Source organism: Crocodylus siamensis, chromosome 2 (genome assembly GCF_052110815.1).
Source record: "Crocodylus siamensis isolate JL-2025a chromosome 2, ASM5211081v1, whole genome shotgun sequence".
Taxonomy (NCBI): domain Eukaryota; kingdom Metazoa; phylum Chordata; order Crocodylia; family Crocodylidae; genus Crocodylus; species Crocodylus siamensis.
Window position 1 is genome coordinate 37811857 of NC_143396.1, and position 144179 is coordinate 37956035.

A 144179-nucleotide genomic window follows, 5' to 3' on the forward strand; every position below is an offset into this window, starting at 1 on the left:
GATCATTAGTACCTTCACTTCCTGAGGAGGAAGGGGAGGAGGAACAGCTAGAAATTGTTAACTGAGGCTGATCCAAGTCCACATCTCCTGCCGATATCCGGGAACTAAGTGGAAGCACTAGTAGGTCTCAGCAATTACATCAAAGCATGTCCCCTTGATCTGTCTGAATTGGATAAGACCGTGGGTACACTAGCTGTTTCACCATACCTTGCTGGTTCCCTATTCTTGACAAGTTATTCCTCAGACAAACTTTAATCACCTGGTTTTAATAGTGAAAGCTCATGAGCTCTTGTATCAAAGTAGTATTTTTGTTTCTTCTTCTGATCTTCTTTCATTCTCCTTATGGCTACCGTGTTAGGACTTTCCAATAAGGTAATGGGCAGTGTAACAGGCCATTACCTTGCTTGGGGCCTCTTTCCCTGTGGTCTGCCCACCTGTTCCTGGGCTAACCGCCTGCCTTCTCACCCGCCATGCCTTGATGTTAATTAGTTAATAGATGTCAATCAAGCGGGAGGCTGCCCATTTTCTGCCCCGATGCCAGGGAGTGCTATCTGCGGCTCCTTTCCTCACCTACACCGCAGCCCAAGCCTCACAGATGGCATCTAGTTGTTCTCATCATCACCAGCCCCCCACACTGGGCCCCCAAATCCTCCTGATGGAACCCCAACCTACAGTCCTCTCATCAGATGGTCTCATCCACCTTCATATTGGGCAGCATAGCTCCCTGACCCGCTTCCCCTTCCAGGTGTGATCCCCCCACCGGGACCTTTGGCTCACTAGCCCTGGCCCACCTCTAGGCCAGTCAGAACCCTAGGCCCTCAGCTCTTGGGCATTCTTCACAGTGGGCCCCAGCCCTTTGACCCTTCTGGTCCTGGCACCAGCATGGGCCAGTCAGGGGAAGTTCAGACAGATGTTGAGTCTATGTCCCTTTCTTCTCTCCAAGGGTCCACTCTCTGGGCCCTCCAAAACAAGGGGCAACCCACCCAGTTGTGGGGGCTAAGGGTTAAGGTACCCCAACCCGCCTTTTACAAGGGTGACTGGCCTGGTATTTCCTGGGGCTCCCATGCTGCTGAGAACCCCACCAGGCCACCCACTCCCAGCAGGGTGCAGTTTTTGGTCATGCCCAGGGCCAGGAGCCCCCTTGCCATCTCCTACAGCTCCTCCCTTACCTCCATTTGATATCAGCAGCCCTCTGGCCAAGCAATATTGTTACCTGCCCTCTCACAGCAGAACTGCTGTGTTTATATGGGCAGCCCCAGTTCCAAAATGGCTGCCCTAATCTGGCAGCTGCCAACTCCAGGCCCTTAAAGTGACAGGCACACACAGTCCCCTGCCACAGGCAGATTTGACCATATCCACCAGCCCATTAACAACTGTACTGGAAACCAGCCATTCCTCAGAGGTGTACTATGAAAAGCCAGTATTGCTTTATATAAATCCCCTCCACTATCCAATGCTTTTTTCATTAGGTTTTCATCTGAAGGAATCGCTCTGCAAGGTCATTCAATTGGGGATAATTGGGACTTGATGTGTTATGACAAAAATTCCAGTCCATGGCAAATTGCCTAAACTCTGCACTGGAGAACTGTGGCCCATTATCACTAAATATTTCACCTGGAATTCCATGCCTTACAAATATGGCCTTCAAGCAAGCGATCACTGAGTGACTGCTGGTGCACTGTAGTAATAATTAGTAATAATCAGCAACTATTAAATACACCCTGAAGCTCCATGTAAAGAGATCAGTGCCTTTCTCATAGGCCCTGTGTCGAACAGGGTGAAGCCTTAGTGGTTCTGCCTACTGGTAGGGTCTAAATTTCAAGCAGGTGGAACTGTTTTCAACTGTATTAGCAATGTCCTGATCGATCCTTGGCCAATACATCATCTCTTTTGCTTGCTTCTTGCATTTCTCAATACCCAAGTGTCCTTCTTGGATCTTCTGTAGCATTCCTTTTTGGAGGCTCTGTGGTATTATGACTTTACTGCCCTTGAAAATAACTCCTTCAATGACTGAAAGTTCATGTCGGCAATTCCAGTAGTCCCACACATGCAAATCACAGGTACTCCTGTCCTCTGGCTAACCCAAAATTATCATTTCTTTCAGGATCCCTAATGAGTGGTCTTTCTCAGTTTCTTCTTTTATTTGTTGTAGCCTCCTGTCCATGATTGGAAGTGAGCTAACAATCAAGTTGACATATGCATTGCATCTCTGTCTTGGAGATCTTTTCTGCTTGTCCAGTAGAGGCTATTGCCTTGGACAGCACATCTGCTGTAAACAGAAACTTGCCAGGTGTGTAGTTCACAACTAAGTCATACTTCTGCCTTGCAAAGAAGTTACTCTCAGAGGCTCTTGTTGCTTGTAGCTTCCAGGCCCTGAATTACCGCCTTCTTGCTAGAGATAATGCTGCAGATCAATCCAACCTTCCCCATTCACCACTGCTGACACCATGCAATGATATAGGTCCTTCAGTGAATAACAACAATTAGGAATGAGGAAGAGAACAGACCTTTAATAATACCACAGCACAGGGTTCCTCTAGCACAGGCTGTGTGGCTACCTCCATTTTGATGTCTTCCTACTCCCTAGGGATCATGTTCAAATTCCTCACGTGATAAGACATTCCCTTGTAAGGGATTGTCTCCAAAGTCTAACCCTTATTGCTATACAGGGGACAAGGGGTCTGGCCTGGACTCCAGGTGGCAGGGGAAGTGGTCCCTCACTTGGAGGGCAGCTCCCAGCCCCATGGGACTTGGGGTGGGCTGCAGCCAGTGCTTCCCCCTCAGCTGCAGGACATGCACTGTGGGGAAACTCCAAGCCCTAGTGCCACTGTGATGGCAGCTCCCAAGTGAAGGAAGGATGGGTATGGTATGGGTGCTACAGGCCCTGCCTCTCCAGCTGGTGTCTTGGACACACATGCGCCCCTCCCGGGAGCACCAGTTGGAGCTAACCCTGAGCTCCGCAGGGCTAGGAGCTACCCCCAGAGCTTCCTCTGCCCCTTGTAGCTTGCAGCTTAGCCAGGCAACAGTGTGGGCTTCTGCTGCTTGAGCTGATCAAGAGCAATTTGGTCCTGGTCAGTGTCTACTTGTGCACTAATATACATTTTCTTAATGTGCCGTTTTCTAGTTCCTCTGTGTAGTTCGGTTTGCTAGTACCAATAATGTAATGTGCAGTAATTGCTATACATGTGTAGACAGGGACACTTTACTGAACATTAGATTACTCTAATGCACAATAAAGCATCTTGTGTTAATGAGCAAGTGTCAGTGTGTTGTGAGTGTGAGCCCGAGTTTGAGAGAAAGACTGCAGGGACAGGCATCCCACCAGGACCAGGTGTAGAATAGGCACTGCTTCTCTTGCTTTCCCCCAGACTGGGATCATCCTGACCTGGTTTCAGAAGGCACAGAGAGCAGGGAAGAGGAGATGGCTGTAGCAGGATTTCAACCCAAGCAGCATGGGAGACAGAAACTCCACCACTGCAGCCAGATTCCCAGCTTTTTCTGGAGTGCCAGCAGCTCCACCAACACCATGGGCAGAAGCCCCTTCACCATGACCAGAGCCAGGGCTGCAGTCACACTTGTGGGGCTTCCCATGGTGGCAGCCAGAGCTTCAGCAAGAGTGGGGGAGCAGAACTATAGCTTTGGCTGTCATTATGGAGTTTCCTGCGGTGGCAGTCAGTGCCCTATTCTTTGCCAGGAGACAGGCAGCTCCAGCAGCACTGTAGTAGAGGCTCCACCACTGTAGTCAGAGCCTGCTGAACTGTGTCTTTTGTCCTGGCCTGGCAGCAGTAACAGGGTTTCTGCTGGCAATGCTGCTTAGTGCTGCACTCCCTAAGGTGCCGGCAGCTGCTGTGGGAAGCCCCACCACCACAGCCAGAGCTGGGGCAAAAGCCTGCTGGCGGGATGACCAGGGTCAGTAGGCCAAATCCAGCCCACAAGCTGTATGGCTGACACCCTGCTGTAGAGCATTCCAGCTCACTAGTAAACCTGAACTTGTTTTCAACAGGTTCGTATGTAGCTACAACTATACCAGCCTGCTTTGCTTTCTGAAGTCTTCACCAGGGTCTAAATTTCTTTTGGACCCACAGTGAGAAAAAAGGCAAAAGGTCAAGGAGCAGACAGGAGAGCACCAGACAACTTTAAAAAGGTGGAAACTTAGGGCCTAATATGGAAGGGGACGCTACAAAAGCAGTGGTATAAAAGTTGAGGCATAGCACACTATGCAAGTCTGTCCTTGTTTCAAAGAAAAATTGGCAAAGCTAATGGAAACTGCTATGCCAAAACAGTACAATGTTAGGTCCTCCTGATCTTTCCTCCAGTGCTTTCTTGGCTAACTTACAGAAAGGTCATTTGCACATTATGCAAGCTTTTAAATGAAAGGCTGAATAATGAAGAGTAAAATACAGGCAACCATGAGAAAAAGAGGCTTTTGGGATGCCCATTGTTAGATCTGGGTTTTTTCTGAATCCTCAGACAAAAGCCAAGCTATTCTGGCAATTTGCTTTCCTGAGTTCTCCAGTCCCATTTTAGGAAATCCCCCTTTATTCTCTGAGGGGAAGAGCACTGCAGACACTTCACTTAGCTTTACTGTAGTCCTTCAGGTCTCTCAGATCATCCTCATTACAACCTAATGGCCTGCCACGTGATTCTCACTTGTAATGTTCTTCAAGGAGAAAACCTGCAGCAAGCATCAGGGGTTCTTTACATTTCCTTTTAAGGCCAGCTTTTCAACTGACAAAGCAAGGTAGCACCACTGAAAGCAGTAGAGCCATGTTGATTTACAGTAGCTGAAGAGCCGATCCTCATTTCTCAACTCTCATCATAAAATGGTTTATAAAACTCAAACTCAAAAATCCTCCTTCTGAGGCACAGCCTCAGAACATCATCTCCCAGGATATGAAGCCCTCTGGAGGAGATGACATCAGACTTAATTAGGGTCACTGTGTAACTTTGTGGTTTAACCTGCTTGTGTGCATTCCCCAAGAGTAAGCCAAAAAACAGCCATCCCTCTCCAGTTAGTCCCAGACAGACTGTCTCCAGAATCCTTTATGATGCTGGGAGAAATTGCTTTTCAAACCCGGTTCAATCATTCTGTATATTTAAGTAGAAATCATTTGCTTTTATGATAGTGGGAGTTAACCGAACTTCAGATCTCCTGCAGCTTGTTGGCTTTTTGTACAACTTACAGAACACTTCCCCCATTACAGCATTACAAACTCTCTGTTAATCTCATACTACTACTGTACTGTAGGTAAACATTGACTCCATTGTACAGATGGGAAAGGGTTGGACTGAGTGATGGGAAAATGGCCTCAGACAAGGAATGCCATTACAGCTGCAGAAGCTCCTGCCTGACAGACCTGTATTCCAGCTGCACCTTTCGCACTAGTCAGAGCTTCCACCTGATATTATGCTACCCCCATCCCCATAGTATGGGGTAACATAATACCCCCTCCCAGTACTTAATACTACTTCCCTCCCTCACAACACCCCTGTGCTGTGAGGGAAGGTGCCATCAGCCCCACTTTACAGATGGGGAACTGAGGCACAGAGATAAAGTGACAAGTCCAAATTCACGAAGAGAGTCTGGGGCAGACCAGGGAATGGATTCCAGGTCTGTGAAGTCTCAAGCTAATGCTCTGACTACTTGACTATCCTTGCTCTTTGATCTCTTCAGGTTCTCTCTCTCTCACATACCCACACTCCAGCTCTCCCCAAATTCAGCAACTGTGAGCTGCATCCAGCAAATTCTTTGGCTTGCTAACAATTTTTAAATATGATGCCATAGACCACATCTCTGCCACTGGTGCCACCAAATCAGAAGGACTTCATAGTTTTCTCTACAGTGTAGGGAAGGCTCCAGAGTTGTTGCTAACTCTCCAATCTCTGCAGAAATTCCAGCTCTCAAACTGAGCAGAGAGATGGGAACAGAGCATTGAACCCACGTTCCCTGTACAGCACAGCACAGCACAGCAAAATGCTTCTTCCCAAGTGGTGCAGTTTCAGTAGAGGCCAAGTAAACATGAATTTAAATTCTCCCCAGTCAGCATCTGGGAAACAATCTCCTTCTGTTCCTAAATCCAACATTGCATAATTGAAAAATATTTACCCAAAATACTTTCTTTTGAAAATAATTTATCACTTCCACAGAGAGCTAGCTATTGCAACAGCACACAGCCTGAGGACCAGAGGTAGAAGCAAACAGAGCAAGCAAACAGAGGACCAGGGTGGAAGCCGGTCCCTACAGTTTTTATAGAAAGACAAAAATGTTATTAAAATCCATGCCAAAGTTTTAGAGCTCTAGTTGCGAGCTTCAGATTCTGTAGTCAAAATAACTCAGTACGTGTTCATCTCTCATAGCCAGCTGTTACAATTGTGTCTAATGAAGGAATAATGCAGCATCTAGCAAAACTTGTTCTTTGGCAATCCCTCGCAGTTAAGGATGATTGTCTTCTGTGGCTGTTTTATCTGTGTGTCCAAAGATGGCTGATGATGCCTATCCAGGATCAACAGACTCTGCTGCAGCTCGGACATGTGTTTCTGTGTGGGGGAAAAAAAAATCTAACAAAACAACTCTGTTGTGATCGAGAGATTGAGGTGGTAGAACTGTCTAAACAACTCTGATTGCAGAGTGATAAAAAGTCGTTCCCCCCCTTCCCCCACTGCAGATTGAAGGACATTTGTTCTAGATAAACACATGAAGTCATAAAAGGAAAGATTAATTTAAAAACTTAATAACCTTAATTTTTTTGGAAAGTCAGCCAGGACTGAGAGCAAGCTTGCTTCACCAACTGAGGAAAGGACAAGTTGTTTACCCTTTCTAAAAAGTAACACCAACCTACCCCCACCCCCTCTACACTGACCACTCCCATAACCCGTGTTACTTAACTTTTACATAAACAAGCAGCTCTGAGAAGCATCAACTTCAGAGAGAGGACTGGAATTTGGACTGGATTGACTGATCGTTTGAGAGCAGAAACTGCAAGCAGCTAGAGGAGTTTCTGGAAAATCTTTGAAAAGGTAGGCAACAGCCTGGATTTTTTTCTTTTTCCTTAAACAAGCCAGCTGCAAATGTGGGCCCAAAATAAAGTCTCCTTGAAGACTGTCCTAGTGGGATTTGGCTTAGATAAACAATTTGCCATACTAATTAAAAAAAAAATCAATTGAAAGAACTTTCAGGTGATTTGATTTCTGCAAGAAGGAAGCAATTAAAGTTCTCATCTGAAATATAAACTTCAGGTCTTTTTACAGTCAGGTTTGATAGTCTGCTTATGTCTAAGGAATATGTGCAAGGATAGTCTTAGTTCAATTTTGATTCATTATTGATATTTAGAACCAAGCCAGGACAGCTGTCATGACCACACTGTTTGGCTGTTTTGCTTAGCAATGCTATGGGCTAATGGTGTGCCTAGCCACTGCCGCTCACTTTTCACTTCCACTTTGCATTGAGAGTTGATATACTTCCCAACCCCCACTATTCGTCTTGGGAGCCTTTTGATTTGAAGTGGCCGTTTTGGGTAATACCTGGGTAAATGGTTGTAAGTGAATGAAGGAAACAGGATACCCAAAAGGCTCCTTCTAGTTCTGTTTCTTACATTTCCTATATTTTTGTAGGTTCTGAACGGCCAACATGTTTCTATCCTTTTGTCTAGTATCTGTGGGGCTGCTCCTCTCCTTACCTGGTGTTGCAAGGGGAGAATTGAAGCCTGTTTCTGAAACGGAAGGCCTGTTTCAAGAATTACGGAAAAAAGTGAATGACTTGTGGCAGAATTTGCTCTACCCACAGTTTATCAGAGACAGTGACTGGACGGCGTACGCTACTTGTGAAATGAAGCCCAGCTCCAAATTAGATGCTGACAAACCACAAGTGACAGGACAAATCTTGTTCAAACAGTCCTACCCAATTGGAAAGCTAGAAGCTTTCTTTGACCTGGATGGGTTTCCATCAGAGAACAATCAGTTGGGTAGGGCTATTCATATCCACAAGTTTGGAGACCTCAGTGACAGCTGTAACAGTACTGGAGGACACTATAACCCCTTCAGTGTGAACCATCCTCACCATCCAGGGGATTTTGGCAACTTCTACTCTAAAGATGGCAAAATTAGAAAATACAAGTCAAACCTGTCTGCTACTCTGTTTGGCCCATATACCATTATGGGCAGATCTGTCGTTATTCATGAGCAGGAAGATGACATGGGCAAAGGTAACAATAAGGCCAGTTTGGAGAATGGAAATGCGGGCAGACGTCTGGCTTGTTGTGTCATTGGGATATGTGACAAGAACATGTGGGAGAATAAACTCTCCAAGTTTGTAGAAAGAAGGAAAAGAGGCTCACAAAATGAGCACAGGAGCAGGCCCAACTGAGGGCCTGAATACCAGCTATCTCCAAGGCAGCCCAGAATAGATTTAGTCTATGCAGTTGTTGCTAAGAGATATGGCAAAAGGTTTCCCATTTCCATTGGAACTTGGCTCTGTTGTTCTCTGAGAAATGCATGATGGTATGTAGAGCTTTTCCCTTCTGTAAGCAGATTAATAAAAACAGCATCAACACAACATTGCAAGGTATTCTTTCTTCTTAAATGTAAGACTCCCACTTATGCAGCTCTAAAGTTTACTGCATCCCAGTACGGGTAATAAGATATCCAGTTAATGAAATCGGAAAAGGATGTTTCCACTCTAAGGGATCACAAGCTAAGGAATAAAGGAAAAATAGCAAAAATAAATGAGAAATTGCTTTTGACTTGATGCTTTCCATCCGGGTAGTATTTTCATACTCATCTGAAAGGTATAAAGATTTCTGTGCCATCAACTATTTCGGGCAGTGTGCCGGTAGAACTAGACAATGGCCTTTCCCTTCAGCTTAGGTGAAGTATAGACATTATTTCTATTTTTGACTTCAAATCCACTATAGTATTCTTACTTATATTTGCTGTTTTTATTCTCCTACATGTATAAGCTTCTTAACTGGTTTCAGTTAGCTATATGTTTATAGCTGAGTCGCGCTGTTTACATTTGAAAGCAGATTTATAAAAACCGTTCTGGGTTTTTATTTTTTTAAATAAAAAGCCAGTTTGAAAGTGTTTACTATGTAGATAATGTATCTGGTAAAACTTTTTTAATGCCGCTGACATAGCATAGATAAATTAGGTTAAAAATAGATGCTATACAGTATTTTCAAAATAAAAAGATAAAAATAGAGTGCATATTCATACACAAATATATGTGGCAAGTTAGTCTGTTCAAAGTGCAAGCACTAAATGATAGTAGAAAAGGCTTTCAGTTTAGGCAGGATTTGTTTGGTTTTGCCCTATACAAAAATCAACATCTTTACAGTCTTCCCTTCTGTAATACAGGATCATAAATTACTGCATATCCCACTGAAATGCAACATGTTAAGTCATAATTAAATGTTATCCTATACAAAATCTCTCATAAGTAGAAAATAAAGAAAAAATCAGAGCAGGCAAATACATCAGGAAATGCTTTTCTTTATTCCAGGTGACAAAATATATATTTATGTAGTTTAGTCATGTTACAGGATGATTGCAGGTTGCAACAAAAGAAAGGTTTGCAAATAAAAAGTGCATCTCTTTTTAAATAAAGCTATAAAACAGCAGCTGGTAAAAAATCCCCATCTTTTTAAATTTTAATAGGTGTTCAACATAATCTCAGCTAAGATTCTAAAATACATTCCTGAGCTCATATGGATTAAAGAAATTCTGATTTCCTTATGATACAAATTGCCCTTTGCATAACAATAGCTGCACTTAGAAAGGAAGCAGCTTTTTAAAAATGTTTCTTTTTCTTAGTCTGCCATTTTCATACATTTGTGTTTTACAGATTCATTGAATACCCTTTCTGAGAAATAGCCACAACACAACAGTACCCTTTAAAGTGCAACTTGTTCTTTCCAGTTAACCCATGGATTTGCTATCGGTTTCCATTACAAGTTTACCATCTCCCAGAAGCATACAAAATAAGGGAAGTCGACCATGTGTTAGCATTAATGATAGTAGTGTCTTAAAAAAAAAATCCTCTGAAATGCTGGCTTTGACTCCCCTCCCTCCTTCCCCAGTCCTATTATTGATAAGGTTTGTGGCTGAGTAAGCCTACCACAAGACACTTAAAATCTTAGAGAAGGAATGCATGTCTCAACGTGGAAAACAATGAGCAACTCCACAAAGACAATAGTTACACTATTATCAGAGGTGCAGGGACACCTAGGACAGGGAGGTGGGTATAGAGGTATGCTGACCACTGTGCACCACAGGGGAGGATGGTGCAGAAGGGGGAGATGTGGGTGAGGGGAAGGGAAGGCTTGATTTCCCAGGCTGGTGCTGCCACTGCTGCTTATACAGCAACAACAGTAGCAGCATTACCTCTGCTTCCTGACTGAGCCCCATGACTGGGCTCTCTGAGAGCTGACCCTGATGCCTCATTTGCTTTCTCTCCCCGCCCCCACCCCGACCAAAAACATGCGTTAGGCACAGGGTGGTGACTGCTCTTGCCAAGGCTACTGAGGGGCAGGAGGAAGGGGAATGCACCACTCTGCTTATTCAATTCACCCCCTGCCCCCTGGATGCACTGCTTGGTGTGGTGGTACCCTGCTCAGCTCCTCTGGCCAGGCAGGGGCAGTGCAAGTCCCATGGGGAGGGCCACAACTTTGCGTCCAGAGCTGGCGCCCTGCTTGTCCCACCCAACTTACACTACTGACCAGCACAGCAACAACTTCAAAGGAAGGAGAATAAAAACCACAGCGTACAGTCAATTGTATGTTAGTGCAAACAAATCTTACTTAAAAGAACGGTACGTATGAAAAGAGCACAAGCTACATTGGACTCTGTCAGGAGAGACCGGTAGTATAGTACTGAAATGAAGTCTACGTGGTGGTGCTTGGCTAGAAATGATAGCAAAGGAACAGAAATGGAATCCACGTGGGAGGGATGGCATGAGGTTAATCCCTAAGAAAATTTAACATGCAGGATGATGATATTAGTTCTCTTTCAGAGCTGCACATCTGCCCCCCAAAACAGAAACAAGACAACATTTCAGGAACCAAAGACAATTGTGAACCTTACTCTTCTCTCATAGGCCCCAGCATCGCCTCCATGTAGCATTACTGTTCATTTGCAGACTGATCCAAAAAACCCACAGAAGTCATGGAAAGACTCTCACTGACTGCATGAGCATTCACAGTCATCTGGCCAGGTGCCAGGGGATTGAAAACTGGCTAATGTGGTCCCTATTTTCAAAAAAGGGAGGAGGGAGGACCCAGGTAACTACAGGCCTGTAAGCCTCACCTCGGTGCTCAGGAAGATCTTGGAGAGAATCATCAAGGAGCACACCTGTGGGGGGACAGCAGGGGAGATCATGCTCAGGGACAATCAGCATGGGTTCATCAAACGCAGGTCCTGCCTGACCAACCCGGTTGTCTTTTATGACCAGGTGACCAAATCCTTGGATGATGGTGTTGCCGTGGACATAGTCTTTCTAGACTTTAAGAAGGCCTTTGACACCGTCTCTCACCCCATCCTCATAAAAAATTAAGCGACTGTGGCATTGATGCCTACACAGATGGATGGATAAAAAATTGGTTGATGGGGCGCACCCAGAGAGTAGTGGTGGACAGGTTGTACTCAACCTGGCAAGATGTGAGCAGTGGGGTACCCCAGGGCTCAGTCCTCGGGCCCACACTGTTTAACATCTTCATCAGCAACTTGGATGAGGGGTGGAAAGCACGCTGTCCAAGTTTGCTGATGACGCTGAGATGTAGGGCCAGGTGGAGAGAGAGGCTGCAACTAGATTTAGACAGACTACAGAAGTGGGCAGATGAAAATAGGATGGGGTTCAACGTAGACAAATGCAAGGTGCTGCACCTTGGGAGAAGGAATCCACAGCATACATACAGGCTGGGGAGTTCCCCTCTTGAAAGCACCGAGGCGGAATGGGATCTTGGAGTCATTACTGACTCCAAGATGAACATGAGCCACCGATGCCAGCCCGCAGCCAGCAAGGCCAGCCATACCTTGTCACGCATTCAAAGGTGCATCTCAAACTGGTCCAGAAAGGTGATACTCCCCCTCTATGCGACTCTGGTCAGGCCGCAGTTGGAGTACTGCATCTGGTACTGGGCGCTGCACTTCAAAAGGGATGTGGCCAGCCTGGAAAGGGTTCAGAGGAGGGCCACCCGCTTGGTGAGAGGGCAGCAGGACAGACCTTATGAGGAGAGACTGCGGGACCTGAACCTGTTCAGCCTCAGCAAGAGGAGGCTGAGGGGGGACCTGGTGGCTGCCTACAGACTCATCAGGGGAGATCAACAGCAAATAGGTAGAGCCCTTTTCTCCCCAGCACCACCTGGGGTGACAAGGAACAATGGTAATAAGCTGATGGAGAATATGCTTAGGTTAGAGATCAGAAGGTAATTTTTTTTTTACAGTTAGGGTGGCCAAAATGTGGAACCAACTTCCCAGGGAAGTGGTCCTTGCCCCTACCTTGGGCAAATTCAAGAAGAGGTTGGATGATCACCTGTCTGGGGTCTTGTGAACCCAGTATTCGTTCCTGCCTATGGCAGGGGTCAGGCTAGATGATCTGTTCAGGTCCCTCCTGACCCTAGCTACTATGAAACTATGACTTAACTGAGCTTTGGCTATGGCCCTATTCCATGTGGAGGAGACTCAGGGACACGAATTCTATCCCTATTACATAAGGGGTGTTATGTAACAGCTTCTCATCATTTTTAAATTTCCAGAAAGCCCCGATTTTGGCTGCATTTTTGTCAGATCTACATTGGCATTTAGCTTTGGATGAAAGCAAGCTGCAATGAAAGATGGAAAAGAATAAACTCCTTGGAATGCCTGCAATATTTCAATGATTTCAATGTGGGGCTTTTTCTTCAGGCCTGTCACCACTGTTGTATACATGATGTACAGACAGACAAGCAAAGTTCCCATGAGATAACGAAGAGCAGAGCTTTAGACCCTGTCAGCTGTTCCATGGTAACAGCCTATGCGAACACACAGCCTCAACTAACCTGCAGCAACCTGCTCCCACTATCACCGAGTGCAAAGCTAGTTAACTGTTAACCATCACTTACCTTGGGTAAGGAGCACACACATTGGTAGTTACCATGCACTGTAAATTCCTTTCCTTGTTTCCCCTCCATAATTCATTCATATGCCCTCAGTAATGTAGACTGGGGTGGCCGTAAGTAGTATGAGCAGCTTGTGTGTGTGGCAAATGCCAGAACAGGGAGGGGCAGGCAGCACAGAGACAGAGGTCAGGAGCGAAAAAGCAGAGCAGCAGATCAGGCAGGGGGGAAGGGGTTGGAGTGAAACTCGGGGAAGCTATGGGACAAACTTATGGCATGTCTGCGAAAAAAGTTGGCCCCCACTGATGTAGACAGTCATCATTAATAGCAACAGCATAATCACCGTTCAACTCTTCTCAGTCTTTGGGTTAGGATGAACTTAGATTAAAAATAAGAGAAGAAAGCTTCAACTTCTTATTCTTGCTTGCCCCCAGAGTATTTATATGTAAAACAAGCAAGTCTGGTTTCAAAGGGCTGTCTTTTATACCAGTGAAATGCCATGCCACAGACCCTTTAAATACAAAGGAGACATGGTAGAGGAGTGCTGCAAGTATTCCTTTATTGCCTGAACATGGTGGCAATGACAGAACAGTCAAGCACAGTAGAGAAAGGGTTACACGCATGCTCCCATTAGGGCGAATGCATGAAAATGCAGAGGCAGGTCACATTTTTCAGTGTCCCATCATCCCTTATATTCAAATGTTACCATTAAAAACTGCCTTTCTTCTGCCGAGTACAAACTGCTCATGGAATTAAACACCTTTGATTACGGCAACACCTGCTAGCTCAGCTTCCACATACAGAGGAGTGTGTCAGTGTTCCTAATATAAACCCTGTTTTTCAGTAGCTGACAAGTGGGCTGTAAAAATTTGCAGCTGGCAGATATTTGTCAAACGAGGACTCAATCTGGGAGGGATTTTCCTTTTTATTAGTAGCATTTTATTAAATTTGGTTTAATTCTCTCTGATTGGTTTCAAGTTTCTAGGAGTGAAAAATGAATATTTACAGACAATTAAGTCCCAAGCCAGCAGAAAAATTGCCTCTACGGCTGCTGGCCCATAGGATCTTCACAGCTGCAGACAGTTCCTTCTACAACAGGAGAGGAAGGAAGCACCTCCCCTCCTCCAACAGCTGCTATCACCAACATTAAGCATTGCCTTGAGGCTGCCTTCCTTGGAGGAGTGGCATAGCTCCAACATCACTGGAGATCTGGAGATTTGCTCCAAGGAACCCCCTAACATTGAAATGTTTTTCTGAGGACTGACTAACAATCTGGGAAGAAAGTTAAGAGGGCCACTGGGACTCAATTACTCCATCATTTTCCCAAAGAGGTGATAAGCAGATGTGAACGAGAAACACCGCCCTCCTTCCAGATAGAAAAGTCCACTTTTCTTTTAAAAAAGAAAAAAATGAAAGTGTGAATAGACTTAGATTAACTCTGTTTCCTAGCAAAGGGCCGACTGCCCACGAACTGTTTCAACTCCTGAGGGTGGGAAACATGCATTTCCATGAACTGATACCAAAAGAGTATGGCAGGAGGACAAGCCTATGCCTCTTTCCCCAATAGCTCTGCCATACCTCCTAGAAAGGAGCGTGTTTATCCAGGGAACGGTCCCTCCAATAAAAGACAGGCCTTCACAGCTGTATCTAAAACACATTTTCATGCAGTTTGCAACATGAGCAGAGGAAGGAAAAATTTACACTCTGTAGGAGAAATGGAGCTTTGAGATGAGGGAACTGTATGTGCTGGTTTTGTTTTTAGAGCAGATCAAATGCTGCTCTCCTAAATGCTCACTCGCAGCAACTATGTTCAGATAGGGAACGGAAGTTTAGAAAACAAATAAAAGCCTGTAAACCTCAAGATTCTTTTCAGTTTAAAATGACAAATCTCCATTAACTAAAAAAAGACATTTCTAACCCTTAAAAAACACATCCCGCTGCCAAGAATATACATACCTTTGAGACCCAGCTAAGACTAGATATGATAAAGCATAATGGTGGGTCTCCTGACCCCATTATTCTCAGTTATGCCTATCCACCTAGAAACTTTAAATCACTGTAAATACTAGAGGCATGATGAAAAAGCCATCAGCTTCAAGTTCTCCCCATTACATATTTACATTTTTTGGTACGGTATAATCACTATTAATAGGAAAAAAACCCTTTTTAATAGACAATTGTTGACAAACTGATGTAAAAACCAACTCTACGGCAACAGTTTCAGCGAGTACCTACATTCACAACAACACAGCTTGCACTGGCAAAGGATGACCAGAGATGCTTGAGGGCTTGGACTTCATACCTCAAGCCAAGCTGTTATCCAGTTATTCAGAGTTTTCAGCAGGATCTGATGGTCTGTCACTCTGTTTCAGGGGGATGGTCCAAGATGTTATTTGTGCATGCAGCTGTAGCTGTAGTTAGATCTCCAAGTCCTTCAGTATCCAGTGTCTCACTATTTTCATGCTTTTTCTCATTCAGATTTTCACAATCACTCTCTGAGATTTCATAATTATCTTTCAGGACTTGCTCCGTCTCTGAGCTGGAGGCTTCTGTGGGGTCAAATGAATCAGGGCTGGATAATGGGGACTGTCCCTCGGATGAACCACTGAGTTTTGGTTGGCCCCTTGGACTCTGGCCCTCTGCTGGACTTCCTGTTTTGCTCCCTCCGAGTTCTACAGCTGCTTGTTCTTCTGTTAATTTTATTATTTCACTTCCAAGTCTGTTTATATCTTCTTCCTCAGAAGGTAACTGGGGTAGCAAGGGGTGAAGATGCTTATTTTGGTTACTGTTATTTAGATGGGCTTCAGAAACCTCAGAAGATTCCTTTGGAGCTGTAAACTTATTTGCAACAGTGCAAGTATCATCTGGTTCTCCCTTTGCTTGTGCTATAAAGGAAACAGGACAGCAATACACTATGATTAGTCACTTGAATTTGTATGAATGGGGCTGACAAAGAAGGCCAGAGCAACAATGTTGATGCAAGTTTGTGAAATTTGAGCGGCCAAACACCACGGTAAGAGATTGATTTGAATAAAATATTGTATATACATATCTACATTGACTCCCTGTCCAATTCTTCAGAGATCAGAACTAATCAGGACCACAAAGTTATCAAGCCTAGCTCATTCAGATTGTCTTCTTAGAGAAGTGTGACTCCTGTAAAGAGATGCTGGAGCTGATGAAGGCTGACAGACAGCATTTAGGGAAAAGATCATACTCTCTGAAAAGCTCGTGGTGGTGGAATTTCTGGTTAGAGATAAGTAATAGCACTAGAAAATGATACTCTTCAAATGAACCTTTCTCCAATAAAGAGTAACCTTATGGAATTAGTCTGCAATAGATTTTGTGGACAACTTCAGAAAATGTGCTACTTCTGGTAACAGCACAAGGCAAGGCAGCAGTGGAAAGGCATGTTAAATGTACCATTACAACACCACCTCAGAAAAAGCTCTTCATAGGAGGCAGAATGCAGAGGTGAACTTCTCTGTATCAGAGAAAACTCCTAACCTTCTCATCTGGTACACAGAAGAAAAGAAAAAAAGAAAAAGTCATTAAATTGAGGTGCAACAGTCAAGCACCTGGAAGCTCAGAAATGCCCGAATTAAGGTTGCCTATGTAACCCATAAGTCACAGTCCTTGGCCACATACATTACAAAAAAATCTATAAATTACAAGCACATACTATCTTCCTTACAATAATTTTGCCTTGTTCGACATACAGAACAGACTTACTCTGGGGATAAGTCAAGGGCTAGATGTCAAAGGATCTGCCTTCTATAGGACCCCTCCCTCCCCCTTGCATCACCTGTAAATTGGAAGATTCTCAACTGGCAAGATAACGGATTGCAGGAAGTTCATGTTTAAGACAGCCAGGAATGCTGCTACCCCGGAGACAGCCAGGAATGTTGCTACAGCCTATTCTCGTCTCTGCCACACTGTTGCTGTGTGCTGGCAGATGCATCACGTAATTTTTTGTCATCCTTTTTGAGCACCCAAATTTGAGACCTTTTTGCCTAATACACAGAAGTGAGGCACTTTGACCATATGAACATATATAACGCTATATAAAAGCATTACATGATGCAAAGCACTTTGAAAGGTCAGGTCCCACATATTTCCAATTGGGCACCCAAAATGAGTGGAAACTCTTGACCTTAATCTATGTTTCAGTTCCCTATCGTACCACAGAGATTTTGTGAAGCACTCATTATAGCAATGAGCACCACAGCCCATGAGAAAAGTATCAACGGTGTTTTAAGAGCAGGTTTGAATACAGTGAAATAAGATGGGAAGTCACAAATTGAACAGGAAGAAGAAAACATACTGAACAGCTACTCATTAGCTGAGCCCCATTCACCTTGCACAGGGAATGAGGCAGTGGTCCTGTGGAAGAACACAGCCTTTAATTAGTTGACCATAAATGCCAGAATGTAGCACAAAAGGGTCCAAATTAGGTTTACATCACACATACTTCTGCCACCTGAATTACCAAATTCACTGACAGCAATAGCAATTTGCTACCATATTATACAGGATAACAAGGACAAGCTGTTGGAGGTTGGACCAGCATACACACACAGACACTTCCTGGGAGAAGAATGGTGAGACAGGAATTTGGGTTCATTCTGGGTTCCTGGGGGAGGGGGGAGTAGAGTCTGGGTCTTGAGAGTACACCTCATTTTTCTCTCTCTCCCCCTCCATTTATTTCTTTGGCTCCCAAGTCCACTCTCTCTCCCTGAGTGCCTCATTAATCTGTTTCTTATCACTCTGCCACTCAGCATCTCTTCCTCAATCACATGCTTTGGCAGATCTAAGCGACACTCCATCCCAGCCAACCCCCATCCATCTCCTTCATCTATTCCCGATCCCAGCCTCCTCTCCTCTCCCAGCCTTCCACCCCAGCCTCCGTTTCCTTGTCCCAATCTGTTCCTTTCCTTCCACTGATGAAGGTTTCGTCTCATCTGCCTGGACAAAAACAGTTTGTACCCTCTGGGCACCAAAGGGGACCATTGGGAGCACACGAGAAACAGGCTCCATGGACTCAGTTTCAGTACTTGGACCCATCCCAGCCTGGAAAAGATAGGAACAGGTAATGCAAGAACGAACCTTCCTTGCCCTGTTCTGGAGCAGACTGCCACTTGGGGAAGTGCAGAGGTGGTGGGTGGGGAGGAAGCATCAGGAGCCATGATGGGATGGGAGCATGCCAGACAGAGATGGACTCTTGGTACTTAACAGCTAAAATCTCTGAAGTCGCTACTGAGCATGTGTGAATAACTTAGTCAAATTTGGTGACATTTTTCACATGGAGGATGAGATGGATAAAACCCTGACCAAAGGGTTTAGCTGCCTATCACATTTCAAGTTTCAGCTCCATAGCATGGAAAAGATCACCAGATCTTAACATGGGAAAACAACAACCAACATTTTCCAAAGAGGCAGGGATGGAGAAATCAACCTGAAGCAGAAAGCTGCGGAGAATGTCACCTCAAACTGTTAAAGTCTGACACCATTATAAGCAAGTGAACGCAGGGTCTGCTAATACGTAGTGTATGGCCCTACCAGATAGGCTTGGCAGGATCTGATTTTGATTGGTAAACACTGATAAACGGCAAGCTCGCCTCACACTCACAGACTGATGGAAAAGTATTTCCATTGGTAATAATCAAAATTTATAGAAAGGGGACAGAAAAGTAAGCTGCTGCCACAATGCCTGGGCAGGCTCCTGCTGTGCAGAAGTTGGAGGCGGGGGGTGGCCTCGGCACTGTGTGTTTGTGCATGTGTATCTGTCCCTGCCCCTGCCTCCACAGCTCTGTGTCTGCAGGGTGCTAGCCAGCTGGGCCCTCCCTTGCAAACTTGGGTGGGAGCCAGCAGGCAGAGGGAGTTGCTGGCTGCAGGGGGCAGATACTGCTGCAGCAGCCAGAGGTTTCCTTGCCGAAGAGTGGGAAGGGGCCAGGGGGCAGTGACTGCTGTGGGATAAGGAAAGCAGGTGCTGAGTTTGGTGGGGCTGTGCACAGGGGCAGTGTGCTGGGATGGAGAAAGAAATGGGTGTGTTTATGTCCACATGTCTGTGTGTATGTGTGTCTGTATGCATGCCCCCACACTTAATATCATGCAATACTGAAAATTTAAAATCAACAAAAAAAAATCAGAATAAATGCTTAAAATAGAAATTGATATCATCTGTCAAAATTTTTTTTAAAAAAAAATCAAATTTTGCTAAGCCTACTACTAGATAATACTACCAACTGCATGCTATGTCAAATAGGCAAAGACAATATCATGCTACAAACCAAATACTGAATACAGCGCTTAAAGAATTAATTAGAACAAAATAATTAAGTGCTCAAAACAAAAATGAATATTTATAAAGTTACTACTTTTCAATAGAGGAATATTTAAATACAGTTATTTTAGCAAAAAAATATCAGCTGATCAAGATTATAAAAATGATCAATCTTGCTGTCAAACTTTATCAGATGATGACATGGATAATAAAGTCAAAATGGAACCATGATCTCTTTAGTTTGAAGAATTAGCACAATAAAGCATTTATGAACCTTCATGATTGGCTGAATAAGATCTGGGCATACCAAAGATCTCATGGCCATTAAATAGCTTATTCAAATGTTGATAGGCGACTATCAAAAGCCATTTCCCATCAGCACAAAAAAATAAAACTAAAGAAAATTTAGTGTGTCAATTAAAATATTGGCGTGCTGCTTGGTATCAAATAGAGCTGGGACAGACTCATGAAAAAATGTTAAAAGCCTTTTCAATCAAAAGCTTTATCAACATGCATATAGATCTATAAAAGAAGAATCAGTGAGAGAAGTTTATTTCCATTTACAATCAGGAAGCCTTTCATCCAGAGATCAGGTATAATACAGGAGAGTTCTAAGCCAGTTCCATAGTCTGCTTACCCGCAGTTCATTGTCACAGAAGAGGAAGAATAGAAGGAAGCTAGTAACACACATCTCATTTTGTAGCATCAGTGACATTCCTTTACCATTTCTCTAGCACTGTGCATCCATTAGACAGTCATTTTTTAGTACCTATACTGGCATTTTTACTGGGATGATCCACCTCCTTTTACCTGTGGTTGGTTCATTCAGTCCTTTAGGCTTATTGAATCTTTACCTTCTGCTATACAGGCATCAAAACTTGGCAGTCATTTTTATTTTATGACTGCCAAGTATGAGATGAAAGGGGAAAAGTCTATGAGCACAACGTTCCTCTATACCCCAGATGCTCACCTTCATGCCTCTGTGCTTCATTCTGTGGTGGCTTGCCAGTGAATGTTAATGGTGATCTTGACCGCTGTATAACAGGCAGGGTTGGATCACTGAATGTGATAGTATCCTTTCCACCTAAAAAGCAAGCATTGGAAACATTAAACCACCAATTAAACTGTATGTTCACCAATGAGTTTGGTGTTGTTTAAGTACATCTTAAAATTTAACTATTTTTTCCATTAAAAAGTACAGTGATACCTGTCAGTACAGAAAGTTCAGTACAGAAAGTTAGATAGGCAACAAACTGCAACTGAAGTGCACAAGTCAAATATAAAAAAGGGCATATTTCTATCAACGCTGCTGGGTAGAGGACAGTTCTCTAATTTGTTGAAAGGCTACCAGATTTTGCGTTCAGCTATAATCAGATCATATCTATGTGATGCAAAAAGTATTTTTAGATTAAAGCTTTATGCTAATACAGAGATCATTTGCATTTAGACTTGAGTAGCACACCATTACCAACAAGTATTCAGCACTGACCCTGCACCCTCTACATCCCGCTTTCATTGCCAAAATCTCTCTTATTACAAATGCAATTTTGTGCATTATTCTTTATGAAAATTTTATCCCAAAGTTCTTTCAAAAAAAGGTCGTTTAAGAGACGGCCCAGAATTAGGGCAGCAAACACAAACATTGATACTGCAGGGAAAGGGGACTAGAAATGTTTACTCCACTGAGCCAAATTCATTTATGTGCATTTTAGTTCGAATCCAGCTGGAAAGGAGTAAATTGCCCCATTCCTTGGTGGATGAAATCTTGTTAACTAAACTCTTCAGGCCAAGCATTCTGTTGTATATGACTAGCTAGCAGGGGCTTTAGATTCCATGGCAGTGAGAAAGTAAACTACAACAGCTTACCCCACATGCCTTCTACCATGCAAGGCACTTAGAGGTCATCAGGAAAGACACTAGGACAAACTGGAAATAGCACACATTTGCAAGCTCAAATGACTGTGGCATTCTAAAGGACAATACTAGCTGACAAATAACATCTGGTACGGTGGTTTGCTAAAACAATTACCACTGTTCTACTCGCCTCTATTAAACACATAAGACCACAAGTTAGTACCACCATTACTCTGTACATTCAAATTAACTTTGACATACTCTGCAACCTGTCTTAAACTGAGATCTTAAACCATGGGAGTCTTAAACCAAGACTAGGGGTTTCCCGGAGGGACTAGTGATTTTGGGGTCCTCAATTTTTGGCTCAGCCTGAAGTCAGCCTCCCCTCCAAAGCTCTCATCCTTTAAAGCAGGGGTGGGCAATTATTTGGGGTGGAAGGCTGCTTAATGAGGTTTGGTGAGCTTCTGAGGACCACAAGGGTAGCCCAGCCCCTTGACAGTTGTTCCACTACCTGGTCATCATCTTGGGACTGGAAGTCCTGCCCCCAGCCCCCTGACATTTGCCACTGGAAGTCCCTCCCCCTTTCCCCCCAGAACTACTCCCTTTGGGAGGGGGGTTACATTTTAGAACCAGAAAAACAACAAATCATACATGAAAAGTCAAACACTTACTATAACATATTTTAATTTTAATACAAAAATATTTTGTCATGATTTGTGTTTGTGTACTGAATACAGAGGTGACTGCATAACTCAAAAATAAATTCTTAGTCTTGTATAGTGTGTGGAGGCGTGGTTGGGGGTGGTGCGGCGGTTGAGGGGGTGTGGATGTGTGTACGGGGGCAGGGTATGTTGGGGGTGTGTATATGTGGGGAAGGTTGTGAGGGCAGTGTACGAGTGTGTGGCATTTGTGGGATGTGAGGGAGGGTGGGGGGTAGGGACCCCCTCCACACTTCTCCATGGCGCAGCAACAGCAGGCGGAGGTGCTCGTGGAGCTTGTGCTCGTGCCAGGCACGAGCTCTCCGAGTGCCCCCCCTGCTGCTGCTGCACCATGGCAGAAGTATGGAGGGGGTCTCTATACCCCCCCATACCCTACAAATGCCACATACAACACTGCATGGAGCTTCCCTTCAGTGCTGCATGAGTGTGGGGGATGCAGATGCGCAGCGGGTAGTGCCAGCGATAGAGGTGGGCTGGCTGGGCTGCACCTCTCACTGTGGTGTGCAGTGCTGGCTGGAGGCACACACCACCAGGCATGACTGCCCCTAGCACCTCTGCCTGCTGTTGCTACCGCTGCTGCCTGCCAGAGCTGTGCGCAATGGACAGTGCGTGGAGGGGGTCCCCACGTCCCCCCGACCCTCCCTCACACCCACAGCCTGCCCACCCAAGCTCTGTGCTGCCACTGCCCCCCTAGGCGCAGGCTCCCTATTGCCACCAGCTGCAGCCCCATGCTCCCACCCAGCTGCAGTTCCCCCTCACCCCTACTACTTCCCTACCTGGTGCCTGGAGTGCGTGGGACACCAGGGAAGCCAAGTAGGTCCCTCGGCAGCTGCAGCAGCAGCCCCAGCCAGAAGCAGCATGCTAGCCGGGCTACAGCCTTCCACTCACGAGGGTGGGAGTGAGGCATAATTGGGTATGTTGGCGGGGGGGGGTTTACATGGGCACCTCACTCCCACCCTTGTGGGCAGAAGAGGTGGGTGGGGTACAATTAGTTGTTCGGTGCCGCGAGCTGGATGTAAGTGCCTGGTGGGTTGGATCCAGTCTGTAGGCCGTATTTTGCCCGTCCCTGCTTTAAAATGTCTTGAGTTAGAACCCTAACATTTCTAGTCATGTTTACCAATCTTGGCTGTACGTGTCTGGTGACAGGACTTTTCCCTGTCTTTCTACTGCCTGATACAATGAGGCTCTGACATTGCTGAGGTACACGTGTGGCAGTAATACAAATAAATAATTCTTGAGACACTTTGATGCTGTCAGGATATTAGACAACCAGCTTCAACTGAATTTGCATCTGCACTCTGCTTCTTCTATAGCACATAATACAATTAAGCAGTTAATTAACAAATAGCCGAGTGAGAGACAAACTCTAATGTAAAGCCAAAAGGAGACATTTTTAGCTAAAAATTTGAGGGCTTCTCCAAATGACAAAAGCTGAAGGAGGGAAAAAAGATACTTAGTATCCCATGACAGTAGCAAGACTATGCAAAGAGATGGGCACGAGGTCAATGTCAAAGGGGCAGTGCTGGCAGGAAGAGAAGCACTACACATGCAAGATCTATCAGGAGAGAAGTGATTAAATCACCAGTGAGATTAAAGGATGGAAAGGGTAATTTTCAGCCTGAAGAAAGTAGCTGCCAGAGGAGCTATTTGTGCTAAATACCTTGCAAAGCCATCTCAGAAGCAAGAAAGTAAATGTAGGGCTGCAACTCTTGTGGCTTCCAATTCAAATATCAAATGACAAAAAGTGTTGACTTGCACCAGCAATTACACACTCACTTTCACAACATTTTACTTTGAAACTGACTGGTTACACATGTACTGGTTAGACTGCCATCCACCATTAAAGCAGTATTGTTTCACTGGCCCAAGTGGTATTATTTATATATTGCAACAGTGATTCATGTCCTTGTTAAGTAGGGGGCTAGAGCGTTGCAAAAGCACAGCATGATTGGGGTATACTAATGAAACCTGAATTAGTTGACTGAACCAGGTTACCTCTTGAAGCTACCCTGCTCAGCACAGTTCCTGGAATGCGCACAGTCCATTAGTGAACCTCTTGGGGTGGGGGGTTCAGTTAAAAATGTATGGGCAAGTGAATGAGAAGCTACAAGGTAGAAAAATAAGCTAATCTGTTCCTTTCACCAGAGGAATATTGTTTTCCCCAAGTGTAACCTGGTTGATCCCTCTCAAATTTTTGCCTGGATTTAAATAGCTCTTCTAGAAAGGCTCCCATAATGGCCACCACCTGTGTACCCAAAACCTGCAGAGAATATCAACGTTGCTTCTCAACTGGACTAAGTTAATGACTGTTTAGAAACAAAAGCATCTGCAGCATTTCCTGTGGTCACAAGAAGAAATGCTGTTCAAAATGATTTTTCTTTTCTGCTCAATTCTTTTGCAGTGGGAATTAGTATTTCAGAGCACAGTAAATAAAGCTGCAATGAAGTATCCAATTACACTAATGTCTAAGAGAACTAAACTGACACTTTCTATGCATATTTGTCTAGTGAACCCATCACTCCAGTACCTAGGCAGCAGTACTAGGTATAAAGGCTCCTAGGATACTGAAACAGTATATTCTTTGTTTCATCCTCAGTGAAGATGAGCTCATATTAATGGGATCTGAAAAGAATTAGTGCCCAAGACCTCTCTATGTAAAACCATGTCCTCATGACCAGTCTATTTCCACTAGTACAATGAAACCATCAGCCACAAAGAGAGACCTATAATTGCACAGGGCAAAACTTTCCCAGGGCCTGAGCCACTTCTAAAAAAGCATAAAACTCTTGCTGTTCGTTAACCACATTTCTTTCATTCGTTACATACAAGGTAGCAATCAAAACATCTACAATTTGTCAAGCTAGTTCAACTATAGGATGACTTACGGAGGAAGCAAATATTACCATATGTTCTTGCATATAACCCACTCTGAATATAACACCCTACTTTTATAGGGTGTTATATTCACCTTATTTAAAAAATATTTTTAAATATGTACCCTATTTTTAAAAGGTATCATGAAGAAAAAAAGATCTTGCCTTAGGTAAATATCTGAGTAGCCATAGCTAGGGAGCCTGCTGTCACCTCCATGGATCAGATGGGGACTAGGGACCTGGCCTGGGTCTGCATGGTGAGCCCATTCTAGCACAACAGTCTAGGGCTGCACGGCAGGTCGGAGGCTGTGCACCCTGACAGCATGCTGAGTCTGGGACCACCCATGTGCCAGGTGTGACCCCCAGATCCTGGCTCCAAGACTACCCACCAAGTCCAAGGCTGCATCCTGGCTCTGGAGACATATTTTGGGTTTGACCCAACACTTGGCTGTAGAGCCAGCATACAAGTGGTCCCAGACTTGATATGCCAAGTCCAACTTGACACATGGCTCCGGACTGGACTTGGCACATCAGGTCCAGGGTTGTGTGTCAGGTCAGACTCAGCACCCTGGCTCTGGCCATGGACCAACCCTATGCACTGGCCTGATGTGTTGCATGGATGGGGTAGAAGATCCCCCATAGGTAGAGACCTACTGAATTCACGGAGGAAGTGGGCTGCACACCAGCTTCTTTATTCTTGCAGGGTCCCCTGTGCAACACCCGCTTCTCCCTCACTGACTGCTAGAGGGGCCCTGCCACTCACTCTTTAATCAGCAGGGAGACATAAACAGTCATTTTAATCATGGAACTGTTTTTGCCTCCTGGCCAGTCAGTAACAAGCAGCAGGGCCACCAGGGTCCCTCAGCCAATCAGCAATGGGGAGGAGGGGGCTGCATGGGGGAACCTGCAAGACTAAAGGAGCTGCTGCACAGCACACTTCCACCATGAATTTAGTAGATCCCTCCTCATAGGTCCAGAAATTTAGTGGCTGGGGGACACAGAAGGAAGCAGTGGCAGTGTTAACTGTCATGACTCCCAGAGCTGCAGCAATTATCACTGCTATCACTCTGCCCTGCCCTCCCACCCCTACTAAACTTCTGGACCGGAGGGGATCCCTTTTTCTCATATTTAATGCCTCCCCAATTTTCCCCAGCTGGCTTTGGCTGGAAAGGTGCAGGTTATAGGCAAGAAAATATGGTACTTCTATTTTTAAATACTTGGAAGATGTTCCAATAGCACAGTGATGGGAGTGGTGAAAAGAGATGTTTTATTGGTAGTGCTCCTAGCGGTCACCACCTGAAACTGATCTAGACTGATGGGCAGCTCTAACCAGGTCTCTGGGCCTCCCTACCAAGCCCAGGACCATTTGCTGCACTTCTGTGTGGATGAAGTGGAGGGGCCTTTTCTGGAGAGCAGGCTCAGTGAGGAGGCAACACAGATGCAGCCTTCCCTAAGCATGATTGAAAAATCAGTTTTCCTCAGCAAGTCTTTACACCGACAAAAAAAAAAATCAACTCACTGCAAATTAAGTGATTATTTTTTGTTTGAACTCTAGCATAAATGAGATTGGGTGCTCTAAGGCCTCCCCCACTCACTCACCTAAACCCACATCCAGCCTCCGGGTCTATTATGATAGTCCCAACCACGTTTGAAAATTGGGCACTGTTTGACAGAGCAGAAACCAGTTTACAACCCTCTGACAAGAATACTCCTGTTGAAAATTTAAGGTAGATCACAAACAAAAGCACAGTTCTGATTTACTGGTCTGGTTAAATCCAGAAGTAAACCCCACTGTTCATCAGAACTACCAATCCAGTATAAAATTCAGTTACAACTATTTAGTATCATCCTTCATTACCATTTTCCTCAATTTAAAAGAACTGCCTTGCACAGCACTCTCTATTTCCCTTGTGGCCATCTAACTCACTCAGTTGAACATCTTAATCTGACAGATATAAAAATGTTCAGATAACATTTCCATTTATTTACATGCAGTGACAATATTTAACGTACTGCTAAAATTAGTTACTAAAAATATACACGTCAAGTAGAACCTACTCCCAAATCCCACTGAGACATTGTAGCTCAGGCCTTCAGGCAGCAAAAGAAAGGAAGGAAAGAGACAGTTGTTATTGTATAAATATTAATTTGAGATCTTACCTAAATAGACCAACAATGAAGCAAGACATTCTCAGTGTCCCAATTGTTCTATTTTACTCTTTATACTTTCACAAAAGTTAAAACACTGCATTTATTAAGCTACAAATTTCAATGAACCCTATTTTTGAAAGAATGTAAAAAGCACCAACAGGTTGAATTTGAACAGGTTAAAGTTTACATGATATTTCTATTAGCATGTTAACCTATAATACAAAAGTTCCAGTATAAATATTACATTGGCATCTCCCATCAAGAAGACATGGGAAAAGCAGAACTTGGAGTTGAACTGACTAGGTTTGTTACCAGGACTCTTCAGATAAATTGCTGAATATTTAAATTTTGTGAAAAGTTTTGACCTAACTGACAACGTTAAAACTCCTGTAGCTTTATTTATATTAGTTCCTGCACATGGTAGCAAATGTGGGAAACTAGGCAAAACTAGCCGAATGGTGCAAACACTAGGGAGAAAGTGGAATCATTCACAGTGGTTAAAACAAGACACAGCTACATGTAATGGGAGGAAAATAAATAAAAGTTGAATACTGAACATTTTCCAAACAAGCCAGCTTAAATCTCCCTCTACTTAAGTAATTTAAAGCCAAAAAAAATTAAGAAAATGTTCTGTTCTGGCAGAGATATGGACTAGATCATTTAAGATCCCTGTGGTAGTATTAAGGGTACTGCTGTGGCCATGATGGTCCAGGAGCTATGCAAGAGGCAAGGATTTTTCTGGGTGATATCTTATACTGGACCAGCTACATGGTTGAAAGATATCACCCACAAAAATCCTAAGATCCTTTACATTTTCAGTTTCTCAGTTTACAAAATTCTATAGAAATTATCAACAAATGCTGCAAATAATACAAGGTTACTTTAGTTACTGAAAACAAGTACACAATAAATAAACCTTCCAGAAAATCATAGCTATAATCAGTTTATACAAGAAGCTTAAATCAGTTTAATACTTTTCAGCATCAAACTATGGCAATAATTTGACCGTTTCTAATTTGACCATTTCATGTGTTCAAAACGATTTTTTCCTATTATATCCAATAGCTATAAATTAGAATGATATATGAAGTAAGAATTTTTAGGAATGACTAGGCATTTTGGGTGCCCAAAAGACTTGCAGTCAAAGGGTTTGATTTTCCAAGTGTGTTGAATACTTTTCAAAACCAATGGTCACATTTAAAAACAAGCACATATTTGCAAGTTCATCACAGAATTTATACTCAAGGAATTTCTTTTAAATTGAAGAAGTTGCTTTCCTGATTTTTTACTAACCTGGAAGACTCCACAAACCAGAAATTTCCAATGTCCTTAATTTCTTCTCCAGCTCTGCCACTCGGTTTCCTAGAATTCTTGGAGGGGGAACAACACACATAAATAAACAATGTTTCACTGAGAAAATACAAAATTCTTTCTTGAAGAAATGTAGTCCATCAACAGATATTCATGTAATTACTGATACATTCTCCACTGTCCCAGAAAATGCATATTTATTAGTTAATAATTTTGTCACTCATTTTAATAACAGTGATGGACAAAGGTCACTGCAAATCAAGTCTGGATGTTTAACTAAGCCTTGCTCAAATGAAAAGGTCTCAAATCTCCAGTAATTCAGGGTGCAGACAGAAGTGCAGCTCCCTGCTGTAACTGGGCATGCTTCACAGAAGTGTTCCAAGTTCCAACCATCCCCTGGACCAAACAGAAGTCCACTGCTGGTTCCAGGGTGGGGGGATGCTACCTGCTGATGGAGCCTGCAGCTGGTTTCTCATTGTAACAACCCTTCTTCCCTGCCAGTCTGCACAGTTTTCAGAATGGGAGGCGGGGAAGGGCGCAGAGGAAGCCCAGCTAGTGCTGGAAAGTGGGGTGAGTGAATAGGAGCCCTCCCACTCTGGAATGGGGTAGGTGATTTGAAGTGTCCACCCCCCAAAGTGGGGGGGGGGGCTTCATTTCACCCACCTCACCCCTTAGCAGGTGCTGAAAAAAACACTGACTGAGCTTCCTCCACTCCCTTTCCCCCACTCCCATTCTGGAAACAACATGCTGGAAGGCAGCACAGAACCAAATTACAGAAGACTATTTAAAAGTCTTCATCTGAGCCTGAGGATTTTCACCTGAATGGCCATTTTTGAAGCAGTCTGCAGCCATGTACTTGTGTTTGGTCACAGCTATAAATTGCTTTCTGTTGCCAGATCAAGCGAAAATTGTCAATTCTGTCTGCACTCAGTGACAACAAAAGCACCCCAGGATACTTCCACTTCCTTCCTTGGCTCACACTGTAAATGAAACAGTACATAGAAGTTCTTCTTTAAGCCCAAAGTATTAAGGTTGGCTTTAAAATATCTGTTGTAGCCTTGGTCCATTTTTTTAATTCAGTTTAGCTTGTTCACCACTCTATAATATTTCATTTGATACAAACCCTTTACTGTTTCTCTTGTTAAACCATCTCAGCTTATCAACTGCTTTCAGTTTTCTCTGCATTTCTTAGGTCTTGTTTCTGAGTTTTACATAAATACTATTTGAAATCAGTTCTCTCGATTACATTTCAGCCTAACAAGTGCTTTAATGCCTATGAATTCTGACTCAATCAGGATTTTAAACAATTCCTTACCAGATATTTGAGACTCACTCTTTTAAGATAGCTGCCTTGCTTCCCGATTTACAGCACAGGTTCCCCAGGTGTCCAGTGCTTACATCTGCATTAGGAGGGAACAGCTGTCACAGGGAAGTAGACAGCACCTTTCACATAGGGAAACTACTACTGGCGGATCCCCATCTTCCTATTCTAAGACCCAGTATAGGCTGGCTGGAAAGGCTTCTAGGGGGATAGGGGGGAAGGGACAACTACTCCACACAAGTTCAGCAAGTGCTACACACTCTCATGATAAACTGGCCTCCTGTTCGAGACTAGGGTGTCACTACTTCAGTATTCATGTCACAGCTACTAGCAAGAGAACAAATTCCCTTGTTCTAGTACTAGTTGGCACTAGTATTATTTTACCTCCTTTTCATTGGTAATTCTAGAACTGGGACAGGAAAAGGAAGGCATGGCCCCACTATCTCATGGATACCACTAACTCAAAGGGATAACTTGGCACTCTATCTGGGGTCAAATTTACTGTCATGACTTTTGTTATTGATGCACTGGGTCTACCTCCAAGCCTCTTGCTGGATTCCTTGAAACAGGGGCTGGGGAATTGTCTATCCCCGGTGACAAGTCCCCAGATCAGAATATCATTATGACCCTGGGATCACTAAATTACAAAATCATGCTTAGCCGCACTCCTTACAGGTAGGGACAGAGTAGAGAGGTTTTAAATATGTGGGCTGAATTCTGTCTTAGTCTGTCCCAGGCTACATTAATGTTTCCATGCTTCTTTTCAAATATGAGTGAATTGTACATAAAGCCAGTGCAAACTTGTCAAAATACATTCCTCAAATAATTTTCTAGTCAGTTTTCACTATTGGTTGCTTTGATTTTTGTTTTTTAAATAAAAGCATTTTCCACTACAGCAGGTGCTATGGAAACATGGAACTGTTAACCTGAAGTCCTTGATTTCTGATCAGTGAGTATTTGTATAGAGGCTATAGGGAACAGAGGCAACAAGTGCCCCACTGTGTGCACAATCTTTTCTAGATCATGCACCTTTAGATGTCCAGGTGATGTAAACTGTAGGGTCAAGGACAAAGCTGCTGCTGACAGCAGAAAGAAGCACTATTGCCAACTCCCTGTTACCAATATGTCTGTCATCAAAACGGTCAATCTGGGCCTCTTGTTGTGGATCAGGTTTTACTGCACATCTACCTCACTGTTCACACCACAGTAGTAACACCAGCTTCCTCCTCACCTCCCATCTGAATTTAGCAGATCACACCAGAGCTATCTTATACATGGGCAGAACCTCAAGGGAGCTCTGGTGGTTTATACCACCCAAGGTAGATCCTCCTTTTCTTTCCATTTAGAAGGGTGCGCAGCATGGAAGGCGGTGCCCTTTTTCTCCACTGGCAAAATTTCCCTGCTATCTATAAAGAGTTGTCACGGTCACATCCCCAGTTTTATCACAGACATTTTCATTTAGCCTCAGAATGACACAGTCCCACGCTCAGTCCTGTCTATATTTAAGTTAAGTTCTAAAATTTTAAGTCCAGTGCATGCTAAAAGCTTGCTGGAGCAGTCTGTAGGTTTATGAATAGGGGCAAGCTAATCTATGGGTATACCTGGGTAACAGAAAATCAGCTATAAGATATTTATAACTAATTCAACCTAGCTTTACTCAAGCCAAGAAAACTGTTGTCCCTTTTTAGCCACGGCATTAAGAGTATTTTATTCTCTCATTTGCATAATTGATGCATCTTAAGCTGAAATAATATCACATACAGAATTTATTTACAGTCAGCTTCATAAATCAAGCTGATATGCTTGAGAGAAAAACAACAGATGAACCAGGAACAAGCAATGCCCATTGTGAACAGGAATCCTCCTTAGTCCTTGCCTTGCATTTAATGTCAGGGCCAAAAAACAACGATTAAAGTGGAGATAACCCAATTATGCCATAAACCACATACTACCATGATTATATTTAGCATGCAGTTCTCCTCAGATGTCCTTTCCTTATAGAAATAGCAAGAATAAAAACACTTACACTCTAGGAGTAAGCGTCAAGGGAACCTAAGACGTTTCTGCAAGAGCACTAGAGCAGAAAGCCAGGCTCAAATATCCAATATCTGATCCAACTAAAATGTATTCTAGTGTTGTTCTAATGTCAAACAAAAGAGCTGCTCTGTCACTTCGTAGTTAAATAGTTGTGTCCCAGGCTTCAAACAGTGAAGAAGCTTTGGACTTTGGGAGACAAATGAGTTCCCAGAGACTGAAAATATTTTTTCTTAATCTCTTTTTATTTATAATGTGTACATGGTAGTTAGCGTCGCTGCCTTGAGCAAAAATAAATTAACAGTAAAAGAAAAAAAAAAAGGAATGAAAGCAAAACTCACAGCTATCTTCCCAGAGTTCAGTAAAATACAGCTCTGTGTACGAATCTAAATCTGTGTTCTTCTGTCTACTACTGCCAACTGTTGCACCTGTACCCTGCAGCCACCACACCAATCCCCTGATGGGACAGCATGCACTTGGGTCTGTCACTCAAAAAATACTGCTCTCCTATACACTGAGTTTTGGAAATTGTGTTCATCACAACTTCTTGTCTGCATTTATCACTGATCAGTCTTTGCTTGTCCTTCCTAACAAAGATGAAGCTATTTAAAACTATTATATTTGAAGAACTTTCTGTCACTGACCTTAACAGGGAATTGCCTTTAAAACCTACTCACATAAGTACTGAATAGTATAAACCCATTCATGACACAAGGGTTCAGTGGTCTGCTTTTGTTTCTTTTCCTCCTAGTAACCCTGGGGAATTATGCATTCATGCACCCATGCAATTTTGCCCGTAAATGGCATTACCGTGCATAATTACATAATCTTGCATAATTTAACTGTGGCAGTCTCTGTGCCTCCACCTCCATGATGCAGGCACAGAGCTGTATGACTGGATGCTGGGTAAGTGGGGAGGGGAGCTCCTGCTTACAGGAGGGGTGGGGTTTGTGGGTGCGTGTGGGCCATGCACCATTAGGCCAGGCCAGCTGGCTCTGTGCCTCCACGTGGGGCTTCCAGCACTCCAGCAGGAAGCTACATGTGGAAGCACAGAGCCTGCCCAGTCTGGTGGCATGTGACACTGTGGGTCCATGTGTGGCTTCCTGCTGAAGTGCTGGAAGCCCCATGTGGAAGGCCAGCCAGGCCCAATCGTGCACAGACTGGGAGCTAGGCAACATCAGACTGGGTGGGAAGCTACACATGTAGGCACAGAGCTGCATGCCATCGGGCTGGGCAGGCTCCTGCTTACTTGCATATGGGGCTTCCCATTAGTGTGCTGGAAGCCCCATGTGGAGGCACAGAGCCTGCCCAGCCCAATGGCGCATTCGGTACACATTCGGTACACATTGGGCTGGGCTGGGCTGGCCGACTCTGTGCCTCCTCATGGGACTTTCAGCACTTCAGCAGGAAGCCACACATGGAAGCATGGAGTCTACCCAGCCTGATGGCCCATGGCTCCTGCCAGCAGGGCCATGAGCCCCACGTGCTGGCACAGAGCCAGCCTGGTCTGATTTGAAGGTGTGCGCCAGTGGGCCAGGCTGACTCAGCGCCAGTACATGCAGGCTGTAAGACTCAACCAGAAGCATGAGCTGCAAGGGGCTCTGCCTGCCACAGCCATGAGCACCTTGAGGGCCCGCTGCCTGCCTGCTACTGCTGAGCTGGTGGTGATGACCGGGTTTGTGTACCATGAGGGAGGCCCACACTCAGCTACAAACCCCATACATGCACACACCCACATCCCTTCACAACCTCCCCACAAACCCCAGACCCACCCACAAACTTCACCCCCCTTCACAAACCCTACAAACCCCACACCTGCCCACAAATACCACACATACCTACACCCCCACACCTTCACAAATTCCCCACACACCCCACAACCATATAAAGTAGCTGCATATATTTCTAATGAAGTTTCAAATAGTGTTATATATATATTCACATACACACACACACACACAAATTAAACTGAAGTAATTAATTTTACATAATTTTGAACTTTCTTGTGTATCATTTTGAATTTCTCTGCACATAATTTCCTGGGGTGTAAGTAACGCCAAAATCCACCATTTTTTCAGATTCAAAATGTTCTCTCCTGTAGCCAGCCAACAGAGGGGGCACAATTTTTACCTAATTACATTCTGGGAACAACATCCACATGATCCACAAAGATGATGCACACAAAGACAAAGCAGTAAAAAAACACAGAAGTTACATTTTTTTGTGCCAAAAGTCATTGCTGTTTGATTAAGAGTAAAGGAGGAAATTAGTAGGAAGATAAGTGGTAATGCTACAGTAATGTAGTAGCCATGACAGTTCAGGAATTATGTGAAAGGCAAGGGTTTTTTGGGGGGTGACATCTTTCATTGAACCAGCTGCATGGTTGGAATAAAGTCAAACAAGCTTTCAAATGCAAGACATTCTTCATCAGATCTGAGGAGGGAAGCAAGCAAATACAGCTGAGAGTAGAACCATGAAGATGGAGGAGGGGAGGAAAATTTTCAAGGGTAGCAGACAAAGAATTGTTTACTGGAAGAATGAAATCCATCAATATGTGTTGCCTTTAAACAAGGACATGCCAGTAGAAAAACAGAAATATTTTTGAAAGAGCCATTTAAATACTCTGCAGCAACCTATTACAATATAAAAAGGAACCCCCCACCCTCCAGTGACCATATACTCTTGGTGGTCACCTACCACCCCACACTGGAATTGATCAGAAGAAGCATCAAACAATTCATTAGACCAGACCAAGAGAAATATTCCAAGCCCCTTCACTTCCAAACCCCCAACCTTGCCCAGTTCACAGGAAGCAAAACTCCCCACTGCTCACCAGACATCAAATGGGACACAGCGTTGCCTTAGCAACAGATGCTTTAACCTGCCAACACATCTCCACTGCTTCCACAATCAACACTTTCCACAATGGACCCATAAAAATCCATGGATCCCACACGTCTTTCCCAAAATGTAATATTGGGAAAACTCAGTTTCATCTGAGGGTAGATGTTTGCTTAATGCAAATTGTCTCTCGCTACCAAGTGGTGAGGTGCTGTAACAGCATGTTCTACGGACAGTTAGACAGAGAGCTGGTTGGAGTAATGTACACCAAAGTAAAATCTAAAGTCAACTTTTCTGTAGAAAGGATGTGTTGTGCGCACACACCCTAAAAGTAAAACAAAGTGAAGTTATGAACATATGTAACATTTAATCATTTGAAAAGGCAAAAGGGTGCTGCCTGCAGGAGCTCACATCAGCTGTTACAGTGTATGCAGCTCCTGTAGCATTGCTGTAACTTCAGACCTGAAAGAACTGCTTTTGATACACTTGTATCAATCCTACATTATAATAACTTATAGCCTTGGATATGTCTGGATGGCGCAGTTGCCAACCACCCCTTTCTACTGTGTAGTTCTGCACTCCAGTGGCCTAGGCTCTCCATGGAGTCTGGATCACACCAGAGGAGCTTCAGTCAGGGACTTATTTTTAAGTTTCTGAAGCAGGTAACAATCCACCTCCTCACCCCACCACCAACCGTTGGCACCCCCTCACTTCCCCTTCATGCTCAGTGGTGCCTCCCCTTGCATCCATTTTCTCTCCCCTTGCTTGGGTCCCCTAGGTGTTGCCTGCCACTCTAAGAAGAGGCACAAGGAGCTGGCAGATGTCATAGCCCAACCATTGGCAAAAATATTTAAAAACTCATGGCACTCAGGTGAAATATCTGAGGACTGGAAGAAGACCAGTCTGGTACCCATCTTCAAGAAAGGATGGAAAGTAGATCCTGGGAATTACAGGCCAATCAGCTTGACCTCAATCCCCGGTAAGATTCTGGAGAAAATTATCAAGGAGACCCTTCTGGGTAACCTGGCTTAGGGCAATGTCCTGAGGGATAGCCAGTACAGGTTTGTTGCGGGTAGGTCTTGCCTGACCAATCTCATCTCCTTCTATGATAAGGTGACCTATCACCTGGACAAGGGAGAAGAGACTGATATCATATATCTGGACTTAAAAAAAGCCTTTGATCTGGTGTCCCATGACCTCCTCATGGAAAAATTGGCCAGCTGTGGCCTCGGCTACACCAGTCTGATGGCTGGGAAATTAGCTCTGAGGTCAGACCCCGAGAGTAGTGTTCGATGGTAGCAAATCATTATGGCGCTCTGTGACCAGTGGCATCCCCCAAGGCTCTGTCCTTGGACCGGTCCTCTTTAACATCTTTATCAATGATGTGGATATTGGTGTCAAAAGTACACTAAGTTCACCGATGACACTAAACTTTGGGGCATAGTGTCCACACCTCAGGACAGGCTAGTGATCCAGGCTGACCTGGATAAACTTGGTAAGTGGGCGGACACAAACCTGATGACATCCAATACCAATAAATGTAAGGTACTCCACCTCGGGGGGAAAAACCCGCAGCATACTTATAGGCTCGGCAGTGCTACGCTTGCTAGCAGCACTGCTGAAAGAGACTTGAGGGTCATGATTGACCAGAAGATGAACATGAGCCACTAATGCAACGTCGCAGCTGGAAAAGCAAACAAAACTCTGGCTTGCATCCATAGATGCTTCTCAAGTAAATCTCAGGATGTCATCCTTCTGCTGTACTCGGCCTTGGCGAGGCCGCAGCTGGAGTACTGCATCCAATTCTGGGCTCCACAATTCAAGAAGGATGTGAAGAAGCTTGAGGGAGTCCAGAGGAGAGCCACTTGCATGATCAGAAGGCAAGAGAAAAAGCCTTATGAGGAGAGGCTGAGAGCCATGGGACTCCTCAGCCTGGAAAAGCACAGGCTCAGGGGGGACCTGGTGGCTGCTTGTAAGTATGTAAGGGGTATACATCAGGACCTGGGAGAACGTTTGCTCACCAGAGCACCCCAAGGAAAAACAGGGACCAATGATCATAAACTCCTCCAAGACAGCTTTAGGCTGGACACAAGAAAAAATGTCTTTACTGTCCGAGCCCCCAAGACCTGGAATAGACTCCCTCCAGAAGTGGTGCAGGCACCTACTCTGGACTCATTCAAGAAACATTTAAATGCTTATGTTGCTGCAGTCCTTTGACCCTAGCTGACTTCCTGCCCCTGGGGCAGGGGGCTGCACTTGATAATCTTCGAAGTCCCTTCCAGCTCTCACATCTAGGAAATCTAGGAAATCTATGAAGAGATGACAGCAGGCTGAGCTGTGTCTGGGAGGCTAACTGCTAATAAGCCAGCTGCCAACAACCAGGCAGACCTGTAGTTAACCAGATAGCAGCTACCCTTGGGGGAGTAACTCTTCAAGGAAGCAGTCACAGAGCAGTAAGCAGCAATAGGGCAGGCATTTAGGCAGCTCAGAAGCAAAGAGTTGCAGGCAGCAGAGCTAATCCCTAGTAGGGAAAGCAGACTGACCATCAGGCACAGAAGGGGCCTCTGTATGGTTGTAGAGTCCTTTGACCAGAAGGGGCAGGGCCTGAGATCAGATAGTCAAGTCGGGCTATGCAAGTAGCAGGGAGAAGAACTATGCAGCAAGATAGCTGCAGGGGAGCAATTAAATGATACCTGAGCTGCCCCGGGAACTACAAATAAGGAACTGAGAGCTTGCAGGGATTTAGTACCCAGGATGAGGAGGGTTTGTTATACAGCCAGTGCACTTGTAGTTACAGCCACTGGCAATCAATGGGATGGCCTCACCCCGGAAGGCCATCTGCAATGGTGTCCCCCAGAGATCTGTGCTTGGACCCATGCTCTTCAACATATTTATTTATGACTTGGATGAGGGGGAGGAAAGCTAAATGATAAGTTTGTGGCTGATACTAAGTTGTGGGGAAGCACAAGCGCATCAAAGGATAGGCTAAAGATCCAGGATGGCCATGAAAGACTCGTTTTATGGGTGCAACGGAGTCAGATGAAGTTTAACAGGGAGAAGTGCAAGGTTCATAGCTGGCAGGGTTGGAAGGGACCCGAGCAGATCATCAAGTGCGACCCCCTGCCATGGACAGGAAAGAATTCTGGGGTCAAATGACCCCAGCTAGGTGATCATTTAGCCTCCTTTTAAAGACCCCCCCAGGGTAGGAGCAAGCACCACTTCCCTTGGAAGTTAGTTCCAGATCCTAGCTGCCCTGACTGTGAAGTAGTGCCTCCTGATGTCTAGCCTGACTCTACTCTCAGTCAACTTATGGCCATTATTCCTCATTACTCCCAGTAGTGCTCGGCAGAACAGGGACTCCCATAGCCTGCAGGTCCCCCTTGGCCAGTTTGTAGACAGCCACCAGATCCCCTCAGCCTTCTCTTGTGGAAGCTGAACAGGTTCGGGTCCGGTAGCCTCCGCTCATAGGACCTGCCTTGCTGCTCCATGATCATGCAAGTGGCTCTCCTCTGGACCCTCTCAATGCTGTCCACATCCCTCCTGAAGTGCAGGAGCACCTAGAACTGGGCACAGTACTCCTACTGCAGCCTGACCAGTGTCACACAGAGTGGGAGGATCACCTTCTTGGACCTGCTCATGATGCATCTGTGGGTGCATAACAAGGCGTGGTTAGCCTTCCTGACCATGTCCCCACATTGGCAGCCCATGTTCATTTTGGAATCAATAACAACACCAAGATCCTTTTCTGTCTGTGCTGACTAGAAGGGAGTTCCCCAGCCCATAGCTTTATTGCTGGTTCTTCCTCCCTAGGTGCAGTACCTTGCACTTGTCAGTACTGAATCTCATCCTGTTCTCATCTGCCCACCCCTGTAACCTGTCTAGATCTAGTTGCAGCCTGTCCCTCTGCTCCAGCATGCTCACTTCTCCCCACATCTTAGCGTCATCCGTGAATTTGAACAAGGTGCTTTTCACCCCGTCGTCCAAGTCACTGATGAAGATGTTGAACAGTGTGGGCCTGAGGACCGAGCCCTGGGGGAACCCACTGCCCACATCCCTCCAGGTCAAAAAAGACCCATCCACCACCACTCTCTGGGTGCGGCCCTCCAGCCAATTTGAGACCCATCTGACTGTGTAGGCATCAACGCCACAGTTGCCTAGTTTCTTAATAAGAATTAAGAAGCTGGGGTGAGAGATGGTGTTATAGGCCTTCCTAAAGTCCAGAAAGACTACCTCCACCACTGCATCTGCGTCCAAGGATTTTGCGACTTGGTCATAGAAGGCCACCAGGTTGGTCTGACAGGACCTGCCTCGAATGAACCCATGTTGGTTGCCCCTAAACATGATTCCCGCTGCTGGTCCCTCGCAGATGTGCTCCTAGATAATTTTCTCAAAGCTTTCTCGGGACGGAGGTAAGACTAAAGGGCCTGTAGTTTCCTGGGTCCTCCTTCCTCCCTTTTTTGAAAATGGGGACATTGGCCCTTTTCCAGTCTTCTGGCACCTCGCCAGAGCACCATGAGTGCTCATAAAGCTGTGCCAGGAGTCCCGCAATGACCTCTGCTAATTCCCTCAGCTCTCTGGGGTGGAGATCATCATGACCTCCTGATCTGAACATGTCTAGTCCCACCAGAAGTTCCCTGACTAGGTCCTCACTGACCCTGGGCCTGGCAGCACCTCCTCTGCGTCTGTTGGGGATCCCAGTAGAGGGGACGCCCCAGTCCCTGCTCAAAAAGATGGAGGCAAAGAAATTGTTAAAGAGGTTAGCTTTGTCATCTGGCGTGACCACTAGATTTTCTTAGGTATCCTGCAGAGGCCTTATGTTACCCAGTACCTTCTTTTTACCCCCTATGTATTTAAAAAAGAACTTCTTGTTATCCTTGATTTGGGTCGCTAGTCCCAGCTCCATTTCCACCTTAGCCTTCCTAACAGCCCCCCATGCAGTCTTGAGCAATGGAGGTATAATCCTCCTTGGTGAGGGCCCGTCAGTTCCACTGGGTCTACGCCTCCTTTTTGGCTTTGAGACATTCCTGGATGCTTTTGATGAGCCATGGGTAGGAAGAACTCACCTGGGTAGGAAGAACTTCACCATAACTACATGGTAGGTGGTGGTACACTGGCTGACAGCATCTGAATGGGAGAGGGTCACAATTGACTGGAAGATGAACATGAGTCAACAGTGTGATGAGGCTGCCGTCAGGGCACATAAAACTTAGCCGATGTGTTGCCGATAGATCCAGGGAAGTGCTCCTCCCTCTCTATTCAGCATTGGTGAGACCACAGTTGAAGTACTGTGTCTAGTTCTGGACACCACACATCAGGAAGGACGTGGATAAGCTCGAGACGGGGCCTGGAGGGTGGGCCCTATGAGGAAAGACTCCAGGAACTGAGCTTGCTCAGTCTGAGTAAGAGAGGACTGAGAGGTGACTTCATAGCTGCCTACAAGTACATCAAGGATGAGCATCAAGATCTAGGGTAGCAACTCTTCAGGAAGGCATCTCAAGGGAGGACAAGGACCAATGGACAAAAGCTGACTGAGGGAAAATTTAGGCTGGATATAAGAAAGAACTTTTTTTCTGTAAGCATTACCAGAATCTGAAACACACTCTCCACAGAGGTGGTACAGTTGCCATCCTTAGATGTGTTCAAGATGAGGCTGAATAAGTACCTTGTTGAGCTCGTTTGAGCCCAGTAACTCCCTGCCCATGGCAAGGGACCAGACTTAATGATCTTGTAGGTCCCTTCCGGTCCTTTGATTCTATCATTCTATAATTTTTTGTTTAAGCTTAACTGGAGGACTGGATGTGGTTGCAAAAGGGGGAAGAGGAGGCTGCAGGTGGGGTGCCTTGAGGGGCACATGGACCTCTGAGCCCTTGCTAGTGGTCAGAAGAAAACAGGGCATGAGCTCTGTTAGGGCTGTATACAAGCCACGCTAGCACGGGCCTTGAGGGCTGGGCCCAGAAGTTGAGGCTCCAAACAGCAGACTGAAGGTAAAAGAACCCAGATAGATAAAAGGAGCCAAGACCAGAAAGGCTGAGGCAGAGGCCTATAAAGATGCTGAGGCCTGAAAGGCCAAGTATTGAGTGGGTGAAATAGCTCAGTTGTGCTAATGACTGGTAACACTTGCAAGGCATGAGAGACGGGGAGGTCAGAGGCCACGAATACAACCATTAAGGTACTGGGTCCCCAAAGACATCAATAGGGAGCAACCTAGGAGCAGACGAGTTTCCCTCTGGGCCTTGGGTAGCTTCCCAATTGTTTTCCCAAGCAACATCAAGGCATGGCAGGTAAGCAAGAGAGACAGGCCCAAGCAACCCGAGAAGGCAGGGACACCAAAAGAGGGCACTACTGTGTCACTTGACCCCACCCTGCCACATGGGACTTAAGAAGTCCCTGGCTGCTGCTCCACAGCATGGTCTGCCTTCCGCATTTGGGGAAAGGGGGAGGGGCTGGGAGCAGGGACTAAAGCCACCCATGCAGTGACGGTCACTATTCCTGCATTCCCTTTTCAAAATCCTGGATCCATTTAGGCTTACAGCAGTATCTGTTCACCCTGATACTATCATTGCATCTCTTCATAGATACATGTTACATTACAGGCCAGAACAGATTAATTAGAATGGTTGTGTATTGACAGAGTATTCTGAAATAATACACAGATTACTACTGAACGACAAATGTTGACAGGGTGCTTAGAGAGGGGTCCCTTCGTTTCTCCTAAGATCCTCTCCACAATGCTGATGACACATTAGCCTCCCTTTGGCTAACCAGATTCTTGTTTATCCAAAGCATGCAACTGTTCCTCCAATTCTGTTGCCATTTCTATAAGATGTTGCTTTGTATTAGAAGTATCAATTTTCAAAGTAAATCATCTATTCTAGTGTCATCCTGTTTCCTTCAGTACTACTTCCTTCCCTGAAAGAAGACTGTCTGCTTCTGGTATCTGGTTCTAATGTGCCTTTAATAAAAGGCTGAATTACCTCTGATTACCCGCAGTGATTCAATAATGCTGAACACATTCATAGAACACTTTCCTTCTAGAATCCCACTTTCACAATACATAAGGCAGTCACTGCCAAGTTGCATCAAAGGACAGCTATATGCCATCATGCTGGGTACTAAGGAAACCCCAAAGTGTGTGAAATAGCTAGATTATTACTGGTTAGCTGGGTACTTAAGAGTAACTTTCAGCATGAAGAATCTATGAATTCATAAAACAGATTGTTAAAACTCGCACAGTACTGTTAAGAACTGAAAATGTATGCATCCTAAAGCCTACAGTCAAGCTGCTACATTAAGAACTTTCCTGGATGTGTCCAAGCCACACATTTGGGACAGTATGGGGCTGCCTTATCTCAGTCTAGGTAAGATTAAACACTGCTACATCCAGAATCTTCTCAGGCTCTTTCTTTTTCAGAACACCACTTGATGATTACCAACAGTAATCTTTAGCAGACCTCAACAGAAAACTGGCTACCTTTCCCCAGACCAAGAGGCTTCCTCACTAGAGCCTCCTTGCTCCTGGCAGCAATTTCTTAGTCCTACTAGCCTGGGAATCTCTGCTCCAGAGCCTGCCACAGCTTCCAGTTTCCTAGAGCTTCCCTCTTCAAATGGTCTTTGCAAATCTTTGTAGGAATCGAGAGATGCTCAGACAATCCCTAACCCTTTCCCAGGTGGGTGTGATAATCCTCTCTACTAAATCCAAACATCTATTCCTAAAGGGCTCAGTCACAAAACATGGCTGGCAGGCCCTAAATCCTCTTAACAGAGTAGACTACCTACTCACAGCAAGAGAGAGAGAGGTTTCACTGAAGATAGAGACAGGACATTTGACCATCTTTTCCTTCCTTCTTCAGTATAAAAATTCTAATATTAAACAATTAAAAAAATCAGTCTTGTTTTCTCCTTGCTTCCAAGTTCTATCACCTACTTGTTGGTTTGTCTTTGGTGTTGTATGACCATGTTTTTCTCATGGATGGTTTCCAGCAAGGCAGTGGCCAAAGACTTGAGGTCTGAAATGGACTGCGGTGTGGCTGGTAGACTACATCCATGATCCTCCGATAACAATTCCTGAACTAAAAGGTTACAAAGAAAAGTGAGTTTTAGTTTTATTTTATTACTTAACTGGGGGTAGGTTTATTTTAATAATTCATGCAGACAATATTCAACTGTCAAAAAAACCCATTTCTGTTTGAGCTGATCAGTTTCTGACAGCAGTTGACTGGACAATCACAGATGGACTTATTTTCTGCTTAGCTAATCTTTTTTTTGGGCAAGTAAGTCTCTTTCCAGGAGAAAAGATACCTAATTCTTCTCTGCCATTTGGGCACTTGTTCTCTCAACTCTGGCAAAAATGGAGTATTTTCTCCATTTTAAATGAAAAAGAAAATGGAAATAAGGAAGCTTACATTTTATGTTTAGAATTATTGATTCCTTATGGTTGTTTGAGACCAATGTAAAACGCTGTCACATATAAGTTTAGAGAGACTGTACCTTGCATTTCACTAGCCACATCAACAAGCCTCCTGGCATCTTCAGTTTGCTTACCTTGTGTGGCTATATAAATATAAGTAAACAAGACTACATCTGGAATGCACTTTTGTGTTCACACACATACCTGTGTGTGCTTGGACAGAGGAGGGGAAGGAGTAGAATCACACTCTAAAAAATACTAATACTAGCATCCAGAAAAATAATGCTTTTTTCTCATTATACTTTTCTTTTTTTATTCGTACTGTGTTTCAAAGGGTAACTAAGGGCTGGTTTTGCTTCTTTCCTCCTCGGGGAAACAGCTCTGTTTCTCTTCTGTAGGAAAGGGCTTATTAGGCAGAAGCTCCCAAGAGCAAGAGTGGATCTTGAACTTAACTGCCATTGCCCCACCTTCTCTCTGCATTCCCCACACTACTGCTGAAATAGGGAGTCCTGGCTGGGTCTGCCAGCTAAGCAAGGCATAATTCCTAAAGAAACTCATCTGGATCAAAGTTGTATAAGGCTTTTTGAAAGGAAGAAGCCAAAGCAGTAGAGGGACTTAGTAGGAAAATTTGTGATTACATGAAAAAAACTCAGAAAATCATTTCAGCAGTTTTATTCTAGACAGATGGGAAAGGGACTTTGGGGTACAACTGGCAAGAGAGAGGTTAGAGAAAATTAATGCACAAGATAATTAGTGAAAATATAACTTAGTTGATACTGAAATATAAAAGGAGTTCTGTGCACTCACTTGACATCTAGGTAATACCTTGTTTTGCAGAAAGGACTCCAGTCAGAGCACTGCTACTGGATCTACTGTGACTCCTGGAATTCTTCCGTCTCTCTAGAGCATTCTAAGGCAGCAAAAATATAGAGAGATATAGTGATACAGAGATATACTAGTGGGAAAAAAAAGCATGAGAGTAAGAAAATACCAAAGCTTTGTGATCCTATAGTTTTTTTCCCAGGGCTGAAATCTCCCTCTACATATCGCTATGGTGAATAGGAATCTTTCCATGGTATTTGGACATTCTAGCTGAAGAACCCCCTATACTGTAAAAAAAGAACTGTGTGCCTATCCCACTCTCCAGTTTCTTCTAACCTCCATGGCTTGTAAAATTTTCCTGTTTCTTGAAAAATTGTTTAATACACACATAGAAGCAGTAATACCTTGGAGAAAATGATAACTGTTTGGAATTATTTATCTTGCATAGTGCTTTTTGAAATTCCTTTAAGAACATCCAAAAGAAACTAAGACCTTAAGATCCTTTCAACAGAAAGAATAATTTTTTGGAAGAGTCTAAAAATAAAACTGCAGTTCTCACTAACACTCTGCCTTATTTAGTTTCAGGGCTCAAATTCTGTTCTTCGGCCCTCTCTCTCTCAAAATGGATGCCTCCCAGATCTGCCAAGCTATCTGCTAAGATAACTTTGAAAATTGCCTCTCCTCCTGCTGCCCTTTGAACTCTGACTGTTTGAACCTCTCCTGAGTTAGATTCTGTCCTTTGAAAGATGGGAGGAAATCTCTGAAAACTCTGTGATACATGCTGGCTGAACAGATTTCCCTCCACAGAAGAGACCACATATTCTTGCTGCAGCAGCTCCCATTCATCTGACTTGTCAGTGCCCAGTGAAGAAGCAGACTGCAGCAAGGACAGCCCAGACATAAGGGGGGAGGACAACCCTACTCCAATCCAGGCAAAAAACAGAACAGAGGAACCGAACCTGCACCCAATGCACTCTTGCCTCTTCCAGGACTACTGGCACAAAGAAGCCAGACTCTCATCCAACCCACCCAATGCATTCAGAAGAAAACATTACTCCTACTCCTGGAGCCAAACCCAAGAGCAAGGAAAATTGCCACAGCCAGTTCAAAACTGTCCCAAGAGCTTTCCCTGAGCTAGATGGTGCTGAGGAGATGAACTCCTCTGACCTAGCCCCCAAGGGTACAGACTAGAAGCAAAGCTGAGACTCAAAAGCTTCAACCCAGGAAAGTATGGCCGTTAAGAGAGCTGCGGTTGACAGGAACATCAGAGAACCCACCAAGAGGGAAGGGAATGATCCTGATGCCCCCAGTGGAAAAATGACTCCCCACAAGCTTCAGTCCCTTCCCAAGGCCTCAGCCCCTTCCTGCTCTAAACTGAACACTGATTCATAGTCTAAAAATGAGGAGAAAGGCGAACCCATGGGCTCTGGTTCTTGACATGTTCAACAGCACCCCCCAACCTCAAAGAGATAAACCAAACATCATCATTTGATAAATCCCTTAGTAAGGGATGACAGTCCCTGGCAAGAGAATCACCAGATGTCAGATGCGTCATCTCAACCTCAAGGAAAAGTTACTCCCTTGAAAACATTATTAGATTCCTTGATGAGACGAAGGGATGCTAGAAAGTCAAGAACCAAATACCTAAGTAAATGGTTCCTGACCATGCTTCCTAGTCTTGGCTCATAGTTTGACAAAAACTGCTAGCCAAGGAGACAACAAAATATTATGCATACAGATGCAAAAAAGTTAACAGAATGCTTTAAAGAGAAAAGCAAAAAGAAAACCAAGAAAACAACCCCAAAGAGCAATATGTAGTAAACCCCCCCCCCAAAAACCCAAGCCCCTTGACTGCTAAAGGCAATATTCTGAGCTATCCTGCATGACACAGCCCTTCCTTCCTTCTCCATCTTTCCTCTCTGCCTTTGCTACTTTGCTTCTCAAAACCTCTCACACTGCTGACCATTACTCTTAGCTCACTGAAACGTAACAAGATACAGGTATCTGGGAAAGAAAGTAGTTCACTGAGTTCCTGAACCAAAAACGGTTAGACTTCATGTTGTTGCAAGAGATGAGTGTGGGCTGGACCAACAAGGCAGACTGGCACACCACCTGGAAAGGAAGAATGCTCCTCAGCCATGGCACCAGCTCCACTACATGCACTTCCAACCTTCTCTTGCAAAAACTGAGATCAGTTTCAGTGGTTGCTCAGGAAATCATCCCCAGTTGTCTCCTAATGATCCAAGTGACTTTGGAGCAGTACCACCTCATTCTAATGAATACCCAAACCCAATGTACAGGAAAGGCTGAACTTATTCAGGACATTGGCTGACCTCTTAAAAACTGCAGCTGATAGCAATGATCTCCTTATCCTAGGGAGTCATTTTAGCTGCACTCTCCAGGAAAAGCTTGATAAGAATGGACCAGAGCCTCCATCCACCTTCTGCTCAACAAGGGCAAAACAATCTTTACAGGTGGCAAGCCTATCCAACATGTAACAGCATTTCCATCCTAGCACAAGGTAGTAGGTCTGGGAGAAGGTGAGCACCAGTGGGCTCTCCACAGCTCACCTGGATTGGCTCTACATCATGAACACTGAATGCTTTTACTTTGCTACACCTGCAGTACACCCTCAGAATGCCTAGGACACAGCCTAGCCTGGCGTGAAATAGACTTCTCTGACTTGACTCACAGCCAATCACCCTATTATTATTGAAATGTTAGCCTTCCGTAAGATGGGATCCTTCCAGACAGCTTCTGGCAACAGTCATAAAATGATAGAAAATTAGGGCTGGAAGGGAGCTCCAGAGGTCATTTAGTCCAACCTCCTGCTCAAAGCAGGACCATCCCCACTAGATCATCCCAGCAAAAGCTTTCTGTAGTCGTGTCCTAAAAACCTCCAAGGATAGAGTCCACAACCTCTCTCGGTAACCTGCTACAGTGTTTTACTACTTTCCTATTGAGAAAATTCTTCCTAATACTTAACCTGAACTTCCCTTGCTGTGCCTTGAGAATTGCTTCTTGGTCTGTCAACTGTCAAGACTGAGAACAGTCTAGATCCATCCTCTTTTGAACCCTGCTTCAGGTACTTGAAGGCTGCTATTAAATCCCCTCTCAGTCTTCTCTCCTCTAGATAAGCCCAGTTCCCTCAGCCTCTCCTCAGAAGTCACGTGTCCCAGTCCCATCACCATTTTTGATGGTCTCCACTGGACTCTCTCCAATTTATCCACACCCTTTCTATAGTGGGGGGCCCAAAACTGAACACAGTACTCCAGGTGTGGCCTTACCAGTGCTGAATAGAGGAGAATAAGCTGGCAACACTCCTACCAAAGCAGCCCAGTACCCCACTAGCCTTCTTGGCAACAAGGGCACAATGTTGGCTCATATTCAGCTTATTGTCCATGGTAATCCCAAGGTGCTTTTCTGCATTCATCTGACTTGTCAGTGCCCAGTCAGTCAGCCCCAGCCTGCATCAGTGCCTGGGACTGTTTCGTCCAAAGTGCAGGACTTTGCACTTGTCCCTGTCAAACCTTTTCTAAATAGCCCCTAACCTGTTCTTTCATCACTGCTGGCTGCTCACCTCCTCCCTAAACTGTGCTGCCAGATGCAGTAGTGTGGGAGCTGACCTTGCCTATGAAGACTGAAGTGAAAAGGGCACTGAGTGCTTCAGCCTTTTCAGCACCCTCTGTCACTAGGTTGCCTCCACGGTTCAGTAAGAGACCAACTTTCCCTCATCTTTCTCTTCTTACTGACATACTTGTAGAAACCCTTCTTGTTCCCCTTCACATTCCTTGCTAGCTGCAACTCCAATTGTGCTTTGGCCTTCCTGACTTCATTCCTGCATGCCCAAGCAATATGCTTATACTCCTCCCTAGTTGTTTGTCCAAGTTTCCACTACTTATAAGCTTCCTTTTTGTGATTCAGTTTACTAAAGAGTTCCCCCTACTAAGCCAAGCTGGTCTTCTGCCACTCTTGCTAGTCTTCTTGGAATAATTTGCTCCTGCACTCTCAGTTAGGCTTCTTTAAAGTACAGCCAGCTCTCCTGGACTCCTCTCTCCCTCAGACTGGCTTCCCAGGGGATCCTGCCCATGAGTTCTCCGAATGATTTGGAATTCTGCTCTTCTGAAGTCCAGGATCCTTATCCTACTGCTCTCCATCCTCCTTTCCTCCGGATCCTGAACTCAATCATCACACGGTCACTGCTGCCCAAGTAGCTATCTACTAGTACATTCCCCACCAATTCTTCTTCCCTGTTTGTGAGCAGCAGGTCAACAAGAGCATGGCTCCTAGTTGGCTGCTCCAGCACTTGCACCAGGAAATTGTCCCCAACACTTTCCAAAAACTTCCTTGACTGCCTGCGCACTGCTGTATTGCCCTCCTAGCAGATGTCAGCGTGATTGAAGTTCCCTGTGAAAACTAGGGCCTGTGATTGGGAAACATGCGCTAGCTGTTTGAAGAAAGCCTCGTCCACTGCTTCCTCCTGGCCTGGTGGTCTATAGCAGTCCTTCTGCTCTTGTTCAAGAAAGGGGATCTCAGTGACATTAAGAACCTATAATAGGTATCACTTCTGTACACTCACTGAAAAATCCTAACCAAATACCTGCCCACTTGACTCACAGTGATCATGGCCTCAGTTGTAGACCATGAACACAGCCACTTTGTACCAGCAGAACATCCAGGATAACCCATTTCTACTACGTGACTTGTAAGCCATGGAACTCTTCAGCCTAAATAGTGGTCTTGTCTCCCCGGATCAAGGAAAAAAAAACTTTTATTGGGTCAACTAGGGTTTCTTATTCTCTACTCCAGAAGCCTTTGGCTTTCGGTCTCTCTTCATCATTTAATTGTCTCAGGTCTTGTACTGGGGCAACTCTAGCCTTCTGAAGATGAACAGAACAGTATGTGTCCTGTTCCCAGCATGCAGGGTAATTTGCCAGGACTGCTCCCTCTCTGGAATGCTCTGTGCCTTAACCACTGAGCCACTGCTCCATGCACTGTGGCAGCACTTGCTCCTTCTGTCAGCTGCAGCCCCAGACACTGCCCCCCACAGTTAAGGTGACAGCAGAAACCAATGATGTGACTGTTTTTATGAGCAGAGAGGTTGATGTCTAGTCCCTGATCCATTGTCAGCAGGCCTATGAGCATGCCTACTTGGCCCACCATCAAGTGGGTCAAAAGTGACACTTTTTTGTTGGGCACCTGGGCTGATGCTCAGCCTCCAGATGCGTCTGGAGGCCTATCCTGGTGCTTTGATGGTACCTAAGACCTGGACATTTTTCTAGGTCCATGAGCTTATCTAGCAAAGAACTGGCAAGTTCTTGGCAAGGAGGCTGAATGGTCACAAACTCCGCCGCAACTGATTCAGGCTGGACATAAGAAAGAACTTCTTCACTGTCCGAGCCCCGAAGATTTAGAATAGACCGCCGCCGGAGGCGGTTTAAGCACCTGCTTTTAATGCCTTCAAGACACATTTGGATGCTTATCCTCCTGGGATCCTATGATCCCTGCTGACTTCCTGCCCCTGGGGCACGGGGCTGGACTCAGTGATCCTCTGGAGTTCCTTTCAGCCCAAATGTCTATGAAATCTACAAAAACCCTCCCAGATGGCAGCTTGCTAGGCAGACCACCCTAATTCCCACCAATTTCTCCAGCTGTGGCCGTGTGAAACTTCTGGTACCCTGCTCCCTCCCCAAGTTGAACAAGAACGGTCATGGGATCTACTTTGTGATCCTATGTTGCACACATGGACAGTCAAAGTGAGTCATGCCCATGTCTTCACCAGCTGCCCTGACATGATCCAGAAGTGGCACCTAGTGGCAACATTAGAGCAAGCCTGCTTGGCCTGGTGCACCCCGTACAAGCTATCCATCACTGAGAAAAATGGAGTTATCCAGTGGTGGCTGCTACATGGTCACCACTTAGACTCAGCAACATCACCAGCTTGCCCTTTCTGCAAGAAGGAGGTGAAGGAGGATCTCTTTCACACCTTCCTGGACTGCCCTCCAACTGTGGCCACTCTGCTTCCCCCAGCACACCCTTCAGTATGCTGGACTTGGACTTCTTTGAGACTTCTTACATTTTCTCTATCCACTACTGGGCAGCTGAAGGGAGCATGGTCTGTCTGGCCAATTTCCTGCTTGGCCAGGCCAAGGTGGTGACCCTGAAAAGCCAAAAAAAACAGCATGCAGGGTCCAGCTACAATGACACCATCCAACTGTTCCACTTCTTGGTCCAGGCACGTCACATCTGAGTTTGGACTCTTTACCTTGCAACAAAATGTGGACGAATTTGTGCTGTGCTGGGCCAGTGAGGGGGAACTCTGCAGGGTGGAAGACAGACAGCTAGTCTTAAACGTGTAACCCCATGAAGGGTGTTGGAGGGGAGGGGATTTCAATTTCTGGTGGTATGTGTGTTTTCATTACTGACAAATGTTTTATGCTCTGCCCCGGGGGGTGGAGAGGCACTCACTTCTGCATGTTTACCGTTTGTTTTTAATATTTTATAATACAGGTTATAATATACTTTTAAAGAGCACAAAAAATAACCTAAATAAAGAGAGGAACCAACCATAGAACTACACTTGCAACTTTACCTTGTACTTAGCAATGTTAGACTTAAGAAGATTGACCTCTTCTTGAAGTTGCTTTAATCTCTCTTGGAGGTATCTGGAAAAGTATGGCAGATAATATTACATTACAGTCATGTAATACTGTTTCCTCTATTATTTTTAAGCACTGGCCATGAGTTTACCAGTCTGCACAAGACTGAGAGCTGCTGCCAGAGTGGTCTGTGTAATGGGACCTCTGCTTTAGAGCTCCTTAATGCCCTCTGGTCTTCCATGCTTGGATGTGTTAAATCTTACGGATGATCTACAAATCTCATTTCTTGCCTCTAAGCTAATAGGTAGGTGGACTGAAGGTGCCTGGGACTATCCATCGTAAAACAGAAAATATTTATTGGTATCCTCTATTTTAAATTTGTGGTACAGGCATCTGGAAGATTATATTTCAATAAATATTACCACGGAATTTGCCTATGCAATTTTTGCATCATTTTATAATAATCAATCATACACTCTTATTCTGTCTGGGTTTTCACCAAAGTGTAAAATTTTAGCCATATTGGTTTAAAGCCGGTAAAGGCCACATGCAGGTGAACAGCTGCTCTTCTGGTAGAAGCTACGAATGTACAAGCATTTGTTCAATTTCTCCCAGGGAAAACACATCCTTCCCCAGGAGAAAGATCTTCCAGGGGTCCCTTATGGGAGCAGCTCACTCACAAGAATGAATACCTGTATGCTCCCTTTCTGGTCTGGTCTGGGACTAGAGTGCAGCAGTAGAGAAATGGTCTCTAGGCTTCCTCAGACTACGGAGTGCCTGGTCAGGGGGATTGCTCCAGCCCTGTCCTGAACTAGCCTGGGAAGGAACTGAAGCAGCTGCCCCACACTTCCCAGCACAAATAGGGGGCTTTGTCCTACTGCCCTGCTCCCCTCCGAGTCCAGTCTAGAATCACAGGGAATCTCGGGAATCACAGGAAGTCTTTCCTTGACCCTCCACTCTTCTATGGAGAAAATAGAGCAACCACTGTTCCCCATGCTTTCCCCATATTGGGATCACTGAAGTCTTGGAAAAGCACAAGCAACAGAGGGGAGAGGGTGGCTGCAGGCTGAATGCCTGAGCTGCTCCCTCTCCTGGAAACATCTCTAGTGGCAGAAATTTCTCAGAATTTTCCAACACTAAAAATGAATGCCTGTTTGTAGCTATAATTAAAGGGGTGTAACTATCCCCCTACTCATGCGGATGCAATTATATATGTATAAAGATGCGGTTACCCCAGACAACTCTCCCCATCTGGAAAGGAGAATAAACTATACCAGTACAACACATCTTTATACTCTTAAAACTGTGCCCACACTAGGCTCTGCACCAGATTAACTATTTCAGTTAAAACTGAAATTATCATAAAACAAACTGACACTACTAAATCAATGAAGAACTACACAGATGAGGTCAAATAAAAGGTAGCAATTCTGGAGCTGATGAGTACCCTGGCTCATATTTCTCTACCTCAGAGTGATGTTGAAAGGAGCAACGACATTTGTAAACCTATTTCTGTTTTCTAAATTATTTGCATGTGTTCGGTAATTACCAAAACCATAAATACTTACATTAATAGTGACTAAACCTTTGTTATCTTAGGAGAGGGCTGGATCATACTGAAATTAAATTTCTCTTTCCCAAAGTAGTCACATATAATTAGAGCTTGCCTATACAGGGAAATTTATCCACATAACTACAATGGAAAACTTGTTGGTGCATATAAGCCCTTATTACAGTTAAACTTTGGTCAAAAAAGTTCCTTCAGGGTGCTTGGGCCCCTTCTTTACAAATGAAGTCTCTATTTGGTCATGGCATTCACCACATGACATTTGAATGGTACAAAGATGCTGACTTCTGAGTCTGCCTTTGATGCTGTGCCACAAACAGACTCAAAACAATGCAGCCTGCACCGCTCTTCCCCCCCCGCCCCATTCAAATACATGGCAAAACATCAAGTCAAGTGAAACCCAAATAGTTCCCTGAAGCTTGTAATTCTCCATCATGAAACAGTATTATCTTGAGAAGGAATAAATCTTTAAAACAATAGAACAGTAATTAAAACAAACAAAATACCAAAAGTCCAAATTTCTCAAGGTTCATTATTTGAAACATTTTCTGTAAAGTTTTGCTGCAACTGAGCACATGATGCACACACCAATTTAAACAATCTGCTGCACATTTAAAAAGAGTGCACTCACCGATTCTCCATACACAGAGCATCCACATCAATGATGCGGTTTTCATGTCCTCCTAGGACATGATTAAGTTCCTGGTTTAGTCGGTCTGCTTTATCCTGGTAAAAGGAGCGTTCTTCTTTTACATCCTGTAACTCATCCAATGCTGCTTGAAGATCATGTTCTAGAGTCTCAATCTGAGAAAAAATATAGCTTTATCATCTTTGGTTTTCAGGATTTACTGAAGTTTACATGATATCTAGGGACAAGACCCACAAACAGGTCATTTCTGAACAGGATTGGATTTAGAAGACCTGTCTGTACTTGGTTAAAAACAACCCCATAAAAACTGCAAAAAAATAGTTATCACAATATTAAAGAATAACAAAAGTACACAGATCTAGAACCCTTGGTTCAAAATGCCTTTTAATTTAGGATAAACTTAAATCAAGATATAGTAACTTACCACATACCTACTCAAGATAAGTAAGTATAGGGGGAGAGAAGAAACCAGAATACAAGTGTCAGGCAACATTTTAATTCACAGTGGGCATGTCTACAAGTGCCCCCCAGGGCACAGTTGTTACTAAACCATCATTTAATACTTGCTTTAGGCGGTGTACTGTTATTTTTAGACACTTTGTTGCTGTAGCAACGTGCTATAATGAGGTAGCTCGTCATTATGGTGATGTAGCAGTAGTGTCAAAGTTTGTGCCTGCTGATGCTACGTTACTGTATTGTCTTGTGTAGACACGCCCAGTATCACCATATAACTTCATTGGAATTATTACAAAGGCCTCCACTGTAAGAAAAGCTGATGTGTATAACCAAAGCACTGCATTTCTTTAGCTACTCACTTAAACATTCATACACCTCGTCACAAACCCACAATACTGTTCATGGAATTAATTTCATTGATGCAGCATATTTGGTATCAAATGTATAGGTAGCAGCATCAAGATGTTTTTAACTTTATCATTATTATGCCTGTATGAATGGTCATATGTGATATGAATATAATTATTAGATTTCATTTTTTGGCCAGGACTATTTAGTAGGGCAATAATTAACTTGTGTCCCTCCCCTATTCACACTTGAGACAAGTAATCACTGAGAATTAGCATCTGACATACGTATGTTTAATGGTCAGCCAAACAGACCCTGGAGCCAGGCCCTTCCAGACAATGATGAATTTATATTTTAAAAGAAAAGACTTGTAGCAAGCACAACACTTAGCTATTCAAGCTATTCAAAGATCAGTATTTCTCACAGCGGGGAAATTAATGAGAAACTTTAGTGTATTGGATTAGTAATCTTTATGTCTGAAAGGATGTATATATTCTCCAGGTTCATTAGAAAAGACTTCTGGTCTTGTAAACCAATACACCCCTGGGGGCAGAAAGTTATATGAATAGCATAGGCTTCCCAAGAATCTAATGGATAATGTATGTAAATGGCCAGATAAGAAACCACGTTGAAGCTTGCCCTGAGAGCAAGTGTTTGCCTTTATATTTCTCAGGCATAGAGAATGACTTTAGGCTTTCAGCTAGCAGGCAGCTTAGCAGGCTGGGTATTCTGGCTCACAGAAGTTGCAGGGAGCCCTGACAGTAAAACACAGGCAGGACCTGCTTTTCAACCTGTTGAGCTGAGCTGAAGCTGCATAATTATGTTTAAAATGCATGGTAAGAGCAGATTATTGTTCCAAAGTTTCCTTTTGTTCGTTTCTTCTTATCTCTTTCTACCTCAACACCTGGTTATTGATTTCTTACAGGCAAGCACCTGTTTTTAGATTTAAAACTTGATTAGAAAATGTTTAAAATTATAGTTATTTACATAGCTTTGAACCTCTGCATGGTAGTCACAAAGAGCCAGTGCACAGTAGTCACAGGAATACATAGCTGGTGTATGTTAGGGCAATCTAAGACATGCAGTTAGTCATGCAGCCTACACTAGGCCAGGGAAAAGGAGTTGAAACGTTCTTATGTTACAGTATGGAGAGAAGAGAAACGAGACACCATGTATGGTAACCATGTTGGTAGAGAGCTATATGGTTTTAAGTCATTCTTAGACAATGGTTGTAGCATGTGGTGTACAACAGCTGGGGTAGGAAATATTCCAAGGTGTTAACAGCCTTTGTAGCTCTATGGTGTGTATGCGGGTTGCCAACCCTCCCGGATTGGCTGGGAGTCTACCAGAATCTGCATCAATCTTCCAGTGACTATTGAAAGCAATTCAGGAGATTGATAATGTGAACGGGTTGAACAGTACAATTAATGACTAGAGGTGCATTGGTATATCAGTCCCATATCAGATCGGAACAAATATAAGGAAAATTCACAGTATCAGAAATCACCCTTTTTTGGCTGATGTGGCCAATAATGTCGCTTATAAATGCCCTGTGCATGCACGCAGCTGCAGCGCAGCACACTGGTAGCCAGGAGCACAGCCCAGCAGTGTGGAAAGCAGCCGGGTCTGGATGGTAGGTCTATTGTGAGGGAATGGTTGTGTGTGGGGAGGGGGGGGAAGAAGGGGGGTGCGGAAAGGGGGGCACTGGCATTGAGACCCCAGCAGTGAGGGCGGGAGTGAGGCTGGGGCGCAGGATGGAGCCACAAGCGGCTCATCTGGGGAGCACTGGGAGGGGAGGCAGCTCCCGCCACTGCATGCACCCTGGGAGGCTCTGAGGAGGAGGGATGCCCCCAGATCTGCATACAGGGTGAGGGCAGGCTGCCACTGCAGCCTGGGGCCAGGCTTGGTGTTATGGTGGAGCTGCCACACTCTTGCATGGGGCTTACAGACGCACAGAACATGGGACAGAATCTTGCTTTCAAAGCCATACCTCTGGCCCTCTTGTCTTGATGGCTGTAGGAAATGGTGCTGTCAAGTGGAAGGCAAATGAAACATGCCTAGTGAATGAAGCATCAATCTGCAAAGCACGTGAAGTTTCCGCAAAACAAGTTGTTGCTGGTGTCCCACTTCGAGACAGGTCAGGTCTTTGGTTCTGGTCAGGTTTTGCCTTCAGGTCACCCACGTACTTGACCAGTATGGTGTCCTTCAAAAACTTCTCCAGGCACGGCCTGATTCAGAGGGTGACAGCGATTTGGCTGGTGGTTGGGGTGGGAACAGCAAGACCCACAGATCCTGCTGTTCCTTGTACCATGACCAGCAGCAGCTGATGCGTTTCCCAAAGCATCACATGGCATCATGGGCTCAGCTTCACAGCAAGGCAGACTCCCTGCTATCCCATGTGATCTTGCCCCTCAGCAACCCACTCAGGAATGTGGCCAGGCTCTTGTTTAATGGTGGCCTGACGATCCTCCTCTTGGTGGTCATCTTCAGGGCACTGGCAGCAATTCTGCTCACTATGCCACTGTGGCAGATTAAGGAGGTGAAAGGAATAGGTGACTATTGAGGTATCACACAGGTCTCTCATGCAAGGTACTTTGGCATCCCTCTACCAGTAGTGGATGTGCAGGATCTCTTTGCTGGCCTATTGTTATAATACATAGTTTTGCTTTTATAGTACATCTTTTCGTTATCTTTTAAAACTAACTTATTGTCAAGGCTAAGTGTGAATTCACAGTATTTAACCATATAGGCAAGCCTCTTCCACAGAAGGTGGGGATCTAAAATTTCCGAGCACATAACCAGACAAGTGTAAGTTTTACAGCTGGCAAAGTCCCCTCTCCTAAGATCTGGCAAGACCTAGGCGAGGCAGGTAAAGCTGAGGCACCATAGATGAGGGAGGTGACCTTCAGAGCATCTCAGTCTGTTCTCAGTGGTCAAACAGCACAAGGAAGAGCTTGGGGATGAAGAGTACTGTTGAAGGTGTGAGAACCCTTTGGAAGCATCTCTCAAAGGCACATCTGACCACATCCGGAGTCAGGGTGCATCACACATCTAAATTTGACTTCATTATCACTTTTCCTCTTTAAAAGCGCAGTGACAAAGAAAAAAAAGATCCTATTTATTGCCATTCTCTTTAAGCCACACACATGGCATTTTTGTTTCAGAAATATGTGTATACTTAGTTGATACTATTTAATCAGAATTAAAGTTAAATCAAAGTTCAACAATTACAAAATATGCAGAAGACAAATAAAAAAAACAGCTACAAATGACAACCTTGTCCCAAACTTTTGTTAGAACCAGATCAGCAATGCAGTAGTTTCTGCCATAAAACTTCATGCTGACAGGCCAAAGAGGTAAGGTAGCATTTGTACTTAGAATTGGGTTAGGCCACTGTGTGATGTGGCTTCAAGGGAAAAAATCTAGGCTAAATTTCTTTTCTAAGATTATTCTTCTCAAGAAATCACATCTAAACTAAAAAGGAGGTAGGGGGGAGATGAATTGTTGGTTTCTGAACTGAAGAAAGGCTCAAAACTGTAATGGCAGCTGTATATCTAGGGATTAGTATTTTATATGTATATACATCAGCCTTCATAATTCAAAAGGGTTTCAGTGTTAGGGTTCAGATTTTGAGCCATTTTTTGGTTATAAGAAAATGAACGTCTATGAAGGGGAAAGAAACCCTGCTGAAACCAAGCTAACTCCCTGTCAATACTTGTTCTTAAAATACGGTTGTTAACCAAAGTATGGACAGGGACTTGAAGTTCTACCTTCAGTACATTAAACAAGGTTAGGACAAATAACAACATCTTGGGATGGGAGACATCAATCGGTGGACATCTAAATGCATTATCAAAGCTTGGTGATTCAGTATGCCTCAGGTACAATATAAATGATTAGGGAACATTTCTCTAAGGAAAGATGTGAGGCAGTATGGATAAGGTAAAAAGTCAGGAGAGCCTGTAGACATGCGGGGACATTGAAGCAGCCTTGATTAATTTAGTCTACTGGATTGCGCTAATTATTTTGCTCCAGCAGCCTCTGTGTTTCATGTATTCAGTGTCTCCATGTTTCAAAATGGCAGTGAGAGCACTTTACCTAAAGCTCGGTAGTTAAAGTGCCCTTGCTGTCATTTTGAAGCACGGAATGCTGAATACACAAGATGCTACGGGTACTTTAATCCACCGTTTCTCAACCCGTGGTATGCATACCCCTGGGGGTACATGAGAGACAGGCAGGGGGTATGTAGGCGCCAAAAACCCCCGTAGCAAGGGGGCACCACCGCTCTCCCCACTGGGTTTGCACCCAGCCACTTGTCCCACCCCCCCACCAAAGCCTGCCACAGGCTGCTGCAAGAGGGGGAAGGTGAGCACACAGTCACCCATGCACTCTCCACCAACCCAGCTACAGGCAGGTAAGTTTCTTTCTTTATCCCACCTGGGGCTTGGGGGCAGGGAGGGAGGGTGGGTGCAGACCAAGACCCATATAGTACAGGACAGAGTGTGGTAGGGGCAGGGTACTGTCCTGCTCCCTCCTGCACTGTGGGGATTACCCCATGTCCCGGCCTGCCTGGGGCCCAGTTCACTGCGCACAGGAGAGAGCAGGCTGCCACTGCAGGCTGGGGCTAGTGGTGGCACCGAGCTCTTCCCAGCACTCAGGGTGGCTGCGGTGATGGGAGGAGAGCTGCTATCACCCCAAAATTCACCACAGCCCTCCCCAACCTGGCCCCCCGCACAGCCGCCAAACACCGGGAAAAGCCCAGTGCCACTGCCCCTTGCCTGTAGCCAGCCTGGGCTCTGGGCAGCTGCAGCAGGCAGCGGGCAGGCTGCAAACAGTTGCATTGGCTCCGCAGCCCCAGCATCTGCTCCATACTGGCGACTGCATGTGTGCCTCAAAGCACAGAGTAGGGGAGGGTTGTGCCACCTCAGACCCTAACCCCGCTCTCTGCTTTTCCAGGCTGCACTGCTTCAGGGCCCCCCTCCACTGTCCGCTCTGAGGCGTGATGCCAGAGCCCGGAGCAGCTCTTTGAGCCTCCTGGCTGCAGCCATCCCAGGCTCTGGGTAGCTGCTGCCAGCCACAGAGCCTGGGCTGCTTGCAGCAGAGCTTGCAACCTCCCAGCCGCCTGCTGGGAACAGCCCGGGCTCCATGGCAGGCAGCAGCTGCCTCCTTGTCTGTCTCTCTCTCTTTTCCTCCTTCTCTCTCACCCTCTTTTTCTCTCTCTCTTGCCCCTTCCTCCTTTCAACACTATGGCAAAAAATTTGGCGTGCTATGCATTGCGCAGCACTTTAAATTCCTCAGCAATAATTTGGCATGCTGTGCTTTGCGTGGCACCGGGTTCAGCCCTCCTAGCTTTGGCCAACATCACCTCTAGCCCGGGTACATACTTGAGTTGTGCACCCCTGTAAAAGGTGGCAACCCTACCCACACCAGATCAGACATCTGTCATCTCATGGCCTTATATACACAGCCCTTCTTTCAACATATGGCACACATTAGTTTGTAAATATAAAATCCCCTGGAAAATGGAGTGTTGGGGTAGTTATTAAAATTTTCAGAAATTAGGGGGTATTTGCTACTTAAAAAGTTATAAAATGCTGCTTTAATTAAAGTGTCCCTGCCCTGGGAGCACATGTAAAGACACACCAGGAGACCAGTAACTGTGAAAATTGAAGAACCCATATCATTTTCTGGATATTAAATCTCAGTTTCCTGATTAAATTTCAGTTCAGACATATTGCTCCTTCAGTGAGTCCTGGCTTAATCAAAAAGACAAGATGAAACAGAAAGAGGACAGAATCATGGAAACCAAGGGACAATGAGATCTTTAGAAGACAAGCATGGTTGCCTGTTTAAGGCAACTGTCTTGGTTGATGAAAAAAAAGATGGATCAGTTCTGAGCTATGGATAAGAAGAGGTAAAAGTGTTTTGTAGTTTAGTTTAAGGTGGCAGTCAGATTGGAGAGGGTCTGGAATGGAACTGAAAGAGAACTCCAGGCAACATATTGTGAACACCACATTCACCGCACTCATCAAGAAAAGGGTAGTAAAGGCAGCAGTGAAAGAGGCAAGGTTTTTCAAAAGGAGGACAAGATTAAGACATGCTTGTTCTATGATCAGGACAAGCCAGAGGACAGCAAGTGTAGATGAGGAGGATGAGAATAAGTACAAGGGAAATCAGGACACTGGCATGAAACAGAGCTTCTGGGACAAAAAAAATAGAGATGAAAAACTTCAGAAAAATGCTGTAAGATGAGAATGGGAAAGGGAACATCGTATTCTGTCAATTCTCTCTCAAAACCAGCATGATCTGATGCAGAGGGAGAACTTGATAAAGGAGGAGGGCAGGATTTGAGAAGAAAGGAGGGGAGAATCAGAACAGTGAAAAGCAGCTGAGACTTCAGGCACAGGACTCAATTATGATGAACTAGAGCTGTTTAGAAAGAAATATAGCAAACATGCAGCTGAATGAGTCAGATGAGTTATCAACGTGGAATCCAATGTCACTGAGGAAGGATAAGTGTGGGAGATTGTAAGAGGAGTGCAAGCAAGTTAGAAATCCAAGGCAAGAAGAATGACTGATGGAGCAGGGCTGTGTGGACAGTAGACGAAGGCAGAAAAGATGGGGAGAGAGGAGTTGGATGCAACACTGTTTAGAAGAGGAGAAAGTAGGGGGAGAAAGCAGGAAGAGAAGACCAATGCAGTAGCGTAACTAGGGCAGGGCAACATGCCACCAGGGTGCAAAGGGCAAAAGGAATGGGAAAAAACAGCTTCTGCAGCAGCTGAACGATCATGGCACCAGCAGCAACTGGAAGACCGGAAATCACTGCTGCCCTTATGGGTGAGAGCTGCTCCAGGCAAACTGCTGCATCTGCTGGATCAAATTTGATCTGGGTCTCATCCAAGGCAGGCAGTGGAGGAGAGAGCCATACCATATTATATCACATTGATTGAAATGCCTTTGACAGTTTGATTAAAGAGTCTTCAAGACTAATACAAGACTGAAAATTATTGTATGGTGTTCCTGTGTGCAAAAGAAAGCTAGCACATTCCACTGCACAAGAAAGTGAAATCCTGAGGTGAAACAATTTAATTCTTACAAGTATCTTGTGAAAGAGAGAAGTGCTCTGAGTGCAGTTAGTGTTAGAAGACAGCATCCTCATCTGCACTGCTATCTGCACTGCAACCTAAGTAACAGCAATTAAGGCACAGCAGAGGCACTGTGATTTACTTGTCATTTTGCCAGGACCATAAACAATTTCACAATAAATGCCTATTAATTATTACTTGTTGGCGTGCTTTCTCCAGCTGCCGAACAAGGTCTTCACGCTCATGGGCTGCGAAATGGCGAGCTCCAACTTCTTCATCTCCAAGCCTCTGTTTTGCTATCGTCATTCTAAGGAGCTGTAAGAAAAGAGATGAACTGCGTTAGCAATGACACAGACCAAGAGCTTTAACAATATTAGCAGGCTATCCTGCATCATTAGAAGAACAATCCATAGTTAGAGAATCTGTCCACTTTCCCCACATCTCAAAACGAAGCATTTCACAGGAAATACTTACTATCTGTAGGCACAATCCCGTTCTCACTGAAGAAGCCAATGGCCAAATACTCATAAGCTCTGGTGATGATTAGACTGGTCCTTAAAGCAGCAATTACAGGTTTTTTTATGCAAGGGCAGATGCTTCAGTGAAGTATACAAATATGGGCTACATTATCCAGAAATGACTCTATTCTGAATGTTAAGCCTGTCGCCACAACTGACTCTTAAGAGAGAATTTTCAAACATACATCTCAAAGTTGCTTCCAGATGAAAATAAGTATCATTAAGATAATTTTAGATGAGGAAAATACAACAGAGATGAAAGCGACTGGAACATGGGGTTTGGTTTTGGAGTTGTATGTGTAATGCAGGGAGATATATGTTGGCACAGAATTAACATTATACATTGTTTTTAAGTTTGTTCCTACATGAAAACAGTTAGTATTCTGAACCACTCAACAGTGATAGGTTAAAAAAAAGAAATGAGAAACCATGAGGAGACAGGTCAAATTTTGGGGGGTGGAACCCTTTGTTAAGATCTTCACCAGGTTTAATGGTTAATGAAATAAGTTTGACTTGAATTAGTAATCATTCCTTCTTATTACTACAGTTAAATAGCAGCTACCATCAGTATTGGGTATTAAGAATTAAAACAGTGCAAGATAAGCAGCAGGCAGAGTGCATAGCTTAAATGAACACAACATTTACAACTGTTTGTACTTTGCACTGCTAGAAAAAGAATGCTACATCCCAGTGGCCCAATTTGTGAGATCTCCACAGAGGCCTGAGAAATCTGCAATAAGAACTCCCATGCCTTTCCCCACATTTTTCAGCTGCACAAAGGAATTAATGTGCATCATTATATTTCAGAGTTAGAAAAATCAATCTTCTGAAATAGAAAACTGTACGTTAAATCTATCTTCTGTATTTATAGGATGCCAGTCACTGTAGTGCTGACGTGCCAATTACAGTCCTAGTGGTACAAGACAAGCTACTTTCTCTCCTATACTTGAGCCCCAGTTTGGCACACAATGGTGAAGTGAAGGTGCTTACTACAGCCTGACTTAATAAGCTCCAAAACGCAACTTGCAACTCCCTGGTGATGCTGTGGCCCACAGTTAGCTCTACTTTAGCAAGCTACAATTGCCCCTTTCCCCCAGGGAAAAGAGGGTAGAATATAATGTAGGGCCAGGCAGATGGGGGCCACATGAGGAATAGGCTGTAGACCAAAGGCTGCTCACAATGTGGGCAGTGCTGCTTTCCCTTCCAGGCTCTCCCCTGCTGTGTAAGGCAGCCCAGCTCCCCAGTGCCTCCTGGATACATGTACTGTGCAGGAAACCCAACTCCCCACTCCTCTCCTGGCCATGTGTGCAGCACAGGCAGCCCCCTCATTTTGCAGCATAGGTAGCCTCTTTTTCCGCACTGTATGTACAGCACTCCCCTACCCCACTATACATGTTGCACGGGTACCCACTCCCCACTCACTCCACACCCAAAAGCAAGGGAAGGAAGAAGCTGGAGGAGGGAAAGGGAATCCAAAGAACCCAGATGCCATGGTAGGAACAATGGTGGGAAGGGGCGGTAGTGGCAGCTGTGCCATGAAGCTACATACTAAACACATAAGCCCAAAAGCCGCATATTAACTTTTCAGGGGCTGCATGCATCCTGCAGGCCACCAGTTAGAGAGCGCTGTTATGATGAGTGGCTCTGAACTTGTCATGGGAAACGAGCTAATTTTTCAATGGTGACATTTTTAAAACAAACATATTCTGAAATGGAGGCTTGACTATGGAATCATTTTATATATATAAAAAGGTGACACTAAGACACAGCACTACAGCATTTCCACTACAGACATCTCGCTTCAAGATTGGTAAGGAAAGCAGCACATGGAACAAGGGTACTGTCTTAAAGTCTCAGTCCTGCAGAGTAGATGAAAACAGGATTAGGAAACTACTCTCCACCAAGTCCCTCAATGCAAGCAGCAATAAATAGATTCCTCCGCAGTATATATGCATGAACCAAGAGAGGAATTTCATTAATGCAGTGGTGGCTCAAGTACCTTCTAGATCTCCTTCTGTGTATGAAAGGAGCTGAGAGTGTAATATGCAATATCAGCCAAAAATAGTACCGCAGGGACCAAAATCTGTTCTACTCAATTCAGAGCTCCTTATTTACCAATGCATATGGAAAGACAGTCTCCAAAAAAAAATGTCCCCAAACTCCACCTTCAGAGAGTAAAATGGGGGGGGCTCAATTAAAAAAAATACAAAAATGAAAACAAAAATCTACTAAATGGAAGATTCTATTTTACAGATGAGCAACCAACCGGAGGGCTGGTGAAGCTAGTCCTCTAATCTTGCACCTGAGTGCACCCTGCTGTAAAACCATCTGCTATAAAGATTCTTCCTTCTTAATGTTACAACATTTTAATCTTTATGCCAGCGAGTGGAAGATTTGGTTCTGTATTTTAGTGTTTTATCATAAAGTGTATACACCTATCTTCTGGGTACTGTATTTTTATTCAGCTGTGTCATGCAGAAGAGAACCACTCAGCTTTAGAGAGTAGGCTAAGAATAGGTTAATACATATGAAACTCTCAAGACCCCATAAACATTTACAAAAAAGCAGATTTAAGCAAACTGTCCTTTAATGAGCTGCTGGTTCCCTGTCAGCTAAACATATATTAAAAAGGTTCTTAACAGAGTTCAGAGTACAGGAACTCCCTAATTAGTAACACTATCCTACACTTGCATCTCTCAAACACCAAGATATCTAATTAATTGTTTAGTTAAAAGAATTATGTATAAATACAGAAATACACAGATACCCCAATCAGACCTTGCCCTAAGATATTTTACGGAAAGATTCTGACTCCAAACCTCAAAACTAGATTAGAAACTAAACAAATGGAACAGAAAGAAACAAATAAGTACAACCAGGAAGTTCTTCATGATAGACAACAGTTCCAAGCAAAGTAACATACCAGGGTTCTGCAGTAATCACAGCAGAGGTAAACCTTAAGAGAGGGCCTAGAACAGGAGCGGACAATTATTTCAGGCAAAGGGCCACGTACCGAGTTTTGGCAAGCCATTGAGGGCTGTATGGGTAGCCCCACCCCCTGATCACCATTTTGGGACTGGAAGGACTTCCAGATAGAATGGCTTGACAGGCCGGATGTAGAACCACAGGCTGTATTTTGCCTGCCCTTGGCCTAGAACTATCCTAAACTGCTATTTTAAGCCCCAAACTGCAAAGCCTTATGCATGTGATTACCTTTATGCAGTATAACATATTTGTCTGGCAGATACCTGAAACAAATTTATTAATTATCCTTGAAATTTTGGCCATCAGTGGTAAGTTACTAGATTTATTATATCCTACACTGAAAAACACCTCCACCCTTCACCCTCACCTTCATATACATGCAGATTAATAGTTCCTGCTAAAGACACAATCTGTACAAAAGGACCATTGCCAGGTAGAGTATTGAGCACTATTACATTACTTTTGTAGAACATGCATATGCATTTTGATGGAAGTTCTTTGAATCTTCTTTTGGTTCATTTGGGATGGGAGAGATCAGTGGCATTTTTAGGTTTTATGAGCTTAAACTACTTGTACGCAAGAGATGGCACTTTAAGTTGCTACATCAAGAGCAGACATGCTGCTGTTGCAAGACTTGCACTGTTTGCGCTTCTGCTCTGCCTCAGCAGTTCTCATCTGCGCAAAGACTGTAGCTGCAGTATGGAAGATGCTTCACTAGGTGGAATAATCATGAGCAAGATCTTTCCAAGACTTCAGGTCAATGCTGAAACATTTCAAGGATGACTTGAGGGAGTCCTTGAAATGTTTCTTCTGGCCCCCCTAAGCGCACTTTCTCTCCTTCAGTTCACTGGGTATCTCTTGCTCAATGTGCCACAGACCGTACAAAGCACATATTGCCTCATCAGCCACTCATATGCTCACAGAAACCAACTAGTGATGTCATGGTCATCTTCAAATTTGAAGGACGAACAACAATCACTTGTAAGAGTCCAGACCTCGCAACAATTAGGTCAAAACAGGTTGACTGAAACTTGCAGGACCCACCCTAGAGAGGACACCAGAACAACATCTACATGACTATACAAACCTTCCAAATACCTACTCTGGCCTTTTTTGTATTTGTGTTTTAAATGAAAACTTCCCAATTTGCTAATGTTAAGTGCTGCTCAATCAGTAAAAACTCTGGAACAGATAGGTGGCTGACGGCATTTTGCCAGCATCCTCTAATTCTGATGAAGAAAAAAGATCTAGATAAAACAATGATAAAAATGTGGGTCCATGTGCTGTACCAGGGTTCACAGGGTAGGTACCAGTAGATAACTGGTGACCTAGGCTGGGAATGTGGCAGTCTAGGCTTGAACTGTGCACAGATTTGAACTGTGATAAGTAGATGAGCTACACACAATGAGCAGGCTGTTTGAATAGAGGAAACCTAATAAATTCAAGCTCACATATTACTTCAATACTGGGCCTGTGAGTGGGATTCTTCTGACACACTGGATTTTCATATGAGCACAACTTGCAAGTTCTATACAGCGAGTAGAAGTCACAGTTTATTTATCCATGGTCACCTGGCTGAATTATGGAGACATTATGGCAGAAGGCAATCATAAAAGCTGCTATTTTAGTTCCCAATTCTCAGAAGATATATGAACGGGATTAATTTTATGCATTCTTGAATATGTAAGTGATTTCAGCCTAGTGGCAGCAAATTATCAATAATAGCAGAGTTGTTCTTTTCCATACAACATGCATCTTCCTCACCCTTAGCAATGCATGAAATTGTTTCCCTTTCAGTTACTTGCGTGAGTCTGGAATGAGATAGCCTGAGTCTACTGTTCTAGAAGCATGTGGTTTCTCCAACCCATTCCATGTCTTTCTTTAAATGGAACTGTGCGATCTCATTGGGCCCCCTGCAGGTTTAAGTATTTATTTTCCAAGTATTACTGCCTCCATTCTAGGTAGAAAAAGGGTCTAAAAATTAACTACCCTGTAAACATGGAGTAGTTTTCATGTGTCAGAGTTGATAAGAGATAGTGATCAATCATAAAAATAAAGTGTCTCAGAAGTCTGCTGCTGGAGTGCTGCAGTGTAAATGTAGCTGTATTCCTGTAATGGCAGCAAATCCTTCAAGAGACTACCTGAAAGCATTTTACTATTTATGCCATTGGCGTTACAGCTGAGTAAAAGGAAAAATTAGTCCAGTTAAAAAATGTTCAATACAAGTAATATGACATTACTTTAGTGATTATGTTCTTAACACTTAGCATCCAGGATTCCAATAGCAAACACAAGGTCATCAGTTAAAATCACTTTCCTAGACCAAGTGACTGTATTTAACTGGCAGTAAACACTGAAGCAATTTCTAAAACAGTCACACCATTAAAGCATTTCCATCAATAGAGCAAATGTGTGATATTTAAAGAGGTTTTTAATTCTTCAAAGCTCTTGCCATTCAGTGACAAAGGCTGCATGAGTCACCCATATAGAGACACAGGCAGAATTGTTCATCCATAAGCAGCACCACTTGCTGCAAAAGCAGCTGTTTGTTCATCTCTTGCCAGAAGTAAAGTTGATGCAGACCAGCTGGGCAGGATGCCCTCCTTTGCTTTGAAAAACAGGGAGAGAAAAATGGAAGGATAAAAATCTAAGAACAAGTATTTGTTATAAATTTTCGGGTTTTTGTATATGCTATAATTTATCTGGACTCCGTTGTTGAAGTAAAATCAGCTCTTAATTCAGGAGAAGGGATAAGAAGAGAGCAGTCCAGGAGAGAAACCCAGAACTTCCTTTATCAAAGACAGGAGAGAGTTAAGGAAGACATGGAGGCTAAGGCCACAGTTAGGCCAATACCTGTCAGGAGATTCAAAAGACAGCAAGCTGGTAGTAAAATAAACTCTGTATGTCACTTTTTAAAGTGAAAAGTAGCTGTGTTGCAGAGCTGAAAATCTTTTAGTAAATTAATCCCTGGTGCAATTCTCCATTCCTGTTCTTCCTCCATTTTTTTTTTTTAGGAATTTGATAATCACAGCATGAATTTTAAGCAACTCTTGCAGGATAACTGAGTTTACTGAGTGACAAACAAGGATTGCTAAATTCAATCCAGCCCATCCTGTAAGAGTACAGATGTTCCAGAGATGAACAGCTGGAGAAAACTGACCTGTACAAAGAATTCTGGGCAAAGACAGCTTAGAATGCCAAAAATGGGCCTACGGATATCAAAACCAGTGTTTTAAAGGGGAAAAAAAAATCACAGAATAGGCCAATAAATAAATTAGCTTTAACCCTTAGCTTAATTCATACCTGTTGTTAAAAGCACCTAAAAACAAAAAAAAAATCAACAAAAAGTACTTCACTCAAAAATCAATGGTAGTAAACTACTTGAATCCTAAAATATAGCTGGAAGTAGAGAATAAAATATCTGGAACTGGGCAGTTTTCAGATAGCTAAACTGCACACAACATACTCTAGAAATTCCTTCTCTGTGACAAAAATGCATAATTATTTTTAATGTGCAGGGCCACATACAGTCCATAAATAAATAAATATCCACATACGTGGACAAAGGGTGCAGTCAGAAGTACAGCTCCCAGGTCCAAAAAGGACTTTTTTATGGAAAGCGCCACGATTTAAACTGATCCTTCTGACCCAAGAGATGTTAGCTGTTGGGCTGGGAGCGTGGGAGATCAAGCTGCAATTTGGAGCTGATCCAGGGCGAAAGATTACAGCTCCATCTCTCCCTCCCAGACCCTGTGCTGACTCAGGATGGGAGGAGGAAAAGGCAGGGGAGGGAGATCTGTTTTGGAGTTTCCCCAGCCACACTGGAGATGGTGGTGGTGGAGATCCAATCCACCTGCCCCCCTCAGCACAGCTGGGGAAATCCCAAAACGGACCTCTCTCCCTTGCCTTCTCTCCCACTCATCCTGAGACAGCAGCAGCGGCTGAGCTGTGCTGCAGAAGCCCATCACTGGAGCAGACCGAAATTAATGAAAGCACTCTGCTTTGGAGTGTCTTCATTTGAATGCTCATACAATAAGAGTTAATTTGTCACTCAATCAGAGTGCCCTGCAGCTGTGCTCTTCTATTAGGGCATGGCTTTAGAGTGCTTTCAAAGGGCTGATCATATGACAAATGTAATTTCTGTCTGTGCCCAAAGTGGGAAACGGGGCATGAGAACTTTCAGCAGGAATGGTGCTGATGGACAGCAGCACCAGGCTAAGAATTTGGACACAGAACTGAGTATCCTTATAATTTCAGCAACTACAGTCAAGCATAGATGGAAAGATATGCTGACCTCTAAGGGTATGTCCCCACCACAATACTGTTTAAAGATATTCTAACTACTTCAAGTACCAAAAGGGTACATGAGCACAGCTATGTTATCATGGCATCCTGTTCCAACCTAATCATCCTGCCTCTGCTGTTAGAACTGGTAGTATCATGAGTATGTCATGGCAACTGAGATTCCTGGGATCCATGGATAAGGCCCATGGCTTCTTAGGACATTGGCTTCCAAACTGTGGTCTGCAGACCTCTGGGGTCCACAGACTATGTCCAAGGCAGGGCTGGGCAATTATTTGAGCCTGTGAGCCACATGGGGAGTTTTGGTGAGCATTTCCCACCCTCCCCCGCCCACAACAGCTCACCAAACCTCCCTATGTAGGATGGGGATGAGGGCAGGAAGCTGGTGTGGGTGTGGGTGGCAGCTACAGCAGGTTCAGCCTCTGGCCCACACTTCTATGCCAAGGAAGGGCTCGGGCAGATGCCCCAACCCCCAGGGGGAAGCTACTACCTGAGTCAACAGCTGATGTCAGAAGCAGCACTGGGCAGTTGCTGGCATGTGGGCAGGGAGCTGATATAAGCTGTGGGATCATCCTGTAGTTGCAGCATGGCTGTGCGGGAGGGGAAGACAAAGAGACGGAGCAAGGCAGTCCTGCCCATGATGAGTGGCTGTGGCCAGTGCTGGGCACTGGGCAAGAGCTGGACCTGGCAGCGGGCATGCTCACAACTTCCAGGGCCCTTCTGGCTGTAGGCCACAACAGGGTTGCCCTTAGGCTGTCTCCACTGCTGACATGCCACACCATGTCCAGGCCCCCCCGCAAGCCTGTGGGGTGGTGGTGGCAGCAGCAGGGATGAGCCACAGATGTCCAAGGGGTCCGTGAAAGATAATCAATCAAAAGTATGCAAATACCCACACTTACAATTCAAAGGGGTCAACACCTCCATTCAAGATTGTTTAGGGGTGAAAGGTTGAAACCACTGCCCTAATAAGATTCTGTTCCATGTTGTCCCTGCCACTGGGATACAGATTAAATATGTCCTCAGAAATATTTCCCTCTGTGGAGCATTATAGGTCTTAACCCAGCAAGACAAATAGAAGGGATGAAAGCTGTATTTGTTAAAAGAGTCAGTTTCTCAGTCACTTCAGACTGCAGACTGAAAAAGCTCCTACTCCAGTGTACTATATCAAGATGACCTTCCAGGGGGGGAAAAAAAAAAGGTTAATTTTCATATTCTTTGGACTTGAAATAAATTTCTTAAACAATTTTAAATCTTAAAGATATCTTTTTTCTAATAGGACATCACCATGTCCTAGCTCCCACTTTTGGTTTTGAACTCTTCCTTTATGTTTCTAGCTTGATTTGTGTATGTATTTTGCACATAGCTCTAGCAACAAGTGCTACGCATTTGGTCTGTGGTTAAACATTCCATTTAAGATAGATAATTAATACTGAGTTGGAGCTGAATTAATACTGAGCAGCTGAACTGAGTAATGTTCCATATCACTTGGTAAATTTAGTAATAAAATAATTTGTTTTGAATGCAGTAATCAGTTGTTAACTTTACGTAACTAAATACCCAACTACCTGCTGAAACTACTTGCTGTGCATTTTGAGGGAAAAATTATGCTGCTTTTTTATTTTATCCTCTCATGAAGTTTTACCTTATTGTCTAAAAATATATTTTTACCTAAAAAAAATTAATCACATGGCCAAGAAAAGATATAATGCTCATCTGAGTATATTTAACAGGATAATGTCAGTGATAGAATGCAGAAAGAGGAAGTCAGTGGTGATCAACCCAAAGCAGGGTCCATAAGAAATACATAAAGACAATAGAATAAAACAATGCATTACATCAAGGAGCCTAGGTTATTAGTATCCTGTGCAGATTTCTTGGATTCCATTGTTCTGAGCATACATTGTATCCTAAATATTCTGGAAACCCATAAATCAACAGAGCAAAGTACTTTTTCATTCTCCTTTTCTGTGCAGTAAACACAAGACCTACGGTCCAGTTTACACATTACATTGCTGTCATCCTTTTAAAGAGAAAAGGTTTACAATACCTTATTGTCTCCTTGCACTTCTCCCAGCCTTTGCTGCAGTTCTTTTATTTCTTCTCCCAGATGCTTATTTCGATCCCGAGAATCACTCAATAATTGGGCAAGATTAGCCTAGAAAAGTTAGTGCATCATCAGACAAGTATACTTGTGGTGACTGAGAAGGAACCTTGGGTTTATTGGCTACCTTTCAACAATATTTAGTTTTATTGCTGTTGATATCTAGACCAAATGGTGTGTCATTAGAGACAACAAAAGCCATCAGGATTCCTTTATCTAAATTACTGCAAAATAAATATAGCATGTGTGCATACAAAGCTCTAGAATAGTACTTAAAACACAAACAAAGCCAGATGGGAGTACCCACACTCTTTCTGATACCACGGAGAATAAAATGCAACTTGACAATATTCTGTATGAAGTAGCCAAACTGTTTTAAACATGGATAATTAGGCAAAAGCATAGCTGGAATACATTTTATGAAATAGGACGGATATTTTCTTCTACTGATATTGTATAGAATTTTCCTACCAAATTAATTAAAAAGACCAAAAATTCTCCCTTAACCCAAGCCCCTTACACAATTATTGTGGAAGAATTTTTATAAAACTGGGGTAAAGTTTTAAAAACTGTAAGCCTGTCCTGACATTTTCTGGTTACTGAAAAAATTATATTAACTGCAAAACAATATTCTTTCAGCAAAAATAACACACACGTACACTCCTGTAAAACAATGTCATATAGTAAAAGTTATTCCTGACATCTTGAAAAGTCTGTATGGTTTACCAGACTGATTTCTAATTGGTTTATTGCATTTTACCAGCTTAATCAATAACCAAAATACAGTACAATCTTTTTCTTTGTCAGCCACCATAAAAAGCAGGGCAGCTGGAAAATGAGCAGTTAGACTTTATGTTTTTTTTTCTGTTGGTGTGCCTCACAAAACATGTATTAGGGCTCAGTGCTAGGAGGTTATGACATGGGAAAACACCCAGGAGTTTTCCTTCTGTCACTACCCAATCTTATGTTTTGTATTTTGGATGCCCTGTATGCAGCATGTTCATGTTGCTCAGGGAAGTACAGTCAACTGTTACAAAAGAGAGAGAGCAAAAGAGAAAGAGTGAGAGAGATTATTTATATATGTGTATATATATATATATATATATATATATATATATAAATGAAAAGGCATTTCTAGCTTTTCCAAGTAGGATTTGGTGAAGCACTGCAAGTCTCAGTTAGTGATGTGAACAGTTAGATGTTTAAACATTCAACCATTCACATACCTTACCGGTTATCAGTTAGCACAGGGCAGGGAGTAATCTGGCGTTGAAGGGACAGGTGGGGAAGGGAAGTGGCACTATGCCCCTGAAAGTGACAGGGCAGGGAAGAGGGAGGAGCAAGGAGGAGAGGGGTGTGGGGGCCACAAGAAGTACCTAGTATGGCAGGGAATCAGTGGGAGAGCTACAAGGGGCCTGCTACTTCTTGTGGCAGCACAGCTCTGGCCCCTTCCCTATCATCCACCCTGTGATGCGTGTGCACCTGCCACTGACAATGAGCCGGGCTGGGACTCCACAGGCCCTCACGCAGCTGCATGCTCCTGACCGCCTGCCATGGCTCTAAGCAGGACCCTACCACCCACTGTGAAGCCCAGGCTGCTTGCAGCAGGTGGCAGGGAGGCTGCAAGCAACTGCAACAGGGTCTATGGAGCCCCAGACTGGTTCGCTGCCAGCAGTGGGTGCATGTACATTTTGAGGCAAACAGCAGTTAAGGGGCCAGGGCTGCACTACTACAAGAAAGTTAATCGTTTAACCAAGTGGGAGCAAGTTTTAACTACTCTCTTGTATACTCATGCCCTCAAATGTCTGCAGGATTAAATTGCAAATAATCTGAATGGGCACTAGGTAAAAGGATCAAAATCACCTACATAAATTAAAGAGTTGCACTTAGGTTATTTTATTTTAAACATATTTTATTTATTTTAAAAGAGGACTGAAAGAGGACTTGAGATACTCACAGTCCCTCATCATATGGCCTCAAACATGAAAATCTGACCAATATAGACAGGAAGATCCACCTAGCACTGAAGCTTCTTTAATGTATGCTTGATCGACAAAATGTTCTTTTTTATTTGCTAACAAATGAGTAACAACCATCAATACACTGAACAGATTAGGCAGGTAGCTTCAGGACTATTCAGTCATTGATATAACTGAAAGGTGATGGGGTGCAAAAATAACCGCCACTGCCATGGGCTGTGCAGCAGCCAGTTCTGCCTGCCCATGCACTGCCTGCACCCAGGGCACAGAGCTGCCCTGCTACACCTCTGCATTCAATAAATGGTTCTGAGACACTATTTCTAAGGGAAGTTAATATTTCAGATTGTTTGCAGGACATTTGCATCCGAAACAGTGCAGCTGAGGGTGAGATTCATCTAGAATCAGATAACTTGAAAAGTTCTAACTAAATTTTGTAAAACAAACTAATTCATGTTTGATAAAGGCTGGTTAAACAACAGTGTACTACTTCCAATTAATGCCATTGTACAATACTTCTGTTTGTGAAATCCCCTTGCTATAATGAATTAAAACAAGTCTAAAGGCTGCACTGAATTCTTCCAAACATCCCACTCATCAGCATTTACAGTGGTATCACTGGGATTCTACCAACTTGGAACCAAAATCCAGCTCTAACTGAATACATACAGGAGCATTCACACACCCATACTAAGTCTCCATTTTCAGGATTTGGCTGATAAAATTGTTCCTCTGGAATTGCAATTTCCTGCTGAATTTTATTTCTCAGCTCACATAAATGACCTAACTTCTCAACAATCTTTAGATTCACAACTGAGAGTTTGGGAGAAACACTAAATAAAGCATTTATACCCAAAAATAAAGACAGCCTCTTTAAACATGCCAAATACATTTCAGTGAGTTGAATACAGGCTTGCTCCTAAATGTAAAGCTTTTTTTATACTCTTGTTCAACTACAGTAAGTGAGCTATGTCACTGATGAATAATTGCTAAAGAACACATTTACTAAGCTTACAGGCTCCACACAACATATATTTTAGATTGTCCCAGATTTTAATGGTTTTGGCAAGATATCATTAAGGCTCTCAGTTAAACTTGGAAGAGGAGAGAATTAGGGAACTCTAGGTGCTCTGGTAGGCTTAATCGGAGCCAAGAAATCACTGTCCTTTAAACTATGCATGGCCAGATTCTTTGGCACGTGCTAGAAAATGTATTACCAGATGGCTGAAAGATCATAAACCCCTAACAATGGAGGACTGGGAACGTGAACTCACAAGAATCTCTTTTTAAAGGAAAAGAGAAGAAATCTATACAGGGCTCATTTTTCTACTTGGCAACCACTTTCCATATCTGTGGAACAGGCAAAATATATACATAAAAGCCAATTGCATTCAGGGACAATAAAACTCACTGAACTTGCGTAATTATAGGGCTGTGCAGAGCAGGTAATATTCGATTCGACAACCATGTCAAATATGAAACCAGGTCCCACTTCGATTTGCCGTCCACTTCAAGTTGAAGCGGGTCCGCTTCAACTCAAGGTCTAAGCTCAGTCGAATATTCGAGCTGCTTCGACTTCCCCATAGGCTATAATGGGGAAGGTCGAAGCAGGCTATAAAACTTTGGCATTTCTTGTCTGACCTTGATGAAACTTGCAGGACTGGTAGCTCCTGAGGAGCCCACAAAGCCTGCCAACATTCAACAAGATAGGTTGCGGGGGTGCAGAAAAACTGCACCCTGAATTCTTGAGAGCAAACTGCCTGTAACTTCTGTGTGGAAAGCCACAGGGAGCTCAAAACTGCAGGCTTGCTGGCCCCTGAGGAGCCCACAAAGCTTGCCAACTTTCACGGTGACAGGTGCAGGGGTTTGGGGGAAACTGCACCTTAGGCTGCTGACAGACAAAACTCGTGATCCAGATGGAGCGAGGAGGGTGGCATTCGCTCTGTCTGCACCTGGCGCTTGGGGACCCCCGGCAGCAGGTGGTTCACTTTGAGGAGCACCAGCTGCTTCACCAAACCGAGATCCAAGCAGGCACGGTGGGGTGTCACAACATCTGCAGCCATGCTGAACACCCTCTCGCTTGGCACACTGGTCAGTGGACAGGACAGGTATTCCCAAGCAACTGTGGCTAGATCCGGCCACACTGGGCTGCGGGTTGCCCGATAGGCCAAGGGGTCACAGTCCAGGGGCTCCACAGGCTCGGCAAGATAGGCAGACACCATGGTGTGCGGGCTGTCTGCCTGATCCTGGGGTCTGGTGGATCTGGACCCCCTAATGCTTGCCAATGGCCTTAGCCCATATTGGCAGCACCTGTGGTGGAGGGGAAGACTGGCTCGTGGATGGCAGCCTGGGCTCGGGCAGTGGATCCCCCTGTTCCACTTCCCCCCACCGCCGCCGTTCCACCTCCGTCATTTTCTTAATAAGTACCTCCCTGCAGTGACTCAGTGTCTCGCTGCCACATATGGTGCCCTTCACCCTTGGGTCACAGATGGCAGCCAGCATATGCACTGTGTTGGACCCCAAGGGTTCAAGCCTTTTCCTAAGGCTCTCCTTCAGTTGCCTCACCAGTGCCTGCACAGCCTGCCCCAGCCAGGAACACTGGCCCCCAGGAAGCTCTCCATTTGGCTGCGGAGCTCCTTTACTATGGAGACCATCTGGCTGAGAAAGGCATCAGCAGCACTGAGGGTCTCAGTGGCCTCAAGGAAGGGCTTGAGGACCAGCAAGAATTGGGATATGGCATCCCACTCAGCTTTGGTCAGGGGGCCGCTGATCCCAAGCTCCCCAAGCAAGGCCAGCTCATGGATGGCCTTCTGTCGCTCCACCAGCCTCTCAAGCATCAGGTATGTGGAGCTCCACCGAGTCTCCACATCCTGCATGAGTCTGTGCTGTGGGACATTTAGCTCTGCTTGTTTATCCCGCAGCATCTTGCCCCCCTTGATGCTCCCATGGAAGTAGCCTGCCACCTTCCTGCATCTAGAAACGAGCCTGCTGGTGTTGCTGGTGCCATCTCCTGCAGCCCCGTCCCCCTCCAAGGCATCCCTCGCAATCAGATGTAAATTGTGTGCCACACAGCGAATACAAGCAAAGCTGGCATCACGGCCTGCCTTGACCATATTGGCCCCATTGTCGGTGACCATGAAGCCGTGGGTGAGCTTGGCCTGCCCAACACTCAGCCACCCCTGCACCATGCAGTTCATGGCCCCCCTTATCTCTGCTGCTGTGTGGGACTCATCCATCACCTTGGCGTGAAGGAGAGCCCACCGACAACCTGACCAGCCACACCAGCGCCCTGTGAGGGAGAGGTATGCATGATCTCCACCCCACCTGCTCCAGATGTCCGAGGTGAAGTGTACACCTGCGGACCTGCCTTGTGCAGCTCCTCCCTCAAGAGCTCCCTGCATGCTTCGTATAGGGAGGGCACCACCGTCCTGCTGAAGGCGGTACGTGCAGGCACTTGGTGGGATGGAGCCAGCAGTGCCAGCAGCTGCCTGAACCCTGGCCACTCAACAAAGGTGAAGGGCTGGCCATCCAGAGCAAGCATCTCCCCAGTGGTCTGGGCGACCTTGCTCACATTTGCAGCTGGCCCCTTTTGCCCCCAGTGTTCCAGGGTGCCCTGCCTCTGCTGTGGGGGGACGGGGGCTGTGGAGCAAGTGGGAGCCGTTCCTGTGGCAAAGGGGTGGTACTTGCAGAGATGATTCAACATCCCTGAGGTGGTCATATGCTTTGTTTCCTTGCCCTGGCTGATTTTGGCTCGGCAGTGCACGCAGATAGCAAACGCGTGATCATCTGCCAGCTCATAATGATCCCAGACCATGCTAGTACTAGCCCTTTTCCTCTGGCGTGCGGGTGCATCTCTGGATGCTGCTGAACTCTCCCCCTCTTCAGCAGTCAGAGGCACAGCAAGAGAAAGAGCGGACTCAGCTGAGCTGCTTGCCTTCACCTGTACAGAGGCACCTTCTGAAGTGCCTTCTGGAAAAGACCTCGTGGCTTGAAAGGAAAAAACCTGAGGGGTGTCGAGCACAAACTCGACTCATTCCCCTTCCTTCCCCAGAACTTCCCTTGCCAGGGCACTGAGATCCAGATCCAGCACCAGCTCTTCTTCTGGGGCTGGAAGGCTCAGCATAGACAGTGACACAGGGGTGGAGTGCGCTGCTGTGCTGGTTGCAGTTATGGTGGGAGAGGCTGTGGCTGCTGTGTCTGGATATGAGAGAGTCTCAGGCACAGGCAGTGGCTCTGGTGGCAGTGCTGCTCCCCTCTCTTTACTGCTTGTAGCAGCCTCATCCCTTGTAGCGGGAGGAAAGAGGCTGCGTTTGAGTTTGGTGGGGGGAGAAACTGCAGCTCTCCCGCTTGCAACCCCCCTTGCTCCCCTTCGTGCAGGCTGGCCAGCGTGGCCACCTGCCTTTCCACCCTGCTTCATAATGTGTTCCTTCGTATGTAAACTGGAACCTCTAAGTCTGCTGTGCGCCACGGATTAGATTTCTGGATGTTATGTAAATGTGTTTGTGTGTGTAGATAATACATTGAGAAGCGCTGATGTGGTGGAAAGAATGAATGATGTATTAAAAAAAATATATATAAGCTAAATTCCTGTATACAGAATAGATCCTAGGCTACTACTAACCCTATCCAATACAAGCGTAAACTAATATGAAAAGTAGTTATAAAATAAAAGCACCAAGTTCTCAGAAATTCCTGTTGCTACCGTTGCAAGCAGGGAATTTGTTCAAGATCAGGGCTTCCAGCCATCGTGGTCTGATGCAGAGGTGCTGGAGAACACCAGCAGCTCAGAAACTGACCCCAAGGCAGAAAGCAGGGGAGCTGAAAAACTGCTGCCTTTTATGCATTTTCTCTGGCCCTCCCCCAGCGCACTGGGATTGGAAGGGACCTCAGAGAATGCTGACAGGTCACTGGCCAGCCACACGTCAGTCATGAAAGCACTCTTTTCCCCTCTCCCCCTCCCTCCCCTTACTTTCCTATTTTTTTCCCCCCACAGGGAATCCAGTATAGGCAAGACGAATATTTGACCCACGCTGTTAATATTCGACTTCCGGTATTCGATTCGACAGCTATTCAACCAGCTGCTATTCAACTCGACTTTCGCTTTTCAAGGTCGAATATGTCAAATATTTGTCAAAACGAATATTAAGTCCAAGCTTTGCACAGCCCTACTAATTATTACTGAATATTGCTTTGAAAGTTATTAAAATGTCAGCTATGCTTTTCTTACTTTCTTTGAAGGATGCTTTTAATTCTAAAGAAGATGGATATCATAAATGTTTGATCTATTTACATCTCCTTCTACTGTTTGATTCTCTACCAAATTATTTAACTCTCACCTGTCTTGATATACTTTTGTGGGGGGAAAAGAAAAAAAAACTAAAACTTTAGAGTACAGTGGCCTTTTACTACTGCAAGAACACTTGTCCACTACAAAATAGTGAAAAATTAAAAAAAAACCAAAACAACAACAACAACAACAACAACAAAAACTATTCCAAATCTCAAACTTCAACTATTTATTTAATATAAGAGACTGGATAATACTAGTCTCCAACACCCAGTCAACTGCCAAACTTTAAGAAATTTTTCTGAAGTTCTGTCAGTCTCTGCTGTCTTTCAACATATTTTTGGGCTCTCGGAAAAGGCAGATGACATAACTTAGGTACCTCAGTCTTCTAGCAGAAGTTCGATTAAGGCATAATGGGATCTGATCTGCCATCCCAACAATCACATCTCCTGCCATACTACATCAAGGATAAGATCCCAATTGTGCCCTATTGCCAGTGCAGGGGGTGCCTGGGATCCTTGCACCAGCAAGTAGCAAGACATGGGCCCAGTGCTCCTGTGGCTTGGAGCACCTGTTTGCTGACTGGTGCTCCTAAACACTAAAATGCATCAAAATCCTTGACCAATCCATGGCTTATTAGCTGAATGGTTCTTCCAGCCAGGGGAGTACATGGCAGCCAAGACCCAATCAGATGACTAGAACTCCCAGCCTTGGAACTGCACCAAAATCTTGAAAGCTCCTGTGTGCTCCCGAGGCTGGGAGATGCCACATATTCTATTTAAGGCAGGATGGAGGACACCAGCCACAAAGTTATTACATGTATTTTGTGTAATAACTTTGTGGTTTATTCCCTGCTTTATCATGTCATTGACTGCTTGAACATGTGGCCAGGTTACTACTTAAGATACAATTAACTGGTCGTGTAAGTCTGCCAGGGGCCTCAGCCCTAAGAAATGGCTAAACTGGCTATCTGCAGCCTCGACCTCACCATGATCTGCTGGCTGGAAAATTGGATCCGTGTTAGGACCCAGAGGGTGGTGGTTGACGGAAGCCAATCATCTTGGTGCATGGTCACCAGTGGGGTCCCTCAAGGCTCTGTCCTAGGGCCTATACTATTTAACATCTTCATCAATGTGGACATTGGTGTCAAAAGTGGACTGGCCAAGTTTGCCAATGACACCAAACGCTGGGGTAAAGCATCCACACCTGAGGACAGGAGGGTGATCCAGGCAGATCTTGACAGGCTCATGAAATGGGCGGATGAGAATCTGATGGTGTTCAATACCGAAAAATGCAAGGTTCTCCACCTTGGGAGAAAAAACCTGCAGCATACTTATAGGCTCGGCAGTGCTATGCTGGTTAGCACTACAAATAAAAGGGACTTGCGGGTCATGACTGACCACAAGATGAACACGAGCCTTCAATGTGATGCTGAGGTTAGTAAAGTGAGTAAAACACTGGCTTGCATCTATAGATGCTTCTCAAGCAAATCCCGGGACATCATTCTCCTGTTGTACTTGGCCTTGATGAGGCTGCAGCTGGAGTACTGCGTCCAGTTTTGGGTTCCACAATTCAAAAAGGATGTGGAGAAGCTTGAGAGAGTCCAGAGAAGTTCCACGTGCATGATCAGAGGTCAGGAAAACAGACCTCATGATGAGAGGCTGAGAGCCATGGGACTCTTCATCCTGGAAAAGCACAGGCTCAGTGGTGATCTGATGGCCACCTATAAGTTTATCAGGGGTGCTCATCAGGATCTGGGGGAATGTCTGTTCACCAGAGTGCCCCAAGGGATGACAAGATCAAACGGTCACAAACTCTGCCGCGACTGATTCAGGCTGGACATAAGAAAGAACTTCTTCACTGTCCGAGCCCCCAAAGCTTTGGAATAGACTGATGCCGGAGGCACCCACTTTGAATGCCTTCAAGACACTTATCTTGCTGCTTATCTTGGTGGGATCCTATGATCCCTGCTGACTTCCTGCCCCTGGGGCAGGGGCATGGACTCGATGATCCTCCGGCGTCCCTTCCAGCCCAAATGTCTATGAAATCTACGGAATGTTAATATTCACAATCTGAGCAGAGAAGGTCCAGACCTAAGAACACATCCAGACCTAAAAAAATCCTCCACTTCCATTTCCTGCCAATCCTGACCAAAACAGTTGTTATCACTATATACAGAGATTCTGCCTGGGGCTGGGAAGGAAAAAGTGGAGGACATGGAGTGCAGCATGAGAGGTTTCTGTTATGTATCAGGAGTAAGGGAATATGAATCAGAGATGAAGCCAAGGAATGAGCATCATGCAGAGTCTAAGCAGAGACATGAAACGCACACAAAAAGATTTACAGAAAAGTACTCTAAATTTTAGGGTGGGAGGGAGATGAACGGTGGAAAAGGGCTTGGCCTTGAGCATGCATAACCACCTGAAGTCACTAGTAAAAATGTTACAAGTTAAAATACAGGACAGTGAATGATGTCAGGCAGCAGTGGTTTTTTATTCATTACTGACCAAAGCAGAATTTGAACCAAATGACAACAAGAAGAAAAGATGCTACAGCCAAGTAGCAATCCCTGGAACATTCCACTCTCCTTGAATTTGATACCTTTAACAGTTTCTCAAAATGTAGCCACACAGAAAAATGTTATTTTCCTTCAGACTACTGTAAAAATGATGGATAGTAGCACAGCCTTTAATGTACCTCTCAATTCTCTGGCACATAAATCTTACGTGACACTCAAGAAATCCTCCTACCTTTAGACACTGCTTGAAAAGATGGTGGGTTATCTTTCTTTGGGTGGGGGGAGGTACAGCGGAGGAGAAGGAAAAAGAGGGAGAGCAGGGGCTGGAAGTGGAAGAAAGGAGGGAGACAACAATGTGGGAAGGAAAGGAAAGATCTAAAAATACCTATAATGACTTCAAACAAAAGTGTGTAAATGAAACCCTTTTCTGTGTTAAAACCTTACATCGGGGTGCTCAACCTGCTATAAGGTTTTTCATCCCCCTCCACACAGCCAGATGGAGCCATTGCATCTGGCCCATGGTGCTCCCTGTGGATCAGGAAGTTTGACGGCAGGGGAGCAGTGACTGTTAATATGGCCACCGTCCCTGCTCCCAAATCCCCAAACCCTATGTGGTTGCAAGCCCGTCCCTGAAGGGCCAGGCCACACCTTCCTCGCTTCTGGATTGGGGCTGGACTATGCCCCCTTCTCTCCTAGCAGGACCAGGCCATGCCCCATGCCGCACAGGACTTGGCCATATCCCCTTCCCTCCCACTGGGGCTGGACCATGCTCCATTCCCACCCTGGGACTGGGCTGGGAACTAGCCATACCCTCCTTTCCCTCCACAGGGCTGAGCCATGCCCCATTCCTTCCCTGTAGGGCCAGGTTAAAACCTGAGCCCCTCCCTCACAGGGCCAGGTCCATCCCCATCTCCATGGGTTGGGACAAGCTCCTTTCCCCTGTGGGGCTGTTGGAGCTGGCCTGCCCCTTGTCCACCTCCACACAGCCAGATGGTGCCCACTGTGACCGACTGGGCACCTGACTTAGGAATGCTGGCTGGATCTGGCCTGTGGATGAACCAGGCACTGCCCATCTGGCCCACTGGACAAAAAAGGTTGAGCACCACTGCCTTACAGCATTTCTGTTTCTTAGAGCCACACCTTCAACAAACATATACCAGACTAGAAGAAAAACAGGAAAAAAAAATTGATGGAACACCTAGCACACTTGGGGAGTGTGATTGATAGCAAATTTAATTGCAGTTTCTCCTTCAATGCTTTTGTATGATGATGATGGCTGAGTTAATACAGTAAAACCTGCTTTGCTTACCAACATCCCCCATTCGCTGCAAGCTACAAAAATTGATGACCTCTGCTAGCACTACTATTTTCTTATTATGGAAACTAAGCTTAATGTGTTTTTTAGTATGTGATAGAAACCACCCACTGTCTTTCTCCAGAATTCTTCTGAAGCTACCATGACCTGGATGTATCAAACAAAATACACCTACCAGATGTCACATGGGGGAGAGGGGGCGGAAGAGAAGGCAGATGGGGGTGGCAGAAAAAAAAAAAGCAGACTTCTAATAATCAACTGAGGTTAAAAACAAGGCTGTGGTCTAAAGGCAGGAGGATCTAAGCTCTTGAAAATACATCAGCCAAAACCTGACAATGTTTAGCAAAATGAAATGAGACAAAAAAGGCTTGCTTACTTTGACACCCCTATGGATAACTTTCAATACTGCAATTCTGGAATGCAGGCCGGGATTTTTTTGTAGCTAGAGAGCTGATTAATGATGGATTATGGACTTTTTTTCCTACTAAACTCTTTATGGCAATAAATATAAAAATCAAAGAACAATACTACAGATAGATGTACAGACATTTTTTTTGCTTATCGAGCAAGAAATCTTTTACATGTCAGCTCTAGTCACATACAGAGCAGCATTATATGTTACCAGCCAAATCCATCCTGCCTGGTAACAGCTGACAAGAGAAACACAGGTAGGCAGCAGCTGTAGCCTCCTTTAAGATGCCACTTTTTTTAACCCACAAGCTTGTTCTTAGCATCTCACTTGCACCCCAAATAAGAAATGAGGACTTCAGCATCACCATCAGAACAGGTGAAAACAATCTCGCAGAAATACTGCTCAAACAGAGCATTCAATGGTCCCCATATACCTATCATACAGTGCACACTAGATCAGGTATTTTTTACTAGTACTCTGACTTAGCTAAAGGCAGAATAAATCATTTCTGTTTAAAAGCATTGACATTGGCCCAGAGAAAATCCTCTCATTTGATTGCTTCATAGGAGTCACTGTAATTGTTTTCAGATTTTGAGATGGGCAATTTTGCCTTAAGCACAACATGAAAAAGCAAACACAATCCCTACAGCATTCTTAGTATGATGACTAATTAACATCAGTTTGTTTTTCCCAGGAGATTCAAATTTACTCTTTGGGAAGGGTTCTCTCAATGCCAGCAAAATAAAATGTTGAAAGCGAAGGAGAGAAAACGTGGTGAATGGCAGGATCTGAAACGAGCCCCTAGATTTTAAAGCTGCTATTAACATGACTGTTAGGCTCAACTTTCCACCTTTTATTAATACACATTTTCTTTTTATCCTGCATCTTTTTAAGTGCCATCCTACAGAACAAGACTTACTACAGTGCTAAAAATGTCAGCTCTTTGCCCACAACACTACTGACATACCACCTCTCTGTCCCACTTAAGATCTACAGGAACCAAAGTCTCTCCACCCTGTTGCCTGGAGTCTTCTAGCAGGTGCCCTTGGAAATCTGCAAAAAGAATGCCCTCTGATGCATTCCAAGGACAAATCATCTTGCTGTTTTCCACCTACCCACTTGCACTAAGTCAGCCATACATCTACAAGCCAGAACAAAGCTGCTAGGCCTACTTTGGCAGAGAAGTAGTGCTTTTTATCTTCATACCAACCCCCTTAAAAGAGTGGAGGGAAATCACATTAATCAATCTTCACAACATCCCTGTGAGGTAGATAAGGAATTAGTGCTTACTTGTTAGTGCCACTTCTCAGAAGATGTTATTTTGCAGATTTTCGCTCATAAGTCTTAGCTTTTTAAGCAAAACACCAACAAAACTTATGAATCTAACAGGGCATTGCAGTACCACTAATCAGTGTTCGACTAATTCACTATAGTTAGAAAGGGCCATAAGGCATACCTGGATGGAATCTGTTTTTAAGCTGAATTCTGAAAAGTGAAGATATCAGTCAAGCAGCTAAAATATTAAATAAAGGAGCTGCACAGATCTTAGACCACACTACATGCTTTTTCTATTTAGGAATATAAGGCTTTTCTGATAGCCAATTGAATATGGTCATTTCCTCACAGATACCATACAATCAAGTTGTCAGAGGAAAGCCTCATAGTCAATATAAAACAGGGTGCCCTGCTGTTAATAAAGATCTCATACCAGAGTTTCAGACTGATGGGATTGGGCTTGAGAATTTCAACAGTTAAGGACCATGTCTATTCAGGGTCATTTTGATGCTACCAGGACAAATGTTATGTGCCTGTTTAGTTTCCCCTCATCTTTTCTACAAGAACAAGGGATGCAAAAGCATATGATACTACATCCCCAGTGGATAGAGGAGTTGTTTGGAACTGCAGAAAGCCATTAATTCAGCTGAGCACCTAACATCTAACCAGGGTTCCTAGGTATTGCCATTACTTGCTTGGAACTAGGTGATACTTTACGCTGTTTGAAGTCACAAGGGTTCACGAATCATGATAAATACTCCTCTAGCAACATGGATGGATTTCCTATCCTGCTACTCCATCAAGATGTCCTTGATTGGCCAAACAGATGAGAGTAACATGAGTAACTTCAACTTAGACACGTAAGCCACAATCTCCAGAAATTATTTTGTGAAAACAAAAAACCAAATACCATTAAATAGATACAGCACAAAATTAATCCAGTTTCCCTAAAAGGTATGTTCGCGATTCAACAGGTAAAGGAATTTCACTAGTTGAAGGAGCTAAGACTCAGAAGCATGAATCATAAACTTGTGGTACTTCTAGAGAAGTAATTTACTGGGGAAGCTGTGGTAGAGCAAGGATTTCCTAGTGCCTCACTGAGGGTGTTTAACAGACCAACATTCATTCCTTAAAGATACCGCACATTCGATTTGGGAAGGCTCTATTGACTCCAGCTTGTACTAAATCTAATGTGATGCATGTGTGCACAAAACATGTAACAGGTAGGATTCTAGTCATGACTGCATAGTGATGTGTCCAGGGATGTGTTCAAGGCAGGAAGTTTTATCACACAAACACACGCACACATGTATGTTATTTACAACTTCTTACAGTTCCACTCAAATAGATACTACGTTTGCATTAGCATACTTGTTTTTGTTGCTCAATGAGTGGAACAAACCTGTGTGTGCGTGCACACACACACACAAACTGACTACAGAGTATTAAAAATGATTTTCTCACTGCCATAAAAGAGCAAAGTATCTATCAGATATTGCACCTTATCAGTACTTGCACTGGCTAAGAATTTAATCTAATTTTGATTCCTAAAAACAACCCAAAGCAAAAATAACCAAACCAAAACAACTCCCCCTCTTTAAGCACAAATATTAACATATGCCCCGATCTTGCAAAAGTCTGTGCATGTAACTTTACTCATGGGATATAGTCCCTTTCACTCAATATGAAAAGTCTCATTAAGGATAAATTAAACAAGCAAGTGTTTGCAGAGCATGGTCCCTGTCACAGTAATTTTTCCATCCACATATTTTATTTCAAGGAAGATGGTACAAGGCATGACTGGGATCAAGAATCAGATCCTGTCGCACCTTACTGCTGGTGCAGGGGCAGCCTGGAATTGTGATACAACAGAATGCAATCCCAGACTCCCCTCTGCAAAGGCTCCCACTGCAGCAAGCCCTGCAGCTGAGGAGGCTCGTAGCGGGGTTAGCGTGTGGAACACTGATCCTAGCTAGAAGCCTCATCAGCAAATGAGGCTCCCAGCCAGGGCATCAATGGAACACTGGCCCCGCTGCGAGGCTCATCAGATGTGGGTGGTGCACCTCTGTGGGTGGGAGCCCCTCAGTTGATGAGGCTTGAAGCCATAGGGGAGCACTTGGCCACATATTCAATTAATGGTGTGATAAGAAGAGCCACATAATTATTACACACATTCTGTTGAATTCCACAACCGTCACAGACAGCTGACTGTGGCAGAAAGAGACCCTGGAGTCATTATTGAGTCCAAGATGAACATGGGCCAACAATGCGAGAACATGGTCAGTAAGGCTAACTGTACCTTGTCCTGCATCCACAGATGCATCACAAGAAGGACCAAGGAGGTGATCCTCCCCCTTTTTGTGACACTGATCAGGCCGCAGCTGGAGTACTGCATCCAGTTCTGGGCACCGCACTTCAGGAGGGATGTGGACAGCATTGAGAGGGTCCAAAGGAGGGCCACTCGTATGATCCGGGGACAGCAGGGCAGATCCTATGAGGAGAGGCTACAGGACCTTAACCTGTTCAGCCTTCACAAGAGAAGGCTGAGAGGGGACCTGGTGCCCGTCTATAAACTTACTAGGGGGGGCCAGAAGGGTTTGGGAGAGACCTTGTTCCCCCAAGTGCCTCCCGGAATAAAAAGGAATAACAGCCATAAGTCACTAGAGAGTAGGTTTAGACTAGACATCCGAAGGCATTACTTCACAGTCAGGGCAGCTAGGATCTGGAACCAACTTCCAAGGGAAGTGGTGATGGCTCCTATCCTGGGGGTCTTTAAGAGAAGGCTCGACGTTTACCTGGCTGGGGTCATTTGAGCCCAGTTTTCCCTCCTACCCAGGGCAGGGGGTCAGACTAGAAGATCTACAAGGTCCCTTCTGACCCTACATCTATGAATTTATGAAACTGCAGCTTATGCTTGTTTTATCATGCCATTAATTGACTGAACGCGTAGCTTGGTCACAACTTAAGGCATGATTAACTGATTAATCATGCCTTAAGTGTAATGTATAGACAGGGCCCTTCAGTTACTTTTAACTTACTTTCTGGTGTAAAAGTTGTGTGGAGAGCAATTTTTCAGTATTTCAAATTTTGGGTCCATTCAGAAGGTAATTTGTATACGAATCAAGCTAAATTCAATGCAGGCTCAGGGTCTTCATGTTTATAAACAAAAAAACGAAGCTGAAATTGGTTTGGCCACAAACTGAGTGAAAAACCAGCCAGAAATGGGAAGAGCACAAAAAGACTGGGGACTTCTTTTTTTTCTGTGTATCACAGAAAATACTGGACCATAAATATATTTACAACAGCAGTGGAAAGATATTAATAACTTTATTATTTTTTATCCTTTCATAAAGAATTAATTCCCATAATAAAACTGATCTTTGGAACGGTCCTTTTAAACTCCACCAGGGTGTTTAAGTGTGTGCCTTTTTATGCAACAGGCACAATTCTTGGGGGACTGTTGGTATAAAGAATGTACTAACAGATGATTTAAAGCATAACCTCAAGTGTCATATATATCCCTTGGGGAGCAACCTATAAGAAAGCCCCTTTAAGTGTAGGTAAGAGTGTACTTCTATCATTTATTGTAGACAAGTGTTAAGATAGCGTGTGGGTTTCTACAAAAGTCTTCTCACTAGATCATTCTGCTGACTATTAAGCATTTGTAAGCAGTCTTACCTAACTGTCATAGATTGCAAATGCAGACTTAAGCTGCCTTGTATTGAGGCCCACTTATAATATGCATTTTCTAGCAGAAACCCACCTAAGTGTATCCACAACCAGGCCAACTTGCAGGCACAGTGATATTATTCTGGGAGGATATATACATGGACTGTATGTTATGCATCCTTATTTTAGGGACTGAGCCAGAGCTGTTGGGGTGAGGGATATTTGTGTATATGTTCAACTGCATCACTTCCCTCATAATCTCAGCTATTTCTCATGCATGACTTTTCAGAGAACACTCTTCAATTATAGCAGCAGCAGAACACGAGTCTACATGGGCTTGTTCCATGTTCAGATAAACAAAAGTTGCCTAAAAGTCAACAGTTCAATATAACCCATGCTGGGGGTTGATGCTACTTTTTTTCTTTTTAATGACTGAATTCAACATCAGTGAATTATATTAGCATCCTTACAGTGCCTGAAGCAGCAACTGTGGTCTTATGCCATGGCCAATTTTAATTACAAGGCTTTGACACCCTCATTCTAGCAAAATGACAAGAACCAAGTGCCAGCCAAGTGCCAGCCTGGGAAGGACAGCAGAGTGAAAGCTCTGATCCATTAAGTGTGTGCAAAGCACCCAAGTTCACTGAATAGTCCTCAACTCCCAAGACACATGCCTGTGGTTGGAGGGCCTCTTTGCACTTTGATACACTACTGATTATTTTCCACAGGAAGGGACAAAGCCCCAACCTGTGAAAAGGCCATTCAGGGACCTATGGAAAGTCATTCAAATAACCATGGCAATGGTAGAATGTATAATACAATGCTCCCCTCCTCATATTTCTGCATATACAGAGATAATAAAGGTACAATTCTCCCTTCTGGCTAAAGCATCCAAATACCCACTGGCACAGTCCCCTTCCCCCAGAAAAGCACAATTCCTGCAGTAATTGTTATATTACATGTGGTACCTCCAAATCATGCATATCACCCTCTGCTGCATTGCAGCATTCACTGCTGTGGTCATAGGATAGGTCAGGTCTTTAGTTTCTGGATCTCAGCTATACCTTCAGCATGGCTGTAGTAGTACCCTGGCTTGCCCCCTGGGCCTATGTCCTGGCCCAGTATTCAGACTGTATTGATTTCTGAAGGGATCACACCCAACATCAAACCAAAGTGCAGCCTTCTGCTAGCATCATCCCTAGCCCAAAACCAAAGAGTTGACTAGTCAACTCCTATACCCCTTTAGGCACTATTAACTTCCTACTTCTTCCTCCAAAGAGGAAGTGTGAGATTTCCTCCCAGTTCTCTACACAAACAGGTCTCCAGGAAAAAGAAGCCAGCTTCCCTTTAGGCCTGACACCTAAGCAAGGTTAACAGAGGGGAGAGAATACAGACCAGGTCCTTCTTCACCACTGACATAACACTTGTGGAGCTGCTATTCCCATAGTAGTAGAATTCGACAGAACCATACATTCAACAGAATAAAGGCTGGCACTGGGGCCAGATTCTATTACCCTTTACATAGTCATACAGCTGCTACTCAGCTGTATAAGTGGCATTTTTAGCACTTAGGCACAGACTGTGATTCTACTACTCCTGCTAGAGTTGGTAGGGAATTCACCTAGGAAGCAGGAGACACAGGTTCTAGGTCAGGAGTTTGAACCTGACTTGCTCTGATTTCCTAGTGCAGTTCTCTAACTACTTAACCATATGTTAGACAATAAACTACTAAGAGGCTGGGAGTGTGACATGAGTAGCCCTTAAGTACTAGAAAAAACAAAAGGCAAATAAAAAAATCTATATTTTAGGGATTGACTTTAAAAATAAAAACCAAGATTTTTTGAAGTAAAAAAATCCCATATTTGGAGGGGGGAAGGGGCTGACTTGCTTTTTGGGGTATATGGCTTAAGAATTTCATTGCCTGGAATTTACATGCTAAATTAAATTCTGAGAAGGCACAGAGCTTCATATACAGGTAAGGCCCAAAAAGGAACAGATGGTCAAACAGATACCAAGGCCACAGTGCTTTTTTCTGTGCACCTGGATTACGATCCTAATACAAAAAAACAAACAACAAAAAAGTAATCACAGACCTACATACCTGCTGATTTCAGTTTTGGGCATAAATGAAAAAAAGTCAGAACCATTTTCATTTTCTGTGCTCAGAAAACAAAATGAGTCACTACTTAAAAGACTGTATGATCTTTCAAGGAACTGAAATGCCTGCTTTAAAATATTTTTTTTTTATTGGCTTCTCTGATGTAACTGAGGGAATTCTTGCAATTTTTTTCACAAAACTTGTCTGTGAAATACACACAAAAATGAAAAAAAAGATAATAAGCCTACCTGTTTCTTCTTTTCAGGGGGAAGAGATGGATCCCCATCCTATAAAGAGAGAGACTCATTTTACTATCAACTTTTTCTGAAACCAGTAACAAAATTATATTAGTTGCTAAACTTTTTACATATATAAAACATTTTCAATCCAAATTTTAAAACTGGTTCCCTGTCAAAGATTTTAACACAGATTTATTTACCTACATTGCTAAAAATAGCAAGTCATTATATAAGGGTGCTACATTGTTTTCCATAAGGGTACAATAGTTACTGTGGCATAACAATACTGCGGTTAAATTTGAAATAGGGGTATGGCATGCTAATCTCCTCAGGCCAGAAACTGTCTTTTTGTTTGTGCATTATATAACAACAACTGCATCACCAGTTAACTAATGAAAAATAATGGAATCTCGATCATACATCTAGAAATACTATTGCAAACCAGGAACCAATAATTTATATAGCAAGCATTGCATTCATAAAAGGAGCACGCTCTTTGCAAATCTAGGTTTAATTCTTGACCAAGTTATGGAATGTTTATAAAACAACGTACGATCAGCTCTCGGTATTTCTTCTTCAGTGATTGATGTCGTTCTCGCAACTGATTGGCCATAAGCTTGTACTGGTCTCTTTCCTGTTGACATGTGTCCAGCTCTTTGGAAAGGATTAACAAAGCTTCCTTTTTGCTTTCAAGCTTCCTTTTACACACCAGATACTAAAAGGGTGAAAAAAAGAAGGTTACTGTACAAGCTGCTTACAAGCAGTGCTGGACTGAACAGCCATTTGCCATCTATTCAAAAACAGGATTTTAAGAGTAGTTGTTTGGGAATCAAAAGTTTGCCTTCGTGAGCATCTTTCCAAGAGAAAACTGAAGCCTTTAGTATGGTTGGATTACTGGGAAGATAGAGAGTCCTAGGATTCTCTTAGGGCCAGATTCTCTCCTGCTATTTAGGAAAAGAAGTCCCAATAGTTTAAAATTGTAGTCTGAAATTTCTGGTCATTTCCCCCCCATTCCTTCCATAAAAAAGTCCAGTAAAATCCCCAGTACCTTGGGGAACAACTGTAAGAAAGAAGCTTTGACAGAGGCCCTTTGCTTCTTCATTAACCCCATAGTTCCCTGGGAACCATGCTTGGTATGTAACCATGTTATCAGCAACTCCCTCAGCTTCAACAATATATACCTTAAAAACCATCCTGAGTCAAAGAAAGGAAAAGAATGGTATGCACCATAAGCATAAGACCCTAGACCTATTTCTGATTCAATCTAGTCTGGTACATTCATGAAAGCTCACTGTAAATAAAAACAAATGTTTTATAGCCAGGGATAACAATCAAAGGCAATTCTTCTATAAGGTACAACCTTATAGAAGCTTCCCTAGCAAGTCAGCAAGACAGGGGACAAAATAAAAGTTTTGCCAAGTCACTCAGCAACTTGAAGCAAAAATGTCACAAGGGGCTTACACAGGATATGAAAAGAAAAGTACTTAAGTGCCAGATGTGGCAGTCCTTTCCTGAACTCCTGCTATGCCATTCTTCCTTGCTTGGAAAGCCAAGGAGCACAAAAATACAGTGATGTACAGAAAAAACTCAAGTTGACCCAGTTACCTGAAGCAAGATAACAGTGCATTAGACATGGCACTCAACAAATGCCAACACAACCAGCTTTCCTGTAGGGTTAATCAGACTGAACAGAGCACCATGGTCACTTGTACGCATGACAGAGGTTTAGTCCCCCAAATTGAAACAGTGGGTTTTTAATTGCAATAATTAAAAATCCACTGTTTCAGTTTTGGGGCTTCCATCGTAGTTACAGTGAGGAATCCAATCCTACGTGTTTTGGAGAAGGGGTTTGCGGAGCCTGCCCGTGTCTCCCCCGGGACCACCTGGGTGGGCTGCTAGTGGACAGGTGCTGCCTGGGGGGCACCGCCATCATGGAGGGAAGGTCCGGGGCCCCCACAGCTCAGAGCCCACTGCCAGCATTCCTCCTGGCCACGAGAGAGATAGGCGGGGGGGGGAAAAAAAGGATCAGGCCCCTCCCTACCAATAAAGCCTGCATAGGGAAGAGATGGATCTGGCAGGTGCATCCTGCAAGCTGGGGCAGCACCCGTGCAGCTACCACCCCACCTGGCCAGTCCCAGGTGGCACTGCCACTGCTATGGAGGGAAGGACCAGGCCTCCACTACAGCTCAGGGGCTGCATGGCCCAGTAGCAGCTACAGGCTCAGCTGAAATCAAAACAGAAACAAAAACAAAAAAAAAGTGGGGAGGTACCTGATCCTTTTTTTTTTTCTCTTCACAGAACCTGCCTGCCTCTCTGGTGCCTGGGTGGTGAGTTGCTGGCAGGCCCTGAGCTGCAGGGGCCCTGGATCTTCCCTCCTTTGCAGTGATGCCCCCTAGGGCTGCCTGGGCAGGTGGCTAGCAGGCAGGTGCTGTCCCAGATCACAGCCAGCACCCAGCCTGATCCAACTGTTCCCTGAGCCAGAGCCTGGGCGGTCCCAGGGAGCACTGCCACTGCTGAAGGAAGAACTGGGGTCCTCCTCAGCTCAGGGGTAGCTCAGCCCACCAGCAGCTTGTTCCCCTGCTGCAGGAGACATGGGCAGGCTCTGGGGGGGGGGGGGAAGGGGGGGGTGTTAAAAAAGAGGATCAGGCCCTTCACTGCTTCTGTTTTTAGCTTGCCTCTCCCGTTTGGGGGTGGGGGCAAGCTGTCAAAGGTTTCAACATTACACATAGCTATGTTGCAAACTAAACTACCTGCAGATGTGGCTTAGTTTGCAATGTAGCAAACTCATCGTAAAACATAAAAAAAAACATGCATGTGTAGAGCATGATGCAGTTAAAAACTGCAAAAATGGCCAATTTTCACCCCATGTCAATACAACCATACTGCTTCTGGTACCCAAGCTACTTCAGCTGTCTTGGCATGGCACTGCATCATGTCAGGCAGACACACCTCTGTTTTCATAAACTACTCTACCTGATTACTTTTCCCTGAGCCCTTAAGTTTAAGGAGAATGTGCAAGACATGCAGATGTTATATGTGTAATGTCTCTGTCCTATCTTCCTTCAGTAACTGAATTTTATTTCTCAAAAATTTTAGGCAACTTGCTTTCATTTCACAATTTGGGCTACCATTAGAGAAAGCACCTATGCTAAAGTGCTATATTTCTATTTCATATTTTATACCATCTGATATTTGTATGAGATGTGGCACTAAATACATGTCAAATGTGCTCAGTAAAAGACCAAATACTGTAGCATTAATGAAAACAATTTATAGTTTCATTATATACTCTGACAAGAATACTTTGTTATTATGGGCTCTTCTACAAAGGAAGAGCATCAGCACTTCCACACTGTTCTGGGCTGTTCTTCAGGACAAAAATCATTACTCATATATTACTACTTGCTTGGAATTGACTTTGTTAACCTCAACTTCAAATAAATGAGAAATGGAGAGAGATTCTTGGTACATGAATGCAGCCAGTGTTTTCCAAAAATGGTAAATGCTTAGTTGCAAACAACAAAAAGGGGAACAAAAAGCTATTCCAAGATGGATTTGAGCTCCTAGAGAGGACACTACTACCTTGGATTAATTTTATTCCTAGCAGCATTGAAGCTGAAATCCTGTCAAATGTTTTAGATTATGCTGCCTTGGCACTGACTTTATGAAGGCAACTGTACCTATGTATTTGTGCCTTTATGGATACAGTATGAATAGCAAGTCCCCTGACAAAAGAACCAACAACACAGAATACATCCCAAATTAAACTTTAACACTGTCAATGCATAAGTGTTATAAGTGTATATATAAGTACATTGTATACAGTTCTAATCTTGGAAAATCAATTTTACTTAGCCATTTCCTGTTTCTCTCCCAAGCCACTTTTAAAAAATTGATAAGATTCTCTGTATCAATTTATTCTGGAAATTAACAACAAAAGCAGAAAATTTTGGCTTCAGCTGTAGGGCACAACAATACCAAATTAATAGTGAACTGTTTCCATATGTGTGATATAATTATCCACAGTACAGGAGAAGATAGGTGGAAGGAATTAAAAATATACCTAATATTGATAAGTAAATTTACTTTCAAAATTACTTTCCCCTGCCTTTCAGGAGTCTCCAACTCCACTCTATCACAAGCCTTTCTCCAACAATTTGGCTAATAACCTATACAGGGAGAAAAAAATTGAAATGAAAGTGAGATATCTGTCCATGGAGAGTGAGTTAGTTTCTTTCCTTCCTTTCATAGTCCTCCACTTCTTTTAAGACCTGAAAGGAAGGGAATACTGCATGTAGTCAGCTCACCATACCTTGTAAAACAGGATATTCATAGAATCATACAAAATTAGGGCTGGAAGAGCCCTCAGGAGGTCATTTAGTCCAACCCCCTAGTCAAATCAGGACCATCCCAAACTAGATCATCTCAGTCAAGCTTTCTCTACTTGGGTCTTAAAAACCTGCAAGGATGAAAATACCACAACCTCTCTGGGTAATCTGTTTCAGTGTTTTACTACCCTCCCAGTGAGAAAGTTTTTCCTAATATCTAACCTTATCTGCCACCACTGAGAACAGTCTAGCTCCATTCTCTTTGGAACTACCCTTCAGGTAGTTGAAGGCTACCATTAAATCCCCTCTCAGTTTTCTCTTCTCTAAATAAGCCCAGTTCCCTCATCCTCTCCTCATAAGTCTTGTACCCCAGCCCCCTAACCATTTTCGTTGGCCTCTATCCAATTTGTCCACATCCCTTCTGTAGTGGGGAACCCAAAACTGGACACAGTACTCCAGATGTGGCCTCTCCAGTGCTGAATAGAGGGGAATAATCAATTCCCTTGACCTGCTGGCAGCACTCCTATCAATGCAGCCCAGTATGCTGTTAGCCTTCTTGACAACACAAGCACACCGTTGGCTAATATGCAACTTATTGTCCAGTGTAACCCCCAAGTCCTTTTCTGCAGAGCTGCTGCCCAGCCAGTCAGTCCTCAGCCTGTACCAGTGCATGGAACTGTTCTGTCCTAAGTGTAAGACTTTTCACTTGTCCTTGTTGAACCTCATGAGATTTCTTTTGGTCCAGTCCTCCAATTTGTCTAGGTCTCTCTGAATCCTAACCCTACCCTCCAGCTTATCTACCACTCCCCCCATCCCAGCTTGGTGTCATCTATAAATTTGTTGCAGATGCACTCTATGCCATCTTCTGGGTTACTGATGAAGATATCGAACAAAACCAGCCTCACGACCGACTCCCGAATCACTCCATTTGACACTGGCTGCCCACTAGACAAACTATTAATCACTACCTGCTGAGCCTTACAATCCAGCCAGCTTCCTATCTACCTTACAGTCCGTTCATCCAACCTGTACTTCCTTATCTTGCCTGTAAGATTGTGAAAGACCGTATCAAAAGCCTTGCTAATCAAGATATACCACATCCACTGGTCACCCCACATCCACAAAACTAGTCATCTCATCGTAGAAAGCAATCAATTTTTTCAGGCATAACTTGCCCTTGGTGAATCCATGCTGACTGTTCCTAATCACTTTCTTCTCCTCCAAGTGCTCAGAAATGGATTCCTTGATGACCTGCTCCATTATTTTTCCAGGGACTAAGGTGAGGCTAACTGGTCTGTAGTTCCCTGGACCCTCCTATTTCCCTTTCTTAAAGATGGGCACTATATTTACCATTTTTAAATCATCTGGGCACTCTCCCAATCACCATGGGTTTTCAAAGATGATGGCCAGTGGCTCTGCAAACACTCTGGCCAAATCCCTCAGCACCCTCAGATACTTCTGGCCCCATGGATTTGTACATGTCCAGCTTTTCTAAATAGTCCCTAACCTGTTCTTTCACCACACTTGGCTGCTCACCTTTTCCCCAAGATGTGCTGTCCGGTGTAGCAGTCTGGGAGCTGACCTTGCCTGCAAAGACTGAGATGAAAAAGACACTGAGTGCTTCAGCCTTTTCTGCATCCTCTGTCACTAGGCTGCCTCCTCCATTCAGTTTAAGGGACTCACACTTTCCCTGGGACTCACAACTATACTGCTCATTTTTGAAAATGTACACAACAAGCATGTACTTCTGAGCATTACCTTTGCTACCTGGGTAAGCTAGCATTAAGATTAATGCTTTCAGAATGTACAACTGCATTAAAAGAAAAATATACTAGTTACAAAAACTACACCGTAGCCTGTGGCAGATAACTGCTGTACAAAATTTGTATTCTCACCCAATAAAAATAGATCAAATGTAAAACAAATATTGATCCTGCCATACATGACAGACCTCCATTACGTATGTACTCACAGCATGAAAGAATACTTCGCCTTGCATGGGGAGGAGGTAGTTCTCCCTTAAAAATTAGACTGACAATTACTGAACCATAAACAGGTGGTGGTAACAATTGTGTTCATGGTCCAAATGAGAAAAGATAATGATGCCTTCTGCACATAATGCAAGGAGTACTCTGACTTGGTGAATTATATTACAATGACAAGACCTATGGGAGAAGGTGGCCTGATATTTCTGTGTAGGCATTTTACCTTTGCTCATCATTGTGGTATCTAGATTCTACCATAAAATCTGTTAAAAGTTATTTTTTCTAAACAGTTTATCTTTTGATGTAACACTGGCTTTGTTAAATAGATTTTTTTTAATCATGTAATATAGTATAAGAGTTTGCATCTGTGGACTTCCAAGAATAAAAATCTACACCAACAGATTATCCTCCTAAATTTGATTATTCTTCAAAACCATATACCTAATTCCAATATATTATAGTTTCTGAGGGAAAAACAAATTACATTGAGATGGAATTCAAAGCAGGCATGACAGATGCTGTACAATGCATATGCTTTTCAATGTAAAAATACAAATATATCAATAATGGCTAAAAAATTAGTAAAACCATCAGAATACCAAGAGAAAGGGTATTTAGGGAAATAACTAAGCCCCAGAGAAATATGAAGAAACAAGTGAGACAAGCAGACTTAGCATGATGTGAATTAAGAGAAAGAACCACACAGACTTTGATACTGTAGTTTGATTTGAACAAAGGAAGCAACAGGGGTAATTTTAAATATGTTCTGTAGGAAAAATCTTCAAAGGTGCTTCTGTTTATGTAAATACTGGAGAATTCATCCTCTCAGTTTGAAGAAAAAAGGCTATGTATAGTATATACTGAGCAACCAGTGAGGCAAACAAAAGGAATTCTGTAATGTATTATAAAATACTTTGAAACATTTTATACCATGCTCTCAGGCACATGTCCTTTGAAAAATTTCATTAAATTGTTTCTTAAACCCAGCAAAGCTTCACTTTTAACATAAGAAACAAAAAAGTTAACCATGAACTAGCTGCTCTAGTCACAATTTAAAAAGATAGGAAAAGTACAATTTTATCTGTCCAGAGACTTTTATCTACCAATTTACTGTTATCTCCAATAAAGTAAATTATAATTGCCACAAGGAAGATCATAATAATTAAAAGAATATATATGACATACTACATTACTGCCTGAACTGCTTTACAACCAGATAACTGCTTTAGTGAAATTAAGTAAGAGACTGACATTACATGAGAGTTAAACTGCTCCAAGGTCACCCTCTACATCAAACACTTACTATTTGTCCATAGTTATTTTTAGTGACAAATCCAGTTAGATCTCATTAACTACCATACAGACATGGTCTAATAATCTGAAAAGGCTGGGCCACTGTCAAGATTTTAGACTTTTTCAATGAACCCATGGCAAAGTTCATTTCCTAAAACAATTTAGAAAAAACACTACAGACTGCATTTGTGTAAACGACTAGCTCTACACTTTGGTATTTCCCTTCTTGCCACTAATTAACATAAAAATAATGTGTTAAGGGCAAAACTAATGATATCATCCGTGACTAACTTATGCATCACTGTAAACTTATCCAAACTGATGCATCACTGTGCATTTTGGGTGTTCTCAACCCTTCAAAAATCAGATGAACCTCCTACATTCTAGTATGACATCATACAGATGTCTTGAAACGTGTTAACTTCATCCATTACTATTTCTGTGCTCAAGAACTCAAATGATAAAAATCAGATCTTTCAGACAACAGATTCTAGCCACTTCTACCTCATGTGATATTATGCCTATTTTATAAATGAGGAACTGAGGGACAGAAAATTAACAACAGAATTTACAAAGATACTCACTAACCTTGGGTGCTTTAGTGACTGCATGCCCCTCCTGAGAAGCCTGAAGTCTGGGTTCAGAAATACTGAGCTCCAGTGCTGGGTGCAATGTACCTTAACAATCAGGTATCCAGAAAATAAGGAACACATAATTAAAGGGCTATCTACCAAAAAAAAAAATATTTAAAAGTTTTTGGCATATGATGTCACTAAAGCCAAGGATAAAGGAGTCCCTTCAGGTTTGTCAGCTGCCTCCCCACGATATTAGCCCCTCTTCTTGCAGTTCCCTGCCTCTTGAGTTTTAATTAAACAAATTCCACTGCCCATTTCCACTGCTCACCCTTCAATACTCATCATACCCACTGGGTCTCTTTTTCCTATCCTGGAACACAGCAGGAAAAGATATGATATTCATGTCTCACCTTCTCTTGTTACCCCATGTGATGTACTACAGGTTTTATAATGTTATTTCTACGTTAACTGTGTTTACATTATAATATTGCATGATTCGGTTTCTCTCATTAGCATGTCCACTGAGACTGAAGGCTTAAGTGCCTGAGGTGGTTATGTACAGGATAAGATAAGATGGACCTACAGCATCAGCAGAGCCTTCAATTACTTTGTTGACATTTCAACTGAGATAAGATGTCCAACAACCAAGAGGGATCCAGAGAAGACATATGTGACAATGGGAGGGCAGGTTGGAAACAAGCAGCTTGGCACCACCTGGAACTGCCTGGAAGCATAAGAAAAAGTATTTCCTTAGTTTCTTTAGCCCAGTGACATCCAACCAGAGTCCTTTCACCGAAGAGACTGTTTGCCGTGCTTCCTGGAACTGTGGGCTGCACTGGGTCATCCCGTTCCTCTTTTTCTGGAGTGGAACTGGATGCTTACTTTTACAGTCAGGACCAGCAAGAACCAGGGAAGGTGAGATTGAAAGGCTGGGGTTTCAGAGGTGGCAGGAGCTTGGGCTTCCCGCTGTTCTGGAAGTCAAGCCTAGGCTGCCTTCAGTGGACACTCTCAGAGATCAGGCAAGGCTGCAGCAATCACAAAGGCGTACCTCCTGGAGGGCACTCTATGCACCTCAGCTTCCAACTCTCTGTACCGCCTCTTTGTACCCCTGAGAACTCTGGTACTCATGTATCACATTACTAGGCTGTTGCCATTTCCATGATCCTTTTCAAATGACAAGTGCCATATTCCTTGCCCAGTCATTTAGGGTCCCTGGCACATCTGTTCCATTTTGCTCTACCCTGTAGCAATTAGGGTTTCCCTGCTGTTACAGAACTCATGGCACTAATAGGGTAGGTTGACATCTGCACATTCTGCTTACCACAAAATAGAAATCAGTCCTACTTGCCCTTCTTATCCAGTTTCCAAGATTGGAGTGTTTAGATATGTCAATACTAGCTATTGGTTAATAACCACACATTAGGTTTAGTTCCCAACACCTAACTTCAACTTTCCTATTGACGTGGCATTAAAGGGGCACATGCATACTGCTGCCTTCTACTGCACAGATTCAGAACTGTTCAACTGTCAGACATGACACAGTTAACAGGTGAGGAGTAGCTTTTTTACCGGTGGACAGTCTTGTCCTTCACAGTTTATCTCAAAGGAACAGATGCAAATGGGGTCCAAAATCCTTCAGGCTAATTCTAGGAAGCACAGATGCATATTAGTAATCGTAAGTATATCCCAGAGAACACCATATGCCTGGGGAGGTGGCAGGCAAAAAGAAGCATCTTTAGAATTAAATCCAGTGTCAATCTCTACAAGCTCCTGAAAACTTTGAGGAAGAAGCCAGCTGAAGAAATGCAAAGCAGCCACTCTAGTTTGTGGATTCCTTTTTCCTTATATTCAGTGGAAAACACTACAGATGTGAACATTTGTCAAAGCAGCATTATTTTAGGACTAGTGTTGAACTTTCAATGAAGACAGTCAATACCCCCAGTAACATTAATCGGACATGGACTTAGGCCATACAGTGATTCTCAACCAGGGTCCTGCTCATTATCAGCACTGGTAGGTATGAAAACAAGATGCACAGACTACCCAGAGATTTCAAATAGGAATCTATAGTTTCAGAAAAGTTCTGACGTATTGTCGTCTGAGTTCTTTGCAATGGATGAACTTCTTATTTTTCCCTTGTCAAAAATGAGCAAAAGCTAAGAGCTGACATTTTCCAAGGGGCCCCTTGAATCTAATGCAATAGAAGCCAACCTTTTTGGCAGGCATGCCACAAGGTAAGCCCTGCACCCTCTGAGTGCCACTCCAAATTCCTTCCCCTGACTAATCTGTTGCTCTGCTCGCTATCTTATCTGTCATTATTGCTACCCTTGCTCCCTCCCTGACCTGCTGTGTGCCACACAGCATCTGCCTGTGCCATTTGTGGCCTGCATACAGCAGGTTGGCCAGCCCTTGTCTGACAAGTTTGAGAACCAATGCTTTAAGGCACAATCCCATCACCATCTAGGCCACCACCCACATGACCCTAAGTGATACTAACTACTTCTATAGTTATTTTCACCCATATCAAAATGTTTTAACAATGTATTATTCCCTCATATACAGATGGGAAAGCTGAGGCTTTAACAGATCAACAGGGCTAAAGGAGCCATCTGGCAGAAGAACCAAACTTTTGTAAACTTTACATATTCAGGAAAAAAACACAGCATAAGTCATAAATTGTCATCTTTAAGAACTTTTTCTGAAAGAGTCATGTTCATTCTCCCCATAAAGATCCCAATTACTTGAGGTCTGTGCAGAAAAGTAGAGAACAAATTCATACAAATTCTCATTCCACAAGGCTGCCCTTTTGTGACCATCTTGCCAGTCTATCAACTGGAATAATGGGTGCTGAATCTCTGCTAGTATTTTGAATATCTGCATAGCTATTCTCTTCTATGCTAGCCTATTCAGAGTCAGTTAAAGACCCTCTCCTAAGCATTCAGAAGATTCCCTTGGGGCATGGTGCCACTGTGGTGCACAGAGCGTTGAGGGTCAGCAGTATGTGAGAACATAAGCAAATGTGAGGTGAAGAAGGAATGAAAAATGATACATGTAGAGGCAGAGGAGAGACAGAAGCAGCAAGAAGTTGATGGAAAAATGTAAGAAAAGTGCAGAAAACCAAGGTTATAAAGGGCTACCTATAGAGAAACTACACAAAACAATGAGAAAACAACATAAAAACTGATCTGGAAGGGACAGTCAACAATGCAGGAGAAGATTACATGAGATAGGAAGAAGTGGAAGGCAGTTAGAGGCCCTCAAGGCCTGTGAAACCAGAGAGAGAGAATATGCACCACAAGAATTGAAATAAGGTGATGGAGAAAAAAAAAGAGAAATATTAAAGATATAAGAGGGAAAAACAGAGGAGAAAAGGGAGGCAAAGATATTCTGCCTCCTAATGAAAAGTAAAATAAAGACACAGTAAATTAACTGTCACTTTAAAAAGTGAGTTGACATGCTGCAAAAAAAATATTTGCAATAACAAAGTTCTAGCCTCAGTTTCTTGCAGTATGGGACCTCAGTTTTTAAATATATTTCTGCAAGAAGACATTTCTCAATTTTGTTAAAGCACTTTGGAGTCTGTTTGCTTCCCCCTACATAGTTCAAGCAGAACCCAAAACCAGAGAAGTCAACAGCAGTCTTTCAGTTTGCTTTTACCAGGACCTGTGTGTCAGTTCTTGCACCCAGTTCTGACTTCAAGTGCCTAGTATGTAAAAGATGGGGGGGAAAACAGCCACTACTGAACACAATCTATATCTTTGACAGTGTTCAGGCTCTCTTATTTTGATGATACATTGGATGTTTAAATTTTTTTCTTCATCCCTTAAAGCAATAAAATAGTAAGTAATATTGACGAATGCATATAATGGCTACTGAATCTAAAACAACTGCATAAGGGCTCTAAGTTGCCTTAGGACTATACAATAAAGAGTGCAAGAAAAGTTTGCTTTAAAAGTTAGAGTCCAAGCCCTACAAACAACTAAGCATGCGAGTTATCCAGCTGACTCCAAAGGGGGACACACATGCTTAAGTATTTGCAGGATCAGAGTGCAAACTTGAAATGATCAATGAGCTCTATGTGATCACATGGGTTTAGCTCACCCGGCAACTATTACAGGCTCAAGGCCCAACTCCAATCGAGTTTGTAAGCTAACATATATTGCAGCTGAATAAAGTCAAGACAACCTTTAAAAAGTCAAGAACAGGGACATTTCTTTTTACCAAACTTCTAAAATCCTTTTCTTGCCTTCCTCCCTCGTGTCAGACATTCAAAATAATTTTGTCCTGATGCAGGATCACAGAATGTCAGGAGGTTTGTTTCACTTTCTTCCACCAGTTTTGGTCCCTGACATAAGCAAAGTTATACAGATAGAAGAGTAAATGTTTTCGATCCGAGCCTTCAAGAGGTGCTACTACAGCCTGGTAAAGTTAAGTCTATTCCCAAACTTTTGCTGCTCTTCGCTTTCTTTACAAATCAATGATGTAAGACCCAAACCCCGGCTTCTAAGCAATTGGATCTTCGCAGATCACCCCTTCAGTGGTCATCTGATTGTGTTTGGTAGTGGCTGCTTTTTCCAGCTCTCACATACTGGGCACTTGAAGTCAGAACTGAGTGCAAAAACTGACACATACCCTTGGGGAGAATGAGGAGTTATGGCCACAAACTCCTGGAAGATCAATTCAGGCTCAGTATTAGGAAAAATTTCTTCAGTCAGGGTGTCCAGACTGTGGAATAAGCTCCCTCCAGAGGTGGTGCTATCACCTACCCTGGAAATCTTCAAGAGGAGACTAGACAGTCACCTAAGTGGGGTCACCAGACCCCCAGTTATCTTTCCTGCTTTGTGCAGGAGGCTGGACCTGATGATCTTCTGGCTTTACAATCTATGTATCTATGAATCACAGGTCCTGCCCAAAGCAAATTGTCAAGGGGGGTGGGGGAAAATCAGTGACAGGATCAGGGCTTTGTTTGTCACATCAACAAAATACCTCCTTGGTAGGAAAACCAAACTGAAGTGAAACCCACAAGATAAGCAGTGATGGTCTTCACACCTTGTGAGCACAGAAAGGCATCGCTGTCAGGTCAGACGGCAGCACTGACTCTGCTGGTGGCACTTGCAGAAGCACCAAAACTTCTGCTGCAGCCCGCTCTGGGACTGGCTGCTGGGGGACCCCCTCCTGCCCCGCCAGCTGGCTGCTGGGGGACCCCCCCATGCCCCACTAGCAGCCCCCAGACTCACGGGCGGGAGACAGCAGGGCGGGTGTTCACCTCAGGGCCCAGCGGTTCTGTCCCAGGGTGCAGCGGGCATCTCGACACCCATGGAAAGGGGCCCCACAGCACTCCCCACACCAGGCCAACCAATGCGATTTGCAAAACGGCAGCCCACGGGGGCAGAAACATGTCTGCGATCAACACCAGCTGCCTTGCTGCCCTCCAGCGAGGAGGCAGGAGGTGGCATGTCCCCGGGGGCCTCGGCTCTCTCGGGACGGGACCTGGAGCCGGATAAGCCGCGTAGCGACCAGCTCTCTCCGGGGCCGCCGCAGCCCGTCCCGCCAGGCTCCAGCCTGCCTGTCATCGGACGCCTGGGCCCGGCCAGGGATGGGGGAGCAGCCAGCGGGCAGCCCCCGGCCCAGCACCGGCCGCAGCGGCGCGGCCCACCCTCCCACCGGGCCTCCCGTCCCCACGCCTCACCTCGCTCACCAGCCCCTGCCAGTCGCTCTCGGAGCGGTGGAAGCTCATGGCTGCGCGCAGCCCCAGGCCCCGGCCCGGCCCTTCCCCCGCCGGCTCGGGCGACGTGGGCTTCCGCGGAGGCGCCTACGGGCGAGGCGAGGCGAGGCGGGGCGGGGCCTCCTGCCGCCACCTGCCGCCGGGCCGCGGCGCTCCCAGCCAGCCCTCGTGCGGGGCTGCGCACTGAGTCCGGGGCCGCCCTGTGTCGCGGGGAGGAGCGGGCGGCGGCACCACCACGTTACGTCCTGGCCCTGGGCCTGCCCGGCGTCGCCGCCCCCGGCCTGGGTCCGCACCAGGCCGCGGGCTCGCTCGCCAGCTGCCTTCATCCGAGCCCCGCCTCAGCCTCTGGCGTCTCTGGCCCGCGCCCGAGGCCGAGGTCCTGGCCCTGTGGCGGCCTGCCGGGTCCTGCCCGGGCACCTGTTGGAAAAGGGGGTGCGGCTGGTGTGGAGTCTCCGCACATGTTGAAGCAACACCGGTTTTCCTCCAGTTAGAAATAAACCGGCAGCTTGAAGGGGCCTGGGCCTGTCTGCTGCAGTTCGAGATTGAAGCGGAAACAAAGGTAACTTCCTTGGAATGAGTTCAAACAATCTGCCGGCTGGGGAAAAGGAGCTTTGCTGCCGCGAGCAGCGGGGCAGGAGAAAGGCTAGGTTCAGTGGTGAATCATCAAGCCCATTAGAAAGGAGAGGGCTGATAACACCCGTGGAGTGAAGAGTTGAAAAGGAGTGGCAGGTATTACAATGATCCAGAACTTCAGCTGACCCGACTAGAAATGTTGCTGCCTCTGCCCGCACTTGGCTTTAAACTTGCCACACCAGCCTGGCCCCCATATCCATGCCTGCACCCACTCTCCCTACTGATCCCTCTTTTCCCAGATCTCCCACTTGGTGAGCACTTTGGTTTACCTCTCCACAGACACCTGATAACTGAAGCATGCAATAACCATTTTTTTAAAGGCTCCTAACACAGTAACTCCATTTTAAATTTTTAAAAAATATTGGTGCACATAGGTAGGCAGAACAGCCTCCATTTTCCTTCCCTCCACTCTGGAGAGTTTTTGTCTTCTTGGGCAGTGATCATCAGACTGTGCCTCTAGGCATACAATAGCTCTTCAACGTGTCACTTCTCTCTCTCAACAGAAAATATGAAAGAGAAATGGCCAGGAATTGCTAAGGCCATTTTATTTGCTGCTATTTAACTAATGTAAGGGGGTTTTTTTCTTTTGAACTGGAGCATGTTTCACAGAAATGAAGGGCTGGAAGGGATCTCAAAAGATTGCGGAGTCTAACCCCCTAAGACACAATTTGCCTTAGGAATGTATAGGCTGTAGTGGCTCTTGGGTTTACAGTGGTCACATGGGTCCGGAGCTAGTTTGGACTGAATATCAACCATCTAGTGCAGCGGTTGGCAGCATTTCTGGAATGACGTCCCTTGGGTCAACAGTGCCACAAGGACCCACCTGCAACTGGCGCTTCTCCCTAGAGCACCTGGAGCTGAAGTCCCCTGCTACTGAATGTGGTACCAAAAGCTGCATGGGCTGAATCCAATGGCTCAATGGGCCAAAAGCAACCCCTGGGCTATAGGTTGCCAACCCCTGCCTTAGGATCTTTGGGACCCTGCTACTTCATTTGTAGGGTAGGGTTTCTCTAACCCTCATTGTCTCTCATAGGCATCCACAGTGCCCTGCTTTCTAAAATAGCTGCCGACAGATCCATTCTTTTATAAACTTTATGCTTTATAAATTTTAAACTTAACTTTGTAAGTTTTTCATCCTCGTAGAAAAAGGTTCAAAATGTTCTCTGAGTGCACCTAAAAGCTCTGAAAAAAGAAAGCAAATAAATAAAAAATTATTTTTTAAAATCTCTCTTTTATAAATCAATGTAATTTCAGAGGAGTGGGGGCCTGATTTATGGTTTGGAGCATCTGGAGTTGGGATTACCAAATCCCACAGCATGATTCCTTTGTGAACCGTTTTTGTTCATTTTGCTCATTTTGGTTCTTTGTTAAACATTGTGTTTGAGAAGTAGAGCAAAAAATGTCTTCTTTTTTGGCACCCATGTAATATTTAGTTACTCAAACACAAACCCGAGTAAGCTGTCTGAGAAAGAAAGAAAGAAAATAAACAGCACAGCATTGTATATATTTACACCTTTTCTGTAACATGTTTTAAAGTGGGTGATAGGGATCAGCTTGACAGTCACAAGATGAAGTTAACTTTTATCTATCTCCTGTCTGCCTCTCCAGTTTCTTCTTAATCTCTAATTTTAGGTCTCTCTCATGCAGTCCTGTTCATACTCCTGAACTGCATGTTCTCTTGCTTCTTTCCCTCTTGCACAGTTTCTCACATCTTTCGTATTCCTTCACTTTCACCGCTCTCTCCACTGGATCTTTTTCATCAGCCTACAAGCATATTCTTTTGTCCACTCTAGAAATTATTCCCTCTGTTCTCTTCACCTCCCTCAGTCTTCAAACTATCACCTTGTGGAGCATACTGTCACCCCTTTCCTCCATCTTCCCTGCCAGTCTCTCTTCTGCCTGACCAATGGCCTAGAAACGTCAGAGGGGCATTTCTCTATTTTTATTCTGCCTGATCAGTCTTATGCCTTTAACACTACTGGTCATCATTTTCCACAAAAATATTCTTCAACTTTCTTGCCTTTGATTCATTATTGTTATAGAGGTTCCAAATGAGATCACGGCCCCATTGTGATTGACGCCATATGTCTGTACATATGTATATTTGTAAATGAGACAAAAATACCTGCCCTGAATAATTTACAGTCGGTATAGGCATAGCAAATGCAAGGTGATAGAAAGTGTTTTCATGCCCAATTTGTAGATGGGGAACTGAGGCAAACAATGAACAGACCTGCCCAAGGTCACAAAAGATGTGTCAAGCTTAGCTGGGAACAAAAAAGAGTTTTTAAGTCCCAATTTAATTGCAAGACATAAAACAGTCTTCCATTTTCTCTAACAATGGAGCTCTCCTGCCTTTTATTTTGGCTGAGTGACTGCTCTTCCACCATCATCTTACATATAACAAAAAGCACATTCTTGAGAGTCATAATCTGAAAAAAAAAAAACCTTCCTTCCTATATCTCTGTCCATCTGCCACCCTGGTTTTTGTCTTCAGATTCCTTATTGTCCTTCCTCTCAATTCATGTTCCTCAGGTTACTGTCTTTATCCAAGTCTTCCAGCACTCGCTAGGCACTCTCTAGACCCTGCTACCAGGATTTTCTCTCCCCTTCCTGCAGCTACCTTGCAAGTCTAGCTCGCTTTCCCCAAAATCTATTTTCTGTCTAGTCTCATATTTTCATCTGTTTCTCTGAAATCTTCTCCTGGATATCTTGTTTAATGCCATTGTACTCCATTAGCAAACACCAGCACAGTTCCTTAAACTAATCCTTTTTTGTCAACTAACTAAAAATGCTAGACTAGAAATGTCACTAGAATTTCATTGATTTAAACAAATGGTAGATTAATCCAACATTTTTAAAACTTTGATTTCAGAAATCAGGACAATGGAACAAAAAGGCACCATCATTCTAGAAAAAGACTCCTTTTATTTTATTTGCAGCAAAGACAATTAATGGGTGACCTACAACATCATTATTATTCTCTTTGTTCTTATTGTTTATTTAGTGAACTAACATGATTATCACTTCCATGTCCTTTGAAGAAGTATATGTTAAGCACACATTCTGAAATTTTGGACGAGATAAATTGTTGAAACATTATAAAAATATATAATATTTGTTCCCATTTAAACAATTCCATCTGACTTTTTAGAGATGTTCCAGATTTTTAATCAGGGTTTAAGTACTTCTGAATGAAGTTATCACCTACTATAGATAGAATACGCATTTCAGGAGTTGTGAAAATTAATATCAAGTTTATTTTCATTTCATACTCTTGGTTGATTAATACACCATCAAGCCTCATGCACCCATTCTGTTGGAGTCATCATATATTTGTGGTAGTGTCATTAATTCTAATATTTGCCCTATCCCCTAGATATTGTCTCTATTTCTATTGAGTCTTTTAGTCTCTGATATCCAATGTTATGCTGTTTTTTGTCCATTTATATTCTAGCTGTGCTGCTTCAGTTTTCTCAGGTTCATTGCTGGTTCCCCTCTCCTCTATCAGCTACTGTAGTTCACATGCATGGTCTGTCAGCAGGACAATGTGATCTGCAGATCAGAAACAGTTTAGCTGCTCTTCATTTATGCTGAATCCTTTTGTGCCCAGTCAAGTCCATGAAGGACAAACAACAAAGAGCTTTAAAGTGATGGTGTTTCCTTTTTACTCCTCTGCTATTTTGAACTTTGAATTCATTAGTTATCTTGGATACCAAATGTAACCTTAAAATCAGACAGCGTCTCTTCATTTTTTAGAGCTATTGAGCAAGATTCTCAGCTGGTATAAATTGCACCAGAACTAAGAGTTGTATAACTGTTTTCCTGTTCCCATAAAGATCACCATTCAAAGGCAACAAGGGTTAGATCCACAAAGATATTGCTTTGCCCAGCTCCTAGACACCCTGCTACCTGGGAGAGCCCTATACCCTGACATGGTCACCCAGATTCTCTATGCAATTCTTAGGGAACATAGGGCTCATAAGGAGGGAATCTTCACAAACCAGCTGAATAGGGAAATACCAGAGCAAATGGAGATGAAATCCAGAGGAAATGGGAACAGCTTGGGCCTATTGCTATGCAAGGAGGTGGTAAACCTAGGTCGGGGTGGGCAATTATTTTGGCCTGAGGGTCACATAGGGAGTTTTGATGAGCTGTCACGGGCCAAGTCACCCACCTCAACAACTCACCAAAACTTCCTATGGAGCCTGGTGGGTGGGGAGCATTGTTCAGGAGTGGGACAGGTATGATCCATTCCTTGCATGCCCTGCCCTGTGGGCAAGGGGGGTGGCAGGGTATATGGGGTAGGGGGCTGCCTTGGAGCCAGTTGGGTGTGAGGGGACAAAGGGGATGTATAGGAGCATGTGGAGGGGGTATATGCCGGTGGGGAGGGGGCTGCCTGGGAGGCAGCTAGAGTAAGGGGTTGGGGGCAGGGGAAGGTGGTGCAGCAGAGCTCACCTGGTCAGCAGCTGCCCTCACAGCACTCATCCCGTGGCCATGCCGTGCTCCTGATGGCCCCGGCCCCAGCCCTGGCCAGCATGCAGCTTCTGGCAGGGCTGTTCTCAGGATGGCTCTCATTTCACTCAGGAGGCAAGGGGACCACAGCAGCACTCAATCTTCTCAGGATCAGGAACAGCCCCACTGAAAGCTGCACATGCCAGCCACAACCCATGCTGGTGGGGCTGTTCTGCTCCCCTTGCCTCCAGCTGCAGCTCCTGAGCCTATCCCTGTTGCACCACTCCAGGCTGGGGAAAAGCTTCAGCTGAGTGGCCCCTACCCAGTGCATGGAGCTCTGGCTTCAGGCCACCTTCCCACCCGCAGGTGGCTGCTTATTGCGCTGGACAGGCAGAGCAGTGGAAGGCAGCTGGGTGCTACAGCCTGAGCTCCATGTGCTGGGCAGGAGCTGCCTAGCTGAAGCTTCCCTCCCCCCTGCCCACCCAGAGTGGCATGGCAGGAGCAGGAGCAGCTGTTGCAGCTGGAGGCAAGGAGAGCAGAACAGCCCTACTGGCCCAGGCCCTGGCCAGCACACAGCTGCTGGTGGGGCTGTTCCTGGTGTGGCTGCAGCCCTCCGGTTGCTGCTGTGCTCTCCTCACCGCCAGCAGCTGCTCTTCCTCCCACTCCTGCCCCTGCTGCACTGCTCTGGGTGGGCACAAGGAGTCTTCAGCCCAGCCCAGCAGCTCCTGCTGGAGGTAAAGGGAGAAGAAATGCATCTGGGTGGCCATACTGGGAACAGTCTCTCCAGGAGCTGCGTGCTGGCCAGGGCCTGGACCGGTGGGAGTGCAGCGCAGGCTGCCCCAGCGGGAACAGGTGGGGCTCAGCTGCACGTGGAGCACCTTGGGGGCAGTTGCGGGTCGGGTCCAGTCAGTTTGCAGGTCGGATCCAGCTCACAGGTCATATTTTGCACACCGCTGGCCTAAGTCTGTCAGGAAAACAATACGCCTTCCTCAATTACAGGAACACCACTAGATGAATGCCAAAAGATTTGGAAGTATCTGAAGACCCAGGCTGAAAAGTTTGGGGTGGAGGATATTTGCTGGTTGTAGAGGTTCTCAAATGATTCAAAGAATTTGGAACTGATCTGGCTGATCTCACTAATTTGACCTAGGGCATAAAAAAATTTCCTTAAAAAAAAAAAAAGGATGAATTACAAATGATTACTAAGGGCAACAAATGAAAAAGTGGTAACGGGAGTTTAGTAATTAAGGTTCTGAGAGGGGACACTGAGCAGAGAACACTGGCTACAGCCCACTGCCTTGTGAATGTATCCTAGAAGCCTATGGATGCCACCCAATGAAACTTCACCCAGAGGCATGTACGGAGGAGAGGACAACCCCACAGTTGACTTGGTTTCCCCCAGCCAAGTCATCTTTCCTTAGTTTCCTGCATCCAAGACAGGATCTAAGCATTATCAGTCAGGGTGGGATATGCATATGACTTAGACAAGTTCTGAAACCTACAGGATAGGCCCATACTGGTAGGGTAAGTGGAGGAATCCCTAGTCTGAGAATCCTGCTTCAAGCTTCTGGTGCTTTCACCTGAGCTAGGGTTCTGAGCATGGGAGGCAGCAAAATTGTATATACCCACCAGCCGAAACTTGGTAGATTTGGGATATCAATAGCAAGGACATCAGTTTGAGGACATCAATAATGCCTAAACAAGGGACTTAGGTGGTCAAGGAGACAGATAGGTATTTGAGTATCTTTGAGGATTTGGACCTAAAGGGACAAGGTGTCTAAATTCCATTTTCAGAAGTCAGTGCAACTTTGGTTTTGAAGTGCTTGAGTCATTTTTTAAAACAGGCCTTCAGCTCCTAAGTGAGTTCTTTGGAAACCTTTAGCCATACTCTCGAAGCACTCTCACAATTGCATTTATTTATATACACAAGCAGATTCTGACATACAAGCACTGCATGGATTCAGGAGGTTTTCCTGAGCAGTGGAGAAAAATTGAAGTGCTACTGGACAGAATTATCTTAATTTCAAAGACAGGCAAAGATTTTTTAGGTGATATATTTTATTGGACCAACTGCAAAGTTGGGATAAAGTCAGACACACTTTCAAGTGCAAAGCATTCTTTTTCTTCAGATCTGAGAAGGAAAGCTAGCACAGCGACTGTTAAGACTGTGAAGTGGGTAGAGCTGTGAAATTGAAGCAGGTAGAAATTCCTAGGGGTAGCAGACAAACAATTAGCAAAAGAAAAGAAGCTTGATTAATGGAAGATCAATACCTATCAAAAGGGAGGACGGTCATTATCATCTGTATCATGCAGGAAGAATTTCAGGAATCAAGTAGATTAAAGTGTATCACAAGTCAATATATGTATTCAGAGCTTGGTTTCTAGTGTGCAATCAGCTTATGAGTTATGTTCCTAACCTCACCTTTTAAGGGTATTTGATAGATTTCCTTTGAGCGCAAAGATACTGAGGTTTGGAAGGGAGTAGTTGTTTTGTGAAAAAAGTGTTCCTGTTGATGTATGCATGTCTCTGCCCTTAGTAATTTTTCTGTCAGAGTTCTTTCTGGTGTGTACTTGCTGTTTAGTTTCACTCACGTAGTTCCCTTGAAAGTATTCGGTACTTTGGATCAGATATATGACATTTTGGGAAAGTCCCTGAAATTACGGTTATAGAAGATGCCAAGTCAGTCCATATATTGGAACCATCTCCTAACAATCTCACTACCAGTTCTCCCCTGCAGGGTTCTTTCAAAGTCTGTTTGCTACTGCTTTAGCTCTCCAAAACATATGAATCATTCTGGATATCCTCTTATGATTACTTTTTTTAAAATCCCTTTGTTTTGTCCTGTAAATAGAGATTAGATTTACAAAAATAGGATCTCAGCAGGTTTATAAAACCTCTTTCTACTTTTATAAAGTATGAAGTTTACTTCTCTTGTAGATATCAGAAAATGTCAGATTCTTTAGATTTGCTGTCAGAGGCTACAATACTTGAATGAGTTGTTATTGTATTTTCCCAGAGAAATAACTGAATGAGCCTTATTTTGTACAGTGCTTTAGTTTTGTGGTTTTTAGTACTTACGCAGTGTACCAAACATATAGGCCATGAAAATGGAGCCCCCCATTTAAGTTTAAGGTAAAAAATGGGTGAGCAGTACCAGTAAGCAATCTCATACAGTCCTGTCCTTGCTCCTTCACTGTAATCTAGTGGGACCAGTACTAGGGAAAAAAAGGAGAGTTCATTCTTCATATTGATTAATTTCTTACCATTAAAACTGAAATTGCCAGTACTGGTGGCAGTGGCAGTATTTCTACTGGAACTTGGACTGAGGCAATTGGTTCATTCCATATGGACCATTAAATAGCTTTCATTCACTACAGATTGGGCTGGATTTGTACCAGTAGCCATGTTACCAGTGCCCTAAGGCATTGACTTCCTTTCTTTTGCATTCTTTCTTAAACCATAGGTCTGGCTGCTTCTGCAGCATTGCTGGCTTTCAGATACCAGAAAGGAAGTAGCACTGTACTGGTTATTGGGTACTTGTGAATCTCAGGTGTCTGCAGTGCATTGCACTGAGGTACAAAAGAGAAGTTTATCTGTCTTGGCACTTACAGTAACTCGGTCCTTCCCCCATAATACAGCCCTCCTCTATTTTATATAGTTTCCTTACTCTTAAGCTCCACCAAGAACCCAGCTCTGCCCAGGTGAAGTGTCCTCCTCCCCTTTTCAATAAACCTCGCTGTCCCTGCAGTGCGTTCAGCAGTGGGCTGTTTCTTTAGATTCCAGCTAAACTGGATCCATCTCAGGAAAATTCCCTCCCTTTCCTCTGTTGAGGAACTGTTACTGAATAGCCTGGCTAAAGGAGAGGGATTTCTCAAGGGAGGTGGCTGAGTAGATGATTATGCATTGTAGAAAGGAATCCCTCTCCCTCCACTCCCCACTATAGCCATTTACTGGTTCTCAACTTAGGTCTACCTGGGAAGTGACCAGCACCCTAAGGCAGGGCTGTCCAACTTCTAAGCACTGAGGGGCCAGATGCCCTCATGCCTGTGGGCTGCTCCAGAGCAAGTCACAGGTCCCTCAGGCCACCAACTGCATGGGTGCTCCCCACCCCCACTGCACCGTGTGCCTACGCAGGTCCTCTCTCCCACCTCTCTGCTGTAGTACACAGCTGCATAGACTCTTCCCCTCCACTGCTGCACCACACAGCTCCAGGCTCACCCACAGCTCCCCCAGGCATGCCACACTACAATGTCCCACCCCATGGGGCAGGGCAATTCGGCAAAAGTCAGAGGACAGAGTAGCCTTGGGGCAGGAGCCTGTGGGCTGCAACTTAACCCCTCGTGGGCCATGGCTACCAGTTAGACAGCCTAAGAAATAAGGTGATTTTTTTTTTATTCCTATGATCCTATGAATAAGGAAAACTTGGGAATTAGAGCAGAACACAGCACAAATCTCAACAATTTGCCTGTTTAAGAACACGTCATTATAATTTAATTTAGACTTCTTGTAAATGAATTCTGTGTTCCCAGAGGCATCAGACTCCTCTTGTCAAGACAGTTTTCCAGTCTCTCACTGTCCTCCTTTCTTATTATTATTATTTTCCCAAAATAACTTTTTACTGATGTAACTAAAAATGCAATGATAGATTAAAGGGAGTATTTTGTAGAGTGCCTCAGACAGGCACAACTGAAAAGAGAAGTAAGGAAAAGTGTGCTGCATTTAAATTCCTCTAAATGCTATAGAAAAACTATCTATAGATAGGAAGTAGTTTTTAATAAGGAGATAAATTAGGGAAGTCAGACTACTTTGTGTTACAAGGTAATTTATCAAGGGTAACCAAGCACTGTCAGTAGATATGACGTATGAATATCTTTTTGGAGGCTAAGTTCATTTTTCAGTTGATGGATTATACCAGATTTATGAAAGCCATTTGATCATTTCTGGGACATATTTATTGGGTTTTCCCTTCAGCTATTAGGGCCATGCTAGACTGTAATCTCTTTGACCTCAAGGCCGTGACTTTTTATATCAACAGGTAGTATTTAGCCCATTGTAAGTAAATAGAAAATAAACTACAGCCATAGCATCTGAAGAACTTGGTTCTATCCTCCAAAAGTCATGTTTCTCTGAACAAGTTAGTTTATAAGGCTAGGGACAGACATTCAGAAAGCCTGATCCTGAACTGATTCAGTCTTTGCAGGTTAGTCTAACCTGCAAAGCTTGAACTGATTTGGAGGTAGACAGATATTCCCTTTTCATTCCAGAAATGCAGGCACATGCCTACAGTGGCTCAGGGGCTGGGAGTGTTGCCAGACCCTAGCCCCAGCTTGCACTCTGAGGCAAAGAGGGGAGGAAGGGATGCAGTGCTTGCATCTGTTGATGATACTGAGTTTTTCAATCTTCTTCCTGGCTGCAAACCTGACAGGGCTGCAAACCACAGTGTTTATCAGTCCATTAGCAAAACAAAAGCCTCTCTTATTAGTTCAAGTTCTTTTTAAATAGCTTTTCCCAAGGAGGGACATTACTAGTCTGCCTTGATTAGCTCCAAAAAGTGGACACTGTTCTGTATGCCTTTGTCCTGTCTGCCTGTGAAATTGGAGACAAACGCACACAGACAGCTCTCAGCATTTGCTACCATGCCACATGCCTAGGGTCCATGCTGTGGGAAATGGGATGGAGGGAGGGAGGGAGATGGGAATCCCTGCTTAAGCAGCAAGGGAAGCCAGGCAGACTCTACTGTGCCTGCAGTGTTCTCCAGAGCTCTGGCTAGGGAGGAGAGGGGCAGGGCCAGACTCTTCTCTGGAGCAGAGAAAACAGGCTGGCCCCACCCAGCCCAGCCCAGGGCTGCAAAGCATCTCAGATGCTGGGGTACTCCAGTTTAATTTAAACCAGGAAAGCGTCTGGGACAGACATTGCATAAACCTGTTTGATCCAAATCAGTTAAGTATAATATACCACATTTGACCAGGTTTATCTTAAACCAGATTCAGTCATTTTTAAATCAGTCTATATGCACTGAACACATGTTCTGTTACAGGTTTAAACCAGTTTCTGACCACTTAATACGGTGTTTATGTAATGTCTGTCCCTAGCCTAAAGGTACCACCCTGTCCTACCTTCTGCCACACAACAAGAGAACAAACTAAAGAATGCCACAGACAATCTAGGTTCCAGTTCCTAGTAGAACAAGTGACTTTAGAGGGACTGAATAAGCTCCTTTTACAAACAGACAGCAAAAAAGCAGCAGTTGGAAACATGAAACTGTCTCACATAAGTAGAGCTAGCTGGGAATTTTTCCAGTGAATAATGAGGATTTGATAAATCTGAAATTTTTGCAAAAATGTGTGTAATAGTTTTGACAGAAAAGGTTTCTTGGATCAAAGGTGGAATTTCTGGTCAAATCTAGAGATATAACTAGAATAGCCTGTCTCCCCGTAACTGGCCACTTCCTGAGATGGCCAAGTCCCAGTTTGGATTACCTGCTCATACCAGGGCCCTTGAACTTCAGTCTTCCACAGGCTACGCAAAGATTCTCACCACCAGCAGCCTCTCACAGTCTTCCTCCTGAAGTTGTTCCTCTTCATAAAAATAATTAGATATTAACTGGACTTGAACCTTCAGCTTCCATCTCTCAGAGAATACTGACTACGGGGCCGGTCCTTCTTTCTGGTCCAATAAGTATTTGTACAATATGAAACGGCTCCAAGAGAAAAAAAATTAAAATACTAAATTTCAAGACCCTCCAATCCAAATCAGACATAGCAAGAACCTGAACCTAGGACTCCACAATCCAGAAGCGTGTCCAAACTGCTGGGATCTTGGCTCTTCTGGAATGGAACCAGTCTGTCTCACATATCTCAAAGAAACTGTACATTCATTTATTTAGTCTGGCAGCTGGTGGAAGCAGCCCACACTAAGGATAAAATCAGAAATGTAACTGGACACTTAAGTACTTTTGCAAGCACCCCCTTCCAGGGTCAGTGCCCAGAGCTGGTGCCCCGATGGCCCCCCACTTCATTACAGTATTTGATAAGATTCATTCCAGAAAACCAACAAGTGAAGGAGCTGAGATCTTCCATCAACCTATAGGGCAAATGAACTTTACCTCTTAGGACGACGTAGTTCTAAAAGAGAACTATAATAATAGAATTAAGTCCCAGGTATGCTTTGACATGGTGAGCTGTCCTGTGAGATGAACAGGAACTGATGGTGCTCAGAATTCTTCATATGTTCAGCAGCCCATTAGATGTACTGTGTGTGTATTCATGCGTGTGTGTGTGCGTGCACACACTACAAGTGGTAGTTATTTATCTGGTTGTGAGTTTTGTGCCAGGCTTCTTCACTAGTTAAGTTAAAATATTTTTGCTTTACATAGATATGCAGATTAGTGTTTGGAGACAGGCTAGGTAGCGTTAAAAGTAAAATTAACTGGAGTAATGTCTTGCCTTCCACCCCATGGAAAGCTTGCATAAAGGGCCTGATTTTTAAAGCTGTTTTAGTGCATAAGGATGGATGTTTCAAAAGCACCTGGATGCCTGACTCCCACTAGAGTTTTTAGTACCTTTAAAACTACACCCCTTCTACCTAGGAGAAACTTAATAAAAATACTCCTTCTCTTAATGGTCCTAATAATGTTCATAATGAAGCCAGTTGGATTCTCAGTGTTAGATGTGCATGTAGTTTGCTTGCAGAATAGTCAAAGTGTTGGCTTTGGTTTAGCAGTTCCAACTTCCATAAGCCACTTGTTTTCAGACACCAAATAAATTAAGCTTCCTTGGCTACGGTAGTATTTGGGCAGTGCAAATTGCAATTGCATGGCTGGTGAGAAGCCCTATACTACAATTTGGTATGGTCATCTAGTAAAGAATACAAGGGTAAAAGTGAACATTTGGACAGGGCCCCCAAGAAGTAAATGCCACCACTGTTCCTTGGCCATGTAATGTGAGGATGAGTCCATTGCACTGCCATCCCCAAACTCATCACAGATGATGGATGTTGATAACAATGAAATGTAATTTTTTTCCTGCTCCGATGGATGCGCCGATTCTGACACACAAGTAAAATGTATTTATTTTCAATTTGGTATTTAACAAGGTGCACAGATGGTGTTAAAAAGCAGGTAGAAGTGGTTAATCACCTGTGAATTTTAGGCATTTTCCTGCTGCCCACGGAGGAAGTTAGTTGTACATTTACTGCATGGATTTCTCTACAATGATTTGCATTTTCATGGTCATTTTCAATCAATCACCCCAAAGAGGTTTGCAAATCATTTAATTCCAAAGTCACGAAGACCTGTCCATGTCCACATTCCTAGCGCAACAAACGATTTGGGAGTTGAATCATGTGGTACTCAGCATTCGTATTCATGTGTAGCCTTACCTCACTGCACCCTGAATTGTCTCATTTTACTGACACCATCTGTTTCCTGAGCCTACATCAATTTGTATTCCATTTCAAAAGTTGTCCCCTATACTCTGCTTCCTGACCTTGTAAATCGATGTCCTGTACAGTCAGTAACAAATACTGTCCTGAAATATGGATGAATTATGTCAATGATTTCATCTTTATCAATTCAGTAATGTATTGAAATACCCCTAATACATTTGTCATACATGATCTTCTCTTAATAGAAGCATGCAGGGTGCCCCTTACTAAATCATGTCTTTTACTGAATTGTAATCTTGTCCCTTATAAATGCTTCCATTATCTTTCCCACTATTAAAGTCAGACTTACAAGTCTATATTCCTTTGGATTGCCCAATATCTTTTTCTGACAGCTCCAGTGACCACTTACCAGGCAAATGTGTTTTATGTAAATATCATTGACACACAGCACCTCAGAAAATACAACTTTGAACAGCAGGAATAGCCTTTTCTAAAATAGGTTAAAAAATTTGTTACGAAGAGTGTGGAGGGGGAGAAAGAAAGGATTTATTTATTGCTGGCAGTTAGTGGCATTGATGGATCATGGCATAGCTATTTGCAATATGGCCAAATAATTTTACTGTATAGAGTTTTATATAGCTACAGCTAAAATTCAATGAACTGATTCAGAGGACTCAGTATAAACTATAACAATAACTTAAGACCCCACATTGATTTGGTATCTTAAAAGGATAGGATGAAGCAAAATGCTTGCTCATGCCATCTTCCTTCATAGATGTGACTTTAACTGAGACTGTAAATTCAGACGAGTGTTAAGGGATAAAGGTTTATAATGTGTGCTTTAGAGCAATCCTGAAAATCAGTGGGGATTGGAGTACACCAACTCTAAAACATAATCAGGGTTATAGATGCCCATCTAAAAAGTTAGGAGGATATTTTTTTAGGAGAATAAAGAGAAGTTTGATTCTTAAGAGGCTATTTTTGAGGAGTGCCAGGCAAGATGAGGGAAGAAAATGTCTATGAAAAGAAGAGAGAGAGAAACACACACATAAGGAATGACTAACAGAGTGTATGTTTATGAGCTAAGGATGATTTCCATCAACTCTACCTCAATACAGCTCTGATGAGCTTTCATTGTCTTATAGCCTAATAAGTCATTTAGGGCAAAGATCAAGTTTGTCTTTGTATTTGCCTGTGCACACCAAGGAATGAAGAACAGATAATGATCTGATTGGAGGAGACAGCCTCTGGATGGGAAATCCTGTTGCAAGGTGCCTGTTTTATGATAATCTCTGTTAAATTTACATTATAATACATAATCCAACTTCCTCACAGAAGTAGAGAGATCATTGTCTTGTTTTATACAAATCCTTTGGGCTCATTCCTACTCCTATTTACATTAATGTAGAAAAACTCCAGCTTTCAAGTTCTTGTATCTGACTCCTGCTTTTCAGTTCACAGGTTTGTTCATATGTCACAAATACCATATATAAGTTCCTGTTTTATGTGAAATTCTGGCTACACTGATGTTAGGCCATGAACGTACAAATGAGTAACTTCATGGTAAATGAGCTGGGGAGGGGCGGGGGTTTGCAGCCTTGTCAATGGCTTCACAGTAACTACCCACATGCACACTCTTACATCAGGGCTGACACACTACAGCCCACAGGTCAGATCCACCCTGAGGGGCCACTGTATTCAGCCTGTAAAGATGGTACTTCGATGGCATTTGGTAGCAGGGGATTTACCATGCCTTACCTCACCACACTATAACTAGGTGACTGGGAGCTTTGCTTGTTTTGCACCGCATCCAAGTAGCAGTGTGAAGCAGAGGCAGCCAGGTCTTACTGCTGGTCTATCTAGTACCCAGGCTGGACCGTTCTGGCCTACTATCAAGTATTGCTGAACTGTCTTAATGTGCTAAGTGAAAGTTTATGGTAACTGCTCTCCTTTCAATGGGAGCTATCCTGCCATGTGTTGGCTTTCATGTATTGTGGATTAAGTGTATATACATGGGAAGCAACTTCAAAACAGCTAATGCTCAGTAAAGCCCCATCCTTTTTCACTACCATAATATGTTTGTGTGCCCATAACTTTATGAAAATGTTCGCTATTGATTTCTGGGAACCCAAGAACACCCCACAGTATCTTTCAATAGCTTTTATAAAAGTTACTGGTATGTTGTAAACAGAAACGTATGCGATTGCAAAAGAAGTTCTTTAGCGATATCCCCAAAATGATCCAGGAAACATTCCCACTACTGGCACAATAAAAGCTGGATTGTTCATATCCAGGTGGTCCAGAACCTGTTTCATTCAATCTCACTTAATAACTTGCCTGCAGCAGCTGAAACTTGAAAAGGAAAAAAACCACCAAATATTGTGAGACTTAGAATTGTATCATAAGAGTTGGCAACACTAATAGCATGCCAGATGCATCACAACTCAGAGGCAAGCGTTCAAAACACCTTGTCTCATAATACCACATGAAGAGACTTCAATCATTGAGTATGATGGATTTCCAAATGGTAAAATCTGTCATGAGCATGGAAGCAAGAACAGATTCTGGATACAGAGGTGACCATAGGAGATGGCAATGAAGTAGAGAAGATAGAACTTTTGTTTTTTTATTATACCGATGGAGAAAGGGCAAAAAATTAATAACCATTATAGCCGTGATATAATGTTGAAACACTGCTTATTTGGGTGAAACTGCTAGATCTTTTAGTTAAGATAGTTGAGATAAACAGGTAGAGCTTGTTTTTTGGAGCAGGTGACTTGAATTATAGCTGCCTCCAATCCTAACACCAGCATTTTTCACTGCCCAAAACAAAGGTATCTGTGAACAGGCCTATCTGTTTTGTGCGTGTATAATAGAAAAGGCATAAAAAACAGGGATTCAGAGGCAGAACAGCCTAGGACACCACCTGGACAAGATTAGGAGTGTGGTATTCACAAGGCTTCTGAGGGGGAGAGGTGGGAGGAGGGAGAGATTTGTAAGGGAAAGGACTGGCTGAATGGAGACTTGGAGTTGTGAGCAAACACATTGTCTCTTGTTTGATTCTCCCTAGTATCAGGACTGAAAACAGCTCACAAGACTCCAAATTTCTGGTTAACCAATTAGGCCAAAAGGAGTAATAATTCCCTAAATAAAGCCAGGATCATTTGTCAGATGGGCAATTCCAGGCTAAGGCCAAGATTATTGCAAGAAACTGAAATAGTAACGAATATTGAACTGTCCAGGGGATGGAGCATAGCAGTGACAGTCACACATGCAGAAAGAGTACACAAGCTCACGCCCAGGAAGCATTACAGAGACAAGAATCCAGACATCACAGTTTAACATGCACACCAAAATCAGCGTGACAGGGAGAAAGGAAATTGCCTAGCCTCTAAAAGTATTATAGTGTAAGCTGAACTACACAGACTCCTAGGCATAAAGATTATAGCTGGGAGAAGCATATAAGAAGGAAAAGATCTTCAAAGAGCACAATACTGAGTTGTAACTTGATTTCTGAGGGACTTTGGACAGCCCCTAAGGAAGGCTGGAGGCCTCTGAAAGAAAATTCCCACACCAAAGGATATGAAGATAGTCCAGTGATTTTTAGTAATGGCTAACTCTCTTTCCAGATTCTGCATGTACTTATCAATAGCCTATGAACCTTGAGACAACTAGAGTATTATGAAACAACATTGGGATGGTCAGACACCTAAAGACACGTACTTGAAAAAGTAAAGATTTGTAAGTGAGACACAAGCCATAAAGTATTTCAGTTCTGTGGAGTAACTAATAAGATGTCTCAAAGTTGCCTGTGAGAAATAATGATACAAAACTAGTGGGTTTCAGCATTTCCTAGCTGGTGGTAGAACCATGAGTATTGGTGCTGACCAGTCAGGCCAACCAGATTACATTGCAGTACCAGCATGTATCCCCCCAGATTTCTGCGCTGATAGCAGGGCATGGGGCTGCAGCCTGGCCGGACCCAGTGTCCAGCAGTGGAGTTGTCCCTCCTTCACTGCAGCTGTGGCACTGAATTGTGTCACTCCCCCCCCCCCCCCCCCCCCGCCCCATGGCAGCACTTACACATAACCTATGGAATGAACAAATGAAGTATGAAGGCATGGAAGCAAAGTATCAGGTTAAGGAGCAGTCATAGAATTAGGGAAACTGATGGGAGACTGAAGACCAAGACAGAGGCAAAAAGAGAGGGAGGGTAGGAGCCAGGGTGTGGGACAGTAATGGAATAGGATGAGGTGATGGTTACTAAAGCTGAAGGTTAGCAGTGGAAGACAATGTCAGGGGAGCAAAAGAGATTTCCTCCACCTCAAGGATTAAGCATGGATAAATGGAGTCCCACTTTAAGCAGCTAGGGAAAGGCTTGGTTTTTTGGCCAAAGGTAAACTATTCCCTCTTGTAGACAATAAACTAGTTGTATACCATTATGATTAGCATTTCTCTCTCTCTCTCTTTATCTCTCTCATATCAGAAGAAGCTTTTAGAAAAGGAGCCAAATTTGTTACTGGTGTAAACTTTATTGGAGACAATAGAGTTTTGCCTATGATGAATTTGGTGCAGGAAGAGGGAGGCAATAAACAGAAAAAAGCCCATAAAAGAAAAAATAAAGTGGTTCTACTGCTATCATAAACAAGCATTTCAACCCTTAGGGGTTACTCATACAAATGAATCTTATGCATAGCCTGTCAGATAACAGTAAATTAATAGCATCTGAGGAAATAAGAACCAGCTGTCTTAAAACCAGAGATGTGTTCAGCCACAGTATTCTACTCAATGTAGATTTCAGTTTCAGCATAAGTTGATTGGAGTAGAAGTTTAATTCAGAACACAATTAAGATATCCATTTATGAGACTGAGCTGAAGAACTGGATGTGAATTCCAAAACTCTCCCCTCAAACTTGAATTATTAGGATCAAGGTTTTTGATTCAGGCACATTTCAATTTAAAAACACATAATGTCCCTAAGTACAGTTCTTTTTGGGAAGAACTAAAAGTTTGAGCAATCAGAAACTGCCCCTTGGTATATGCACCTCCAATACGATTGCAAGAATTATTCACAAGGAAATATTATGCATTTTAGATGTAAGCCTGAAAAAACATTTCAGAATGAACTATTGAAAGAAATGCCTAGAAGTTAACAAAACTATCATTTTTGTATATAATACTCCAATACTGAAAACTCAAAAAATATAACGTTATATTGTCACTAGTCAAAAAAATATTCAGTTTCAGCAGTATCATGGAATCATAGATAAGGAGGCCTGGAAGGGACCTCCCTTGTCTGCGGCAGAATCATCCCTAGGCAACCATCCCATACAAATACTTGTCCACTTTATTACTAAAACTATGCAGATCAACTCTTGTTGCATAAACGTAAGACATAACACCTTAGCCCATCCCAGGGAAAGCTATGCTTCATCTGCTCTGATGCTGGGTATGGTCATCTCCAATATCCACCTGCCTTAGGCTACAGAGCTTTTCTCATTATCTCTCAGAGAGAATAAGAAATAATCCAGGTAAAACCACTCATCATAACAGCAGTATCATTCTGCTATTCAGAAATCCTGATTGAGCCTCAGAAAACATGAAATTACCTTATAAATGCTGAGATTTTAAAGAAGACCTCAAGATTTCTTTAATTCGCTCTCTGGGTTCTGAGTAGTTGTGTTATAATCATGTTACATTTTTACACTTCTCTCTAGAAGTACGAAGTCCACAAATTTACTTTTAAAGCAATAAAAGCCAAGATTATTATATGGTCATGTGGGCTCATTTGATTAAGGAACAGTGACATTAAGAAAAATACCTCATATCATGCAACTCGCAACAAAGTGTGACAATGTAAGAGACATTCTGATTAAAAACAAATTTATGTTGGGTCGTCTTTGTGCCATTGGTTCCTTGCCTGAATAATTAATTTGGACTGGCTGTGGATTGTTTCTGCATCTCACTCTGTTTTGTATATGAAAGGCACTTTTTTGTTCAAAAAACTATTGTAAATTTTTGTGGCTTGCTACATTGTGCATAAGCCTATACAGAAAATACCCTCTTGTGACAGGGATAGAATTGTGTCTTTGCCTAGATTAGCAAAGTAACATTGTTTTTCTTTTATAATACACTCAAACTGGATACCAAACCCCTTTACAGTTTGTTGTCAGCAGGCAGGTGATTTGATTGTATTTTCTGGTCTGTCTTCTTGTACCTGAACTCCCACTACCCATCGGGGGGGTGGGGGGCAGCATGTGCGTGCATGCGTGCGTGTGTGTGTGTTTTTCCTCTCTTCCTGAGAAATGTCATCTGGCTGCTGAGTGGTGCACCCCATCCGGCACTGCTTTCCAGAGCAAGTCTGTACTATCTCCACAGTGATCCTTGCCCCACACCACATGCATGGCACACACTAAAAATTATTACCCAGTCACTCTGGTGTGTGCCCAGGAATGCTCTTGGGATTTCAGCCTCAGACTTGCTCCAGAGAGCAGTGCTGGATGCAGTGCACCACAACAGATGTGGAGAAACTGCCTGCTGACTGAACAAACAGTAAAAGGGTTTGGTATCCAGCTCGAGCATATTATAAAAGAAAAAAATGTTACTCTGCTAATCTAGGCAAGGACACAAGTTACAAGAGAGAAGGTGAAAGCATCCCTGTTACAAGAAGGAAGGTGGAAGTATTTTTTTTTATGATGCCCACCTGTTGCATTGTGTCTTAAATTAACTTTTACATTCATCAAGTTAGCTGTGTACTTTTAAAATATGTCTGTACAAACTCCTTCCTAATTGGGGTGGGGGAATGCTACTATAATATCTATAATTTTTAAATTCCACTTATGAATATTGGATTCAACTGAGTGATCAAAGCAGCAGTAACATCTGGATGACTTCAGTTCTACAGATCTCCATGCCCTCCTCCTTGCCATGTATCATAACATTTTTTTTAAATCAAAAGTTTTGACAGAAGGTTAAGTTATGATTTTTTCAAGCCAACTGATGGATTTAGCTGCACAGCTCTGTTGATATTTATAGTCAATCACATTCAATGCACATCTCAGCTGTAGGCAAGATCAAGACTTAAAAGCCTCCATTCAATCAGTGACAAAATTTCCCTGGATGTGAATGGTGACAGGATCAGGAGCTTTGACTGTAATTTCTTTGAAACAAAGAATTTAGTCTTTGGTTGCAACTAGCAAAGCTTTGCAAATAACTGATTTTTCCATTTAGGCACTGAATTGAAAAGGAAATTTAGAATTGTCCCAGAGACGATTTTTGATAATATTATTCTTTAAATAATTTCTAACTGAAACTATGTATTACGTTTGACAGTTTTGGGTGCCTGTCGCAGAGCACTCAGGTGCCCTGCACCTCAGAGCAGAAAACAGCTGGGAGAGACACCTAGGGGCAAGAGGGGGAGGCCCAGCTGCCACTTACCAGGGCAGCCAGAGTAACAGGTGCTGGTTGCCAGGGCAACCACTGCAGAGCCAGCGGACAGGAAGGGGCAGGGCCTGGCCCATACAAGCCCAGTCAGGAGGCCAGGAGGGCAGTTCCCCTCTGGCAGCCAAGGGAGGAGGAGCTTGGCCAGGGCAGACAGAGAGACGAACCCTAACTGTGCAAGCAGCCCCTGGTTGCTGCTGGGGGTTGGAGTGTTTTCCTGGTAAGGGATTGAATGTTGTTTGGCCAGACAGTCTAGCTTTTTATGTTATAGCCCAGGGGCTTTGTGTTTTTGTGTTCACTGTTTTGGACCGGAGGACAGGTGAGGCTATTAGGGGTTGGAGGAGGCCTCATAGGAGCTCCACGGTAGCGTGGGGACCCTACTGCCAGAGAGGATGCAGCATTTGGGGTGCATTGACCCCAGTCCCAGAGCAAGGGGGGTGCTATGAGAAGCCCCAAGGAGGTGAAGGAGAGGGCCAAGTCACAACAGGGCGCAGGTCAAAACTACGTCCGTACCATCTGCGAGGCTTGGGCTGCGATGTAGGGGAGGAAAAGGAGCCACAGATAACACCCCCTGGCACTGGCCCACATAAAGTGGGCAGCCTCCCACTAATTGCATCAATCAATTAAGATCAAGGCATGGCAGGAGAGTAAACAGGCAGTTGGCCCATAACAGGAGGGCAGAGTCACAAATAGAAAGGCTCCAATAGCAATGCTGCTGTCAGTGCCGCAAAATGCATTGTTTATTAATGTAATATTTTTGCCTAGATCCATGCCAACCACACTGTCCAGACTTGAAGATGATATTATTATGGATGTTGCAACATGCTGATTATTCTTGATGAAGCAATTTAGCCCTCTAAGCATTGCTCAGTTCACTATAAAATAAACTCAGATTTCTCCTTTTACTCCTATTGGAGCACAGATCTCAATGTTTTTCACTGATCTTGGCATTGGTTTTCAGTGCTGGGAGCTCCTGTGGTTCAAGTTTGCTTTGTATGCTATGTGTATGTTGGTGTTTGTAAGGGCATCCTACATGATTTTCTATGATAAAGGTACCCTAGATTTCCTACTATGTTTCATTGTAGGCAGAAGGCAATATTTGTTTTGCTTCACCCCTTTCCTACTCTCCCCTTAAGAGTCACTGCTTGGCCTCTCGATTACTTTACTTTTTGTATAATTACTAATTTATTGTGACTTAGAAAAGAAAGCCTAAGACATGAAGCAACATCATCCTTACTTCAAAGGGCATATAATAAGGAGGTGATCCTCCCCCTCTATGTGGCACTGGTCAGGCTGCAGCTGGAGTACCGCGTCCAGTTCTGGGCACCGCACTTCAGGAGGGATGTGGACAACATGGAGAAGGTCCAGAGGAGGCTGCTCACATGATCCGGGGGCAGCAGGGAAGGCCTTATGAGGAGAGGCGACGGGACCTGAACCTGTTCAGCCTCCACAAGAGAAAGCTGAGGGGGGATCTAGTGGCGGGTTACAAACTAGTCAGGGGGGATCAGCAGGCACTGGGGGAGTCCCTGTTACCCCGAGCACTGCCAGGAGTGACCAGGAATAACGGTCACAAGTTGGCGGAGGGGAGATTTAGGCTGGATATCAGGAGGTGCTACTTCATGGTCAGGGCGGCGAGGATCTGGAACCAACTTCCAAAAGAAGTGGTGCTGGCTCCTACCCTGGGGGTCTTTAAGAGGAGGCTAGCTGTATACCTTGCTGGGGTCATTTGACCCCAGTACTCTTTCCTGCCATGGCAGGGGGTCGGACTAGATGATCTACTCGGGTCCCTTCCGACCCTAGAAACTATGAAACTATAATATATAAATATTATACACACAAATGACGACAAAAGTACAACGGGAGGCAGATAGATACTGCATACAAGCAAATGGGTGGATATAGTTATTTGTCTTTAACATATGTGGAGCAGGCCTGATCAAACTGCAGTCAGTGAATAATCAGCCAATTTGATATGGGTTTGACCTTATCGAGTTATATGATGATCAGTTGATCACATACACATGCTATATAATTACACATCCATATAATTAAATCTATGATAAGTTGGCCAAATTCTTGTAGAAGTGCATAGGAAAAATAGAGTATTCTGAGAAACAAAATGATAATAATCAGTAGCAAGAATGTATTCCATCCATGTTTGTTAGTTATTTTTATATGGCCACAGTTATTGTATTACGCTGAACACCTCAAAATATATATATATATTGTACTTGCATGGGCAGCTCCTGGGCAAGTGCTATTACTCAAATATTAAAAGGTAGAGAACTAATGAAGCTAAGGCCAGATTCACACAAGTCCTTTTGTGCCTAAAGTAAGACATAGATGGGTGCTTAAATTTAAACCTCACTCCTGAGCCACCTCAGTTTTTGCTGGTAAAATTTCCCGAATGTTCTGTTTCTGGGCATGTCCAGAACTGCCTCCATCCTAGGGCTGAGCAGTTCAGTCTGATTCGTATCTGACCAGGTCCTCAAAGCCCCCTAGCTCTGCTGTTTTGTACCATAACAGCAGCATAAGCTTGAGCACAACTTGTCCCTGCCAGACCCACTGATTTTGTCCCAGGGATGGATGTTGGTCAGTGAGGCTGTGGCAAGCTCATTCCCAGCAGCTGTTCTCAGACTGTCCAGGGACTTGGCACTCAAGACCAGGTGCTAGGGAAAAAGCCCAGAGTAGCCTCTTGGGACACATTTATAGTTGCCAACTCTGACTGAAGCTATTCTGGGAGATTTGTTTTCCCAACATGATGTAATGTCATTAATTGTACTGTTCAACCCATTCACAATGTCAATCTCCCAGATTGCTTTTAACAGACACCAGGAGATTGATGCCGATTCTGGTAGACTCCCGACCAACCCAAGAGTATTGGGAACGCTAGACCATTTTGTGGACTTGGGTCAGCAGGATGGGCTCAGGTCCCCCAGTGCCAGGACATACTACAGTAGCATTATAGACAAGCCCTTAGGAACCTAATACCAGGGGTCTGCTACAGGAGAGAGCTCTGCATGTAGTCTGACCAATTTTGGTACCATGAGGTACATGCATGCATAGCAGTGTCTCCTCCAGAATCTTGTGGACTTTTTCACCTGTTGACCCACTTAGGAGAAGCAACGTATGTGCAGTAATGCCATAAGAATCAATGGGGAAAGTTATGAAAAATCCTCAGGCAAACTGCAAGCAGCCACCTTGATTGACACTGAGTGACATGAAAGATTGTAACTGATTGTGTTCATTGACAAGTGGCAACCCAACCTGATTGGATAGGAGTGAGTGGTGGGATAAGAAATGTTGAGACAATAATAGGAGTGTGTGACAAATGGTCAGTGCAACAAGTGATTTTGGTGGCAGCTGATGAGTGGCATGTAGACGCAGGCTAAGGTAGCTGGTATTTTGGGAGAGCGGTGATCTCCATTGGTGCTACTTTCTGCTATCTTTGTCTGCCCCTGGAGATCTAGGAGATCTCCTTGTAAGGGTAAAACTTGAATCTTTGTGGTGAAAAAAGAAGAATCTGTCAGTTAATCCTATGGGAATAGTTCAGCTACTTTAGGATTATTGTCGCAGGGCACTAAGGTACCTGCTCCTTTAAGCTGCCTAGGGAGAGGGCCATAGGAGCCAGACAGAAACCCCACAGGTGCAGGTTACTGTGGCAGCAGGCTAATGAGGGAATTAGCCTGCTCCTGCACCTGCACCTGGTCAGCTGACTGAAGGAAGGCAGGGCCCTAGGTACATTTAAACACCAGGGCTGAGGCCAGCAAGGTTTGTTCTCTGGCAGCATCCAGGGGAAGCAGCCTGCAGAGAAGAATTGCCCAGAGATGCTGTGGCTGCCTGGTTATGCTGCCTATAGGACTAATGGGACCACCAATGTGGGTGCAGAGACAGGGCTGTGAAGGGTCCAACACCAAAGGGAGGCTGACCTGAGGCCTCAGAGGGATGACATTTAAATACCATCTGTGAGGCATGGGGTATGGCAAAGGGATGGTTTTGGAGCCATGCATCTAGTGTGTAAGGCTGATAGTATCCTGTGAGGCATCCATTCTGCACAGGACCCAAAAAGGGATCCAATAACCACACGGTTCAGTGGGGTCCATCAGGCCCGTCTCCAAACAAACTCAAGGGCAGCCTCCCTATTTATTATAATTACTAGCAAAATGTGGCAGGTGAGAAAAAGGGTGCCCATTGGGCAAGATTGGCATGGTCGCAGAGCTCTAGAGGCATCGTGGTTATCCCTGGGGACCCCAAGCCATGACCATTATAGTGAGGGGAGAAGATAGGCTTAGAAGCACCTCTCTATTGTGAGAAGTACAGAGCTCTTAACTACACATCAGAACCTGTGGCAGAAGTGATCTTTTATTAGACCAACTTTCTATACTTGCAAGCTTTTGAGCACACTCACCCTTCTTCAGGCATAGGAGAATGCAAAGATTGTAAAATTTCTCCTAGGTGGAAACTTTGCCTGTAGATCAATATGGCTACAACCTGTATCCCTGAGCTCTTAATTAAGAATTATTTTTGCTGTGGTGAGAAGAGAAGCCTCTCTGTGGTATACCTCTCTGTGCTGAGCAGACACAAGAGCAGAGCTTTATCTGACTATTGGATATGGAGTTGCTCAACCAGTAGGGGGATCCATAGTGCTAGTGAGTGTATGTGTGATTACAGATTTGTTTGTTAGCTGCCAAAGCTGTGATGTCTCTTGTAGTGTGTGTGGTTTCTAATAAATGTTATTTCTTTTGTCTTTTAATTTTATGGCTAATAAACTAATATTCCCGAACTACCAGGGAGGGACTTTGTGCCAGTGGTATAAACCCAGACACCTTCACTAGCCTATAATCCTTTTTACCCCTTTCCAAGTGAGGTTGGGGTTCAGGCTCCCCAAAAATCCTGGGTGCAACATGCACAGCTTGCAGCAGCCATAGCCATTCTCAAAGCACTGGTGGAGCAGGAGCTACTCACCCTCATACAATAATAACCTAGTAGGAAGCACACTCATTCAGAAAGCGGGACACCATAATGCCCTCCTCAGTCTGGAGAGAGACTTCAAAACTTCTATCTTCCAACACTCCTTGAGTGCTTTAACCACCATGCTAGGAGCAAGGCTGGCTGAGAGCATCCTACCCCCAGCCATGGATGCTGAACAAGCATGGGCATGACTGGATAGCCTGATGATCAGGGCTGTCACCCAGAATATGAGGGACCTGTTCCAGGAACTGCTCATGCATTTTATTCCAATAACAGTTCAGGCTAAAATATGTAAGCCTTACTTGGACCACAGACTGGAATGAGGCCTCCCCTTTTCCATCTAAGTACCCTCCTGACCCCTGTACAAAGGTTGCACTTGACATGAGGGCTAAGGGCTTAGGAGGCACTCTCTTGGATGGCTGAGATGGAGATGAGGTTCCTCACCTCAGGACAAAAGTTCTCCTACATCTAGGGTGAATGCTCTAATCCAGGGGGTGTCAAACATACAGGCTGTATGATATGGCCCATGGACTGTATCTGGCCCAGTGCCTGGTGTTGTACCTGGGTCTTATCAGATCCACACAGGGCACAGTATGTTCACATAGCATCAGACTGTTTCACAGGCTGGATCAGACCCATGTACCTCTTCTCCCCTCCACCCAACACCTGCTTCTGCCAGTCTGGGACCCACTCTGCATGTAGCACAGATCCTGGAGAGGCCAAAATGGGTACCATGTGCAGTGCAGTCCAGCTTAAGCAGCAGCCATGCTACATGCAGTGGCAGCCCCAGCTAAACTATCCACACACAGTGCCTGATCTGGGATGTGCACAACACATTGCTCCAGCTGGTCGGGGACCTGTACTGCATTCAGTGCTTGCAGGCACCCCGTGCTGCATGATTCCCAGCCAGGCTGGAGCAGATGCTGTGTTCAGCACAGTCCCAGAGATGCTGGCTGAGGCACCATGTGTGCCACAGTCTGGCCAGGGCAGTCACCATGTGTAGCATGGCTGCCACATCATCTGGACTACACCACATAGACACCCGTTCTACCTGTTCCCGGACCCTCAGGGAGCATATCATACCAGACAGGTTCAAGCGGTCACCATATCAGGTATGCTGAGAGGGCAAGGGGGTCCATGGGTCTGATCTAGCCCAATGACTTGCCCTGCAGCACTCATCCAGGCCCTGGGGTTGGATGAGTTTGACACCCTGGTCTAAACTCTGAGCTATTTCAAGGGTGGAAACACTGGCACTTCCTTGGGCTGTTTTAAAGGTATGACCCCATCTCCATTAAAAAGCCCACAGTTGAGACACCTAACTTGAAAAGAGTCCCTGGTTGTGAAACCTCATCTAGCACAAACACTTACCTGCTAGCAGCACAGAGTTAGGTACCTAAGAAGAACAGGATACAAGATATAGTCCTTCCTTCAGCATTGCCTACTGTCTAGCTATGTATTCTGGTTCTCTGAGCATGCTGATTATTGTGAATCCTTGAATCGCCTTATAACCAGTATAGATAGTTTAGGGATTCAACACAAAGCTGTTGAGAGCCAGGGGCATACAGATGAGTGTTGCAGCACAAAGGTAGCTGCAATACTATCCCTACATGGCTTCCTTAAGCTCTTGCCAGAGATCGGGGCAGAGCAAGAAATTGAACCCATGTCTCATTTATCCCAGTCTTAGCCTTAGGCCCTGGACAGTCCCTCCTCTTAAACTCTACTATACCACTGTCACCACAATTGTACCCACAACACTAATAAAATCCATGCTTTAGCCATACTAAAGTTAGTTACATCCAGGTTTGTAGTAGGGTTGGAGTGTTGTTGTACCCATGATGATCCAGGAAATGTAGTACAGAGTTTTTCTGTGTCCAATAAGATATCCCACAAAAACCCTCCTTTCAGTGTTAGTACAGAACGATTTTTTTCAGGTATCCACCAGAGGGAGCTCACATGGTCCTATGAACATAAGAGAAACGCACTGGAATTGGCAGAGAGAATCAGATTGAAAAACTTGCATATTAAGCATATCATTGTTTTTCCACCTAGCCTAAAGTCGCTATGGATCTTGGTCCCTACTATTTGATTTCCTTCCCAGCCCTGTGATTCTTCTAGTTATTTAGTGTAGTTATTTAGTGCAGCTCTTACAGCAGTTTATCTAAGGAGGATCTCATATTCAAAAAGACAAGACTGTACATGAAATAACAGTGCTTTTGTTTTAGCTCATCATGTCAGTAAAAGTGGTCACCCCAGAAGGAAATCCCAGGACATGAGGAGAGGCATTTTGTGCCCAGAATTTTGTCTTGTCTCTTCCAACTATGTAGTTGAACTAATAGAAGGTATTACTCAACAAATCCTGCTTCTTGTATATTGCCTGGACCATCGTGGGTACAAGACCAATACAGACTGTACCAGACTAAGGACTTGCTGGATATCTGAAGCTGTTTGTTAGTCAAGCTGTTTCTTGGCATTTTCCCTCTAGCAAAGAGCAATCACACTGTGTACTGATCCTCATTCTGCAAGCATTTCCTAGGGCAGAAACAAGCAAAACAAGAGCCTCCTGTGGAGATAGATGATCAAACCCTTCTCAAAGCATGACTTAAGAGCTGGAATCTAATGCTTATTATGGCCCCATTTTCCTGCTCTTCCAGATGAATTTAAAGAGCCTCTGCTGTAAATGATGCTTTGAGTGTGTAACTACTTCTACCCTTCCTGCCGTAGACTCCAGATACACCAGGGGTGTTAAACTCACCTTGCCCTTGGACCAGATCTGGACTGTGGACTCCTTGGAAACCAAATCTGGACACAGTAGCAGCTGCACGGGTTACTACAGCAGTCACTTGCCCCACTGCTGCTGCTGCTTATCCCCAGGGGGGCTCTGTGCCCTGGATTTTAATGGCAAGCCCTGCCTCTGCTTACCCCACCCTCAAATCCCCAGCCCCTGCGTATGACAGACAACAAACCTCCACAGGCCGGATCGGGCCAGCAGGGGTCTAACACCCCTGAACTCATGGAAAAGGATTTAACCCCACAGGTTTAACCCAATGGAGGGATGGGGTCATCACCAAGAAGGACTATGTTACAGTTGCCCGAGGATGTAGGGGGGCAGTCAGGAGGGCCAAGGCAGAGATGGAGATAGGACTAGCTTCCCGGATTAAGGACAATAAGAAGTCCTTCTTCAAATACATAGGGGGTAAAAAGAGGGTCCCAGGTAATGTGGGGCCCCTTCAGGACACGATGGGCAACTTAGTCATCACGCCAGATGACAAAGCTAACATATTTAACGATTTCTTTGCCTCTGTCTTCCTAAGTAGGGACCAGTTCAGCCACCTCCCTGCTGGGCCCCCCTCGGGCCCCGGGAGAGACACGCCTGGGCCAGGGGTTAGCGAGGAGTTAGTTAGGGTACTTCTGGAGAGGCTGGACGTGTTCAAGTCCGCTGGTCCGGACGATCTTCACCCTAGGGTTCTACAGGAACTGGCCGAGGTCATTGCGGGACCCCTGGCGCGGCTCTATGAGCACTCGTGGTGCTCTGGTGAGGTGCCGGAGGACTGGAAGAGGGCCAATGTGGTCCCTATCTTCAAAAAGGGAAAAAAAGAGGACCCGGGAAATTACAGGCCAGTTAGTCTTACCTCAATCCCGGGTAAGCTCTTTGAAAAAATTATCCTGGCACACATCCAGGAGGGCCTTGCGGGGGAATGCATGCTCAGGGGCAACCAACATGGGTTCATCAGTGGCAGGTCTTGTCAGACCAACCTGGTGGCCTTTTATGATCAGGTCACCAAATCATTAGACGCAGGGGTTGCTGTGGATGTAGTCTTTCTGGACTTCCGGAAGGCTTTCGACACTGTCTCTCACCCTGTCCTCATCAAAAAGCTGGGAGACTGTGGTGTCGATGCCCACACAGTCAAATGGGTCGCCAACTGGTTGGAGGGCCGCACCCAGAGGGTGGTAGTGGATGGGTTCTTCTCGACCTGGAAGGACGTGGGCAGTGGGGTTCCGCAGGGCTCGGTCCTCGGGCCCGCACTGTTCAACATCTTCATCAGTGACTTGGATGAGGGGGTAGAAAGCACCCTGTTCAAGTTTGCTGATGACACTAAGCTGTGGGGGGATGTGGGTGCACTAGAAGGGTGCAATAGGCTACAAGCTGACCTTGACAGGTTGCAATGGTGGGCGGATGAGAATAGGATGGGGTTTAACACTGATAAGTGCAAGGTGTTGCACATGGGGAGGAAGAACCGGCACCACACTTACAGGTTGGGGAACTCCCCTCTTGCCAGCACGGAGACGGAAAAGGATCTTGGAGTCGTCATTGACTCCACGATGAACATGGGCCGGCAGTGTGGGGAGGCAGTCAAGAAGGCCAACCGTACCCTGTCATGCATCCACAGATGCATCTCGAGCAGGTCCAGGGAGGTGATCCTCCCCCTCTATGCGGCACTGGTCAGGCCGCAGCTGGAGTACTACGTCCAGTTCTGGGCACCACACTTCAAGAGGGACGTGGACGATATGGAAAGAGTTCAGAGGAGGGCCACTCGTATGATCAGGGGTCAGCAGGGCAGGCCTTATGAGGAGAGGCTACGGGACCTGAACCTGTTTAGCCTCCACAAGAGAAGGTTAAGCGGGGACCTTGTGGCCTGCTACAAACTGGTCAGGGGGGATCAGCAGGTATTGGGGGAGTCCCTGTTCCCCCGTGCGCTGCCAGGAGTGACCAGGAATAACGGTCACAAGCTGGCGGAGGGTAAGTTTAGATTAGATATTAGGAGGCGCTACTTCACAGTCAGGGCGGCTAGGGCCTGGAACCGGCTTCCAGGGGAAGTGGTGCAGGCTCCTAGCCTGGGGATTTTTAAAAGGAAGTTAGATGAGCACCTTGCCGGGGTCATCTGACCCCGGTGCTCTTTCCTGCCAAGGCAGGGGGTCGGACTAGATGATCTACCTAGGTCCCTTCCGACTCTAGCTACTATGAAACTATGTGAGGGGCATAGTAGGGGACATGCCCAGAACCACTGTATTTGTAGGGGGTGAGGGACACAGGTTGAAAAACAGCTGAAAGAGGTTTTCTGCTGAGAGGAGGAGGGAAGGAACTTGAAATATGCTCCAGTCTGGGGCACACAAGAGCCATCCTGATTGTCCGACTTATTTGGCCCTGTGGGTCAGATCTGGACTTCACAGCATTTCACAGGTGAAACAACTGACCTGCGGTGGCAGAAATCAGCTTGTTCGTGTGGCTGCCAGAGCCTCTTCTTTGGCTTGGTTCCAGAACCCAAAGGTTGAATGCTGCTGCCACCACTTGCCCCTTGTTCCTTACTGCTGACTTCAGTTGCCATTAAGCACTTTTTTTCTCTACATTTGTTTGGGCACATGCTGCTCATTCTTGTCCTGTTTGAATCAGCTTGTTTAATTTTCCCAACAACTTTGTATTAAGATAAGGCGTGCGTGTCAAATAACAAACTAAAATTAAACTTCAAACAAATTATCTTTTAGGATTTAGAAGCATCTTATCTGGTTAGGAATTAATCCATCCTCCTTGTTTCAGAGCTTTAGTGGGCCATAGGGGATTCGCAAAAGGGAACATTTTTTTTCCAGTTTACTGCACAGCTACAATGCACAATAACTGTAGCCACATGCGTAATCCTCTGACTGTGCTAAAAAAAACTGATGCCTAAACATCTGAAGTATAGCTCAAACTGATTGCAGGACAAATGCAGCTGCTGTACGTCATCAGCTGTCACTGTCAAAGCTGCAATCTTGTGACTAATGTCCCTGCTTGCTTCATTTTTGTTCATCAGTGCAATGCTTAAACAACTCAGTGAGCCTAGTGCTTCTTCCTAGGCTGTTTAGAAACTAGCCACTGCACCCCTGTGGTTGTGGGAGATGATGTTTTCTGAAATATTTCTCCTCCACAAAGAGGATTCTGCAACATACTCCCTGCTGAGCAGAGTGATGAGAGGAGCCACTGGAGCAGAGGGTCCCTGTGGGGCTAATTTTGTTAAAGAATGAGAGTTTAGCCCAGAGGTATCAGAAAGAAGCCTACGACAGAAAGTGTTTGTTAAAGGGAATGGGCAGATACAGAATAAAGGACTAGTGGCATGGGTGCTACAGCAACCTGTGGTCCCCTGCAGCCACCTCTCCCAGTGTTGTACGGTAGAGGAAGTTCTGGGAAGGGACATGTGCTGCCAGTGCTGCCCACATGACAGGGGAGGGGGAAGTCTAGGGACTATGCAGCATGTGGGAGAGGGAAGAGTCCTGGGGCCTCCCCCCACATCCTACGTGCAGCCCTGAGCTAAAGGATGACTTGTCTGATACACCAACTAGAGGTGCAGGCACACTCTCAATTTATGCCAGAGAAAAAATGGAGCAGAAACAGGATGCAAAGGGGCAGATCCAGAGGGGGTACCATGGCATTATCTTACCTCTGTTTCAGACCACACCCCAGAAGCAGCTTTTTTAATGTCCCCGAAGCAGGTAAGAGCCCCCCCCACCGCCCCTCCATGCTCATATTCCCTTCCATGCTCCCCTCACACTCCCTCTTCCCCTGCGCACAGCTGTTGCTGCCCACATTGTCCCAACAGGCCCCAGGGGCAGAGGGAGCTCCAGAGCTGCTCCTACCCCCTACCAGATGGGGACAGCAGCAGCAACAGTAATGGTAGTAGGCAGTTTCTCCTTCCTGCCCAGTCTCCCTGGCTATTTTCTACCAGTCCAAAAGCAGGCAGAGACTGGGAACCTGCCACAACTGCTGTTGTCCATGGTTGAGTCCAGCACCCCATAAAATACAGATGGAGCAGGGCAGGAACAGCAACCCACACCCCAGGGTCAGTCATGGAAAGCAGCAGTGGCAGGCAGGGGAGAAAGGACATGAGAGGTAAAGGGTGGTGCTGCTGAGCATAGCCAGGAAGGAAGGGGGTACTGATACAAGGGGCTTACATGATACAAAAATCCCAGACTACAGCTCCCGTGGCATGATCTGCAAGGGTTGTCTGGCATGCAGCACCAGTCACTTCATCCACACTCCTCTCTACAAAGTCCTGGATCCACCCATACAAAAGTCATGGGCACAAAATATTCACACTGAAGGAAATGCTGCTCTCTGATGTTAAGGTATTGCTGGACAATGTACTCTAGTATACGTGTCTCATAACTCTAGTATACGTGTCTGGTGCTGCTGGTAGTTTCACTCCAGAGCCATTTATCTGGTGGCTGCCCTGCTACCTCCTGGGCAGGCACCATAACAGCATGAGCTGCATTCCAGAGTTCCAAAAGAACTGGCACTTGAAATCAGAGGTCTAGAAGCAACTCTTTGTAATAAATCCAGCAGGGTGGAGGTGGTGCCTGCTCACTGGAGACTATCAAATACAATACCTACACTCAAGAAAGTGAAAAAGCAACCTAGACAACTGGAGTCCTGCTAGTTTGTTGTCAACAGTGATTACAAGCCACCAATGTTTATACTGTTCTGAAAAATTTAAATGTGTTTTTCCAAGTAAGGTATTTCCAAGACCTCTTCAAGGCACTGAAAAGGGCTTACCTGGAATGCTGTTCTTGTTACCCATTTTCAAGGAAGACACATTCCAAATGGCACAGGTGCACTGCATCCCTTGGATGATGATGGTAATGGTGAAGCTCTGATGACAGACCAAAATAGTTTGTCAAATTTAGTATAGCAAAATGAAGACTGAGAAGATACATATTTGCTGTCTATAAGTACTCCAGGGAAAGGGGAATAGGCGGCGGAAAGGGGCGCTACCGGGGCTCAGCCCCCGCAAATGCAGGGCAGCAAGGATAGCTGCAGGGCAGCCCAGCCACAGGCTGCTGCAGCAGGGAGATAGCAGCCTGCACACTCAGATAGCCTGTGCAGCCAGGATCTTAGCCCTGGTGTGTGGCAGCCCAGCATGGCAAGTAAGTTTCAATCTACTTTCTTTGTGAATGGGCTTGGGGTGGGCGGCAGATCGAGACCCCACAGTGCAGAAGGGAGTGCAACAGGGGCAGGGGCGAATCATTCACCCCTGCCCCATCCCACTCCCTCTTGCACTGTAGGAATTTTCATACAACCTGGCCCAGCTGGGGCCCCATTCACCATAAATTAGACCCCAGGCAGGCCAGGTTGTGGGATAGTCAGAGCCCAGTGGCTCATCCAGGGATGCAGGGATGGAGGGGTGGTGTTCCTGCTGCTGCACGCACCACGGAGGAGCCAAGGGGTGGGCATGTTCCTCCCCCCCAATCTCTGCACCGGGTAAGGACAGGCTGCAATGCCATCTGTGTCCTGCTGCTGGCATCATGCCACTTTCAAAGCAGTGGCAGCAAGATGCAGAGGCAGGGAGCAGAGCCCAGTCTGCAGCGGCAGCCTTTCCTTGCCCTGCACACAGATCGGGGGGTATATGCCCCCCCACTTGGCTCCCCCATGGTGCATGCAGCAGCAGGTCTCCCTCCCATACACACCCCCGTGTCCCTGGACAAGCCACCGGGTTTCAACTGTCCCACAACGCGGCCCAGTCAGGGTGAATAGGCATCCTGGGCAGGCTGGGGTGTGTGACAATCCCCATAGTGCAAGAGGGAGTGGGGCAGGGGTAGGGGTGACTGATTCACCCCTGCTCCTGCCCCACTTCCTCCTGTACTGTAGGGGGGGTCTCGATCCCCAGGCCCACTCCCTTCCTCACTGCCATGGGGAGGGGCAGATCGAGGCCCCTGCACTGAGGGAGGGAGCGGGGCACAGGCAGAAGCAGGGCTGAGGTGGATGGGGCCCTGGCTGGACTATGTGGTGGGACAAGTGGCGGCCCGGGGGGCATATGCCCCCCCAGTCTGTGTGCAGGGTAGAAGTGGCTGCTGCTTCATGCTGCACTTTGCTCCCTGCTGCAGCTGCCCCAGGAGCAGTCAACACCACATGCCTGCTGCCACTGGGCTGCACCACACCTCCTGCCCACCTGGCTGTGAGATGCATATGGCATTGCACGACTCTCAGGGCAGCAGTGCTCAAAGTCCAGTGCACAGCGGCAGCTGCCTCCATCCTGTGCACAGATTGCAGGGACACATGCCCCCTGGGCCTCCGTTTTTCCCATCACCCAGCCCGGCCAGGGCCCCACTCACCCCAGGCCCTGCTCCTGCCAGTACCCCGCTCCCTCCCTCACCGCTGGGGTCTCAAGCTGCACCCTCCTCCCCCACGGCCGTTTCCCTTCCTCCTGCCACTTCCCCCACAGACTTACCTGCTGGGAGGAGGCGTGCACCCATGCATGTGCCCACATGCACTCAGCCCCCTCAAATTATTTTTTTTCCCTCTGCCTCTGGGAGGGGGAGAGCTATGGAAACTAAAAGGCTATATAGTCACAGGAACAAATAATCTATAAAGGGACTGTGAATAATTTGAGTTGAAAAGAGAAAGTTTCTTATCATTAGGGCAGTAACATTTTGGAACAGGCCTCTAAGGGCTAGTGGAGGCAAAAACCTACCTGGTTTTAAAATGTAGCAAGGTCAATTTATGAATGCAAGCTTAGGACATGGATGCCTGCACTGGAGGCCCTGCAGTACCAGAGGACTGGACTCAGTGACCCGGGAGTTCCTTTCTAATGGCCAATTACTTACGTTCATCCACTGATTACAAAATAGGCTACAAAACTTCCAACTAAAAGGAGGAGAAAGACAGATTACTTGAAGAGGACTTCCTCTGCTAGTCACGCTAATAGCATCCAACTCACACTGGGAATTTCTGGTATCTTCTAAAGAGCAGCCTCCATAGATTCAACTGTCATGCACAGGCCATCTGACTGGTGATTTACACACACCATTAGCTGAAGGTCCAAGGAGTAGTCAGGGTCAAAAGCAGAGGATCAGCATCCAAGCTAGAGCCAAAACACAAGGCACAGCAAGGTCAGGGAGCAAGCCAGATCCTGTAAAGGCCAAATTCCAGCAATCCAAGACACAAGGCAGAGGCCCAAGAAGGGTCAGCAACATCTCTGGAAGCAGGGCACAGATAAAAGGAAACAATAGAGAGGTCCAGAGATAGCAGAAACCTTGCTGTCCAAACAGTTTCCTCAGAAACAGCTGCCCTTATATAGGCAGGAGGATCCTATGACCTCAGCTGACTTCCTGCCCTTCAGGCAGGGGCCTGGACTCAATGATCTTCTGATGTCCCTTCCAGACCTAATGTCTATGAAATCTATGAAATCAGGGGTCAACACTAGAAGGCCTTTCCCTGGCAGGGCTCCTTTCCCTGCCATTCTGCCTTCCTTTACAAGATGTGGCCTGGTGAAGGGCTGAACTGGTGCTTAATCCCTGAGACCCAGGATTGGGGGTTTGGGATCAGGTCCAGACATCCACTTGCTCCATACCTCTATCCCCTTCCCAAATACAGTAATCAAAAGGAGTGACCCCAGCTGTCTTTCACTTCCCCTGGCCAAAGATGCAGTGAGCCAAGCTCAGTCACTTGCAATTCTCTGGATGCTTTCAGCGATACTATGCTTTTCTTATGTTTGCAGTGAATTGAACTGCCAGTTACTAAGTGAGGCTGGTTGGAAAATGCTGACTTACTAAACCCACTAAAACATCTTAATTCTGACAAACTTTCATTGACTGCAGGGCAGTGCTCCCACAGAATCCCACCTAGATCTTAAATGGACCCTGGGACGTTGGGGTCACTACCTGTGGGACAGGAGGACTGCTCCAAGCCAAGGGCACTTGGGATTGCACAGCCTGGTTCCAAGGGAGCCAGCCACACCAGGACTTCCAGACTTTCTACTATGTAGCCAAGAACCAGAGACCTTGGGACACCCGGCAGCTTCTTGGTAAAATAAAAAAGACTATCAGTTTCAGAGCTCCTGGTAGCTGGGAAAGTGACAATAAAGCAGCTGCAGAATCTGAGCCCCTTTGTTTTCACTGGAGAAACATAGTCAGTGTTTCACAACTGACATTCTCCTGGAATTTCCAGTTGACGAGAACTCATGAAAATGTTGGTTTTAATCAAATTAAAACTGAAATTAAATTTCCAAAACCAAAATTCCTGTGACCCTGATGTCCTGCTGTATAATACCTCTGTTGCTGAGTTGACTTATCTGTATTTATAGAGTCAGGAAAAAACAAGGGTGTCTGCATCGCAGGGGTATCATCTGGGCCCAGAAGACTGGGTGACACCTCAGACACATGCTGACGAAAGAAGTTATTCAAGCCCAGCTGACTAAGCTTAGCACTAAGTACTGCCAGCATTACCTTGAATCTATATATTCATCTGCACTAGAACACAACAGCAGGGTAGGACATCCTAAAGCAGGGGAAACTGTTTCATCCCATGGTTTCCTGAAAGGTGTAATTATTACCCCACCGTCTCCCTTAATATTCAGCGAAGCAGGACCAGACAGCATTGCCAGTGGAGCAAGTCAGTGTCTCATCCTCAATTTGGTCAGCAAGTCATTGCTGATCTCTATAAGACTCACTGTATCCTTACTGTGCCCAAAAGGAACATGTTACCTCAGCAACACTTCAAACATCTGTTGACTGGGAGAGTCAAACCAGAGGCAGAAACATAATTCTCTTGAATTTCCAGCTAAACCGCCTTTACTGCTAGAAAAATAGTTTCTTACGTCTAATTGTAATGGATATTACTGAAGAAAATCCAGAAATATTTGCTGTATTTCATCACCACAGGAGGAGAAGCACACTGGTGTTAAATTCAAACACTCTTGTAACGGTAAATACAATCCAAAGCTTTGTGTTTACTTTTAGGAACTTCAGTGAATATCCAGCAGTTTCTGTACTGGTAGGTTGCCCATAACCTTGTGTGTTATTGAAAAGAGCTTAAGTTTGGTTTAATCCTACATTTGTCATGACCCTAAATATTGTATTTCACCACACCTGCAGAAACTGATCTGATGTTTTATGTGCCTGCTTGATAAACAATCAACATCTGTGTGCAAAAGAGTGTGTGTTTTAGGAGAGAGGAGAAATGGTAAGTAACGGGGGGAACAGAGATACTTTTACTAAACATTTTGCTACTCATCTTCATGGTACTGTGATAGGGGAGAGCATCCAACAATGAAACGGTTTGGGGAAAAGGTTAAACAGAGGATTTTTTATCTGATTTGCTGACACTAGAATACAAGTTCAATCAGCAAAATGTGGTAGTTATCAAAGTGAAAGACAGACCCCCATGCCAAAGCTGTATGCTCCATATGAGGCGGTGGTAATAGGCAACTCTAACCTACCAGCAGTGGGAGGCCTTTGGAGCTGGCCCAAATATGAAAACATATAAGTGTGCAACTGGATCAACCCAGATTGGGGTGGATAACTTACAGCCTGCAAAGTAGCTGGATTCAGTTTGCAAAAATCTAACCTGGCCTAGGATGACAAGGGATCGTGGCAGAACACCGCTGCTCCAAACCACCTGTCACCTCCGCAGTATCCCCCTCTGCAGCCATCCCTGCTGCTGTCACCCTTGCTGAAGAGGGTACCTGCAGTGAGGGCAAGCACAAACTGCTTGGGGTAGGGAGAGGAACTGGGCGCATAGGTGACTGGTAGGGGGTGCACACACCCACCTGACAGGTCCAGTGCCATCCCCTGTTGGCTGACACTGATGCTGTCAGTAGAGCTGGTGCCCACCTGGCAGTGCTGGTGGCTTCTGCAAGTGCCCCGCCATATTCAGGAGGCACCAGTCACTCATGGCTGGGAGCAGGGATTTGCAGCAAGGGGCTGTCACAAACTAGCTCGCACCAGAAAAAGGTTGTAGACAGCATCAGCAAAAGACAAAATACAGGAGAGCACCTTTATCATTAACCAGCTGCCCACTTCCCAGGAGAGAGAGACACATAAATGCTTATTAGCTGCAGCAACACTGGCAAAGGCAGTTGTCTCACCTGTGTCAGTAGACTTCCTCTCATTTCCTACATGAAATATTTCCTTTCGTTTTGTTAAATTCTGCTTTGCTAGGAATTCAGCTGTCTGCGGGTGCTCACTCAGTTGCATTCCCACTCTATGTAGGGGGAGCTACCTCAGTAGCTCTTCCTCTCTGGAGTAAGGTTTGGTCCTTAACACCCTATCTGTTTGGGAGTCCCAAGTGCAGCTGGCTACTTCCAGAAGCAGATGCAGGATTTTACGAAGTGGGGCTCCTGAATCCCAAAGGCCTAATCAACTGTTGTCCTGTAGCTGACTATTCTGCAGCCCATTCATAAGGTAGGCATACCCCTCAGGGTGCCTCTGTTTCCCCCTGCAGCTCCCAAAACTCTTCACTTGTAGACCAGGACAGAGAAGCAGGGAGCAGCCAGGCCAGTGACATAACTTGAGGGGGAGCAAAACAAAAAGTTGCTGGTTTATGCAGCAATGATCAGAAGTTGCTGCTGCCCTATACCCTGGAAGCTCTGCTGCATTGCTACACTACTGAGCCAGTCCATGATTTATTTTTTTTAAACTAGGAGATACAGAAGAATGCAGAGCCATCCTAGGTAGCCGGATGCTTGCTCCGCCCTCCCTCTTGTGAGAGTGGTATTTGCTCCTCCCTCTCTTCACTCCCTTACCTGCCAATTCCTCCAGCAGTGAGGGAGAGAGAGAAAATTGTGCCTGCCAGTATCATCCCCAGTTGCCTCTCCCCAAGAGGGAGAGAAATAAGGTTCTGGCTTTTTGGCTTGGATCAAGTGTCTTTGCCTCTTGTGGGCTAAGATCAAGTTGGGGCATCCAAATCCCCAAACCTCCAGGCTTGAGCCTGCACGTAAGATGCCTGCCAATGGATTTGGGAGTATCTGAAGTCCCAGGGTGACAGCGTGAGACAGGATGTTTGCCAGTTGTAGCGCCCTACGTGGTGTTCACAATGATTGAGTTCTGGCTGCACAATCAAGATGTTTTTTGGAACGACTCAGTTCTGCTCAGTCAATGTGATTTGGAACTGATTTGACCTGGAACATGAAATACTTTTATTTACATTTTATATGAATATATTTCCTCTTATGCCTTGTTTATGTAGGTGGGTGTAGACGTCTGTTAAGATGTTTATAAGTGTTCTTGGCACTATCAGGACATCAAGATGTAACCCCTGTGCAGTGAGTATGCCCTGAAGTAACAAAGGCTTGAGTGATTGTGATTACTCTGGCCTCCAAAACAAAAACCTCCTGCTTTCTTTCCACAAATGATGTCAAGTATAATTGGAAACCATTGTTACCCACGTGCTAGGAGCTGCTGGGGATCCAACAAGACCCCTTCCTGATGAAACTGATGACAGTCACATGCCACTGGTCAGAAATATTGAGATTATTTCCAATTCTGCTAGTTGCTCCCTTTCTCCATGTTGTAATCATTATCTCAGTCTTAACTAGATTAAATCTAAACCCTCATTCATGCTCCTTTATCCATCCTACTCTAGCTGTGCTACTTCTGTGGACTGACAGGATTGGAAGGGATAACACAACAATCCACCCAGCATATCTCTATTGTACATGTAAAGTTTGGAGTCACGTCCTTGACCAGTAATGGATGGCAAGTACTTTATTAACCATTGAACTTGCATTCACCAGAATGAATTGGAGAAATAATTACAACACCTGCAACTGGAGGATGAGTCAACCCTTGATGAGATTCACTTGCTGAGTGAGTTAAAAGAACTGAAGCAGCCCTTAAAGTTAGAAAATCATCACTTCTGAAACAATCTAGTACTAATGTGCAAACAGTAAATAGAAATGATCTTCAGAACAACAGCCCATAACTATAGATAAAACAGAAATGCAGGCCACACTACAAAACTGTTTCAGTGTGTTGTTGGCCCCCCCACACACACACCCTTCAGAATGCAAATTGCAAACAATGTAATCAAAAGGGCATTTTGCTAAAGTGTGCAAATCTTGCATAGCTTAACTAAGCATAAACTAGGGTGATGCTAAAAAGAAGACTGATATGGATTCTGTTCTCTATATGACCTCAAGAAAGGATAGAGGCCACTTTAATTAATAGCTATGCAGTAATAATACTTAGTAGGCTCCATCTCCAGTTTTGGTCACTCTGGAACATTCATCCATATTAAAAAATACATGCCCTGTATATTCCCTTCTTACCAAATCTCCCTTCTTACCAAATCTTGTTTTTTCTTTCTACATATTTAGATAATCTGATCCTTTCTTTCTTTCCCATTGTGTATAGCCTGTAGTTATCTACTATAATATCCTTTTCTCAGGTGTCCCTGAGATCCAGATCACTTCCACTCAATTTATCCAATGATTATCTTCTTGTCTACTAGACAAACCATGCTGCTTCACACTTGAAATTCCCTGGACATATCAAGTTTAAATGTGCCATCCTGTCAAGCCTAGGAGCAACCTCTCAGAGCCCAGC

General features: G+C 44.6%; 2 protein-coding genes across 3 annotated transcripts; one reads left to right on the top strand and one right to left on the bottom strand.

The window, feature by feature from the left end:
• The first annotated feature begins 6860 nt into the window (after positions 1–6860).
• On the top strand, positions 6861–8551 carry SOD3 (superoxide dismutase 3). Of its 2 annotated transcripts, none has more exons than XM_090035713.1 (2): positions 6861–7017; positions 7612–8551. In XM_090035713.1, the coding sequence occupies exon 2, from the start codon at positions 7628–7630 to the stop codon at positions 8360–8362; it is 735 nt and encodes a 244-aa protein (XP_089891839.1). In that variant the 5' UTR covers positions 6861–7017; positions 7612–7627; the 3' UTR covers positions 8363–8551. The 2 variants fall into 2 exon arrangements, with proteins under 2 accessions (XP_089891839.1, XP_089891840.1); XM_090035714.1 differs by having other exon boundaries at positions 6896–7017; positions 7650–8551.
• A 915-nt stretch (positions 8552–9466) lies between these two features.
• CCDC149 (coiled-coil domain containing 149) lies at positions 9467–103105 on the bottom strand. Its single transcript, XM_090035711.1, has 12 exons — positions 102971–103105; positions 89654–89815; positions 89110–89148; positions 70258–70365; positions 60604–60720; positions 52499–52671; positions 50294–50366; positions 43705–43789; positions 42397–42541; positions 28259–28335; positions 20339–20452; positions 9467–15970 (listed from the first exon to the last, which is right to left on the bottom strand). Exons 1-12 carry the CDS (start codon positions 103016–103018, stop codon positions 15444–15446), a joined length of 1668 nt encoding a protein of 555 aa, XP_089891837.1. The 5' UTR covers positions 103019–103105; the 3' UTR covers positions 9467–15443.
• Positions 103106–144179: the final 41074 nt, after the last annotated feature.

What these genes read in the sequence shown, in the direction of transcription:
- SOD3 (XM_090035713.1), top strand. Translation starts at nt 7,628, where the DNA reads ATGTTTCTATCCTTTTGTCTAGTATCTGTGGGGCTGCTCCTCTCCTTA.
- CCDC149 (XM_090035711.1), bottom strand. Translation starts at nt 103,018, where the DNA reads ATGAGCTTCCACCGCTCCGAGAGCGACTGGCAGGGGCTGGTGAGCGAG. An exon ending in GGCAGGGGCTGGTGAGCGAG is followed by an intron (nt 89,816 to 102,970) that starts GTGAGGCGTGGG and finishes TCACCCTTTTAG; the next exon opens with TATCTGGTGTGTAAAAGGAA. An exon ending in AGAAATACCGAGAGCTGATC is followed by an intron (nt 89,149 to 89,653) that starts GTACGTTGTTTT and finishes CTCTCTTTATAG; the next exon opens with GATGGGGATCCATCTCTTCC.